General features: G+C 43.2%; 2 protein-coding genes across 4 annotated transcripts; one reads left to right on the forward strand and one right to left on the reverse strand.

Moving 5' to 3' along the window:
* Positions 1 to 58,444: 58,444 nt before the first annotated feature.
* Positions 58,445 to 78,222, forward strand: LOC310810476 (myosin heavy chain, fast skeletal muscle-like; the record flags this gene model as incomplete). Its single annotated transcript, XM_083678247.1, has 39 exons — positions 58,445 to 58,651; positions 58,965 to 59,108; positions 59,279 to 59,435; positions 59,654 to 59,681; positions 60,454 to 60,559; positions 61,581 to 61,673; positions 61,750 to 61,813; positions 61,911 to 62,009; positions 63,533 to 63,636; positions 63,940 to 64,078; positions 64,444 to 64,562; positions 65,592 to 65,741; positions 65,840 to 66,010; positions 66,241 to 66,544; positions 67,090 to 67,154; positions 67,260 to 67,347; positions 67,479 to 67,596; positions 67,694 to 67,817; positions 68,153 to 68,289; positions 68,480 to 68,735; positions 68,856 to 69,098; positions 69,395 to 69,571; positions 70,067 to 70,212; positions 70,372 to 70,462; positions 70,718 to 71,107; positions 71,248 to 71,374; positions 71,789 to 71,907; positions 72,135 to 72,331; positions 72,697 to 72,880; positions 73,800 to 73,965; positions 74,152 to 74,276; positions 74,525 to 74,833; positions 75,148 to 75,351; positions 76,722 to 76,847; positions 76,980 to 77,150; positions 77,276 to 77,380; positions 77,473 to 77,568; positions 77,703 to 77,834; positions 78,191 to 78,222. 39 exons carry the CDS (start codon positions 58,445 to 58,447, stop codon positions 78,206 to 78,208), a joined length of 5,799 nt encoding a protein of 1,932 aa, XP_083534373.1. The 3' UTR covers positions 78,209 to 78,222.
* A 7,384-nt stretch (positions 78,223 to 85,606) lies between these two features.
* Positions 85,607 to 98,682, reverse strand: creb3l4 (cAMP responsive element binding protein 3-like 4). Of its 3 annotated transcripts, none has more exons than XM_083679213.1 (10): positions 98,528 to 98,682; positions 94,518 to 94,673; positions 93,826 to 94,093; positions 93,388 to 93,530; positions 89,839 to 89,928; positions 89,198 to 89,304; positions 88,829 to 88,897; positions 88,336 to 88,420; positions 87,804 to 87,894; positions 85,607 to 86,739 (listed from the first exon to the last, which is right to left on the reverse strand). In XM_083679213.1, exons 2-10 carry the CDS (start codon positions 94,668 to 94,670, stop codon positions 86,408 to 86,410), a joined length of 1,338 nt encoding a protein of 445 aa, XP_083535339.1. In that variant the 5' UTR covers positions 94,671 to 94,673; positions 98,528 to 98,682; the 3' UTR covers positions 85,607 to 86,407. The 3 variants fall into 3 exon arrangements, with proteins under 3 accessions (XP_083535339.1, XP_083535340.1, XP_083535338.1); XM_083679214.1 differs by lacking the exon at positions 98,528 to 98,682 and adding an exon at positions 95,536 to 95,660; XM_083679212.1 differs by lacking the exon at positions 98,528 to 98,682 and adding an exon at positions 95,271 to 95,655.
* Between the last annotated feature and the right edge of the window lie 23,214 nt (positions 98,683 to 121,896).

Genomic DNA, 121,896 nt, shown 5'->3' on the forward strand with positions numbered 1-121,896 from the left:
ACTCCAGGCCCTGGGTGACGACACTTCTTCCTCACCAGAACTGACTAGAGCTCTGGTGGGGGAAACACTCAGCCAGCTGAACTCCGCCTTCTCGGTGGTCGTAGCCTACACCCCTTCCGGACGATCGTCCCCAGTGATGACTGAGAAGAAGAACGCCATGCCGGCCACCGAGGAGATGGTCCGCGTGATCTCTGGCACTCTTCAGGCGTTTGGGGTCACTGGACAGGGTCCGTCAGCATCGCCACCCGCAGCAAACGTAAGTATGGAGGTAAGTGAAAAGATTCTTGCTCCGATGGCAGGTGAAGTAATGGCCGCCCTTGTTGAGACAATGGAGAGCTGCAAGGAGACATTGGGAGGCGGACAGGATGCAGCATTAATGCTAAGGGAGGTGGCACTGAAAATACAGATGTTGTCCCAAAGCGACGACCGAGATGACTCATGTCAGGGAGGCTCACGTTCCTCAGAAGAGACTGGAGACTCTGAGGGCACAGTGAGCCAGAAAGACGTCGCCATCATCGGGAGTCGGGAGTTCCACACAAAAGCCTCAAGGGCTGTCAGTGGAATTCTCCGGAGAAGTGGATCTTCTCAGAGCAGCTCTGTGCAGTCATCCCGGCCTGCCAGTGCTGGTCCCAGCCTAACCCACGTGCATGTCACCTTACCGTCTTCCACTAACACATTCCACGCCCATTGTGACGCTGAGGCGAACAAGATCATTGATACGTTTGTGGCAGATGTGAAGGACGTAGCAGCACAGGCCGTGGAGGCGGGGGACAGCATGATGCAGGCTGGAGGCACAGATCATGACACCGCGTCCTCCGTCGACCGGCCCGGTGGACGTCCCAGCAGGAGGCAGAGGGTCTTTCTCTGCCACGTTGAGGCTCTACAGCAACCTGCAGAGTAAAGTGGCAGAGTTCTTCAACACGGGCTCTGCCATCGGCAGAGCAGATTTGGTGACGTCATCACCCCTCAAGGAGCCCCGGCAGGAGGTCAACTCTGAGGACATAGAGACCCTATCTCTGAGCGAGTGTTCCCAGTCACTTAGGGCTGGATGTGACTCCCAAACCCACCTCGATGAGAGCACCATGGAAGTCATTGGGGGGATACTGACTACATTTGAGTCAATGGCAAAAGTGGAGTCCCAGTCCTCTGTCGGGAGGTCTTCTGAGGAATCCCTCGCGGCTGGTGTTTTTGTGGGGGATGTGCTATCCCAGCTATGGGTTTTCACACCCTCAACCAGCCCCTCCCCTTCTGAGGAAATGCTTGCAAGTTCTCCATCTTTTTACACATCGTCCCCCGAACTCAGTGCAAAGTCGAGCACCAAAACCACTGCCCCCTCGAATCCAGCTATTGAGAGGCTCTGTAGTGAGGGGTTTCAAACTAAGGCCACTAAGTCAGTGAGCGAGGTGCTTCTTAGATCTCTCAGAGATGTATCCGCCCATGTCTTCACCAGTAAGTCCGAGCCGTCAGTCCGTCTGCCCAGCCAGACCAGCCTGAGCCCCCTGGTTGTGGAACGTGAGGCCTCAGAAATCGAGAGTGGGGTTAGCGTGTCTGAGATGGACATTTGGTCAACGGCACAAAGGCTGTACAAGAGTCTGTGCCATAAGTTTAAAGTTTTTCTGTCTGTGCATAAGCGGCCCCAGCCCAAAACCCAAATAGCTACATTAGCGCAGACCAAGAAAAGCGTTAGCCAGATCCTGGGTGTCGTTCAGGATGAAATATCCAAGTCAGACCTGTTGAATAGGACAGGGGAGCTCTCTGGGTTATACAGCTTGGTGGGAAATATGCTGGAGAACTTAGAGAAGGTTTACTGTGAAGACAGTGAACCTAGAACCACCTCCTCTATGTCCACGTTCTCTTCTAAAACGTTGAGGTCAGAGAGGACATTGAAAGATATGTCTTTCACACTCCCTGGGACCCCCTCTCCATCTGACCTGCAAAAAGTCATAAGTTGCTCTATTGTGCGTAGCTCAACGGTTGACATGAGCGATGATGATGATAAAGATGGTGATGATCATGATCAGAATGATTTGATGCTGGAATCGTCATTGGCTGGTGCTAGGGACACCATGGCTGCCATTGTGGACACCATGTTTAGTCCTGCAGAGCTGCAGCAGGCCTCTTCCTCATGGTCTGACCTCACTGCCCCTCTGAGTAGACTGGAGGAGCTCCTGTCCCAAGGTAAGGTCCAGGCTCTGTCCTGTGACCTAGTAGACCGACTGAAGGGCCTGATGTTTGAACACAGAAACATCTCTCTGCACCATGTGGGAGCTGGCAGAAGTCTCTCAGACTCTGTCCTGTTAAAATACACACAGGGAGGAAGAGTTACAAGGGGGCTCGGTCCCTCTGAACTAATCTACGCTTTTGCTGAGGAGTCAGTGAAGCGTCTGTTGGTTACTCTCCTTGTCCCTCCCATGACCTGGGGCTTGGATCAGAAAGCCTCCTCCTCCGATGTCTCTTCCAGCCGCAGAAGCTCCATGGTCTCCAAGAGCAGCTCACAGTCCTACAACCAGACTGTGAACCTGTTCACGAGGGCCATGGTCCACCAAGTCATGGACACAGTCTCTCTGGAGCCAGAGTCGCCCGAGGAGCCAGAGAGGGTAACACCTCTGAGTGAGATGATTGACGGCTGTCAGCCTGTCACATGTTCCCCCCGCCCCACCCTCTTTGGTACCGGTGGGTGCCAGAGTAGCGTGAAGGCTACTAATTCTTTAGCGTCAGGGTCAGTTAGGATGTGTGTGTCGCCGACTGGGTCTGAGGGAGAGGCTGAGAAGGTCCAGGCTGAGCCCAAAGGAAAGAGGAGGTCCAGTTTCCTCAGATTCCTCCCTAAACTCAGTCAGCTTAACCCATTTGTGCCGACTGCCGCGCGACATCTACCGCCGGTTGCTGCGTTGCGCACATTTGAATTTACCGCCATTTTTGATTTGTCGTAATTTTCATGAGTGCAGCATATAATGCACTGTCATTGGTTCAAATACACATGATTTTTTAAAACCACGTGAGCACCCAAATGTCGTGTGGTTCGCCGAACGCACTTGTATGTCTGCTTGATTTTCCGCGACACAACACGACATTCGGGTGCTCACGTGGTTTTAAAAAATCAACAAGACCCACCTCATGTGTATTTGAACCAATGACAGTGCATTATATGCTGCACTCATGAAAATTACGACAAATCAAAAATGCTGCGCTGCGCAGCAACTGGCGTCAAATTCAAATGTGCGTAACGCAGCAACCGGCGGTAGATGCAATGCTGCGTAGCGCAGCATCCGGCACAAATGGGTTAAGGCCAGCTTCAAGGTAAACCATATTTTACTATATTATATACATTCCAGTCCAAGTTTGATTTCTCTTTGTAAAGATTACGACTGTAAATGTATACACTATATACACAATCTTCTTATACATAATATTTTTGGAGTTATGGTATCTTACCAATTCCATTAATTACAGATAGGCCCATCTTTGCCATGTATTTTGTTTTGTAATACTTGTTTCTTTCACAGCGCTCTAAGAAGAGCAACAAGAAGGAAAGCCAGGCCCCAGAGGCAGCACAGGAGCCGAAGGTTGAACACTGCATCCGTAAGTCTACTGATAGGACAATCAACAATATTTATAACAAATGTCAAAGACATGTAAGACAAATGTAATCTTTCTAAAACATGAATTTAGTGTTGCCTACCGAAGTGAATCTCTCTCTCTCTCCCTCCCACTGTCTCTAGCGGCCCTCTTCAGGAGGATGGTGTCAGCTGTCAACAAGGGCCTGTGTAACCCCTTCAAGAAGACCTCCAGGAAGACCCAGAAGCCCACCTAAATCATTCAGTAAATGTTTGTGTTGCATTCAATCTATTGTATTTCTTTTCTTATTTCACAGTTGGATTTAATCAAAGTAAGACTTTGCAAGCCCACAAAGTTCCCACTTCATGAACTTACTTCATAGTTATTATTATACTTCATGTTAATTCTTCCAAGTGTGCTGCTCCTACTACAACTTTCAAGCTTTTCACACCAATCCAACATTACAACGTGCAGAGAGGTCTAACTCACGTTGCTATGACTGGTTTTGATACCTATTACACTTTTCAAACTATACAAACTTGAAAGTGCACTTTTTAACATGGAGGTGTATGGGACTATGGCTACCTATTAACCTTTTTAATACTATTAAGCTATTTGTAACTGCAAAAACTCTCATCCAGTTAACATTGTGGAATGCAGATTTTTGACAACATTCTGAGAGCTGCCATTGTTACGGCAACCGCTATGGAATTTTTAGAACTCTTGAATAAAAACAACATGGAGACCTGCAGAACAAATTCTTAGAATGATTGCACAACAATGCACTCTCTTGGCTACCAGTTCTACCCTACTGAAATCCCTCTCAACCACTCAACCAACCGACTCTACCCACTCCATTAAACTACTCCCATCTACCAATTCATCCATCCAACCAACCAGCCAACCAACAAACCAACCATCCATCCAACCAACCATCCATTCATTACTCCAACCAACCAACCAACGCATTTTTAAACTTTATTTGCTATCATAATAAAAGTAGCCCATCTTGCTTTCATATCTATCTCTCTTTCATCAACCAACAAACCAACCAACCATCCATCCATCCATCCATCCAACCCAGCAACCAAACCATCTTTAACTTTATCCGCTACCATAGTAAGACCGTCTCACTTTCTTTCAACTACCCAGCTACCCAGCAAATGTATCGTCATCTTGAAACTTTTTCTACTACCAAAATAAGACATTACAAGCCCACAGTTTCTTCTGGAACTTATTTGACTAGTTTCAATACAAGTATGTAGTATTTAATTATTTATGCTAGCTAAGACACACTCAACCTAACTTCCTTTAAAACAGTTTCTTGAAACTCTGCATTATGAATTTGCATTGGTATCAATTGGAAACATTTGCTCATACCCACCAAACCAAACTGTAAACTGATAGATAGATAGATAGATAGATACTTTACTGATCGCTGAGGGGAAATTAAGGCGTTACAGCAGCTCACATCACAAACAACCAAACAACAAAATAAAGTGACAATAGTATAATTGAATAAAATAGACAACTGAAACATAATATACAGTAGGAACAGTCCTGTATGAGTTAACATCCCCCAGCCTGACTCTGATCACCCCAGCCGGAGGAGGAGTTGTACAGTCTTATTGCGGCAGGCAGAAAAGATCTCTTATAGCGCTCTTTAGTGCAACGTGATTGTAGTAGTCCGTTACTAAAGGACCTTTACTGCTCTGCCACAGTGTCATGTAGGGGATGGGAGGGATTGTCCATGATGGCCAGGAGTTTGGTTCTCATCCTCCTATTGGCCACCTCCTCCAGTGTCCAGGGTGACACAGAGGACAGAACCAGCTTTCCTAATAAGCTTGTTCAGCCTCTTGGTGTCACCTTCCTTGATGCTGCCTCCCCAGCATACCACTGCGCACAGCACTCCTGTGCTGGCCACCACTGACTGGTAGAGCATGTTCAGCAGAGCCCTACACACGCCAAAGGACCTGAGCCTCCTCAGGAAATAAAGCCAGCTCTGGCCCCTCTTTTACAGGACATCTGTGTTACCAGTCCAGTCCAGTTTAGTGTCGAAGTGCACCCCCAGGTTCTTGTAGCCCTGGACCACCTCCACGTCCTCTCCCTGGATGGAAACAGGAGACAGGGTACCGTAGTCCTCCTAAAGTCCACAACCATCTCCTTTGTCATGCTGATATTGAGTAGCTGGTGGTTCTGCTCACACCACTCAACAAAACTGTCCACCAGTACTCTGTACTCTGTCTCCTGGCCTCCACTGACATATCCCACAGTAGCAGAATCGTCCGAAAACTTCTGCAGATGGCAAGTATCTGTGTTGTGCCTGAAGTCCGAGGTATTGAGGGTGAAGGGGAAGGCAGCCAGAACTGTCCCCTGGGGGGCACCAGTGTTGCTCACCACCCAGTCTGACACACATCCCTGCAGTCGTACAAACGCTGGCCTGTTGGCCAGGTCTTTTGTAATCCAGGAAACAATGGGGGAGTCCACCTGCATCCTTAGCAGTTTATCCGCAAGTAGTAAGGTCTGTATGGTGTTAAATGCACTGCCTTATCTAAATGGGAGTGAGCTCTGAGTATCAGGTAGATGATGGCATCATCCACACCAATGTCTGCCTGGTAGGCAAACTGCAGGAGGTCTAGCACCAGTTTCCATGGTCTTCATGATGTGGGATGTCAAGGCTGCCGGTCTATAGTCATTCAGAACAATGGGGTTCCTTTTCTTTGGTACCGGTACCAGACAAGATGTTTTCCACATTGATGGGACCTTTTCCAGACTGAGGCTCAGGTTAAAGATGTACTAGAGTACTCCACACAGCTGGTCCGCGCAGACTTTGAGCACCCTCGGGCTCACACTGTCAGGGCCTGCAGCCTTCCTGGTGCAGATTCCCCAGCTTTCTCTTCACCTGAGCCATACTGATGAAGACACTGGAGTGGGGGGTGGTGGGGGGGTCGTTGGCTGTGGCAGCGGTGTCAGAATGGGGGGCAGAATGATGGGGGACGTTGAAGAGTTGTTATGTAAGGAAATGGTGGGGCTGGAGGAGGAGGGGAATGTAGGGGAGGTGTGAATGGAGTCAGAGGGGCGGAGAGGGAGGGGAGATGGTACTGGATGGGACATTATCTATTTATAACCTTTATTTAACCAGGAAAAGTCTCGTTGAGATTAAAAATCTCTTTTACAAGAGCGTCCAGGCCAAGACAGGCAGCAGCACAATTAACAGGGTTGCAGACATAAAAAAACATAAAACAAAGGGATAGGTGAGAGGTGTGAATGGGTCTAGTAGCTGAGCAGGGCTGGAGGAGCTGGGGAGGAGAAGGAGAAGGAGGACAGATTGTACAGTCATTGGTGGAGCTGGGGGGAGGGAGACAATGAGCCCCCGAGTCAAACCTAAGAACTGGTACTTGCGGGTCTTTAGCCTGCTTGTAGCTGATGATCTTCCTCACGTTGCTCCACACCTGTCTTGTATTGTTGTCCTACAGGCTGTCCTCCATCTTCCGCCTGTCCCTGCTCTCCTTCAGCTTCTCCTCGAGCTTCCTCTGCACCCACTTCAGTTCTTCCTTATCACCAGACCTGAAGGCTCTCTTCTTGTCGTTGAGGAGGGCCTTTAGGTCACTTGTAATCCAAGGCTTGTTGTTGGAAAAACACTGCACCCTCCTAATAGGTACAGTGTTCTCCACACAGAAGTTAATGTAGTCCGAGATGCAATATGAAAGACCACCAACTTCCCAGTCTGTTGTCTCAAAACAGTCCTGCAGAGCCTCATCAGCCTCCTGTGTCCATCTCCTCACAGTCCTAGTGGTCTGAGGCTCATACATGGGCTTGAGGTGGACTAGGTTGTGGTCCGATCTGCCTGGGGGGGGGGTTACTGTAGAGATGTAGGCGTCCTTCACATTAGTATATAACCGGCCAAAAGTTCAATGTCCGGGCTACAGACGCTTTCCTTCATGTGAATATGGCCAGGATTGCACCACCTGTTGTTGATAAATACAGCAACTCTTCCGTCTCGCTTTTTGCCGCACTGAAGGTGAGTCCTGTCCGCCCGCACTGTCTGAAAGCCCTCGATGGTGGTGTTTGTGTTCGGAATAACCTCCTGCAGCCATTTCTCCTGAAACACATAAGACTGCATTCACGGTATTCCCTCTGTCCTCTCGTCAGTGCCATAACTTCCTCCCTCATATTGCCCAGAGATCTCACGTTGCCCATGATGATAGAAGGAAGATACGGTTTATATCTCCTTTTCTTCATCCGTCACTTCACCCCTGCTCTGCTTCCCCAATGCCGTCTCCTTATTTCCTCTGGTACAGTGGGCCGCATGCCGAAAACCATTGCCGGCTGAGCCAATGCGATCAGCTGTTCTCGAAAGTAAACAATAGCGGTCTCGTAGCACGCAAATCAGGAATAAAAACAGTCCCCATCAGTAATAAAACGGTGAAAAAGTAAATAAAAAGTTTAGTGTCCATGGTTATTTTAGTTAAATTTCGATGTCGGTTTTAACAAACAGTATAAAAAAAGTACGATAAACTACTATAAATAACTAAAAAAGACGGAGCTGCTAAAACAGGCAGCCAGCTCAACCAGCGTAATACACACACTGTGCAGACACTGTTCAAATGTGCAGACTTAATAAAATTATTATTATTTATAATAATAATAATAATAATAATAATAGATATATGGATTTCACCTGTTTAGTGTATAGTTGTCACAGGCCAACACTACAGTACAATTAATGTTGCTGCAGGTAATATTGCTGTAAGATCTGACAACATTGCATTAGGCCTAAGTGATAATTCTATGAGAGAATCAAATTAAATCTGGTACAGTATTCCAAAATTATGAATTTTTCTTCATCAAAATGAAGTTTGCAAAAATGAATCCAAGACAAAAATAGACCCCTACCTATTTCTCCGAGCTAATTGATGATGCTATTGAAAATCTCAGCAGAATTCTTTGTCACACGTTGTGAATGCATTCATTGTGTTATGAATGCATTCATCATTTCTTGGTAATATGCATGTTTGGTTCTGTTTCCCGGGGAATACATTCCATATAGAATATAGAAGTCAACTGTGATGTAACAGGATTCCAATAAAAAATAGAATGTTATTTTTCACACCATGGAGATAGAATTATTTGTTGCTAAAACAACATTTCTAAATGACGTCATAATGGATTGATATTCAAGCATTCCATTTTGTTACTAGAGGTGAGAGAAGAGGAAGGGAAAGGTGACAGGAGGAGAAGAGACCTGAACCCGTAGAAGTCAGACCCAAACCTCAGAGTTAAATAAGGTTCAACTTTTGATAAAAAGCTCACATCAATGTCATTTTTATACTAGCCGACTAAGGTTAAAGGAGGGGCGGGACAAAAACAAATTTCAACGATTTTTCAAAATGTTAATTTTTTTTTCTGAAATAAATATACACTCTTTTTGTATGAAACAAACACTCTCTAAATGTATTTTACCCCCTCTTGCTAGCAAGCTCTGTTACTAGCATAGAAACGCCTACAAAGTTTCTGTTAGCATAATCTCTAATCGTTGCTAGCTACCTTGCCAGCTGAAGTATTGTATCAGCAACAGTAAAGCAACAACAAAAGCCCAGCACTGCTTTAACAAAAAAAAGCTTATTGTGGACACGGTTCCTTGCTACACTCCTAGCTCTTCACTTTGCACCCTATTATGACGTGTTTAATAATGTCACCTTGAAACGCATAAACAATCTCTATGGCAAGACACATCTTTCACTGTAGATTAGTCAAAATTGGGCCAATCACTGTCATTTCGTACATGTCCCATCTGTATGGTAAGACCCATCATTCAAAGTTTCATAAAAATTGCTCCAGTGGTGTCAGAGAAAAAGCTTGTGACATACGAACGGACAGAGAACGTTTCATAGTCCCCTTTGCTTTCATCAGTGGGGGACATTAATCTGACTGAAGATTTTGTGGGCTACAGTTATGCCAAGCGGGCACACTGTGTCTCCCACCAGCATGACAGGACAAGGTATTTCCCCCCTAAATAAAAACATGTCAGACTCTCCCAAGCTGTTGGTTGAAATACAGTGCCCTATTGTATCTTGTCTTCTTTTAGCTCTATACCTTGCCTCCAAATTGATTGGATGGCGGTTTGTTAGGGCTGGGTGGTAGTGTGGTGGACCCAAAAGCGGAGAGATACTCAGACCAGCGTGAAGTGTACTTGAACGGGTATTTTTTTAATAAGAACGGGTAGGGACACGGGAACAAACAAACACTGGGACCAACGATAAAATAGAGGCGGAGAAAACAAGCTCCGTAACAAAAGTACTCACTTAACAAGCGGTAGATAATCTAAACGGGGAACACAGGGATTGGCGATGCTGACATACAGACAGGTACTCACAAGCAACGGGGAGAATCTCAGACAAGGACATGAGGGAACACACAGGCTATATAGCAAACAGGGGACAGAACACACAGGTGATGAGGGTGATCCCGGTAGATTGGGAGGCACTGACCCGTGTGGCCAGAGGGGGGCGCCAGAGTCACCAGACAGAACCCTCAGGCGTGGCAGCGGTTCATCATACAGTAAGACAATGACCCCAAACATACTACTGTCAAAGCAACTAGGGAGCCAAAAAGCAGAAGGTTCTTGACTGGCCAAGTCAATCTTCAGATTTAAATCCAGTTGAACATGCATTTTATTTCCTGGTAATAAGGGTTAGACAAAAATACATCAAAACAAACAACAACTGAAGATGGCTGCAGTACAGGCCTGGCAGAGCATCACCGGAGAATATAGCCAGCATCTGGTGAGGTCAATGGCTTGCAGACTTCAGTCAATTATTGCATGCAAAGAATTGTTGAATACTAGACATGAGTACTTTATTTGGACATTATATGATTTGTTTACAACATGTTGGAGTATAGAGCTAAAAGAAGACACAATCTTCCTCTTTCCAATACTTATGAAGGGTGCTCAGGGGTTAAATTGGGCCAGCACATATGGCCAAAAGGAGAGCAAGGAGCACTTCCACTGACCAGCAGTTTAACATTATGGATAAAACATGACTGTTTTCTTTGGCTCATTTAACCCCTATGTTCCAATCGGGTCAGTCAATTGTTTGTCAAGTTGTTGCAAACAGTAGCCCCGCAATCGAGGTTGCTCCGACCGAGTCTCGAATTTCCGACCTCTGATTTGCCAACACACGAGACCGTCTCCTAAATTACTCAATGTTTTACCATTTCAACTCGATTACACACACACACACACTTAACTTTCGCGCAGTGGCTGCAGCAGCCCGTGCATTCGTGCGTGGAAGGTACACCCTTGTACACAAAACGAGCGAGCACAAGATGACAAAAGGCTGCGGAGCGAAATGACGCGGGGAGCGACCGAAACAAGTCTAACGACAATGTACGCTCTAGATCAGGGGTCTCAAACTCAATTTACCTGGGGGCCGCTGGAGGTAGAGTCTGGGTGAGGCTGGGCCGCATCAAGTATTTCACAAAAAAAGGGTTTCAAGTATTCCAAAAAAAACCTGCCGTGAAGAGAAAGGTTGGCGACGAGCACAGACAATTTCAGGAAAAATTCGCTAATTCGCGTTGGCTAACTTGTCAACAAACACCACCGGAAGCTGTCACGAGCCTGAGCTATGGTAGCCCATAAGTGATAAAAAAATATATATATAACGCCCAGGGCAACGACTCGGCAAAAAGGTGCGTGTGAGAAAAACGGGCAGTCCGCACTAACACTAAACTTTGATGTCAAGTAGGGGACCACAAAATATCGTCCCGCAGGCCGCGAGTTTGAGACCCCTGTGACTCAGAGGGTCAGCATCTTACAGAAGAGTGTAAGCAAATCCATATCCCATGGATCAGTGGAGGGAGAAATCAGGATGTTTGATACCATTCCTCATTCCGTTGCATGCATTACAATGAGCCCGTCCTCCGATTTCTACCTCCACCAGCCTCCCCTGCCATGGATATGATTATGAGCACAACCCTGTGTCTGTAACATTCAGTACTCCAGGACACAAGTGGGTCTGTGAAAGGCAATAGAAAAGAGGGATAACCTCTGGCTAAGGCAGGACGCCTTCACAGTGCGCTTGGAACCATGACATTCGGAAATCTCAGACTTGGAAACTCGTAGAAAGATGATGCCTGAGTTTTCCACTCTGAGAGTATCAGAACCAATAGGTTCGACCAACAGGAAGCTCTATGAAAATAACATGTTCATTTTAAATCGGATATTTTGAGTTTCTGACTTTGCATGAACACCACAGTACAAGCAACCTAACTTCACATAGTGAGGGAGAGAGACGGTATGTTATGATTGAATGCTTTTTTTATTCCAATTTTTCAATGCTGTCCTTTTTTTTTGTCCTCCTTCTTGATGGCCTGTGAAAGCAAGAGAAAGTCATTTATCATCACTCTTACTTCAGTCATACTGTACATTACTGTAAAGAATCTAAAGTTAAAAAAATAAATATATTTTTGGTACATTCACAGAAAGAAGTAAAACATTGCAACAGTGCTCATTGGGCTGGATTGTCGAGCGAGACACACCTCAGTTGGAAGGACCGTGGAAGCGGACATCTAGTGATGTCCACGAGGAAGCTGAGGATAAATAAAGGAGAGAACATATTGAAATGTGTATTTATGTAACAGGATTGTGAAGAGGGTTGACAGCATTGTATCAATGAATCAAGATTCATTCCCCCTGGTGTTAATTCCTGACCTCAGCGACTGTCTACTGAACCGTCTCTATCAGAATGGCTGAGAGGGTCTTGACCTTACCACAACGCGTCGAGGATTGCCTCCGAAGGGACCACAGACTATTGTCTCCTCAGGTTCCTTGTATTCCTCAGGAGCTGCCGAGGAAAGAACAAAACATCACTGTCTGTTCAAAACAGCCCTGGCTACCATACTGTAACTCAGCTCAAACTGAAATTATTTGAAGTCTACAGGGGCTTTGACCAGGGGCTGTAGATTGTTGTCAAGAAGTCTGCTGACAAACTATTGTCATATTCATAAGGGGGGCATAGACTGGCATAACATCATTCATGGGAATGATGAGTCCACCGTTAAAGTCCACCATTAAATAGAGATGCCTTAGATCACCAGCCTATCAGGCTTGTGGAAGAAAAGAGAGAAAACCTATTACTCAAATGAATACTGACTCTCGAGTGGGAATGGCACAGAGCTGGGCGCCATCATCGATGCGTGGTCCAAGTTAATCGGCATCAAACCTGGGTGTGTTAGCAAGAGATCATCACACGGTTATGAATGGCTTAGGCAAAATAAGGAGTGAAGCCTGTCAAGAAGCTAGATATTCAAAATGGTGGGAGTTGTTCTCAGGTCACCAGCACATCAGGCTTCTAGCAGAGTAAAGAGAGGACACTTATGGTTGAAATCAATACTGACCCCCCGCAGGCAAAGGGATGGGTCTCATCAGGGATGCCAGGTCCAGCAGCAGCGGTGCAGGGCCCTGGCTTGGAGCTGTGGCAGCACTCACACAGGGGTAGAGGAGGGTGGGGTACCTACTACCACCTGGACGTGCTGTTAGTAGGGAAATATGATCACATCATCATTAGTAGGGAAATATGATCACATCATCATAATCATTATCCTCATCTTCTTCCTCATCATCATCATCATCACAGTCATGACTGGCTGATCCATTAGAAGGAGTTAAGGCTACATGAGGCTTGTAATATTTACTTGCTCTCCTAGAGTTGACTGGGGTTGGAGGAGGAGGAGGGCTGGAGTCCCCTAGACCACCAGTCTTCACAGCTATCATAGGCACCATGTTCAGGGTGGCCGTCCTCGGAATAGCTGTTGTTGGTGGAGGAGCCAAAGGCGGAGGTGGTGGAAGGTTTCTCTGTGAAAAATAGAAACAAAGTCTGTCTTGGAGAAAACTCAACTCAATGAGACTAACCTGAATAGGAAAAGGTTGAATAAATAAATACAACTGCTTTAGAAATTACAGTTAAAAGTGAATACCTCCCCCTCGGGCTTGCTGGTGTCCACCCATCTGTCCAGGGTCTTATCAAAGACATGCTGAGGAAGGATGAGAACAGTATACACCTTTGACCTTTTTCTACATTCAACCATACTTAACAGCACCCATGATACGAAATCCCTCCCTGGACAAATGCTTCCAAATGCAAAATGGACAAAAATTGATTTTGTGTATCAGTTCATTGAGATTTCCCTACAGGTTTATGATGAGCAGATTTCTTACAGGTTTATAGTCATCGTCCGGTAGGAACGCCTCCTTCTTTTTCTCCCTGAAGAGCCAGCTGTACCAGCTCTTCTTGGCCTGGGTCTCCAGCAGGGTCCCACTCCCTGGCTTGCTGCTCTCAGCCTCCGTGGGCCCAGCTGGCTGGCTAAGGGCCGCCTGTTGAGCTAGGCTCACAAAATCCACGTACCTGGTCCGCACGTCTGTGAAGAAGGAAAACCTCTGCTCAGAACAGCATGACGTGAAGCTCAGTTTCAATATACGACAGACAGTATTCATATTGTTGACCCTCGTTACCCCTTAAAGACAAGTGTAGCAATGTCCGTTTGTACACAGAGGCAGACGCAGTATGAAGGTAAGGGATTTTCTCCCGTTTTATTTTAACAAAGGGGTTTGCTGGCTCGGCTCGGCTTTCCAGCCTCGTTCAAAGTCTTTTGGCCCTTTGGTCCTGTGCTCGGCTCGGCTCTCCTCTGCTCTCGCCGTCAGCTTCTCCAGCCTAGCTCCCTTACTGAAATGGCAGAAGCACACCCATCTTAAACATTCGCCGGCGAGACTTAATTCGCAGCAGGTGTGCAACAAAAGTCTCGCCGACACAACCCCGGCCACGGTCCTGTAGCTCCCTCTACAGGCCGAACGCTGCATGTCCCCCCACATACCCCCACCGCCCGACACAGGCCGGGGACCCGACGGCCGACGACCTACTCCCCCCCCCCTGCCCGGGAGAGGAAGTCTGCCACGACCATCTGCGCCCCCGGTCTGTGCACGACGGAAAAGTTGAAGGGCTGCAACGCGAGGTACCACCGGGTGATCCTCGCGTTTACATCCTTCATGCGGTGGAGCCACTGGAGGGGGGCATGGTCGGAGTAGAGGGTGAAGGCGCGACCCAGCAGGTAGTAGCGGAGGGTGCCGACCGCCCACTTGATGGCCAGGCACTCCTTCTCCACGGTGCTGTACCGGCCCTCCCTCTCCGACAGCTTACGGCTCAGGTACAGCACCGGCCGGTCGGCCCCCTCCACGCGCTGGGTCAGCACTGCTCCCAGCCCTCTATCCGACGCGTCCGTCTGTAGGGAGAAAGGGAGGTTAAAATCAGGCGCATACAGGACCGTTTCTCCACAAAGAGCCCCCTTAAGGGCCTCGAACGACCCCTGGCACTGGCCCGACCATTGGACCGGATCCAAGCCGGTCCAAGAGCTCGTCGACCCGGGGCATCGGATAGGCATCGAACTTGGAGACCGCATTAACCCGTCTATAATCCACACAGAACCGTATAGTCCCATCTGGCTTGTTGACAAGCACGATGGGGCTACACCAATCACTGCGGGACTCCTCGACCACACCCAGCTCCAGCATGGCTTCCAACTCCCGGCACACAACGTCTCGTTTGTGCACCGGCAACCTATAGGGACGCGTGCGCACCGTTAAACCCGGTTGCGTTTCTATATGGTGGTCGATGAGCGTAGTCCGACCGGGCAGGGGAGAGAACACGTCGGCGAACTTAAGCTGCAAATCTGCAACGTCCGCGGCCTGGCTAGCAGAGAGATGGGTATCAATATCGACCGGAGTGCTACCTTTCGATTTTGGGACTTCCGGACCGAACTCCTCTCTCTCTGGAACTATCGTAGCCAGAGCAACAGTGACCACGTCGTTCCATTTTTTTAGGAGATTGACGTGATACACCTGCAAGCTATCCCCCCGGTCCAAGCGTATAACCTCATAATCCACGTCCCCCATGCGACGTGTGACCACAAACGGCCCTTGCCACTTCGCGAGTAATTTCGTGCTGGAGGTGGGTAACAGTACGAGCACCTTGTCTCCCGGTGTAAACTCTCGTAGGGTAGCCCCCCTGTCATACAGGCGTTTCTGACACTCCTGGGCTTGCAGCAAATGCTCACGTGAGATAGCCCCTAGGGCGTGGAGCTTTGTGCGCAAGTCGAGGACGTACTGGATCTCATTCTTACTGTCGCTAGACCCTTCCTCCCAATTTTCTTTAAACAGGTCTAGGACACCCCGGGGCTTACGGCCGTAGAGTAATTCAAACGGGGAAAACCCGGTGGAAGCTTGGGGAACTTCCCGCACCGCAAACAACAGGGGATCTAGCCATTTATGCCAATTCCGACTATCCTCGTGGACAAACTTCCGGATCATTGACTTCAAGGTCCGATTGAACCGCTCACAAAGGCCGTCCGTGGCCGGGTGGTAAACACTGGTTCGAATCGCCTTGATGTTCAGCAAGCCATACAGTTCCTTGAGGGTGCGTGACATAAAATTAGTGCCCTGATCGGTGAGAATCTCTTTCGGGATTCCCACGCGGGAGATGACTTGAAACAATGCTTGCGCTACACTCCTGGCAGAGGTATTGCGCAGAGGTATTGCCTCGGGGTATCGGGTGGCGTAATCTATCAAGACCAACACAAATCGATAACCCTGTGTGCTCCGCTCAAATGGCCCGATAATATCCATCGCAATGCGGTCGAAGGGGTTCTCGACCAATGGTAAGGGCCGCAAGGGGGCCCGTGGGATGGCCGGGGGATTTACTAACTGACATTCCCGACAGGATGCGCACCACCTACGCACCTCTGCCCGAATCCCCGGCCAATAAAATCGAGCCATTATACGGTGCAGTGTTTTGTCATACCCTAGATGGCCCGCCATGGGGTTGAAATGAGCCGCCTGGAAGACCATTTCGCGGCGGCTGCGGGGAACCAGCAACTGGGTTACCTCCTCCTGACTATGTGAGTCACGACTTACTCGGTATAACCTGTCGCTGATAATCGCGAAATAGGGGTGGGCGCGCACTGTGTCTGGCCGTATCAAAGTACCATCAATTGCTATCACTTGGTCAAAGGCTGATCTGAGGGTCTCATCACGAGACTGCTCGAGGGGGAAGTCGCCTAGCAGCGGATAGTTCGGCGAGGAAGTCTCGGGGTGAGGCGCCCCCGCCGGCTCCGGCTCCCCGGCAGTGTCGCGAGGCGCCGCCTCGGCACAGAGCACATTACACGCCACACACCTCCCTAGCTGTCGTGCACGCATCCCGGTAGCCCTCTTTACCGCTTGAGGAAACCCCTCCCAATCCACACCTAGAATCAGGGGATGCGTGAGGCGTGGGCTAACCGCCGCCTGTACCCTATGGTTTCTCCCCTCAAAATGAATTTCGATAGCGACCAGCGGATATTCGTGAATGTCCCCATGCACACACCTCACCCGCACCCTCGATGCCTTCAACAGTGCCCCCGGTCGAACCAGGCGCTCCTGGATCATGGACTGCATACAGCCCGAATCCAAGAACGCCTGGTGCGTATCACGTTGTATCCTTACCGGAATACGATACGCCGCTCCTGGTCCGGGGGGAGGGCCCGGTATGTCGCCGATGCGGACGACCTGCCCCACGTCCATCGCCCGACACTCGGCCTGCACGTGGCCCGGCCGTCCGCACCGCCAACACACCCCCCCTGTCGCTCGCGGTTCTCTCTGCGGGGCCGGGGCTGGTTCCGGATCGGCGCGCTCCTGCCATCTCGTTCTCGGGGCGGGCGCCGGCCTCCCTCCTTCTGCTCCCCCGGCTCCTCCTGGGCGTTGTCCCCCCCCCCCTTGCCGCGGGGCCGGGGTTGGTCGTTGTGGCCCTCGCGGTGGGAGGGAGAGATGGTCCTCCGCCAGACCCACGGCGGTCTTTAGGTCCTGGGGGCGGTGGTACTGGACCCAGGCGGCGGTGCGGGCCGGGAGCCCCGCGAGGAACTGCTCCAATACCACCCGGTTCCCGACCTCCACCGCCGAGTTGTTCTCGGGGTCCAGCCACCGCCATGCGCTGTCCCCCAGCCGCTGGGCGAAGGCGAAGGGCCGGCACCCCTCCTCCATGGTCATGGCCCGGAACCGGCGTCGGTGTTCCTCCGGTGTCAGGCCCAGGCGGTCCCGAATCGCCCGGGCCAGGGACGGGTAATCCCGTTGGGCGGCCGCCGGCAAACTGTGGGCCGCGAGCTGCGCCTCCCCTGACAGGAGGGGCAGCAGATGGTAGGCCCACTCTCGGTCCGGCCACCCCGAGATCCTCGCCGTCCCCTCGAACACCGCGAGGAACGCCTCTGGGTCGTCCAGGTCCCCCATCTTCTGCAGCTGGACCTTAGGGGGACCTGGTGCCGCTCCGGTCCCCGGCGCCGGCCCGCCGGCCCCGCCCGCGAGCCTCGCCGCCGTCAGCTCCGTTAGGGTCGCCTGCTGGGTCTGCTGCAGGGCTGTCTGTTGCTCTAACACGAGCGTTATCCTCGCGATTGCCGCTGCTAGCGCGTCCATCTAGTCCTCTGTGTCCCAGGTTGGGCGCCAATGTAGCAATGTCCGTTTGTACACAGAGGCAGACGCAGTATGAAGGTAAGGGATTTTCTCCCGTTTTATTTTAACAAAGGGGTTTGCTGGCTCGGCTCGGCTTTCCAGCCTCGTTCAAAGTCTTTTGGCCCTTTGGTCCTGTGCTCGGCTCGGCTCTCCTCTGCTCTCGCCGTCAGCTTCTCCAGCCTAGCTCCCTTACTGAAATGGCAGAAGCACACCCATCTTAAACATTCGCCGGCGAGACTTAATTCGCAGCAGGTGTGCAACAAAAGTCTCGCCGACACAACCCCGGCCACGGTCCTGTAGCTCCCTCTACAGGCCGAACGCTGCATGTCCCCCCACAACAAGACATTTGTTAGGAACTCAGCAACAGTGACCACTCATAAACAATCACCTTTTCTTCGGGCGTAAAATCCCGGACCAGGATTCACCTGAGGTGGTGGAGGTGGTGATGCAGGATAGGTCTGCAATAGACATCAGCCGAGCAATCAAAATAGGACACACTCTGATCAATAACATGGCACTGCTTATCATTTGACAGCATTAATGTGATGGTCGAGAGATAAAGGATAATAAAGGATAAGGAAAGAGTGAGCTATACGTCTAGATTGAGCGAAATCCTAGACGGAAAAGCATCTTCAATGGAGATTCTCCATTATAAGTGTGATTTAGTCAGGGACTAGGCTTAATCTATGTTCTGGAAACCACCCCCTCGAGTGAGCTACACATTGCCTATTCTAATGAAGTTGTGATTCATGGGGTAGAGATGTGTATGGTGTCCTACACCAACGGAGGGAGCTCTGTGTGCTGCTATAATCTATCTGAAATGTGGACCTCTGGGTGCAGCTGGATCTCAGTCCTGCTCGTACCTCTGTGTATAATCTGGGCGGGGCACTTACTTTGGGAAGCCGTGAGCGCCTCTTTGGGACAGCGCCAAGCTGAAGAGGCTCAACCTGTCCACTTACAGCCATCCTAGGAGCGATCCTGTGGCCACCTGGGGCAATCCCACCCATCTCCACATCCCACATAGATGAGGAGCTCACGGGCTCCTCCTCAACCCTTTGGGGAGCTGCCAGTAGGACAGCCTCCTGGTCCCTCTGGGAAGCAGCCAGTAGGATAGCCTCCTCCTGGTCCCTCTGGGGAGCTGCCAGTAGGACAGCCTGCTCCTGGTCCCTCTGGGGAGCTGCCAGTAGGACAGCCTCCTCCTGGTCCCTCTGGGGACCTGCCAGTAGGACAGCCTCCTCTTGGTCCCTCTGGGGAGCTGCAAGTAGGAGGACAGTCTCATTTTCATCCCTCTGGGGAGCATCCAAAAGGAGGACAGCCTCCTGGTCCCTCTGGGGAGCATCCAAAAGGAGGACAACCTCCTGGTCCCTCTGGGGAGCTGCCACTAGGACAGCCTCCTCTTGGTCCCTCTGGGGAGCTACCAGTTGGACAGCCTCCTCCTGGTCCCTCTGTGGAGCATCCAAAAGGAGGACAGCCTCCTGGTCCCTCTGGGGAGCTGCCACTAGGAGGACAACCTCCTGGTCCCTCTGGGGAGCAGTCAGTAGGACAGCCTCCTCCTGGTCCTTCTGGGGAGTTGCCAGTAGGACAGCCTCCTCCTGGTCCCTCTGGGGAGCATCCAAAAGTAGGACAGCCTCCTGGTCCCCCTGGGGAGCTGCCACTAGGAGGACAACCTCTTGGTCCCTCTGGGGAGCTGCGAATAGGACAGCCTCCTCCTGGTCCCTCTGGGGAGTTGCCAGTAGGACAGCCTCCTCCTGGTCCCTCTGGGGAGCAGCCAGTAGGACAGCCTCCTCCTGGTCCCTCGGGGGAGCTGCAAGTAGGAGGACAGTCTCCTTCTCATCCCTCTGGGGAGCATCCAAAAGGAGGACAGCCTCCTGGTCCCTTTGGGGAGCATACAAAAGGAGGACAGTCTCCTTCTCATCCCTCTGGGGAGCATCCAAAAGGAGGACAACCTCCTGGTCCCTCTGGGGAGCATCCAAAAAGAGGACAGCCTCCTGGTCCCTCTGGGGAGCTGCAAGTAGGAGGACAGCCTCCTTCTCATCCCTCTGGGGAGCATCCAAAAGGAGGACAGCCTCCTGGACCCTCTGGGGAGCTGCCACTAGGAGGACAACCTCCTGGTCCCTCTGGAGAGCAGCCAGTAGGACAGCCTCCTCCTGGTCCTTCTGGGGAGTTGCCAGTAGGACAGCCTCCTCCTGGTCCCTCTGGCGAGCTGCTAGTAGGACAGCCTTGTCCTGGTCCTTCTGGGGAGTTGCCAGTAGGACAGCCTCGTCCTGGTCCCTCAGGGGAGCTGCCAGTAGGACAGCCTCCTCCTGGTCCCTCTGGGGAGCTGCCAGTAGAACAGCCTCCTCCTGGTCACTCTGGGGAGCTGCTAGTAGGACAGCCTCCTCCTGGTCTCTCTGGGGAGCTGTGTCAGGGACTCCAGGGGCTGTGACTGGGAGGGACTACAGTATGGCAGAGTAAAAGACAAGCACAATGAGTCCACAAAAATGAAACTCCCAGCTAGTAACAGGTTCATGAAACATATTATACAAACGTCCAAAATATCCTGAACAGACACTCTATGCATTTTACTGTATCAATACAAATGTCATTATTCATCACCATCATATCACCACCACATTCATCATACTCATTGGGGTTAGTGTTAGGGTAACGTATGCTGTGTGAGACGCTACCTGGGCAATGGTATTCTGCCTGCAGAGCAGGCCTAGAAAATAGTGTGCCTGGATCGCCAGGCACCCCAAAGCCATCATCTCATCACTAGAACAGAGAAAGCACATCAGGTTGTTTAACAGGCCGGGGAGGAAGACATTCTTAAGAATTATTCGTTTTTGAGTTGCACCTAAACCCAATTACAATAGCAAATAGCAATATATCTATCTCTGTGAAGATGAGGTTAATGTTGTTGTGAAAAGCCCTTACTTTGTCAGAGGTCCAGGGAGGAGTGATGAGGCAGGTCCCTGCGCCTGGACGCCTGTCTGTGGTGTAGGGCTCACTAATAGAGGAAGATAAACCAAATTAGACAACAAAGCCCTCTGGAACTGCAACGATAAAGCATCACCATGTCTACTGATCAGTAATAGGGGAGTGGCTAAAGGGGTCTTCCATCCTGACCAGCATCCCATTGACAGCCTGACTTGGACAAAACCTAAAAATCCTCCTAACCCCAACCTTTTACCAAACATTTAACTCTAACCCCAACTGTAACCTTAACCAAATTGTCATCAATTTGGAATTTCAACATGGGTTTGCTGGTCAGTCTTGTCCATAGTTTTTCCCACTGTAATAGTGTAGACTAACCTTGCTCCCCTGATGTTGGTGGGCTGTGATGTTGACAAGGACCATAATAATGGTAATGGTTTATCGTCGGATTATAATTGTGGGTGACATTCATCGGTGTCACCCCATCCAACTGTCTCCAACAGCTCCTCCCTGTGAAAAAGGATAAGAGGAGAGGCTCTCTCAGTCAGTCTTCACTTCGATAAGGGAGCATCAATCCTTGAGTGTGTGTAAGAGTGTGTGTAAGTCTTACCTTCATGGTTGTCTTGTGTGTGATGGTGGGCTTCATGTGGCCCACCTTGCCCATCATTAGGATACCGTCCCCCCCGGTCCTTAGCAAAACAAATCAAGTCCACATTTTAGTAGAGTCTAAGATTCAGAGGATAATCTATGTTCTTAAAGCCTAAGTAACATCCAAAGAACCTGGCAAAGACCTATTGCTTGTTGAAATGTTGTCAGTTGAAAAAGCACTGAACCTTGCACTGTTATTCAGTGTCTTTGAAGTTCAGGGGTCATTCTGAGACAAGTACAGCATAGTCTTATAGTCACTATAGTTTGAGTACTCACAGGAGTGGTATGTATCCATGATGAGTCTATGGATCGTCTTTAGAAGTTTTCTTATGTCTGGATAATGAGACAGAAACACAGTGATCTCTCATGTACTTGAACAGACATTTCTTTCTTCCTTTCTTTTTAAAACATGTTTTTTCTCTCTATATCAATATTGCATGTCTGATATAGAAGTCCCAGATACCTGGCATACCCTCAAGCTGACATCAAATGGTCGGCCCAGATGTGGCCCACTAATCTGCCCTATCAAAACTCCATCCTATAAATTATATAGCCTATAGCTTAAAAAACGGATTCAAGATCAACCCAGAATCTCATCTCTCGAGTCTGATTTAGTGAGACTAGTGCAATAGGCCTACTACATTGGGTTGAAGTTGATTTGTAGGTTAGGTTTAGTTTGTTAAGTTTACTTTCGAAGACCTATTTACTCCAAGGCCGGGACTAGAGCCCGATTTACCTTGCGCAAACCGGCTCAGCTTGGGTTTCGGAAAGACGACCTCAGCGCAAACATCTGCAACACTGGCGAAATCGGTCTAGCATCTATGTTTTGTGCTTGCTTAATAAAAACGTCACAATGCATGTTTGGCCACTGGAATGCGTCACAATGGATGGGCATTTTTTGGTGAATTTATTTAAAATCATAAAGCGGGGGCGCGGGTGGGCCTATATAGACTGCAAATATAAACGGACAATTCGAAATGACGATGTGGGTTATTGTAAATCATCTTTATAATAGTGTCAGACGCATGATTAATCTGTTTCTGTATAATCGTACAGAATCACCCATCTGAAACAATCGTTTCTTTAAACAGTCAATATTTCACATTTCTGAATGCAGATAGATAGGCTACCCAGTACCCACTAACTGACACCCAAATGCTAACCCTAACCCTAACCCCTCACCCTAACCTTAATCCTATGGATTTGTGGATTTGTAGTTTGTTGGTTCACTTTCCGTAGGTTATTATTTACTCCAAGGCTGGAGGTAGACCATAATCTACCTCCCCTGGGCAAACGGGCTATTCAACTCCAGTCGTGTGCACACAGCAGCGGCGAGTGTTGAGGTGACACTCAAATACCAAGGATAAGGCCCACTGAGCTCAGTGTGGAAATGTGCAAAACTGTCGAAATCAGTGTACTGGTGCTTGCTTTTATGTTTGGCCACTTGGAGTGCGTCACACTTGAGGGTTCATTTGGATCCATTTTTTGGCGCAGGTTTATATTGGCGACCCGTCTAAACACATGTATAAATGATGGCTACATACAGTACAGGTTGTATTTGTGTCAGAAATAAATTATTTTTCTGTATAATTAACCTATAACTCAAGAAAGGTGTGAGCTCACTCCCTCCTTGACCTGTCTCTTTATACAGCTTTCAATATTCCACATTACTGATATACAGCAGAAGATAGATACCCTGTCACCCGAGTCCGAGGTGGTCAAATCTGCCCAATGAAAATGGCAATAGCCTACGCCTATGCCCTAATTTCTGGATTACACACGGCTCTGGGTTAAATGTATCGACCCCCAATTCAATTCGTATGAATCAGTACAATAGGTCCCAATATATGCATAAAAAGACTGTCGCAATGTCCGCGTCTTCACAGGCAACTTGACCATTGGGCGAGAAAACGCAGAATCTGACGCGGGAATACATGACTGTCGTCCTGTGTCGCGCCGTGCGCCAAGGTACTGCACCTTTTTGTTCAATAGGCACATCAGATTTAGTTGCTGTTAAGTTAGTTTATACTTTAACTGATCACTCTATATAGCCATTTAATTATTGTTCTACTGGGGCTTCATGCCGATTTACCTTGGCTTGCTCAGATGCAGTCTCTCCAACCATGGTCGGGTAGGCTATAGGCCTATAAAGCGGTAGGCTATCCTATAAAGGCTTACCTTGTGACAAACTCAATGAAAAGCTGCCAAATAATGATAATTACATATGTACAATACATCTTGTTTTAAGGAGCGCACATTTAACGTCACAATCATGCATGTTTGACCGCTAGATTGTGTCATAATGTTTCGTTATTTTTCTGTTCACCTTTTGGTCAGAAATGGTGGTTTCACACCACGTAGCCTACAAATCTATACATTTAGATATACTGACGATTCTGTCTCTGTGTACTAAATTACTTTTGTTCCTTGGGTGTCTTTTAAATATATTGACAATAAATGGAGGGCTGAATGACAGGTTATTATGGAATGCTTTATTCAACACATAAATCTTGTGATAACCTGCAGAAGATATTCCTACCACTAGGTGGAGCTCACACATTGTAACTGACATTCAGAGAACCAGTTCAGGCAAAACGTGCAAACATTTAGCAGGTTATACAACAGATGCCCGGTTAAAATCCCTGAATATTAGGGGCAGGTACCAATCCACCCTGACATTAAAACACTGAAGGTGCATAGCTGCTTTCGCGGAGAAAGATTTTTGGTAAAACAAATCCCAAGTGCCAGGTCAGATATAATGCCAGGTCAGATATAATCCAACTCAGCCCACCTCTCTGGAAACACTTAATTCGTCCTCTCTTAGCATACAGGTACCCCATCTCGATGAGTTCACCTACAACGATACAGAGAAAAGAAAAATCTAATTGAAGTGTACATAAGCGTTCAAGCACCCCATCCACCTGTATGTACGTGCGTGTGTGTGTTCTCACATATCTGTGTTCTTGTCAGGTCAAGGCTCAACACCTCCGGATTCAGCTTGTTGAGAGGGTGCTGCAGTTGGCCACTGTAGCAGCCCAGAGACAGCCCTGGCCCCTCCACTGTGGCTGCGGCGCGGTCCTCATTCCACCTCACCAGGCCTTCCAGCAGGTAGCCCTGGAAGTACTCCATCCTGGCACGAGTACCCTGAAAAACAATGAAATACAATGTGGAATGACGATGATATATCGACATTTCCAAATTCTCATCACTGCCTGTATTGGGTTCACAAGTGAATTAATTATCTATTCCATATCTAATTTCAACCTTCCTATGTCCACCTTTCCCAGTATATTAACATTTGACCATTTCCCCTTGCAATACATCCCTCAGGAGCAAGCCATCTTGAACGTATCCTTTAAACAAGGATACTCAAACCAACAGCTTTAAAAACTGTCAAGGGCAGAACCCTAATGAGCCATGTGGAGCTCTGTGGTTAGAAATTAGGGTTCCTGCACAGGGTTTTATTGCACCGGGCAATGATGGACAGTTGGCACAATCGTTTCTCAATGGACATCGAATTTGATTTCTAAAAACGTTATTGGTGTCGAGCTGCCTTTTGTTACTGTACTTGAAGAATGACAACGACGTGCTCCGACAACGACGTGCTGCGATAAGAGATTTTACTCGGCCTGCCTCGAGGACGTAAAACAGATGATTAACAGCAGGCCAAGGCTCTCACGAATACCATAGAAAAGTCTTTCTCCATAGAGAAGCAAAACAAGAGAGCATGAAAGAGCGCGAACATGCCAAGACTCTCACAAATACCACAGAAAAAGCCTGCAGACATCAAAACAGTCACACCCTCACTGCATGCTAGACACATGCAAACGGCTCATGCATGAAAATGTACGATCAACAAAAGAAAAGTTATCCAATGCATATTTCAACAACATAATGCACAAACTATGGTAAGCGTGAAGATAAGATATCTAATTTTAATTGGTATAGTTCTTGACATTTCAGCTGATCCTGTCCCACCTCTCTCGATATACCATCCTCTTTTGATTCCCTAGTGCCATTTATTTTTCAATAGTGCTGTTATGTCTCACACAGTTCCTGAAACTTTCACTGCACAGATTTTAAGCAAATAATGAATATTTTTGCTAAGAGTATGATTATATTGATTGTCTGATACTCGCAAGTCACACAGTGCTGTAAGGTTATTTTTAGATGAATATTGTTTTTTGCCAGCCATTCCTGAACCTTAGACCAAAAGTCAGATACATGGGGGCAATACAAAAACAGATGTTCTATTGCTTCGATTTACTCACTACAAAATCTGCATTGTGGCGATTGTTCAATGCCCCATATGGTGAGCATTCTTTTAGTTGTAATGTAATTTTCAACATAATTTTAAATTGAAAATCTGCAGATTGACAATCTGCTTTCTGCTGTTCAGAGAAAGGCTTGATCAATTCCTTCAAAAGAAGCCCACCTTAAATGTTAGCTTTTTAACAAGCTCCTCTGTATGGTACATATGCATAAATCATCAGATACATCTTTCCGTGATTTGGAAAATAACGCTGGAAGAAACAGGTTTATGTTCAGTACAACAAGTGCTTTCTGTACGACAAAGAGCCTGCAGAAGTGTAAGACTCGTAAGGAAAGACCACGTGGCCTAATGGATAAGGCGTCTGACTTCGAATCAGAAGACTGAGAGTTCGAGTCCCTTCGTGGTTGATGAGTGACACTGTTCCGTGACGCTGGTATGTGTTGGGATCTCATAAGAGCTGTCTGACCGGTCCTCTTTATGATGACTATCGATGATTCACTTACGTTAGACCAGGGGTCTCAAACTCAACTTACCTGGGGGCCGCTGGAGGTAGAGTCTGGGTGAGGCTGGGCCGCATCAAGTATTCCACAAAAAAAGGGTTTCAAGTATTCCAAAAAAAAGTACAACTGATCCAATCTTCTCAATCTTTATTAATAACAGTTCAGAACATAGGCTTCTCTTACCTACTCCTTGCTGCCAAAGACCTGACTCTTACATAGCTGAGCCACATTTGGCTTGAGGGAGGAAGCAATTGAGACCCTCAGTATGGCTTGAAGATGCTCATCAGTAAGTTTGGACCTGTACTTCAACTTATTAAAGTTCATGGTGGAGAAGAGCTTTTCACACAGATATGTGCTCCCAAAAAGGCACCCTTAAGGCGGGCTTTCCATGTTTTTATCCCAATACCTGAGTATTTGGGATCTTATTTAGTATGCTCTTTCTATATATTCTGAGAGGGATTTGAAAACTTTATCATTGTTCATAGCTTTTTTGAGCACTTCGTTTTTCTTACCATTATTACATTTATCAATCGTGTTCTCTCTCAGCTGTTTATACCTTTCACATTTATAAATAAAGTGATCTAGATTTTCGGAATCCGGAATCACGTTTTAACCAAGTGACTAACGTTGCTAATTCGCGTTGCCCAGGGCAACGACTCGCCAAAAAGGTGCGTGTGAGAAAAACGCGCGGGCCGCACTAACACTAAACTTTGATGTCAAGTGCCGAACACAACCACTGTGTCAGTCTGTCTATTAGTAGCTATGTCCGTAACGTGTCAGAACATCAGTACGTAGCTATCTAGCTTGGTTTATATCGAGACTTTTAGTTAAATCTTGCAAATCTTTGTTGTTGCTAACTCTTTTGAGACATTTCAATAGATATTCTTAAATCAAGTTATTCACTCAGTATTACTCAGTATTTCCTCAATGCAAAAAACAACAATAGTGGTACTTGTTTCCTGCAAATTAATAGACAAGGCATATTTGTCACAAAAACAGTGAATTACATTTGGTTAAATTGCTCCAGAAGACTAAATAGATTGCAGAAAATAATATATTGATGCTAACAAGTCTGCTTTTCTGTCTTCACTTGGATCAGCCAATATAATGTATTATTATTATTTTTTTTTTTTAAAGTAGATTTTTAATGTGTTGAAACTGAAACTGAACATGTACAAGGACAGTAGACATATAATAGTTAAGAGAATTTATTTTAAATCCATTCCTGCCAACTATATAGAGTTATCAATAACACTTATAAATCACATTGCAATGAAACATGTAATGTAGAAATATTATATTCAAATCAGTCTGAGTTTTTGTGTCCACGTGTGTCCATGAAGTGCTTCAACAGAACACAATGTTCTGGTTAGGACACTTGCTGTCTGAGGTTCTTGCATTTTATTGTATTATTCTTATTATTCTTTCTACCACACTAATAAAAACATTTTTACTGTGCAATTTCTTTTGTAACGCAGGCCTGTCTATCGCAGTAATATAGGCCTACTCTGCATGTGCTTTAAGTGTAGGCCTGACCCTGACTTTTAGGTTGTGCGCGAGGGACTATGTCTGCCACTTGCTCCATGCCTGCTTATGCTATCATGAGGTCCGACACGAACCATGCATATTATAGCTCTACTTCCATGGACAAAAACACATTTTATTACCTGTTTAATTGTATTTTCATTTCATACATTTATACAAATTCATACAAAAGTAACATGAAAAACGGCTTTGAAACCGACTATCGACAACCAGTGGGAAGCTTTAGAAATGGAATGAACAACCTGTTGATTTGTCATTTATTTTTTGGGATAAAAAGGAGAAAATGAATTATCCCAAGGTACACAGACCCTCCACTGGTGTGGGTGTACATTGTTCAAATAAACCTATTATGATAATTGATAAAAGTCACGTATGTGTTGTTATCAAATGCCACAGTATTAGGAAATCTGAAATGTCTGGGAACTGCTACGAAAATAGTAAACAACTGAAATTCTGAAATTACACTGATTGGCCCAAGGGGGATTCATGGGGGACAAGTCACCAACAGAACTACAGAGGCTTGTAGAACTACTGTAGACTTGTTTATAATTACAATGTTAATCTGTTTCTCGTTAAATCTGTCCTAAAAAGTCAAGCTACACATTACTTTTAAAGTAAACTTAAAGTACTTAAAGCTTTGAATCCTAAGCAACCTGCCCAGTGGTGAGTACATGTTGTTTGAAGTCCAGTAGACCAACATACAGCACTATAGCAGGTATTAAAGCTGCATGCTGGAAAACCCTGTTAGTGCATAGTTATGGGTGGTGGTGTTCATTTTGAATTTCCTGTCTTTTGCGTCTTTTGACAAGCCATAACTTCTCACTTGAAACATAGTTCTTGGTCATTAATTTTGTTTTTTACACCAGAAGGTGATCTGCTGTTAAATTAGAAACATGTGATCCCTAGAATGTGAGACAATAGATAATTCTATTAGAAAAGCTCAAACATTTAAGAACGAGGCTTATTCATAAATGTGACAGTGGCTGACATGTTTGGATACAAAACAAATCTTGCAACAATATGCGTGGGTATAGAGTTGGTTGGTTGTGTGGTTGAGAGTGGTTTCAATGGTGTAGAACTGGTAGCAAAGAGAGTGCCTTGTTGTGTAATCCATTCAAAGAATTTGTTCTGCAGGTCTCCTGTTGTTTTTATTCATGAGTTCTGAAAGTTCCATAGCAGTTGCAGAAACAATGGCAGCTCTCAGAATGTTGGCCGAAACAACATTCAACTATATTAACTGTATGAGAGTTTTTGCAGTTACAAATAGCGTAGTAGTTCAAATACGTTAATAGTTATAAGACAGCTTTTATCAGGTTTGATCATTTGGACTTTTTGGCACATTTTACAGTTGGATTGGTGTGAAAGATGTAAGAGTAGCCGTCCAAAAATGTAATATTTTGGTTCCCATAGACCTCCATGTTAAAAAGTGCACTTTCAAGTTTGTATAGTTTGAAGGGATCAAAACCAAAAGTCATAGCAACGTGAGTTAGACCTCTCTGTACGTTGTAAAGTTGGATTGTTGTGAATAGCGCTCTAGCGCTGGGAAGAATTGGAATAATAACTATGAAGTAAGTTCCTGAAGAGATTTTGTGGGCTTGCAAAGTCTTACTTTGATTAAATCCAACTGTGAAATAAGAAAAGAAAAGAAATACAATAGATTGAATGCAACACAAACATTTACTGAATGATTTAGGTGGGCTTCTGGGTCTTCCTGGAGGTCTTCTTGAAGGGGTTACACAGGCCCTTGTTGACAGCTGACACCAGACTCCTGAAGAGGGCCGCTAAAGACAGTGGGCGGGAGAGAGAGAGAGATTCACTTCGGTAGGCAACACTAAATTCATGTTTTAGAAAGATTACATTTGTCTTACATGTCTTTGACATTTGTTATAAATATTGTTGATTGTCCTATCAGTAGACTTACGGATGCAGTGTTCAACCTTCGGCTCCTGTGCTGCCTCTGGGGCCTGGCTTTCCTTCTTGTTGCTCTTCTTAGAGCGCTGTGAAAGAAACAAGTATTACAAAACAAAATACATGGCAAAGATGGGCCTATCTGTAATTAATGGTAAGATACCATAACTCCAAAAATATTATGTATAAGAAGATTGTGTATATAGATAACATTTAACAGTCGTAATCTTTACACAGAGAAATCAAACTTGGACTGGAATGTATATAATATAGTAAAATATGGTTTACCTTGAAGCTGGCCTTAAGCTGACTGAGTTTAGGGAGGAATCTGAGGAAACTGGACCTCCTCTTTCCTTTGGGCTCAGCCTGGACCTTCTCAGCCTCTCCCTCAGACCCAGTCGGCGACACACACATCCTAACTGACCCTGACGCTAAAGAATTAGTAGCCTTCACGCTACTCTGGCACCCACCGGTACCAAAGAGGGTGGGGCGGGGGGAACATGTGACAGGCTGACAGCCGTCAATCATCTCACTCAGAGGTGTTACCCTCTCTGGCTCCTCGGGCGACTCTGGCTCCAGAGAGACTGTGTCCATGACTTGGTGGACCATGGCCCTCGTGAACAGGTTCACAGTCTGGTTGTAGGACTGTGAGCTGCTCTTGGAGACCATGGAGCTTCTGCGGCTGGAAGAGACATCGGAGGAGGAGGCTTTCTGATCCAAGCCCCAGGTCATGGGAGGGACAAGGAGAGTAACCAACAGACGCTTCACTGACTCCTCAGCAAAAGCGTAGATTAGTTCAGAGGGACCGAGCCCCCTTGTAACTCTTCCTCCCTGTGTGTATTTTAACAGGACAGAGTCTGAGAGACTTCTGCCAGCTCCCACATGGTGCAGAGAGATGTTTCTGTGTTCAAACATCAGGCCCTTCAGTCGGTCTACTAGGTCACAGGACAGAGCCTGGACCTTACCTTGGGACAGGAGCTCCTCCAGTCTACTCAGAGGGGCAGTGAGGTCAGACCATGAGGAAGAGGCCTGCTGCAGCTCTGCAGGACTAAACATGGTGTCCACAATGGCAGCCATGGTGTCCCTAGCACCAGCCAATGACGATTCCAGCATCAAATCATTCTGATCATGATCATCACCATCTTTATCATCATCATCGCTCATGTCAACCGTTGAGCTACGCACAATAGAGCAACTTATGACTTTTTGCAGGTCAGATGGAGAGGGGGTCCCAGGGAGTGTGAAAGACATATCTTTCAATGTCCTCTCTGACATCAACGTTTTAGAAGAGGACGTGGACGTAGAGGAGGTGGTTCTAGGTTCACTGTCTTCACAGTAAACCTTCTCTAAGTTCTCCAGCATATTTCCCACCAAGCTGTATAACCCAGAGAGCTCCCCTGTCCTATTCAACAGGTCTGACTTGGATATTTCATCCTGAACTATACCCAGGATCTGGCTAACGTTTTTCTTGGCCTGCGCTAATGTAGCTATTTGGGTTTTGGGCTGGGGCCGCTTATGCACAGACAGAAAAACGCTAAACTTATGGCACAGACTCTTGTACAGCCTTTGTGCCGTTGACCAAATGTCCATCTCAGACACGCTAACCCCACTCTCAGAGGCCTCCGGGTCTCTAAAGCTGCCCAGCAGGACAGAGTCTTCAGGCCCAACAGTGGTGGAAGACTCACCTCTCTGGAAAAGGCCTTTTACACCATCAACAACGGTGCCAAAAATATCCACTGCTGCAGAGTCCGTACTGGCAGCAGACGTGGTGGAGGAACCTTGTAAAAAGTCCAAATGGCTCCGGCTGACCCCACTGGTGAGAGACTGGGAGTCAAAGCACCTCAAGGACTTAATGAGGACCTTCCTCACAGTGCGAGTTCCCCTCCTCTTAAACCTATCGGACGTCAGGTCTCTAATGACCTCATTTGGAGTAATATTCACACCCTCCAATGACGTTGACTCAGAGGAGGAGATGTCCTCTAGCCAGCCAATAATACCCTCAACAAACTGTGAGATAACCAAGGATTCATTTGACCATGTCATTGGCACTGAGGAGGACCCCTCCTCCTTTGACATGTCAGACCTAATCAACACCACAAGACTGCGAACCACCTTTTTAGTCTGGGTGTCCAGGAACACCTGACTGACCTGGGAGGTCCCTCTGAGTGGCTCGCTACGCCCCCTACGGAGCACCACTCCCGATGACCCCTGATCCCTTATGACCCCTGACCCCACCCCTGAGAGAATAGGCTGGCTCATGCTGGACTTAGGGGACTTTGCATTTGAATTGAAAACAGAGGCGGCATTAACTTCTGCCGATGCCAGAGGCTCTTCTCCCTGAAGCGGGACCTGATCCTGAGCCATAACCCCATAACGCGCATAAAACCCTCTAAGCTTACCCTGGAGTGTCTTAATGAGACCGATAAGGGCGGTTAAAGATTTGATGTATTTACCAGGCCAAGCTGACTGTGAAATCACCTTAAAATCAGAGGCGAACGTCTCAACGATTTCTGAGGCCTCACGTTCCACAACCAGGGGGCTCAGGCTGGTCTGGCTGGGCAGACGGACTGACGGCTCGGACTTACTGGTGAAGACATCGGCGGATACATCTCTGAGAGATCTAAGAAGCACCTCGCTCACTGACTTAGTGGCCTTAGTTTGAAACCCCTCACTACAGAGCCTCTCAATAGCTGGAATCGAGGGGGCAGTGGTTTTGGTGCTCGACTTTGCACTGAGTTCGGGGGACGATCTGTAAAATGATGGAGAACTTGCAAGCATTTCCTCAGAAGGGGAGGGGCTGTTTGAGGGTGTGAAAACCCATAGCTGGGATAGCACATCCCCCACAAAAACACCAGCCGCGAGGGATTCCTCAGAAGACCTCCCGATAGAGGACTGGGACTCCACTTTTGCCATTGACTCAAATGTAGTCAGTATCCCCCCAATGACTTCCATGGTGCTCTCATCGAGGTGGGTTTGGGAGTCACATCCAGCCCTAAGTGACTGGGAACACTCGCTCAGAGAGAGGGTCTCTATGTCCTCAGAGTTGACCTCCTGCCGGGGCTCCTCGAGGGGTGATGACGTCACCAAATCTGCTCTGCCGGTGGCAGAGCCCGTGTTGAAGAACTCTGCCACTTTACTCTGCAAGTTGCTGTAGAGCCTCAACATGGCTGAGAAGACCCTCTGCCTCCTGCTGGGACGTCCACCGGGCCGGTCGACGGAGGACGCGGTGTCATGATCTGTGCCTCCAGCCTGCATCATGCTGTCCCCCGCCTCCACGGCCTGTGCTGCTACGTCCTTCACATCTGCCACAAACGTATCAATGATCTTGTTCGCCTCAGCGTCACAATGGGCATGGAATGTGTTAGTGGAAGATGGCGAGGTGACATGAGAGCCATGCACGTGGGTTAGGCTGGGACCAGCACTGGCAGGCCGGGATGACTGCACAGAGCCGCTCTGAGAAGATCCACTTCTCCGGAGAATTCCACTGACAGCCCTTGAGGCTTTTGTGTGGAACTCCCGACTCCCGATGATGGCGACGTCTTTCTGGCTCACTGTGCCCTCAGAGTCTCCAGTCTCTTCTGAGGAACGTGAGCCTCCCTGACATGAGTCATCTCGGTCGTCGCTTTGGGACAACATCTGTATTTTCAGTGCCACCTCCCTTAGCATTAATGCTGCATCCTGTCCACCTCCCAATGTCTCCTTGCAGCTCTCCATTGTCTCAACAAGGGCGGCCATTACTTCACCTGCCATCGGAGCAAGAATCTTTTCACTTACCTCCATACTTACGTTTGCTGGGGGTGGCAATGCTGACGGACCCTGTCCAGTGACCCCAAACGCCTGAAGAGTGCCAGAGATCACGCGGACCATCTCCTCGGTGGCCGGCATGGCGTTCTTCTTCTCAGTCATCACTGGGGACGATCGTCCGGAAGGGGTGTAGGCTACGACCACCGAGAAGGCGGAGTTCAGCTGGCTGAGTGTTTCCCCCACCAGAGCTCTAGTCAGTTCTGGTGAGGAAGAAGTGTCGTCACCCAGGGCCTGGAGTACGGTGTCCGCCGTCACCCCAAAGAACACCTCGAGGGGGTCTCTCACAGGAGCCCTCTGCAGGGGCGTCTTGGAGCTAGAAACACAAACATGAACGCTACAGTCTGATGTCTGAAACATTATGCCACACAATTATTGTAGCTTAAATTGACTAAATATGTTTACATTTGGAAATAATGTCTCCTATTCTGGATGTAATGATTATGGTCCTTTCCTAAGTTCTATTTTGCTTCAGTCTTAAACCTCCTGAGCCTAACGAGGCCTAACAATGAGGGTCTTTCTATGCTGTAGTTGATAAACCTTTAAAATCAGGTGTATCACAAAAATGTCCTCTTGGGACAAGAGTGAGTAAAACACGTCCTCCAAACTGAACTTCACTGCAAAAGATGTTATGTATCTTATTACAGTTTAAATTCTATCTAAAAAAAATAATAAATAATCTAAAAACTAAAAACATAAGAAATGAAATGTCAATGTGGGTCACCTTAAAAATGTAACAAAAACCATAGGCCCCTTAAAGAGTAGTTCTGAACCTTCATAAGTGGATGTGTAAATGAACCCTGGTCGACAGCTTACCTTGGGGAAGAGGAGAGGAGTGTGGGTCCAGCCTCCTGGTCCTGGGGGTTGGTACTGGAGGAGCGCTCTGGGTCAGACCCGGGGGCTGAAGCCTCCTCCTCCTCGCTGTCGCTCTGCTCTAAGATTTGCACCAGGGCTGGCAGGAAGACCCGGAAGGCCGTCTCACAGATGACCTTCACCACCCTGCGGCACAGTCGGCCCAGCTGCATCCTGGTTGTCTGTGGTTCCACAAGAACACAACATCATCATATTGCGTGTGTTAGTGAAGTTAGGATGTATGTAATCTGGACTGATAGGTTAGAATGTTATGAACAAAGTGTATTGCATTTGTGTATGAAATGTGTTATACAAATAAAGGTTGATTGGGTGATAATCAATCATTCAATCATTCAATCAATTACAACTCACAGGGTCTCTCATGCCCTTACGGATCACTCTCCATTGCCTGAATGATGAGGAAATAAGGAAATATTTTCAGCAGTTTGGTAGATGTAAAAGACAGGCTACAGTAAGAACAAAGTTACACACAATAACAACAACAAAGCTACACACAGCACACAATACCAACAGTTGTGAAAACACAACAGATGCACCGAACCCACAGAATGTCCACTAACTTTGTCATAGACACACTCAAACAGCACAGTCAGGGGAGGCTAATGGAGGTAGAAATCAGAGGACGGCTCTTTGTAATGTGTGTTTGATATCATTCCTCATTCCATTCCATGCATTACAATGAGCCTGTCCTCCGATTTTAACCTCCACCAGCCTCCCCAGAGCACAATCCCCCTTAAGATACCTCCATTACAGAGAGACATTAAACATACTTATCAGTCAGACTCCTCAGGAAGTTGATGAGGATGGGGTAGACCTCTTCTTCCTGGTCTGAAGGGGTTTTGGCACTCTGACGTGCCTTCTCCTCCAAGAGCTCAATCACTGCAGCTCGGTTCTCAAACCTGTCTGGAGACCAGGGCCCAGGCGGAGGGGAGGGAGCTGCTGGCAAATACAAGGAGACATAGAAAGTTGTATGTAAAGACTAACTATCTATGGTTCACAGTAGCCTGTATATTTCAAAGAGAAAATCAAAGTTGTATCCAAATACAGTATATATGGCCTCTATAGGATATTTCATCCAAATATACATGATCTGAACGAAGAATTGTATGCATTGTAGTCTGTGTGAACAGAATAACACAATCTCCCCACCATCGGGAATCATTGTAACATTCTAAAGAGAATCTCTAACCTGTGTTACGTTATAAAGATAATCTCTAACCTGTGTTGGTGGCATTCTCAGCCATGGTCTTCTTGCCACTACTCTTTCTCTTGGCCTTCAAAGAAAACACACATCAGATCACACATGATAAAATCCAGTCAAATCAACACAATAACACATTACGAAATAGTTACCTCTTTTTTGTTCGGCATTGTCAAAGCAAATAACCGTAAAACACCGTAGATTGTCGCCTTACTTTAGCGTGAAACACGTTTGACAAAGCAGTGAGGGCTTTTTAACTTTATGATTGTACAGCGACTGACGTTGAATCAGGTGTCACAAAACAACTATGACGTCACAATACGGCTGTTGCCATGGGACCATGCAACCTGTGTAAAATCATGGTAGCTAATAATGATAGCTAACGATATTAATAATAGGAAATTACAAATAAATATAATAGCCTAATAATAATGATAATGACAATATTCCACACATTTTACATCCGTGTATTGGTTTTAAAGTTGGATATCAAAATCACTATAACACATAGTCTAAGCAACATGCAGTTTCGTTGTATGTACATATTATATTACCGTATACTCTCCTGCCATTATATTCATAACAACAGCAATTGGCTGTTAATCATAAACTGTTGAAATAAAATCGCATTATCTGATGTAGGCCTAGATGAACAACTTTTTGAAGGACGATCAAACAATATCCAAATTCACCTCAACCATAGCACACCTGCTAACTGTACAGCTGCTGTTACAGTGTAGGCCCATAACATAATAGGAAGGATGCTTTTAGCTCGGCCAATAGCCCTACATGATGTACACATTAATGCTTTAAGCACTTTGCAAGACCGATTCATTTCAGAGATTAACAAATAGTATCAGAAATGTACAGTGAAGAGCTATTCTAAAATCAATCAGAGTTCATTTCAAAATCTCCTAATTAATATTATAGCCTAAAAGAAAATGTATTTCACTACAATAGCGTACAATATATCTCAATGTGCAAGTACACCTGACCCGCTCCTCACTATAGGCCTAATTGGGCAGAAATCCCCAGTCATATGCTAGCCTGTCTATTTGATTGTCCTGCACGCTGTTCCTTACCTTCTTGTTATTCATATTTGCGTTGATTGGCAGGTTCGGTAACTCCTCGGTGTGTCGGTGATTATGGCTCGTTAATGAACTGATCAGAGTTATGACCAGGCGATAATGACTGACGGTAACAACATAAGCAGCAACTTTTAAAACTGTATTATGATGTCACAATGCCGCGATGGAGCAGAGGGGCACACACACACACACACACACACACACACACACACACACACACACACACACACACACACACTCACACACACACACACACACACACACACACACACACACACACACACACACACACACACACACTCACACTCACACTCACATTCACACTCACATTACCATATCAGGATTCGCTTAGTTCCTATCAGTGCTTAGGACTGCTGGGTCATGGGTGATAAACGTGTGTAGAATCACTATAATAATAATAGTCCATGTTGGACTATTACAATGTGGACACTTGTGACTTCTCATTCTTCACCCGTAGAGGGCAGCACCCCCACAGGCCAATAGAGTCTACTAAACACCAATAATAGGAAAGAAGCACTACCTGTTCAATAAAATCAGATACACTTTATTTCTAAAACAATTACAACAAGAATGTATTTTACAAAATTATTCAAAATATACAGCACATTTTCAATGGTAGGAAATTTGTGTCATTGAGCCAAAAAGTTAAAATGAAATGACATGAGTACTGACGTGAGTAAATCGAAAATGATCTGATCGTTCCAAGCACCGTTGTGCTGAAGTCATGTTACTCGTGGTTTGGCTACTTGTCTCAGTCAATATCTTGGAATTATTATTTGTCACAAAGACTAAACCAGCACCTCACACATGCTTAGAACGCATTATATTTAGAGAGAATTTTGATCTCATGGATGGTCAGTCCTTGCAGTCAAAGGTCTGTCTATGAAATTGAGAGTTGTTAGGTTTCTCCCTGAGCTGTTTACCAAAAAAAGTGCCGCTGTGTTCAGTTCAGTTCAATTTTATTATCATTATATTGAATTCAAGTATACAATGCATCGAAATGCTTGGGGCCGGTGGCCGGATACAGAGTGGTGCTGGGTCGGGCTACGCCCCCCCAGTCAAGTCCTTCCTCTACCACGCTCACAGCCAAAACCTTATTTTTATTTTCGTGTAAAACGTCTGGAAACCAACCATTGAATTCCTTTCTTCAAATAGTTTTTACAATAGTTTCTGATTGGCTGGTTGGTAAACGCAAAGCTCCGCCTCAATCCTCACTGATAAAACAAATCAATCGACTGGTCACTCAAAGTCAACTGTGGTTTCAAATTTGTCTTGTCAAGTGCTTCTGTAGTAGATAGCTATGTTAGCCCAAGCAAGGAGAACGCTATTAAAGCATAGTCTGATCATCAATCTTTTCATTGTTTTTATTTGTTGAACCGTTTCAGTTTTTAGTATCGGTAGTTAGATTTCTCGAACACAAGGCTGTAGGCAGGGGTGTCAAACTCATTTTCACCCCGGGCCACATCAGCATCATGGTTGCCCTCAAAGGGCCGGTTGTAACTGTAAGACTGTATACATGTTACTTCTCCTTAACATATTGTAACAAATAACTGTCTGCATTTGATTATTATTTATTCAAGTGTACAAATATTGCACAAGCATTTACATAAATGTAAAAATATATGTAAGCACATTGCACTGTTATTATAACATAAATCCCTTTAATTTATCAGGTTAAGAAACCCACATTACTCCATCAATCAAAGATCAAACTTTTCAAGTGAATAACAAAGACAAATATGATTAAACAAGTTATTACAAATCAACTTTTTTTAAATTGTACTCCTTCATCACCGACACTGCCTCGTAACACAGAAGACATATCGGTTTTTCTCCTTGAAGCAAAAACATGTATTCGCCTTCCCACCTTTCATTAAATTGCCTTCCCTCTGCATCGACTTTTCCCTTCTTGGACATTTTGGGATTATTTGTAGATCTTTTTCATATCCATCACCGGTTTAGTCAAACGCCGATATGCGATCTAGCGGCTGGTTCCCGTTATTTCGCGGGTCACAAATTTGACATGCATTGTGGGAGATGTAGTTTATGGTCACTGTACGCTGTAAAGCAGCGGAGATTTTTAAGACAATTATGTACTTTTTAAGCTCTCGCGGGCCACATAAAATGACGTGGCGGGCCGGATTCAGCCCGCGGGCTTTGAGTTTGACACATGTGGTTTAGAGTTTGAGAATACATTATTAACCGCCTCTGCTTTTTGAAAACATTTATGTTTTAATTCGCTTATCAGCCAAATGGCTGGCCCATTTGTTTTGTTATACAAGTGAGAAATGTAGTCCACAATCAAATTCATAGCGCTCTCCGGATGCAAAGACTAACTGAAACCCGGTTTGATAGGGTAAGACAGTTGTACACATTTTCTCTGAGAATCATTGATTATATTAATGGAAATTACGTTTTTTTTTTTCAATAAGTGTACAATACAAATCAAGGACAATACATACAACAACAATAAACATATATTCACCCAACATATATTCTAAAAGAAAATAAAGAAAATGAGAAAAAAAACAGGGTAGTTAAAAAGTACAGTTCATGAGACACAGACAGATGATTGATTTAAGGACACAAGTTATCACTCAAAATGTTTTTCTGGCACTATCGCACTTGAACAACTAAAACATTTACAGACCATGGACCATAAAGCTACAATGTGAAAATTACTAGGGTGGAAATTAATAACAATAAAAGACAATCTGTACTTTAACATCATATTAATGGTTTGATTTAAAATCCAAGCCTTATATAGAGTCAAAAGAAGAAAAAATGCTTTACTGTCCAAATACAAATGCAGAGCACTGTATATCGCCATATAATGATATAGGAACAAATTAAAGATAGAGTTAAAGAAATGCTACAGGATTTGTGTTTCTAATAATTTTTGGCTTAATATGATGGTAAATGATTTTTTGTATAGTTTTCAGCCACTCTAAAATGAGTGCTCACAAGCCAAAAACAGGTCTCTGTATTACCTGATTGGACAGAGGGGCAGACTCCACCTCCATGATCCATAAGACTGTGTGGTCTAATGAGATAAGACATGGATTAACATTATGTCATGAACCATATAATCAACAAAAAATGGTTAAAAGAAATTAAAGAATTAGCACCAAAAATCCTGTAGCACCACTGAGAGCTCATGGAGTTCACTAACACGCTTGGCTGTAGCCAAGGCAAGAAGAAGGCAAGAAGAAGGCAAGAAGAAGCCATCTGGTACGACAGAGTCTTAAGGTCCACGATGTCCCGGGGTTCAAATCGAGCACTGGTGAGTGTTCAAGAACCAGTCACAAGTCCCATGATGGGGAGATTGATCAATTCGAGGTGCGGGAGGACAGAACAGGTGACAGTGCACATTGTCCTGTGATGTGTAAAGATGGACGGCAGCCCTGCTGTAACGTCTCCATTAGGGGTGTACTGAGAAGTCACTATCTGTATCTGTATCTGTTCAATCCTCAGTATCTATATCTGTATTCTGATCATTATTCGGGTGGGCGTGGCTTAAACCGGAAGTGTCCGAAAATATCCATGAAACAGATTTTACCTAGGCCTATGTAAATTGACACAGGAATTGCCACAACCATTCTTCAGTCATATAATAATTAAGGCTTAATGATAAAAGGGTTGCTTTTCAAACATTTGTCTTTGTACCATAAAGCCAATATAATTACCATATTTCTGATAGGCCTACATCTAATACAGTAATAGTCTACACTAAATACATTTTCTGAAACAGACCAGAATCAGAATCAGAATTCTTTTATTTGGCCAAGTATATTTGCACATACAGGAAATTGACTTGGTGAGGTTGGTGCATGGACATAAAAAACAAATAGCAAATATTGACAAGAAATTTACAAAATAGCAAAATATTAACAAAATAGCAGTAACAACTTTACAAAATAAAAAAAAAATAGCAGCAGAACAATACATTTTGTAGGCTGTGTGAGACTAAGTGGCAAGGAGGCTAGAGGCTGTGAAATGGTTGTGGGGCATGTACACTATAAATTAGAATAATTTTAAATTATAAATTACACTGTCAGTGCATTGTGTGTGTGACAGGGTGGGTGGAAGTCCCAGAGTCAGTGAGAGGCAGGGGGCTTGTTGTGTGAGCCCCACTGCCATGGGGAAGAAACTGTTCAGGTGGCGCGCTGTTTTAGTCTTGATTGACCGGAACCTTTTGCCGGATAGAAGTCTCTGGAAGAGGTTGTGACCAGGATGGGAAGGATCAGCGATGATCTTGAGAGATGGCAGGTTGTAGCCGATGACCTTCTCGGCTGACCGAATGATCCGCTGCAGTCTGCCTTTGTCCTTGGCAGTGGAGGCAGCAAACCAGACGGTGATTGATGAGCTGAGGATGGACTCAATGATGGCCTGGTAGAACTAAAAACTAGCAAAAAAGCAGGCTTTGTTCACAACTTTACCAACTTTATTATCCATCATGTGAAGTGAATGGATAAACAACAGACACGTTAGGAAAAGGAAAAGATTGCTGTGCGTGTGTGTGTGTGTGTGTGTGTGTGTGTGTGTGTGTGTAAGCGAGTGGGCTTGACTGAGAGGACCAGCCCCTCCCCCCTCATGCTCTCAGCAGCTGAGGGAGAAAAAAAACTCTCTCACAAATCTGTATGTTTAAATCTCATTATTCATGCACATCTTTGGATTCGGGTACATTCCTATTCTCTATACCTCATCGACAACTTAGAGATGAACCATTCCCCTGGTAGGGGGCTCCCTTGAGACAGTAAATCTGCAACCGAGCTCAGTCTGCCATGTGTTGCACTGTGAGACAACAGATGCACGCTGCTCCAAAGCAATTTCTCCTGTTCTATGGATATAAGATGCTAGGAACACGTTCCTCCTTGGCGGTTGACGTACGTCACTGTGGACATGCTGTCCGACCTGATCAGGACATTGTGTCTCTGCAGAAACGGATGAAAGTGTCTGAGGGCTTGTAACACTGTTTAGAGCTCCAGAACATTGATATTGGCTGTGCTCAGTCTCACCATACCATGCCCCCCATCCCTGCAGTGACTCATCTGTCCCCAACTTGCAAGGACTCTCCCTGTGGAGCAACCCCACGACAAGAGGGATGGGTCCCTCCAGCTTTGAAGAGCTGATAGACACTTAGTAGAGACAAGCATGTGTCTTTGCCGATGTAGAGAAGGGTCCAGGTGGAGTATGATTAGATAGATAGATAGATAGATATATAGATAGATAGATAGGTACTTTATTGATCTCATACTCGTTACAGCAGCTCCAAGCTTATTTCCTAATAAGCTTGTTCAGCCTCTTGGTGTCACCTTCCTTGATGCTGCCCCTCCAGCATACCACCGTGTACAGCACTGCGCTGGCCACCACTGACTGGTAGAACATGTTCAGCAGAGTCCTGCACACACCAAAGGACCTGAGGCTCCTCAGGAAATAAAGCTGGCTCTGGCCCCTCTTGTACAGGACATCTGTGTTACCAGTCCAGTCCAGTTTATTGTCCAGGTGCACCCCCAAGTACTTGTAGCTCTGGACCACCTCCATGCCCTCTCCCTGGATGGAAACAGGAGACAAGGGGACCACCATCTCCTTTGTCTTGCTGATGTTGAGTTGCAGGTGGTTCTGCTAACACCATTCAACAAAACTGTCCACCAGTCCTCTGTACTCGGTCTTCTGACCTCCACTGACACATCCCACAATAGTAGAATCGTCCGAGAACAGATGGCAGGTATCTGTGTTGTGCCTGAAGTCTGAGGGTGGAGAGGAAGGGATCCAGAACTGCTCACCACCCAGTCCGACACACATCCCTGCAGCCGTACAAACTGTGGTCTGTTGGTCAGGTAGTTCATAATCCAGGAAACAATGGGGCAGTCCAACTGCAGCCTTCAACTCCTCAGTCTTCCAGTGATGACTCAAACCCTTATCTGAATCTAATTGCTGATATGGAAACACGTCACTATGGCCATTAAATCCATGACCCCCCGGCAGCTAGTCACCAAGGCCACCCACCACGCCATACCGCCATATCACTGAGTCTGACACAATCAATATGGCTTTGCGAAATGTCCGATTTTTTAACAAATAAGAGTTTGTTTTATTAATGATTTTATATCTGAAAAAAAGCTGCATTTTATGTTTTTAACTGAGACCTGATTTACCAACAATGGTGTAGCAACTTTAATTGAGACATGCCCTCCAAATTACAATTTCTTTCAGTCAGTTAGACATGACAAAATAGGAGGTGGAATTGCTGTCTCATACTCAAACCAGTTCACTTGTACTAAGATCAATTTAGGCAATTTCTCTTCCTTTGAATATCTTGCTTTTGAACTCTAGGCTGAAATTATAGTACTTATCATTACTCTATATAGGCCACCAAAGCAACTATCACTATTTTTATCGGATTCCATTGAACTAGTATTTATTGCTATCACTAGATATGACAGGATAATTTTAAATGGAGATTTTAACATTCATTTAAACAAAAAAAAAGTGATACCAAAACTATTGAATTCTTAGGCTTACTTAACAGATTTGAGCTAATTCAACATGTCACTCAACCTACTTACCAACATGGTAACTCGCTAGATTTGGTGCTGTCACAAGGGCTGCACATTGGAAATCTTTTAGTATCTAACATCCCTATATCTAACCATTTCTGCGTGTTTTTTGATACTACTTTGACTCGGACTTGGAAATTATAGTGTGAAAGCGATTTCTAGATGATTCGGCGGAACATAAATTCACATAAATTCTTCTGAAGTTCTTTTCATCCATGTATTCAAACCTATTCACTTAATGAAATGGTGCATGCCTTTAACAATATCATGTCTGGTGCTCTAAACAGTAAAAAAAAGTTAAAAAGAGGTCACATGAGAAAACATCTCCAACTCTGTTAAAGAGCTTAAGAGAAGGTGCAGGTTGGCGGAAAGGCAGTGGAGAAAAAGCAAATTACAGGTTCACTGTGGCATTTATAAGGAAGCAATAGCTGACTATAATAAGGCAGTACGCGCAGCAAGAAAAACACATTTGTCTAAGATGATTAGTGACAATGCTGGTTGTCACGCCTGAGGTTGCTGTCTGGTGACTCTGCCGCCCTCCTCTGGCGGTACGGGGCCAGTGCCCTCCTAATCTACCAGTATTCGTTTCACCTGTGTGTTCTATCCCGTTTGTTATTTATAGCCTGTGTGTTTCCCCATCTCCTTGTCAGAGATTCTCCCTGTTTTGTTCGTGTATACCCTGTCTGCCAGTCGGTCCCGTATTTCCAGTTGTTTACCCCGTTGCCGTATTCTGTGTTCGCAATTTCCTAAGTTCTACATTATGCCACTTGTGAAGTGAGTACCTTAGTTATCGGAGCTTAGTTTTCTCCACCGTCCCCCCAGTATTTGTTTGTGTATCGTGCCCCGATCATCCCTATTAAAGTAAACGTCTTGTCCTTACGCCTTTTTGTCTGAGTATTTCTCCGCACTTGGGTCCACCGCATCAGCACTGCTAACAGCTGGCAACTCTAGAATATTGTTTTCAACTATTAACCAGCTGCTAAATCCTGCCCCTTCTACTGACTTTCTCTCACAAGCCTCTGCTTCGAGGAGGTGTGAGGAGGTTGCCAAATTCTTGAACAATAAAATCATAACCATTAGGGGTGAGATTATTGACACTGGTGACCCTTATAATAAAACATGTAATAAGCATGTGACTTGACCCTGTCCACACTGCATTCTTTAAGCAGGTCTTTGACAGTGTTGCAAACCCTGTCTTGACAATCATCAACACATCTCTAGAACAGTTGTTGTGAAACCATTGCTGAAGAAATCAAATTTAGATAGTGAGACTCTAATTAGACTCTAACTAATTATAGACCAATATCCAATCTTCCTTTTATTAGCAAGATACTCGAAAAGGTGGTTTATAATCAAATGAACTCCTTCCTACACGAAAACAAGATTCTGGAAAAGTTTCAGTTAGGTTTCAGGTCTAATCATAGCACAGAGACTGCTCTCACTAAAATTGTCAGTGATCTCAGACTAAACACTGATGCTAATAAGGTCTCCATTTGTTCTCTTGGATTTAAGTGCATCATTCGACACAATTGATCACAAGATCCTCATCAATCGTCTTCAAAACTGGGTTGGCCTGTCTGATTGCATCCTAAGCTAGTTCCGTACATATATTACAGGAAGAAAATTCTATGGCAGTCTTGGAGATCATGTATTGGATGAGTATGATATACGTTTAAAAGCTATGCTTTTAAACAGCCTTGGGACTCCCTTGATTAAGTCAGAGGTTACAAGTCTTGGTGTTATCTTAGACTCTGATCTGAGTTTAAATTCCCACATTAGCAAGGTGACCAAGACATCCTTTTGTCATCTGAGAAACATTGCCAAGGTGCAACTCAGCGGGATGCTGAAAAACTGATTCATGCTTTTAGTTCAAGTAGACTTGACTACTGTAATGCACTTTTTACTGGCCTCCCCAAGAAGTCTATAGACAGGCTCCAACTAATTCAAAACTCTGCTGCTAGGCTACTAACACAAACTATGAGGAGAGAGCATATCACTCCAGTCTTAACTGCTCTGCACTGGCTCCCTGTATTGTTTAGAATTGACTTCAAAGTTCTTCTACTCGTATTTAAAGCACTAAATGGGCTACCTAACTGATTCGCTGACAATCTATACGCCCTCAAGAGCACTCAGGTCCTCTGCTGCTGGTTTATTGAAGGTTACTATCAAAACCCAAAGAAAGAAAGTTGGTGATGCGGCATTTATTAACTATGCCCCTAAACTGTGGAATACGGTAACTCAAGAAATCAGGGAAGCAAGCTCAGTAAACATCTTTAAGCGCCAGTTAAAAACGTATCTCTTCAATTTAGCTTTCAATTAGCATTTTATCTATGCTGCTATCTCTGCTGTATTGATCAACTATCTATGCAACTAGACTGAGTGATGCTGCTTTTATTGTATTAATTAATTATGTTATAATTGTTTTTGTTTTTAATCTGCACTTGCACTGTATTGTACAGCACTTTGCTGATGTTTTGGTTGTTCTCATTTTTTAATCTGGTTCTTTTTCTTTCTTTTGCGCAGTATTGTACAGCACTTGGAGCTGCATTCTTATATATGAAAGTTGCTATATAAATAAAAGCTTATTATTGTATTATTATTACGACTGCGCCATTGACTTGCTCCCAGGATCATCTCCTCCCAGTCTCCTCTATTCCTTATCGGCCCCAGAGAGGGATGCTATGAAGGAATATATTGACTCTTCTCTAGCTGCTGGTATCATTCGCCCTTCCTCTTCTCCTGCTGGGGCAGGTTTTTTCTTTGTGGACAAAAAGGATAAGACGCTTCGTCCCTGCATTGACTCTCGAGGCCTTAATGAGATCACCATAAAGAACATGTCCCTCTTATCTCATCTGCTTTTGAACTATTGCAAGGGGCTAAGATTTTCACTAAGCTGGACCTCTGTATGGACATCCAGTGGCTGTGCGTCTTCGACTCCCCAGATCCCTGAAGGTCACCCCACCTTCCATGTGGCCAAGGTCAAACTAGTAAAGGAGAGTCCCCTGGTCCCCGTCTCCAAGCCCCCCCCACCCCCCCGGTTCATTGATGGAGGGCCGTTATACACGGTTAAGTGGCTCCTGGCTGTTTGTTACCAGGGTCATGGACAGCAGTACCTGGTGGATTGTGAGGGTACGGTCCTGAGGACAGATCCTGGGTCTTCACCAGGAACATTATGGATCCAGGTCTCATCCGGGAGTTCCACCAAGCCCATCCTGATCTGACGTCTCGTCTTGTTACATCTCGTCTTGTTCGTTAGTTTGTTTGTCTTTGTTTCATGTTATTACATTTTTGTTCCCTGCTTATTTTTGTGTCTCTCACCTTATCTTTCACTCCAGACACTTAACTACCTGCCCTTGTGTGTTTCCTGCCTGTGTGATTGTCTACCCCACCCTGATTGAATTCACCTGTTCCTCATCATTCCCTGTGTATTTAGTCTGTGTGTTTCCCCTGTCTTGTTGCCAGTTCCTTTGTGCCTTAGCGTCAAAACGTCCCAGCAATTTTCATAGTGATTTCTTGTCTTCCTGGTTTTTGATATTTGTTAGTTTTTTCCGAGTTTGCCTTTTGCCTTTTCCCTGTTGGATTATCCGCCTCCTTTTTGACTGACTACCCGTGTACCATACCCTGCCTTGCCTACCCCATTTTGGATATCTGCCTCTCTACGAATTGTCTACCTGTGTACCGAACCCTTTTTCTGGAATTAAAGGATTATTCTTTTGGATTAAGCTTTTAATTTGAGTCCTCTGCCTTGGTCTACCGTCATTACAGCAGCTTTCAGTTGCTCTGCCCTCAGCCTCTGGACCAGCCTGCCAGAGAACCAGGGGGGGCGAAACTGTGGACATATTTAAGAGAGATCTTCAGACTGCCTTTTATTTAGGGTGTTTCATAGTAATTTAGTCTTTTAGTGTTTATCCTATTTGTTCCTATTTTATATTTAGTGGGTTAGAGTTAGTCATTTGGTCACTCAGTTCTTATAGTACGTTCCTTTTATTACATTTGAGGTTTTAGTTTACCATGCATTAGTCTCTACAGTCCTGACATGTTTTTGTTGTTTGAACCTCCATGGTCGCTATATTTTGTATCCTCTAATGTTTTGTCTCATTGTCTTTTAAATGTTATTGTATTTTCTGCCTTTAATTATTTATTCTCTTCTGTGAAGCGCACTGTTACCTTCATTAATAAATGTGCTATTAAACTTGATGATTTGATTTGAGGCAAAAATAACAAATAAGTCAAAACAAACAACAACTGAAGATGCCTGCAGTACAGGCCCAGCAGGATCATCACCAGAGAGGAAACCAAGCATCTGGTGGGGTCATTGGGTTGCAGACTTCAGGCAGTAATTGAAGAAGAAGAAAAAATGCTTCACTGTCCAAATACTTATGAAGGGCACTATATTCAGCAATGTTACAATTACCCACTGTTACCAGTGGCTTCTGGCTGTAGCAGTTTGTCAGCATGTATGTAATCATGAGCCATTAAACCTATCTCAGATCTCCAGCATACCCACCATGCAACACACATAGTGGAGACATCAGACATTTATGGGCCAGCTATAAATAGAATCCACCATGGCAAAGGCATGCCCAGGGAGAAGGCCAGAACCGTGGTGAAGGCATGCCCGGGGAGAAGGCCAAATAGACCGTCCCAGTCAAAACAACATGGCACTGGGTGTTAGAAGTTTGTTATTGTTAACTTAACAGATTTTCTGAGAAACCATGGTACTTGGACACACCTGGACACTCTATAGAGACATCTATCTGTATCCTGGAGAGGAAGGAACATGGATAGAGATGTGGACTTGACACACATATTGATGTTATTCCTATATCTATTAGAAGTGTTATTTTCATAGTTTTAGTTATCATAGTGTTTGATGTCAATAAGTGAGGGGTGATTATCAAAGGTTTTGAGAGAAGATGTATTTAAAGTGAGAAACTGCAGACAGGGAAGTAAGCTACAAAGTCATAGTAAGGCTATAAAGCTGTATGTATCACACAACTACTCCTAGATAGCTTACAGAGAAGCCAAGGCCATGCTTTGCAGTAGAATTTAATTTGGATCCAACAAGTAATCATCACTTCATCATCATAAAATATTAATTTCATAACCTATTACAGTACATCCTTGGCTTTTGATATATGATCTCTAAATAAAGTTGACTGTTATTATGACAAGTAGTGGTTCTAGTCACTCAAGATATAATTACATAGATAGATAGATACAGTAGATAGATAGATTATCTTTATTTTTCCCAGGGGAAACTTCAGGTGTGGCAATTGTTACAGTACAGACAGTAATACACAATAAATACATAACAGCTCAATATATACTATACATTAGAAATACAAATACAAAGTACATTGTTTAATCAGTGCTCATTTAAAAGTGTATATATTGATGTTGGTACAAAACTGTTAAGGGCTCTCTTGGTCCAGCTCTATCCATATGGTATCCATATACCTCAGACCCGCTGTTAAGAGGGTGAGTGTGGTGCAGTGTTGCCTTCTCATATGTGCTTTGCAAATATCTCTGAGAGCCCTTTGTTTGTCCCCCACTATTTCCCACTGACCTGTGCAACTCGTAATTTGAGTGAGCCACACCAAGCGACTAAACTGAAGGTGAGGACAGGTTCAACAAACCTTCTGTACTACAGAAGTACGACAGAACTATTTGATTCACCTTTAGAGTTTCTGGAGGAAAAATAGCCTGGACTGGCATTTAGACAGCACATGTCCACAGTTTTCTGTAAATATTGTTCCAAGGTATTTGTACTCCTCCACAAGCTCTATGTCCTGGTTGATGATGTTGATTGCCTTTGGAGTTGATGGTTCTCTCCTGAAGTCGATGACAAGGTCCTTGGTCTTGGTGGCATTCAGATCCAGGAAGTTCTCCATACACTGCAGGTCAAACTTGTCCACTGTGGATTGGGGCAGTTTATCAGAGTTTGGTGTATCCAGGATAATAGTATCATCTGAAATGTGTGCAAAAAATATCACATTCCAACAACTGGTTGACAATTGATTGCATGACAAATAAAGCATTGTTTGTTTATTTGTTTGTTTGAATAATTGATGATAATAATGTATTATGTTTTATTATAATGTATAATAATAGTGTCATCTGAATATGGTCCTGTTGGTGGGCTGGATTGCAGGAATAAATAGCAGAGACTCCTTTCATCACGTCTCAAGTGAAACCTATAGTATAGAAACAACTGCTCCATAGAGGTCAAGGCCAATAACCACATGCAGCAATTAAACTAATGAACAACCTCATATTGTATTTAAAACATTCATGGATAGACAAGAAGGGACACTTTCCATTATCCATTGATTTACATCAATACTCCAAGTGTGCTAGGAAATACCTGTTAAATATAAGGGATTGGACTCGACATTTTTCTTGCACCCCCAGGACACCAATACCTCAACAGCTGCACCTCAAACAAACCCAAACCCTTGGCCTTGAGCTTTGAGGGTGGCCACTGGTGTTAATGATGTTGTCTATTGTTACGTACTTGTCCTGTCCTTGACTGTCTCTCTGTTCCACAGTCTGTGTTTTCTTTAAATCTGAAAATCTAAAAATATAGTTGTCAAAAAAGGAGGCACGTATTCGTCTCAGGGCTGATCCCCAAATGGCATTATTCCCTGGTGTACAGCTTAAATGGCAGCTGATGTGGTGGAGTGAAATTCATCTTTATGACCGAGGGTCATAAAGCAATCCAAACAATCCAAGTCGGTGATGTGTTAGATGTCTAGATGTATTTCTGACACCCCAGTTTCTGAACATGGCCATATTCAGCTGTCTATATACCCTACACTGCTTAAAGATGTATGGCAGCGCATTATTTAGACCATATTAGTCGGCCCTGCCCTGACATTGGGTACTGTAATAGACTGAGTTATATGGCTTGGAAAATCAGATCTGAATGAGCCTCTCCAAGGTTAGTGGGCTGGGGGGTTGTTCTATGGAACCCTGCCACTGCATGTGACATTTCACATCCCAAATTAGATTTTTACTGTGGGGACATTTCAATCATCATGTTACAAAACAACTGCTGCTTTGTGACCACAGAGGCTTTTAAAGCACCCTTAACAATATGGGATAAAGAGTTATTATGTACTCCCCCAAGACTCAACTGTCAAAATACATCAAATATACTCAAAGGCAGTTAGCAGTTAACAGCATATCTTTAATTCTAGCATGCTGTTGATGCTATTGAAATGCATGTTTTGGTAATTCATTAATGATACATTTATCCCCATGTGTAATGTTTTTGCCACTTGCGTTATCCTATCTGTAGTCTCATTCCCAGGCACTTCTGGGAACGAGACTAGGTCTGGTGGACCAATGCACCAAACTAGGCCTTCATTAAGCCAATAGAAAGACTGTTGAAAACGCAGAGATGCAGAGAAAGACATGGGTGAGCCAGAGAGGATGGTACCAGGGACCAGTACTGCAGTGAGCAGTACATATACAGGATCTGCTTTTGTTTGCCATGTCTCTCTCTGTGTGTGTGTATGCGTGCGTGTGTGTGTGTGTGTGTGTGTGTGTGTGTGTGTGTGTGTGTGTGTGTGTGTGTGTGTGTGTGTGTGTGTGGGTTAGGGTTAGGGTTAGGAGGAGGCCCACCAGGAGAAACATACACAAACACACATACGCACACACATACACACAAATATACACACACATACGCGTGTCAAACCCACAGTCACTAGTACACACACACACACACACACACACACACACACACACACACACACACACACACACACACACACACATGCACACACAAACCCACAGTCACTAGCACACACTAACACACACACACACACACACACACACACACACAAACTCACAGTCACTAGTACGCACGCACGCATACACACATACACACACACACACACACACACACACACACACACACACACACACACACACACAAACACACAGTGTTTCAGGCTCTGACGGATCTATACTGTACGTCCACCACGCCTGCTCCAATGGCTGCTTCAGTGCAACAACGGGGGGGTGGGGGGGCGGGGGGGTGTGGGGCTGTGGCCCAGAGAACAGGGCTCTACCACCTCTACCCCCTCTACCCCCTTCCCACCCTTTAACACTCGGCAGATGGACATGCCTCCGCTTTTTCTTTCTTCCCCTCTCTGCTTTTATGGGACCTCTAAATATGCTTACACACCATATCAAAATAAAGCTCAGCATGCAATGCCTTTGGTATGGAGAAAGAAGTGAGGTGGTCAGATGCAATAAAGCCTTCTCGCTGTGGAAATGTGCGTACCTGTAATTTAGGAGTCCTCCGTGCTGCTGGATGGACATGGGAGGTTGAAGTGGAGGTCCTCTAATGCTGCTGCTGCTGCCCCCAAGTCTTACCCACCCACCTACTGTACCCCCACCCCGCTACTCTGCCACCCTGCCTGCCTGCCTGCCTGCCTGCTGCCCTGTGGCTAGAGCGTCTAGGGTAGCACAGGGAGGCTGCTGGGTTAATGAGTGCAGCTGGGGCTAGAACAAGGGGCTGGGGCCTATAACAAGGGCTGGGGGTAGAACAAGGGCTGGGGCTAGAACAAGGGGCTGGGGCCTATAACAAGGGCTGGGGGTAGAACAAGGGCTGGGGGTAGAACAAGGGCTGGGGTTAGAACAAAGGGCTGGGGCTGGAACAAGGGGCTGGGGCCTATAACAAGGGCTGGGGGTAGAACAAGGGGCTGGGGCTGGAACAAGGGGCTGGGGCCTATAACAGGGGCTGGGGGTAGAACAAGGGCTGGGGGTAGAACAAGGGCTGGGGTTAGAACAAGGGGCTGGGGCTAGAACAATTGGCTGGGACTGGAACAAGGGGCTGGGGCTGGAACAAGAGCTGGGGTTAGAACAAGGGGCTGGGGCTGGAACAAGATCTGGGGTTAGAACAAGGGGCTGGGGCTGGAACAAGGGACTGGGGCTGGAACAAGGGGCTGAGGTGCATTCCATAGAGTTAAACAGACCCTCTCTATCAGACTGCAGAGACATGGGAGTGTATCCCCAGTCAGTCAGCCAGTCAGTCAGTTAGCCAGCCAGCCAGCCAGTCAGTCAGTCAGTCAGTCAGTCAGTCAGTCAGCCAGTCAGTCAGTCAGTCAGTCAGTCAGTCAGCCAGTCAGTCAGTCAGTCAGTCAGTCAGTTAGCCAGTCAGCCATTCAGTCAGTTAGTGCGTCAGTTAGTCAGTCAGCCAGCCAGTCAGTCAGTCAGCCAGCCAGTCAATCAGTCAGTCAGTCAGCCACTCAGTCAGTCAGCCAGCCAGTCAATCAGTCAGTCAGTCAGCCAGTCAGTCAGTCAGTTAATGAGTTAGTGAGTCAGTCAGTCAGTCAGCCAATCAGCCAGTCAGCCAGTCAGTCAGCCAGTCAGTCAGTCAATCAGTCATTGTAAACAGGGCCTACATACCGTAATATTCCTTTAACACTGTTCCAAGGTCAGTTTGTAATTATTCTCTTTGTTTAATATTGCAGGGCAAGCTGATCCTAGATTTGCGTTTAAAGGGCAACTCTTCTACCCAGAGAGACTTTCAAACTTAGAGAAATAATTAATGGCATATTTCCCATTTTAATGTCAGCATGGTGCGAATGCTCTCTGCATATAAACAAGCCATGTGCATTTGCTCTGAGCCCTAGCAGTGGCATAGCTTCAAGAATGAAGCTGTACGAAGCTTACAACAGTTAGCTTTGGCTGCAGAGATGGGAAGAGCACAAAGAGGCTTTGCTGGCTTGCTCCTTCCAATGTAAACCACAGTTCCCTTCTCACCTTCAGCTCCCCCCTCCGGTGTTGTACACATTTGGCCTCTGGGCCCTCCAACCATGCACTATGGCCCACACCGTACTGGAGATTGGCTAGATGGAGAATAGTGACTTGATTGCTGGCCACTACGATTGGTTTTGACCAAAGTGTACTTTCTGGCTTCAAATGATCAGGTCCAATCAAATCTTTAAACTCAGTCTGACCATTTAAATTAATTCAGAACATTAAAGGCGTATACACTGGCTTACCCTTGTAAAATAAGCCAATAAACTGACTGTTCTCTCACACACCTACAAATCTATCCACATTGGTTTCAGTTGTTCACACTACAACACGTTAACACATTGACTAAGTTTTGAAAAAGGAGAAGATACAACAAACATTTGACAGTAGATGAGTGTCACAGAGCTAGTGTCAGTGCCCAAATAATTCAGACTAAGAAACCAAATCAAGTGTTATTTACTCATTAAAAGCGGGAGCAATTTATAAAATGTTTGTAGTATGTCTTTACAGTTTTGATTGTTGATCACCCATGTAATAAAAGAAAAAAACAAGTTTAGAGTTTGCTGTCGGCACGCCAATTTCACATTGGTATAGGCACCAAGCCTTTGCTAGTCGTGCTACCGCACTGTCTTATGTTCATGAATCTATCAGTTACTGTTTACTGTTAGCATGACATGATTATTCATGTGTGAAGATATCAAGGCAATATTAAGAAATGTTTCACATTATTCTTACCTTTTACCAAAGACAATAAGTAGGAAAGAGAGTGCACTGTTAGCATTTCCCATAGAGCATTGCCAACCGCTAGCGGAAGTTGCTATTGATTGTTACATTCCTTGACCATTCATTACATGCTGCTTCACTGTCTGCTGATAGGCATGTGTGCTCTATTCATTCAAACTCACATTTCTCCTCAACGGAAGGTTGAAACAACTTGATATATGTTACATTAGTTAGACAACAAATGTATTGTATGATATAATTAAGAAAAGTATGTTGTTGTCAAGCTGTTTCTTTACAAAAGTCCATTGGAGAACCATTTCCTGTGCATTTCTCATTCACTTTCCTTGGCCTCTACTGAGAACCTTGTCTCCTCATATACCACAATGCATTTCAGTATTAGCCAATAGCAGCGTTACCCCAAAATGTTAAAAGCCCCACCGCTTGTTTTTATCGTCTTTGTTATTACTCTCGATTATTGAAGAGGTGTTTGGTCCTGCTGCGCTCTGTCATCCACGAGAGGTGTGGACCATAGTTCAGGAGGGCCATGTTTAAACACGTTGGGTAGCGTCAGTGTTGACTAATCCTGAGAGGATAACTTATTATCAATGAATAACAAAGTGTAGCACTAGGGATTACATTACATACACTTGTTTATTGATATTACCTGTCTGCATCTGTGCATATTGTGTTTTCATGCTATTTTGTAGTTAATTGATAGTTTGTGATGCTGATGGTATGTTCCATGGCTATGGACAGAGTATTTAAACCCTGGCATTTCATTTCCAGCCAATCAGGAGTAGGTTATGGCTGGGTACAGGTGTGGTCGGGCCTGTTTGGAAGCCTGGGTTTATTTTCTTTTGAGCGTTTTAATGATTGCATTATAATGATTTCAGTTCATGTTCAGTGTCCTGTCATTGTCCTGTTTATTGTTTTGTAAATACCTGTATCACATTGCTGTCTATATTTCCACCTATTAATAAAGGCCCTCAACTTGGGCATGCACTATACCATGCTTGTCCTGATTCCTCTCTTACACCACTGCGACAGTCTTCCTAACAGTGTATCACTTATGACCTATACTGTGCTGTAGACAGAGAGATCAGATGTATGGCAGCACATTATTTAGACCATATTAGTCGGCCCTGTCCTCACATTGCTGACATTGGGTACTGTAATAGACTGAGATATAGCTTGGAAAATCAGATCTGAATGAGCCTCTCCAAGGTTAGTGGGCTGGGGGGTTGTTCTATGGAACCCTGCCACTGCATGTGACATTTCACATCCCAAATTAGAAACTGCTGCTTTGTTTGTAGTATGTCTTTTAAAGCACCCTTAAATATGTGGGGTAAAGAGTTACTATGCGCTCAATGACAGTTTAATTTGTTAACTCAATCACAGTTTAATGATATTAATGATACATTTCTCATGTGTGCCACTTGTGTTGTCCAATCTGTTATGTATTGTTTTTATTTAAGTACATGTATCTGTTTGTGGTTGTCTGCTTTTATCATCAGTATACTTTTACTTCAATCTGTGCAGGTCAACCCCTTGTCCAATCTCACAACAGTGGTCAGCACCTATTTGAGATTACCGTTGGTTTTGAAGTCAGGTGAGGTCTTTGTAGTCAGGTGTGCAGGTGTGCCCTCCAGTCAGGTGTGCACATATTCCTTTAACACTGTTCCAAGGTCAGTTTTTATTTCTTCTCTGTAATGGCTATGCTTAATATCCTGATCCTATATCTGTGCCTAAAGGCAACTCTTCTACCCAGAGCAACTTTGAAGATTAGAGAATTAACATTAATGGCATATTTCCCATATTTCTGCATGGTGCGAATGCTCTCTACACACAAACAAGACAATACATTTGCTCTGAGCCTTAACAGTGGCATAGCTTCAAGAATGAAGCTGTACGAAATAGTTGGCCGGTACACAATAATTTAAAAAGCTTACAACCGGTAGCTTTGGCTACAGAGATGGGAAGAGCACAAAATGCCTTGCTGATTGTCTACCACAGTTCCCTTCTCGACTTGCCTTCAGCTCCCCCCTCTGGTGTTCAATTGATGGGAGATACTGAACTCCTCACAAGGCTATGCTGGCCAATATAGAAGCACAGGTTTCAGATCGTGGCTTTGGACCATATATCCCTCCTGGTGTGAACAGCAGCAGCAGCAGCTCTCACAACACAACAAAGGTAGTTCTCCAGCTGTTCCCTTCTGGGCCTCTGGGCCCTCCAACCATGCACTATGGTCTGTCACCGTATTGGAGATTGGCTAGATGGAGAATAGTGACTTGATTGCTGGCCATTATGATTGGTTTTGACCAAAGTCTACGTTTTGGCTCCAAATGATCACATCACATCAATCACATTTTTAAACTCTGTCTGAAAGCCCAAAAATGTATTCAGAACATTGCTGGCATATACACTGGCTTTCCTCTGTATAAGACAGAGTAACCTTGCTTAGAGTGTCTGCCTTAAGGTCAGAAGATTGGGGGTTCTATCCCTGGTTGAGTCATACCAGAGACACTAAAAATGAGACCAGATGACTCATCTGAGATGAGACCTGCTTGGCACTCATGAGATGGATTGGGGGTAACCTGTCCAGGGGGTGTGCTTGTACATCAAGCTGCCTCACGCTACAGTAGTGACTATGGGCCATTCTGGCTTGTGTGTTCTGGTGCACACGGATACTTACTTTCTACCACTGTAGAAGAGACATTAACTCACTAACAGTTCTCTAACACGCCTATAAATATATCCACATTGGTTTCAGTTGTTCACACAACAACACACTGGCTGCTAAGATGTGAGAATGGAGAAGATACAACAAACATTTGACTGTAGATGAGGCTAAACTAAATCAGAACTTGCTCAATTATCAACAGTGTAAATGTATTCATATTAATTAAAATCAAGGTCTGCATTAATGAAGTTTTTAAAAAGCTAGAACAGGTAATACAATTTATAATGAAATCATCATTTATAAATAATCATATTTTAATTTATAATAACTATTCCAACTGAATTTACAAATACTATTATTATTTGGAGCCTGTTCAGCTGTTTCAATTTAACTGGAGCCTGCTCAGCTGTTTAGTTGTTTGACCTTCCAGAGTATGGCACAAAGTCTTTAGCAGACGGCTCACTAATGTCACCAGTAAGAGTGGGAATGCTTCAAATAATTTCTTGGAATTGTAATGGCTGGTGGTAGCTAGCGGAAATGTCAGACAAATAACTGAGCACCTCCAGCATCTTTCATATTGCAAGATATAACTTTATTTAAATATTACTATTGAAAATGTAGAAAATTAGGCTAAATGTTTAAGTTATTTATTTATTGTGGTGTTACACAGAGTAATGAGTCATGAGGAGACAGTCAACGTGTTTACAAGAAGAAACTATTAAAAGGATTGGTGTCTCCTTATGCCCAAAAAAGGAAATAACATTAAAGTGAATGACATAAGATAACATTTCATGAATGTTTTTTGTAGTAGTAGTGGAGGTAACAATGTACAGTAGCAGGATGGGAATTTGATAAATTTCACTTTTGATACTGTGATAATTAATAACATCTCTCATGTATGTGAAGACAGCGAAATTCAATTAAGAGGTGAATATGACAAAGGAAAGTCAGAAAAGGGCACAGGGAGACAACAGCTAAGTCTCTCATCCAATCTATCTCCTCGAGCAGTGTGGTCCAGAATTAACTTCTGCTTGGTAAGCACTCTTGAAGCAGATATAAGGAGCCTGTGTGTGAGGGAGACCACAGCATCCAACCTTTGGTGGTAAGACACTCTACCTCCTTGCATTATTACACTTGTCTAATCTCTGAGCTCAGCCTTTATTTTATTCTTATTCAAAGGGGCAATCTGGGAATGTTTTTTTTTACCTTTAAATCAATGATATATATATAATAGCATATATATAGATATATAGATATATATATAATAACATATATGATACATGATATTGTTTGTAAACAAACACTGTATAGCTTCAAAACATGATTAAACTATCATTTTGATTTCATGGATGGTCAGTCCTTGCATCCATAGCTCTGTCTATTAATTTGAGAGTGGTAACATTCCTCCAGCCCCGTCTCTCAGCTGTTAACCAAAAAAGTGTCAGGGTGTCAGGGCGACTGCTTTGTTGTTGTTTCCCAAATTGCCCCTTTAATTTTCTTTGTTTATCTCTTAGCTGAAAGTGTTTGTAGTTACTTGGGCTGCCACTGGGTAAAAAGTTAAGATTGCACCTTTAAGGTGAACTGCACATGCGGTGTAATTAAAAATGTATTGCAAACCTTTGGGCCTAAATGTTAAACCTTAGGACATCTGTGAATATAATGTTTTACAGGGACGTCTCATAGATACAATTTCATCTGGGTGGAGAAAAGAAGGTGAGACATGTATTCACATTATTAGAATATATTATTTTAATTAAAGATACTGCTTATCTAACTCTTATCTATTGACTGGGGAGGAATTGGTACCGTTCAGATTCAAACATGTTGTTTCTTTCCTAGTGAGCTGTGACCATGAGTACGGATGCGGAGATGGCCGTTTTCGGCAAGGCAGCCATATACCTTCGTAAACCAGAGAGGGAGAGGATCGAAGCTCAAAGCAAACCCTTTGATGCAAAGAATGCCTGCTACTGTACGGACCCCAAGGAGCTGTACCTCAAGGGTACAATTGTTGGCAGGGAGGGGGGAAAAGTCAATGTGATGGTGCTAGATACTCAGGAGGTAAGCCTGTAACAGGTAACCAAACTGCACTAAACCTTTGAATACACATAATAATAAAAACGATTATTTAAAATACATGGGATCTTTGAATAAATAGGAGAATTTCAACTTTGACTGATTTTCCCTTTTAATATTTAAGTAGAATGGCGGATAGCAAAGCACTGCTTCTGCAATGCAAATGTTTCCATTTCAAGGATTAGGTTTATACCAACATATCTTCATCTATTCATACATTATATTTGTTTATCAGCAACAAGTTGGGTAAAATATAGCGTTGATTTGAGTGTAATCTAGATTTCCCATTGTGTTTCAGACTAAATCATTCAAAGAAGATGACGTCTTCCAAATGAACCCCCCAAAGTACGACAAGATTGAGGACATGGCCATGATGACCTACCTTAACGAAGCCTCTGTGCTGTATAACCTCAAAGAGCGTTACGCAGCATGGATGATCTATGTAAGAGATTGCATGTACAAACGCATCAGTGAACACAAGAACCCTAACACACATTAGCAAACACAAGAAACCAAAATTAACGGCATATCAGTATATTCAAAGACACTTAAACTTCCACATTCCAACTAATCTGACATGGCTAATTCCCATATTTAATCCACTTTATCCAGACCTACTCTGGGCTCTTCTGCGCCACGGTGAACCCCTACAAGTGGCTCCCTGTGTACGACCAAGATGTTGTGAATGCCTATAGAGGGAAGAAGCGTGTGGAGGCTCCACCCCATATCTTTTCTGTCTCTGACAACGCCTATCAGTTCATGCTGACTGGTATGATGGATGGATGGATGGATGGATGGATGGATGGATGGATGGATGGATGGATGGATGGATGGATGGATGGATGGATGGATGGACGGACGGATGGACGGATGGATGGATGAATAGACTGATGGATGGATGAACTACTTTATGATGATGCCTTAATTGCAATAACGTACCAAACTCCAGTGAATGAGTTTGAAAATGTTTTCTTTGCTTGCTTGCAGATAGAGAGAACCAGTCCGTCCTGATTACGTAAGTTGTTCACAAACATCTTACATGACAAAGTATTCCTTCTGCAGTAGGTTGGACATCATGAAAACAATAATGAGTAACTGAGTGGGAATATTTCTTGATTCTTTGCTCAGGTTATAAAGCAATTTAAAGCAGTGCCATTTTCACTGATATTTTTTAATGAATGCTGACATACACTCACCGAACACTTTATTAGGAACACCTGTACACTTTCTCATGGTTGAGGTAGTGTAATGGTGTGGGGAATGTTTTCTTGGCACACTTTGGGCCTGTTAATACCAATCAATCATCGCTTGAATGCCACAGCCTATTTGAGTATTGTTGCTGACCATGTGCATCCCTTCATGGCCACAATAGAGGGAAGATGGCTACTTCCAATAATAATGCACCATGTCACAAAGCAAAAGTAATCTCAAACTGGTTTCATGAACATGACAATGAGTTCAGTGTTCTTCAGTGGCCTTCCCAGTCACCGGATCTGAATCCAATAGAACACCTTTGGGATGTGATAGAACGGGAGATTCACGGCTTGAAAGTGCAGCTGAAAAATCTGCAGGAATTGCGTGATGCAATCATGTTATCATGGACCAGAATCCCAAAAGAATGTTTCCACCATCTTGTGGAATCAATGCCATAAAGAATTGAAGCTGTTTTAAGAGCAAAGGGAGGCCCTACCCAGTATTAGTATAGTATTCCTAATAAAGTGTTCGGTGAGTGTATATTAATGATACTACATGTGCATAAAACACTATTTCTCTGTCATATAAACCAGTGGAGAATCTGGTGCAGGAAAGACTGTCAACACCAAGCGTGTTATCCAGTACTTTGCCACCATTGCTGTGTCTGGAAAGAAGGAACCAGTCGCCGGCAAAATACAGGTAAGTTGTGTTTATGTTTGTTACAATTCACACACTTTATTCCCAGTAATCTGTAAGAAGTCTTCCCTGGCTTTTATTATCTCTTGATGTCTTGACAGTGTACATTCTCTTTTATTCTATTTAATGTAGTATTATCTGTGTGTTACTCTTGTCTATAACTTGTCTATAACTGTTCTGTACTGTGTCATGTGTTATGTGGACCCCAGGAAGAGTAGCTGCTGCATTAGCAACAGCTAACGGGAATCCTAATAAACTAAACTAGTTAGTTGAGGTTAATGGTGATAGAGAATGTTTTGTATAGTGTCTCGTAACAAAAGCAATTATGCATCAACAGCTGTTGGACAGATGACTTTTTGGTGGGCATATGTGGTGTTGAGAATAGGTTACTGACATTTAACAGGACCAGTACGCTCAGAGACAGTTGAGTGGATCCCTGGCTTTAGAGTGGGAGCCAATAACATTTCAGATACATTTTTATAATGAGGTCTGTACATTTTCTCAGCTAAAAGGAACAGATGTTGTGTTGAAAGTCATATGTGAAAAGAGATTTTCTTTAGCACTGGGTGAAGGGTGTTACATAACCTTGTTGAGACCAGACTTTCCTAGTTCTCAAAGCCTGGGGAAATCCTTTGCAGAAAGTAGCTACAAAGGGGTGGAAACCCATTTGAAATGAGTGACGCCTCACGACACTTAACCAATTAAATACCTTGCTTGGACAGAGCTCCAAAAAACTGAATTTAGTTTTTCCTTCAGGCTTTCTTATGTTGATGTTAATGCAAGGTATCATCGGAAACAACTCTTTGCAAAATAGTCCTACTCGGTTGGAAAAGACAACATCCAATGAAATTGCAAGCACATTCTCTCATCGCTCCATCCAGTTCAATCCAAGCCAGAATGGCTAATCTAAAATTCGAAATTTTCCAGACCTCCAAAGGAGGAGTGAGAACAATGTGGTTTAGAGTTACAGCTACGCAAGAAAAGGTGTTACATGATTTGAACAACTTGTGTTTGTCTCATTCAGGGGTCTCTTGAAGATCAGATCATTGCAGCTAACCCCCTGCTGGAGGCTTATGGTAATGCCAAGACTGTGAGGAACGACAATTCGTCTCGCTTTGTAAGTATGAGGGAAAACACTTTGGCAGTTGTAGTTCTTTTGTTGATCACTTTCTAACCGCCCTGCTCTACTGTAGGGTAAATTCATCAGGATTCACTTCGCTACTAGCGGTAAACTGGCTAGTGCTGACATTGAGACCTGTAAGTTGGTATTAGTAATTTCTACATACTTTCCTAAATTCACACAAGGTTTGGTTTTTGCAATATACCCATTTTTCTCTCCTGTTCTCTCTATCAGATCTGCTGGAGAAGTCAAGGGTGGCCTTCCAGCTTCCTGATGAGAGGGGCTACCACATCTTCTACCAGATGATGACCAACCACAAACCTGAGCTAGTTGGTACGCCAAAGTAGAGCAGCCCTGCTGTGAAAGTCATTGAAACACTTATACAGTAGCTGCTGCTCTAGAGTCAGATAGTATAAGAACTGGGCTTTGATTGAGTTGCTGAAATGCCGGGGGAATTAAATAATGTAATCCATTGGGAAGCCTCCTGTTAGGTTACAGCAGTGTATAAAATGTATCAGTTATTGAGCACTTATACTGTACAGTGCCCTGCGTAAGTAATGGAACAGTGAAACATTTTTTCTTCTTTTGGCTCTAAAGTTTGGATTTTAAATCAAACAATTACTATGTAGAGATTGTCAGCTTTTATTTATTTATTTATATTTATGTACATATTCTTTCACCATTCAGAAATGACAACACTTGTATGCATATTCCTCCTATTTCAGGGTACCTAAATGTAATGGGACAGATTTCCAAATTAAGCACTCATGTTTAGTATTTGGTCGACAATCCTTTGCATGCAATAACTGCAAGTCTGCAACCTACTGACCCCACCAGATGCTGGGTATCCTCTGTGGTGATGCTCTGCCAGGCTTGTACTGCAGCCATCTTCAGTTGTTGTTTGTTTTGAGGTCTTTTGCCTAAAATCTTATCATCAGGAAATGGAAACGTTCAATTGGACTTAAATATTAATTTAAAGACTGACTTGGATGTCAGCAGTTACAATAACCAATTAAGACAAGTTAGCAAGTTCTAGTGGCAGCTATACATGCCCAAACCTAATACCCCCTGCACGATGTTTCACAGATGAGGTGGTATGCTGCATATTTTGGGCAATCACTCTGGTACATATATACGTACATATATAATATTTATGTTTTCTGTCCACAAGTCCTTTTTCCAGACCTCTGCAGGCTTTTTAGGTACTTTTTTAGCAAACTGTAACCTGGGCATCCTTTTTGAGGATAACTAGTGGTTTGCACCTTGCAGTGAAGCCTCTGTAGTTTGGCTGGTGGCGTATCCTGCGGATGGTAGTCTCTGACACATTCACGCCTACCTCCTGGAGAGGTATCAGTGGGTTTTTTTTCTTTTTAATGAGGTTCCAAATTGTTGATTTTGGGAAGCCTACGGTTGTGGCTATTTCAGCCTAATAATGGCTTCCTTGACTTTCATTGATACCTCTTTGGTCCTCATGTTGACAGACACCAATAGAAAGCTCAAAAGGCAAATGCAAAGCCTAAAATCAATACTAGGCATTGACAGCTCTCTCATGCCTGTGCAAATGATGTGTCGGATCAAACCTCACTTACCAGAAACAGCTGTCAAGTCAATTGTCCCATTACTTTTGGTACCGTAAAATAGGGGGACTATGCATAACAAGTGTTGTCATTTCTGAATGGTGAAACCAAAATATACATAAATACCATGAAATAAACTACAATGTAAAGCCAAAAGAAGAAAAAATGTTTCAATGTCTCATTACTTACACAGGGCATTGAATATCTATTGACTATAAGTGGTCAATTTATTGAGATGAATTTGATTTAATGGACAGCTTTGTTCTCTGTTCTCCACAGAAATGACACTCATCACCACCAATCCCTACGATTTTCCCATGATCAGCCAGGGGCAGATCACTGTGGCCAGCATCGACGACAAGGAAGAGCTGGTCGCCACAGATGTGAGTCTCACAAAGAGTTAACTGATTCCATGCCAGTGGACTACTAGCTTGGTTGGCAGCTGGGAATATTTCTTTTGATTAATTATTTGTTTTGGAGTGCCCAGTGTTACTTAATCCTCTTTGTGCCTAGGGCATACAGTAAGGCATCCACAGGAGTGCCCTGTGTAACATTGTAATTGTGCTTATTGTGCTGATATTCTACTATTGTTTGACTACGTGTGACACTTCCATCCATTCCATTAGATATGGAGTTTACAGAGCCAGTCTTTTCTTTCTTCATCACATAAAATCCCTCTCTTTCAGGAAGCTATTGACATCCTTGGCTTCACTGGTGAGGAGAAAATGTACATCTTCAAGCTGACAGGCGCTGTCATGCATCACGGCAACATGCATTTCAAGCAGAAGCAGCGTGAGGAGCAGGCAGAGCCAGACGGCACAGAGGGTGAGTTCGACCTCAAGCCCTGAAAAATTACATTTAGAAGTTGTTCCCTAACATCAGAATAGCTGATCACTCAGGCCATACAACATGCAGAGCCTCTACAAATGATTTGGAATGATGCAAATATGTGAATTGGTTCAAATAGAAAAACAAAAGTTATTCAGAAGATGAATAAATACATTTTCACTGATAAATACACAAACAGTACTGGTGCTAGTAACAATGTGTCCCGCACTAAATGATAACAACTACAATAACAACTGTATTGTTTCCTAATACATGATTCTGCTGTTTCTAAATGCAATGGTAAAATTCCTAAAATTCCATAAACAATCTTATATGGCTCTGTCTGTTGTTGCTCTTTCCAGTGGCTGATAAAATCGCTTACCTCCTGGGCCTGAATTCAGCCGACATGCTTAAAGCTCTGTGCTACCCCAGAGTAAAGGTCGGCAATGAGTATGTGACCAAGGGACAGACAGTAGCTCAGGTAGGTCATACATGTTTTAAAATATTTGTTTTATTGTCTCACAAGAACTTTTGATTCATAACATTTCTTAATTTTTTGGCAATCTTGTTAACAATCTTTTTTAAAGTGATTGAGTGTAAAAGTGCCACCCTGTGGTTTAACAATGATAGGAAAACACAAATATCCAAATCAACCAACACCAATATCAAATAAAACTGACCAGAAACAACAACAGAGAACAAGAACCCCCCCCCCACCCCCTTTTTCAACAAGTCTAGCTGAATTCTAATCTTCTGTGTTAACTTTTCCATAACATTGACCTTGCTTTAACGGGGCAATCTGGGATTGGTACATACATTTTTGGACTTATCAATTATTGATATATAGCCATTCATTCTTGAAGAATATTCCTTCCTCATTAGCCTAGTTCAACTGTCTTTCCCCATCTGTATGGAACATTATTTGTGCCATAATTAATATAAATAATGACCACAATACATGTTGAAAGCTGAACCCTATCTAATATCTAATCTAATATCAAATGGTCATATCAAACCTTCACACATAACAAATCTAAAAGCAAATCACCACACCATTAATAACAAATGACCCCAACGAATCTTGAAACAACACATCTACAGTATAACAACTAACAGTATAAAGTATTACTTACTTTAATATTGAAAACACAAAGTAAGCAAAAGTAAGCTCCAATTAATAGGTTTTCTTGTAAACACACATTACTTTTAGTCGTCTCTCCCTTTTTATGCACACGTGATACTTTGTTATTAGGTAAATAATATTTCTATTTGATGCGTTCATTCTATTTGATACGGCAACCACTGTCAATCAAACCCCAACCCCTCCGGCTTTGTTATTGTTTGAATAATATTCGAAAGAGATATCTATTGTTCTCATCCACAATCTTTACTTTATCTTTATTTCCCTCGCAGAATGCAGCTAGGTAGGGCATTCAAAGCCAAATCTGCTCAACCAATTGTTAGCAAGAGGATTCTGGTCAATATCTAATGTAAAATATTATTTTTACAGGTGAATAATTCCGTGATGGCTCTGGCCAAGTCCATCTATGAGAGGATGTTCTTGTGGATGGTTGTCCGTATCAACCAGATGTTGGACACCAAGCAGCCAAGGCAGTACTACATCGGTGTGCTCGACATTGCTGGGTTTGAGATCTTTGATGTGAGTATGTTGTCAGGACAAGAAAACAAGTTATTATGAAAGGTTACAGCCATGAGTGAAGAAAATATGAATGATATTATATTAATTTCCATTAACAGTTCAACAGCATGGAGCAGCTGTGTATCAATTTCACCAATGAGAAACTGCAACAGTTCTTCAACCACCACATGTTTGTCCTGGAGCAAGAGGAGTACAAGAAGGAGGGCATCGTCTGGGCTTTCATTGACTTTGGCATGGACTTGGCAGCTTGCATTGAGCTTATTGAGAAGGTAAGCATTATACTATTATACTATAAGGATTATACTATTTATGATGTGTCTCAAAAGCACAGTTTATAGAGGTAGGTGTATGAGATTCATGGTGGTACTACGTATGTTACTGTTAGTAACTCAATATGTTAGTGCTTGCTTAATGTACTTGACCATATAAATAAAATCATATAATGGTGACTGTAAAAATAATAAACATAAAAATTTCCTCTAAATCTGTTTTTGCACAGCCATTGGGCATCTTCTCCATCCTTGAAGAGGAGTGCATGTTCCCCAAGGCTTCAGACACAACCTTCAAGAACAAACTGTATGACCAGCATCTTGGCAAAACCAAGGCGTTTGAGAAGCCCAAGCCTACCAAAGGCAAGGCTGAGGCCCACTTCTCCCTGGTGCATTACGCTGGCACTGTGGACTACAACATCTCTGGCTGGCTGGAGAAGAACAAGGACCCCCTGAATGACTCTGTGGTGCAGCTCTACCAGAAGTCCTCAGTCAAACTGTTATCTGTCATTTATCCTCCTGCCCCAGTTGAAGGTAACATTACCTTCATGTTAATACATTTACATTTGTGTCATTTAGCAGCCGCCTTTATCCAAAGCGACTTACAACAAATACATTTGTTTAAGTAAGTGAATCATCTATCCATCAGTCATCATAAGAAAAAGTAATCTATGCTAGGACCAGGGGCTATTGGCAGTCACAATGGTAGAAGAAGGAAGAATTAGTTTTGTTTTTTTTATGAACTTGTACAGGGGGTAGTGGGGATGAAGAGGTCTTTAGGAGGGACAGTTAAGATGTAGCCTGAAGAAATGGGTCTTCAATCTACGGCGGAAGATAGGTAGTGACTCTGCAGTCATGACAGCAGAGTTAATAACTAACTGATGTTAATAACCAAGCATTTGACGATGATAAGCATTTGAGTTAATTACTACAGTAGATACAACTTTAGATTTCAATACTAGATACAACTCAGATAAATTCAGTAAAGTGTATTCACAATGTTCTACTCACTGATTAAGTGTGAAGTTGATTAGACATTTTCATAATTTGTAATACTTTTTTATTTACTCTTTTAAAAGAGGCTGGAAAGAAGGGAGCCAAGAAGAAGGGAGGTTCCATGCAGACTGTGTCCTCCCAGTTCAGGGTGAGCTTGCGATAATCCTGCATGCCAGGGTCGATGTTTAAAATTACTATATTTTGAAATGTGTGAATTATTCTTGAGAACACTATGGTTTGTAACACCTCACAGGAAAACCTGGGCAAATTGATGACTAACTTGAGGAGCACCCACCCTCACTTTGTGCGCTGCCTTATCCCAAATGAGTCAAAGACTCCAGGTACAACACAGAGAGAAATATTACAAACTAAGCCCATGATCCAACTACTAACCATTACTATCCTTAAGTATTAAAATATAAATCCTTTAATAGGTTTATTTAGAGGTAAATATATATTTTGTGTTTTTCAGGGCTGATGGAGAACTTCCTGGTTATCCACCAGCTGAGGTGTAATGGTGTACTGGAAGGTATCAGGATCTGCAGAAAAGGCTTCCCCAGTAGAGTTCTCTATGGTGACTTCAAGCAGAGGTACAGTAGAGTGTACACGCACGCACACACGCATGCATGCAGTAACATGAGCAACAGCTTTCATACAAACACATTCTCAACAATTCTCCCCCTACAGGTACAAAGTACTGAATGCCAGTGTCATCCCTGAGGGTCAGTTCATTGACAACAAGAAAGCTGCTGAGAAGCTGCTTGGTTCAATTGATGTGCCTGTCGATGAGTACAAGTTTGGACACACCAAGGTCAGTACTTAAATTCTCCCAGGAAATGTTACCACATAACAGGACTAAAACATTCATGTAAACTATCCATTCAAAATCTCCCTTATCTCTTCATTTCTAATTTCTTATGCATCTTATGTAGCTGTGGGGAGGAAAACATTGCCCACACTGTAATCTGTTGTATTATCAGTTTCAGAGGGTATGGCTATGGTTTAATTACATGCATTTCAATGATATTGTTGTTGCCAAGTCTAGTAGTGTTGAACCTCCCTTTGAATTTATATTCTGCCCCTTCCTATACAGTATGTTATCATTTCTAGTCCCTCCATTGATCATACTTGTTTATCTGTGTTCAGGTGTTCTTCAAAGCTGGTCTGCTGGGTGTCTTGGAGGAGATGCGAGATGAGAAGCTAGCCACTCTGGTAACCATGACTCAAGCTCTCTGCCGGGGATTCCTGATGAGGAAGGAGTTTACAAAGATGATGGAGAGGAGGTAAGGGATGAAAGATTCCTCTCTAGCACCTTTTATGAACCACCAGTATTTAATGCATTGGAAATGCACTTAGAGGCAATTATATAATCATTATAATAAGATAGCCTGGGTTAATTTGACATGTAACACTGTTACTGTTCAAAAGCATAACTCTCTCTATGCCACAATTCCACTCTCCCCTGTTAACCAGAGAGTCCGTCTTCACCATCCAGTACAACATCCGCTCATTCATGAATGTCAAACATTGGCCATGGATGAAGGTCTACTACAAGATCAAGCCCCTGCTGAAGAGTGCTGAGACAGAGAAGGAGCTGGCTAATATGAAGGAGGACTTTGAGAAGTGCAAAGGCAACCTGGCTAAGGCAGAAGCCCGTAAGAAGGAGCTGGAGGAGAAGATGGTATCCCTGCTGCAGGAGAAGAATGATCTGACACTCCAAGTCGCATCTGTGAGTGAGCCCCATGAAGGCACGCACGCACACACACACACACACACAGTAGCCCCACACACTGCATGAATTGACACAGATTGAATGTTGAAGTTGTTTTTCCTTCTCTTGTGAAACTAGGAATCAGATAATCTGAACGATGCTGAGGAGAGGTGTGAGGGGCTCATCAAGAGCAAGATCCAGCTGGAGGCCAAACTCAAAGAGACGACTGAGAGGCTGGAGGATGAGGAGGAGATGAATGCAGAGTTGACCGCCAAGAAGAGGAAGCTTGAGGATGAGTGTTCAGAGTTAAAGAAAGACATTGATGACCTGGAGCTCACTCTGGCCAAAGTGGAGAAGGAGAAACACGCCACAGAAAACAAGGTCTTATATCGTGATATATACAAACTACAATCTGATCAGGCTATATCCAAACAACCATTGAATCAAATTGAACCCATCTACTGTATGTTGGGTTGTAAGAACAATAAAAATACTAAATTGTTGAAATCAGAAGTGGTAAACTCCCATGGTATACACTGCCATCAAGTGGCTAACTTCTAGTAAATATTTAAGCATTTGTAAGATGAGAGAAAATAATGCAATATATACTGTATAACAAACAGAATCTTCTGTTTGCAGTGAAGTGACAAAAGCCTCTCTGTTGTGGCTGTATTTAGGTTAAAAACCTGACTGAGGAGATGGCATCTCAGGATGAGGCTGTTGCCAAGCTGATCAAGGAGAAGAAAGCCCTACAAGAGGCCCACCAGCAGACACTGGACGACTTGCAGGCAGAGGAGGACAAAGTCAACACTCTGACCAAGGCTAAAACCAAGCTGGAACAGCAAGTGGACGATGTGAGTGGACAATGCAAATAAAGCAGTGCTAGTGTCAACCTATTTATTTATAGTGTACATGCCCCATAACCATTTCACAGCCTCTGCTCTTTTTTGTAAATTTGTAAAGTTGTTATTGCTATTTTGTTAATATTTTGCTATTTTGTAAATGTCTTGTCAATATTTGCTATTTGTTTTTTATGTCCATGCACCAGCCTCACCAAGTCAATTTCCTGTATGTGCAAATATACTTGGCCAAAATAAAAGAATTCTGATTCTGAATTCTGATTCTGAATTCTGATTCTGAATTCTGAAACAGTCACAATGAATCTGGGAATTATTAGATTACTATGATAGTGTCAAAATCAAGGTAGTAATTTAGTTTGAAGCTAACATTACGAACCAGCACACAGTTTAATGCTCCCAAAGGTGTTACTTTATTAACAAATATAGTTTGGACATTACCTTATTTTTCATTATTTAGATTTTGATGACAATTGTCTGTTTTTATTCTAGCTTGAGGGTTCTCTGGAGCAAGAAAAGAAGCTCCGTATGGACCTAGAGAGAGCTAAGAGAAAGCTGGAGGGAGATCTGAAACTCGCCCAGGAGTCCATAATGGACCTGGAGAACGACAAGCAGCAGTCTGACGAGAAGATCAAGAAGTAAACACAAACAAATGACTACAAATGACTATATATGAATTGTAAAATAGACAAATCTGAGCAGATGTCAGTCTTTTAAGCAAAGTGAATGGTATGATTGATTCTGCATTTACACTATCAAACCAAATCAATCGCAATCAATGTGTTTGTGTTTTTTAGGAAGGACTTTGAGACCTCCCAACTACTCAGCAAGATTGAGGATGAACAGTCTCTGGGTGTTCAGCTGCAGAAGAAGATCAAGGAACTCCAGGTACAGAAAATAACCTTCAGATGCCTCAGTTGGCTAGTGTCTAACAACAGTTCAGTTAATATTATTAGTATCAGTGAGTGATCCATTTATCCTCCTGTTAGCACTTCCCTAGTTTGAGATGGTTCAGTTAGTTCATTATGCTTGCATTGCATTCTGTATGTGAACTGTAAATTGCTTTGGATAAACAAATTTTTTAAATGAACACACTTTATTATTTTGTGAACTAATCTCTCCGTTTGTGTCTACCTATTGTAGGCCCGTATTGAGGAGCTGGAGGAGGAGATCGAGGCTGAGCGCGCTGCCAGGGCTAAAGTGGAGAAGCAGAGGGCCGATCTCTCCAGGGAACTTGAGGAGATCAGTGAGAGGCTGGAGGAAGCTGGAGGTGCCACCTCTGCTCAGATTGAGATTAACAAAAAGCGCGAGGCTGAGTTCCAGAAACTGAGACGCGACCTAGAGGAGTCCACCCTGCAGCATGAGGCCACATCCGCCGCTCTGAGGAAGAAGCAGGCAGACAGTGTGGCAGAGCTCGGGGAGCAGATCGACAACCTGCAGCGCGTCAAGCAGAAGCTGGAGAAGGAGAAGAGTGAGTTCAAGATGGAGATTGATGACCTCTCCAGCAACATGGAGGCCATCGCCAAGGCCAAGGTCAGTAGCAATGTTTGGATGGAGCAGTGTTTGGGTGGTCAATTCAAATCAAAGTCGAAAATGAAAATGGAAAGCTTGGCACTCAACGCTTGGCATAAGATAACCATGTAAAATAATAATGGAATATGTTTCACTACCAGGGAAATCTGGAGAAGATGTGCCGTAGTCTTGAGGATCAGCTGAGCGAGATCAAGACTAAGAATGATGAGAATGTGCGCCAGGTCAATGACATGGGTGCACAGAGGGCCAGACTTCTGACTGAGAACGGTACCAATGATACTCCAGATACTGTAGAAATTGATCTTTGACCAGCTTACACACCCCAAATCCTATCCTTAACCATTAGTGGGAAAAACACAGAGCTGACCATTAATCAAACTTGACACACACATTAGAATAGCAGGCAATGGCAATATTCATTTGTGTCCGCAAGCCTAGTCCTGGACAAAATAACATTTACAATAGATGATCCATTGAAGACGCTTTTTAGTCTAGGATGAGGCTTAATCTGTGTCCTTTAAACTAAATATTACTTACAGTGACTAGAGTAGCTTCATCCTACCCCACCAACAACATGAGCCATTAGAACTAATTATAAACTAACAATGACCATGTTCCCATCAACTGAACCATTGGAGAACAGAGACCCTATGAGCAACATGACCTTCTATTCCCCTGCAGGTGAGTTTGGCCGTCAGCTGGAGGAGAAGGAATCCCTGGTGTCCCAGCTGACCAGAAGCAAACAGGCCTTCACCCAGCAGATTGAGGAGCTGAAGAGGCATATTGAGGAGGAAGTCAAGGTACAGTAAGGGCCTCAAAATAGACTCCACTGACCACGTAGTTTTCGACCACATCTTGACTGTGATTATGGCAAACAGCAACTAATTGCTGCACTGTTTACTCTCTCCTCCTGTCTGTCTCTCTCTTTCTCTCTATTAATCTCTTACACTTTCTCTCTTTCTCCTACTCCCTTACACCTCTATTTCTCCTTATCCCCTCACCTCATCTATTCTATTTCTCTATCTAGGCTAAGAACGCACTGGCCCATGGTGTCCAGTCTGCCCGCCATGACTGTGACCTCCTGAGGGAGCAGTTTGAGGAGGAGCAGGAGGCCAAGGCAGAGCTGCAACGCGGCATGTCCAAGGCCAACAGTGAGGTGGCTCAGTGGAGGACCAAGTACGAGACTGATGCCATCCAGCGCACCGAGGAGCTGGAGGAGGCCAAGTGAGTCACACACAACCTGCCATCTTGTATTATTTGACCCTTATTCACTAGGGCTGGGGCGAATTACATTTCTGTTCTGTCAATTCTGGAGATTAATTGACATTTCAATTATAGAATTTTAAGATTACATTTATTACAAACAAGGATTTTTCCATTCTTGAATTAGAATTTGCTTCCTGAGTAGAAATTGACCCTAATGTATATATGTCAAAACCAAAGCAAATGAGATGGGGCTTGATGGATTTGTTTTGCAAAAGGGGGTTAAGTAGGGCCTACGGTTATTACCAGTAGAATGTGAATTGTAACAATACTTTTTGTCATGAAAAAAAACTGTTCACGAAGACCAAACCTCTCCTGTCCAACAGGAAGAAGCTGGCCCAGCGTCTGCAGGATGCAGAGGAGACGATCGAAGCAACCAATTCAAAGTGTGCCTCTCTGGAGAAGACCAAGCAGAGGCTGCAGGGAGAGGTGGAGGACCTTATGATTGATGTGGAGAGAGCCAATGGTCTAGCTGCCACCCTCGACAAGAAGCAGAGGAACTTTGACAAGGTGAAAATTAGATGAAGAAGGATTTGTCAGGGATGGCATAATTCTATGTCTAATCCATTGTTATTTCATTCTAGCAACGTTATACAGTGCCCTCCTTAAATATTGGAAAGAGGAAGCATTTTGTCTTCTTTTAGCTCTGTACTCCAAAAGTTTGGATTTGAAATCTAACAATTACTTTGGGGTCAAAGCAAAGATTCTCAGCTGTTGCAATGGTGCTTCATCATACAGCAAGACAAACATACTGCCATATACTCCAAACATACTGCCATAGCAACTAGGGAGTTTTTCAGGGCCAAAAAGTTCTGGCCAAGTCAATATCCAGATTTAAATCAAAGTGAACATGCATTTAATTTGCCCAAAAAAAAAAAAAAAGGAACTTAAGGCAAAAAGACCTAAAAACAAACAACAACTCAAGATGGTTGCAGTACAGGCCTGGCAGAGCATCACCAGAGAATATATACCCAGCGCCTGGAGGAGTCAATGGGTCGAGGCAGTTATTGCATGCAAAGGATTGTCGACCAAATACTAAACATGAATGCTTTATTTGGGCATTATATGATTTTTTCAATACTTTTGGAGCCCTGAAATAGGATGAGAATGTTTTAAAAATGTTGTACTTCTAAATGGTGAAACCAATCTGAAAGAAAAAAACATTTAATTAAAGACGAGAATGTTTGCTTTGACCCCATAGTGATTATTTAGTAAAACTCCAAACTGTTAGAGTATAGAGCTAACAGAAGACAAAATGCTTCCTCTTTCAAATACTTATGGCTTTACATATGTTAAATATATTATTAGCCTAATTATATATTGTTGAAGAATATTTTTTCATATTGTTGAAGAATACAAATTCAAAGTAAAAGCTGCATCAATTTGAATAAAATACAAAATAGCATTCCCAATCATATGGATTCCCTAGGTTCTGGCAGAGTGGAAGCAGAAGTATGAGGAAGGCCAGTCAGAACTGGAAGGAGCTCAGAAGGAAGCTCGTTCTCTGAGCACTGAGCTCTTCAAGATGAAGAACTCCTATGAGGAGGCTTTGGATCATCTGGAGACTCTGAAGAGAGAGAACAAGAACCTGCAACGTGAGTAAACGACAGTAAAAAAAGTTTTATTTGACTCATGATGTGACCCTTTTCTTTAGAACTTTAGTCCAAGTGTCATGTTACAATAGTGATCATCAGTTCAAGCTGTTTTTCACCGTACAACAAAAAGGTAGTGTGGGGCACATTTTACTATGTGCTTAACCACTACTATGTTTGTGTGTGCAGAGGAGATCTCTGACCTGACTGAGCAGATCGGGGAGACTGGCAAAAGCATCCATGAGCTGGAGAAGGCCAAGAAGACTGTGGAGACAGAGAAGTCTGAGATCCAGACCGCTCTGGAGGAAGCTGAGGTAGAATTTACAGCTATTTGATTGTTTCACTAGCCAGTGCCAGAGCATAGCCCAATGCTCCCCTGCATTATATTTATTATACTGTTTATAAAAGTCACGCGTACGTTGGTCCTTATAGCTGTCATATAGTCTTTATTAGCTTGAATTTCTGGAGTATGTCTCCCAGCGCTATCTTAAAGCGTTCTAAGACAAATCACATTTGAGAAACACTGTTGAAACAATTCTCCTGACTGTTTTGTTTTGTTCAGGGAACACTGGAGCATGAGGAGTCCAAGATTCTGCGTGTGCAGCTGGAGCTAAACCAGATCAAGGGTGAGGTGGACAGGAAGATTGCTGAGAAGGATGAGGAGATAGAACAGATCAAGAGGAACAGCCAGAGGCTGACTGACTCGATGCAGAGCACCCTGGACTCAGAGGTGAGAAGCAGGAACGACGCCCTGAGGGTAAAGAAGAAGATGGAGGGAGACCTGAACGAGATGGAGATCCAGCTGAGCCACGCCAACAGGCAGGCAGCTGAGGCCCAGAAACAGCTAAGGAACATCCAGGGACAGCTCAAGGTAAGGGGCTGGGAAATCAATCAAGGTAAACATTGTTCCTAACCACAGATTTGAGATCAGATAATACCCCCTAACCTTAACGTTTAGGGGGGGAATGAGGAAATCTCACACTGTATCAGGGGCAACTTATGGTGAAAAAGGTGAAAATGTAGAGAGATTTGTTTTGGTCAATAGAATAGAATAGAACACATGAATAAAGTAGATTGATGAACAAATTAATATTTTAATTTCAACATTCAATGAATGCATCTCTTACCGATCCAATCGCTCTACAACCCCAAAGTTCTAATGCCCTATGTCTTTGTGAATCCCAGGATGCACAATTGCACCTTGATGATGCTATTCGTGGAGCAGAAGATTTTAAGGAGCAGGCAGCCATGGTGGAGCGCAGGAATGGTCTGATGATGGCTGAGATTGAAGAGCTGAGGGTTGCTCTGGAGCAGACAGAGAGAGGCCGCAAAGTGGCCGAGCAGGAGCTGGTGGACGCAAGCGAGCGTGTGGGATTGCTGTACTCCCAAGTATGTGTCATTGGTCATTCCAAGGCAGTCTCAGGGCTCCAATTTGCTTCCGCTAAAGGGCACTGTGCAACACTACATTTTAGTGGGCATGGCTGCTAAATTGGTCATTTAGTTCAGCAAAGCTTCAGTTAGCGTAGGGGCGGAGGGCAGGTCTCCGGCAATTAATGGGTGGGGATAATTGAACATGACCTGAAGATGTCCATTGTTTTCGCCAATGCTGCAAATGTTGAAATGGATAATCAGTTTTGACAAATTAAATGAACATACTATAAGTTGTAGGTAACGAATGTAACCACAAGGAAGTGTCTTCTGTATGATATCATGATCTAAGCAATCAACAGGCCTACAGTGGTGTGCCAAATTCAACCTCCCCCGTGTCTCCAAATGCTGGAATGGTTTAATGAACCATCAACTATTCGTAAAAATGTTTTATCATTTGCAGCTAAATAAATAGGCAATTCTCCTTTATCTCTCGCAACTCCCAGTTATAACCATAATTACCTGCAACTTTAGTGTAGTCTTACAGTCGCTACATGCATTTATTTATATAATTTAATACCTTTTTTTTTCCCCTCTGTAAACGGCGACAGGACTGTATGGTTATTATTGCAGTAGCCTATTGCAGTTATCAGTAGGGGCAATCATGCAGTGTGGGGGGTGGACTTACATAGACCTAGTGTATGCTACTGTATATTATTTTCCCCTCTCAATATTGATTGAATAGATTGAATAGATTGATTAAATAGATTGAATAAGTGAACTTTCAAAAAAAAAATAGTTTGTGCGTAAAGGCTCTCGTATTTTCTATGAAGTAGGTATACAATGTTTAAGGTCCTCCTATTTCTCCTATTTGATTTTAACCCGTATCAAAGACATGCACAGTTCCATGATTTAATTAGCAATTGGCACAGAGAGCGGAGGCGATCGATGAATGCAACATTGGTGATTTGATGTTTTAGGCAATATAGCTTACACAATTTAGTCATGCAAGAATATGCACTAGGCCTACTTCTACATATTTATAGAGCATGTACTGGTGATTTGAGGGATTTTACCCAACAGACGACAACTACTGCCTGTTACGATCAAATAAGTGTGTATTTTCGCCTATTGGTAATTATTGAACGTGGAACATCATAGGTGTTTGAATTTGTCAAGTCCTTTTGACAAATCCACCGACACTCCCATTTACTTTACCTATGCACTTTGTGGTGACACTGAATTACCAAAGCGGTCATTGCACATGGTTTTAGTGCTTTAGCAGAAGGAAATTGGATCCCTCTGTGTGGCTTTTGTATGTTTTCCTAAAATGCAGTTCCAACTAATCATTGAGTTGGAAGATTAGGTGGAACTAATCATTGCTCCTACAGAACACTAGCCTTCTGAACACTAAGAAGAAGCTGGAGGCTGACCTGGTTCAAGTGCAGGGAGAGGTGGATGACACAGTGCAGGAGGCCAGAAATGCAGAGGAGAAGGCAAAGAAGGCCATTACTGATGTAAGTCCCCATATTAAAAACAATACACTTCAATAATTCAATTTGTCCCCAAGGGCCATTTGTAGCTGTGCTGAGCAAAAGACCTGTGCCAAATGTGGATGAATTAAATTATTTAACAAACTATCATTCCAGGCAGCCATGATGGCAGAGGAGCTGAAGAAGGAGCAAGACACCAGCTCTCATCTGGAGAGGATGAAGAAGAACCTTGAGGTCACAGTCAAGGACCTGCAGCACCGTCTGGATGAGGCTGAGAATCTGGCAATGAAGGGTGGCAAAAAACAGCTCCAGAAACTGGAGTCCAGGGTGAGTTGGCAGAAGTTATGGTATTCAATCAATTTTTGTTCACACAGTATCTCTATATTAGCCTTAAAGAACCAACCTTTACTTCTTTCCAATAATTCATGATTGATTTCACTGTGTTAATACAGGTGCGTGAGCTTGAGAATGAGGTGGAGGCCGAGCAGAGACGGGGCGTAGACGCAGTCAAGGGTGTCCGCAAGTACGAGCGCAGAGTCAAGGAGCTCACTTATCAGGTGAGAGAAACACCTTCACATATTCTAGTATAATCAGGCACTTGAATGCAAGAGAAGTATGGGCATTGATTCTCTTTGATCTTCTCCCACAGACTGAGGAGGATAAGAAGAATGTTGCCAGACTTCAGGACTTAGTAGATAAGCTGCAGCTTAAAGTGAAGGCCTACAAGAGGCAGGCTGAGGAAGCGGTAAGTCAAATATTCTTAGCATACTTATATAGGAAACATGATTTTGTTTGTAGTGAACATACATTACAAAATGTGCTATCCATATAGTTGTAATAAGTAATTGCTGCCAATGCATGTCTATTCTCCTCTCCCAGGAGGAACAAGGCAACTCCCACTTGTCTAGGTTACGTAAGGTTCAGCATGAGCTTGAGGAGGCTGAGGAGCGTGCTGACATCGCTGAGTCCCAGGTCAACAAGCTCAGGGCTAAAAGCCGTGATACTGGAAAGGTACAAAGCTGCTGTCAAACCTAAACTTGACTCATGTCCAAATATAACCTCATCAATAACACCATTTAATGTTCAGTGTATACATATAGGGCAATATATATGTTTACACTCAACTGCCTTGGAATTCTCTGATAAACTTAACCTTCATGGCGGTAATAACATTTGTATTGATATTTTAATATTCATCAGGGTGCTAATGTTAATGAATGATAAATTAATACAAACCAAGCTGACACTAAACTCAAAACAGAGCACAAAGCCAAAGAAATACATATGTATACAGTCTATTGTATTCTTTGAAGTGATCATAAGAGGTTAATTTATGTTCATCCCTTATTTTCTTTCTCTTTTCACAGACCAAAGAGGCTGAATAAACAAGACCACACACTGTGTGAACATTTTCCTATGATTCATAAAATGATTATCATGGTGAAATTCTGAGCATTGATTAAAAAACCGTACAGACATTTCCTGATTGTGTGGATTTATTACACAGGCTTTTTTACACCATTGAAAACTAAATTCATACGATGCACACATGGAAGCATTCAACAAAATGTTGTATTATGTTATATTATACTCTACAAGTCACTCAATACAGGCTGTAAAAACAGGCTCCAGCTTTTATGATGAGCAAATTGTAAAATGATGTAGTCAGTAGTGGAGTTAAGATCAGTTCAATCCTTTTAATTACATTTTAATGTAATAATCTCATCTAAGAAATATCAACATGTGTGTGGGGGGACATGCAGCGTTCGGCCTGTAGAGGGAGCTACAGGACCGTGGCCGGGGTTGTGTCGGCGAGACTTTTGTTGCACACCTGCTGCAAATTAAGTCTCGCCGGCGAATGTTTAAGATGTGTGTGCTTCTGCCATTTCAGAAGGCGAGGTGGGCTGGGAACGACAGGAGTGGCTTCCGAGACAGACGACTGAAAAGTCGCAGGAACTTTGAGACGGGCTGAAAAGCCGCTAGAACTTTGAGACGGGCTGAAAAGCCGATAAAATCCCTCACTACGATACTGCGTCTGCCTCTGTGTCCCAGGTTGGGCGCCAATGTAACAAAGTCCGTTGTACACAGAGGCAGACGCAGTATCGTAGTGAGGGATTTTGTCCCGTTTATTATCACAAACATTCACTTTATCGGCTTTTCAGCCCGTCTCAAAGTTCTAGCGGCTTTTCAGCCCGTCTCAAAGTTCCTGCGACTTTTCAGTCGTCTGTCTCGGAAGCCACTCCTGTCGTTCCCAGCCCACCTCGCCTTCTGAAATGGCAGAAGCACACACATCTTAAACATTCGCCGGCGAGACTTAATTTGCAGCAGGTGTGCAACAAAAGTCTCGCCGACACAACCCCGGCCACGGTCCTGTAGCTCCCTCTACAGGCCGAACGCTGCATGTCCCCCCACAATGTGACATTTACAGTGTAATTTGATTTGATTCATATTTGGAGACAGTTTACAGGGCCTGCAATAGATGAACATATTCTACTCAATACACTAACTAATCTCACTGACTAGTTACATGGCAAAATAAAAAGTACACGTAGTAGATTTAGCAAATATAGGTCTTGTCTAGATTTGACACTTAAATCCAACTTTTGTCATCTGAATAAGACTTTTGTCATCCGATGTCGTGCAAAAAGTCGCATTGTGGCCCGATTGTGTTCGGATCTGGCTAACCTCCTCATGAGATGGACGAGCTGTATTCCGACTTCCATCCAGTCGAGACACAATCCAGCCACCTAAAGCGCATACATATATACACTCATCGGCCACTTGTTCAACTGCTTGTTAACGCAAATATCTAATCAGCCAATCACATGGCAGCAACTCAATGCATTTAGGCAGGTAGACATGGTCAAGACGACCTGCTGAGGTTCAAACCGAGCATCAGAATGGGGAAGAAAGGTGATTTAAGTGACTTTGAACGTGGCATGGTTGTTGGTGCCAGCCGGGCTGGTCTGAGTATTTCAGAAACTGCTGATCTACTGGGATTTTCACGCGCAACCATCTCTAGGGTTTACAGAGAATGGTCAGAAAAAGAGAAAATATCCAGTGAGCGGCAGTTCTCTGGGCGAAAATGCATTGTTGATGCCGGAGGTCAGAGGAGAATGGCCAGACTGGTTCAAGATGATAGAAAGGCAACAGTAACTGAAATAACCACTCGTTACAACCAATCTATGCAGAAGACCATCTCTGAATGCACAACACGTCGAACCTTGAAGCAGATGGGCTACAGCAGCAGAAGACCACACCGGGTGCCACTCCTGTCAGCTAAGAACAGGAAACTGAGGCTACAATTCGCACGGGCTCACCAAAATTGGACAATAGAAGATTGGAAAAACGTTGCCTGGTCTGATGAGTCTCGATTTCTGCTGTGACATTCAGATGGTAGGGTTAGAATTTGGCGTAAACAACATGAAAGCATGGATCCATCCTGCCTTGTATCAACGGTTCAGGCTGGTGGTGGTGGTGTAATGGTGTGGGGGATATTTTCTTGGCACACTTTGGACCCCTTAGTACCAATTGAGCATCGTTTAAACGCCACAGCCTACCTGAGTATTGTTGCTGACCATGTCCATCTCTTTATGACCACAGTGTACCCATCTTCTGATGGCTACTTCCAGCAGGATAGCTCACATCATCTCAAACACTGCAGTTCACTGTACTCCAATGGCCTCCACAGTCACCAGATCTCAATCCAATAGAGCACCTTTGGGATGTGGTGGAACGGGAGATTCACATCATCACATCAGCCGACAAATCTGCAGCAACTGCGTGATGCTATCATGTCAATATGGACCAAAATCTCTGAGGAATGTTTCCAGCACCTTGTTGAATCTATGCCACAAAGAATTAAGGCAGTTTTGAAGGCAAAAGGGGGTCCAACCCGGTACTAGCAAGGTGTAGCTAATAAAGTGGCCAGTGAGTGCATTTATTTATTTATTTTTAATTATACCGTGTGTACATCCTGTGATCGGATTGTGACCTGATCATCATATTCGGATAACAAAAGTCTGATTTAAGTGTCAAGTGTAGAGAAGGCCATAGATACTGCAGTAATGTATTCATACAAGGGAATGAGAGAGATGTTTTAATAACATGACATTTACTTTTTACTGTGTGGGACACTTTCAAATGTGCCTTCAGATGCCATTCAGTTCAATACATCATTGTCTTACGACACACTGATCCGTCTGAACTAAAAGCAGATCCGATAATATGATCAAGGTGTTAGATATTCAAGGCTTAAACACAAACGTGTCAATGTATGTGGATGATTCAAGCTTTCTCCTGAGTCCACGATCCAGATCTCTACTCGGTCTTTGACGTGTCAGATCACATGTATGATCACTCTAGATTGGTCACTTAAGCGTACGGTCACACCAGTTTGATTAGAACGTCTATTTCCGATTGACGCAACAATCAGCGTTTCGGCTGACCAGTTTTTTTTTACAGAAACATTTTGCACAAACAAACAAAAGTCTTAACAACTCTATGTCTTCAATGTGAGCAGTTTTTTTTTATTTTTATGTAAACGTTCACATAACAACAGCATAACACAGTTCTCATCCAAATCGGAAAATGTAGGGTAAAGCTACGTTATTCCTAGCTCTAGGGAAAGAGTGATCTTGCAAGCAGTCTAATTGAGCCAACTCTAAATCAAATTCTAGAACAACAGAATGATATCACGTGTATAAATAACTTACACTTCTTGGCCGTTGGAATTGTCAAGAACGTACATGAGAAGAGGTTAAGCATGTCTCTAGTCTCTCCGGATTAAAACCTAATTATGAAAAATGTACTATCCTAGGTATTGGATCGCTGAAAGATACAACTTTTTAAATACCATGTATGTATGTATACATACCAATATAAGTAAACACTACCTCAGGTTTGTCAACTTTGGGTACCTGGCTGGAGTGAGATTTTGATGCCATGGGCTTAATCACGCGTACGCGCACGCCCACTTCACGTGCACATATTTGGACTCAATTCACCATCAGGGCTTTAAACAGTATGCAGTTTACACATGTGGCGGGGGCGGGAGCTTAGGTCTAAGATTGAAGGATATAACCTGACTAACGTGACAAAATGTCACAATATTAGACATACACTAACCCAATAAAGGGCACCCAGGTTCGTTCACTAATGAAAGTCAAAGAGGTGTTGTTTCCAATATCAAAAATACACGTTTTATTGAATGTTCACAATTTAAAAAGGCAATAACAAGGGTTTACAGGAAGAGGAGAATCTGAATGGTAGCAAGAACCAGAAATAAACAAACAAAAGAACACAAGAACCTATCCCACTCCAGACACAGCCAATACATGAAAACACACACACACACACACACACACACACAGCCAAAATCTACACATGACCACACTCTCACTCACTCAGCCAAATATATACATGAACACACACACACTCACTCACTTAGCCAAATACAGTTAGGTCTGGAAATATTTGGACAGTGACACAATTTTCATAATTTTGGCTCTGTATGCCACCACAATGGATTTGAAATGAAACAATCGAGATGCAATTGAAGGGCAGACCAGCTTTAATTCAAGGGGTTGAACAAAAATATTGTGTGAAATGTTTAGGAATTGCAACCATTTTTATACACAGTCCCCTATTTTCAGGGGCTCTGATGTAACAGAATGAACATAATCATAAATAAAATGTAAATTTTTAATACTTTGTCGAGAATACTTTGCAGGCAATGACTGCCTGAAGTCTGGAACCCATAGACATCACCAAATGCTGGGTTTCCTCCTTTGTGATGCTTTGCCAGGCCTTTACTGCAGCTGTCTTCAGTTGTTGTTTGTTCGTGGGTCTTTCTGCCTTTATTTTTGTCTTCAGCAAGTGAAATGCATGCTCGATCGGGTTGAGATCAGGTGATTGACTCGACCATTGCAGAATATTCCACTTCTTTGCCTTAAAAAACTCCTGGATTGCTTTCGCAGTATGTTTTGGGTCATTGTCCATCTGTACTGTGAAGAGCCGTCCAATCAACTGTATTTGCTCTTGTGAAGTCTCTTCATGGTAGACTTGGATAATGATATGCCTACCTCCTAGAGAGTGTTCTTCACTTGGCTGGATGTTTTCTTTACCATGTGAAGGATCCTGCGATCATCCACCACTGTTGTCATCCGTGGACGTCCAGGCCTTTTTGTGTTGCCGAGCTCACCAGTGTGTTCTTTTTTTCTCAGAATGTACCAAACTGTTGATCTGGCCACTCCTAATGTTGCTGCTATGTCTCTGTGGGGGGACATGCAGCGTTCGGCCTGTAGAGGGAGCTAGAGGACCGTGGCCAGGGTTACGGAAATGAGGCTGGTTGCGCACCTGTTGCGAATGAAGCCTCGTTAACGAAATGGTTTAAGATGTGTGTGCCTCTGCTTTTGGAGAAAGGCTGGAAAGCTGCGACTGGAAAGTCGACGAGGGGTTATTGAGTGCGAAAGCTAACTGAGCAAAAGTGTTAATAAACAGGGTTTGCCCTTACCACACCTACTGAGTCCGCCTCTGTGTTGCAAGGACATTGTTACAGTATCTGGTGGAATTTTGTTTTGTTTTTTGATACTCTGCCAGGTCTGTACTGCTGACATCTTCAGTTTTGTCTTTTTGCCTAAAATCTTATCATCAGGAAATGAAATGCATGTTCAGTTGGATTCAAATCTAGATTGACTTGGCCAGTTAACAACTTTCCACTTGTTCACCCTGAAAAACTCCCTAGTTGCTATGGCAGTATGTCTGGGGTCATTGTCTTACTGTATGATGAAGCGCCATCCAATGAATTTGGAGGCATTTTCTTGTACTTGGGCAGACAAGATGTTTCTGTACACTTCAGAATACATTCTGCTGCTGCTGTTACATCATCAATAAAGACAAGTTAGCCAATTCTAGTGGCAGCAATGCATGCTCAAACCATAACACTTCCTCCACCATGTTTCACAGAGGAGGTGGTGTGCTTTAAACCTTGGGCAGATACTTTTTTCTCCAAACTTTCCACTTGCAATCACCCTGGTACATAATATTCATCTTATCTGTCCACAAGACCTTTTTTCCAGACCTCTGCAGGTTTTTTAGGTACTTTTTAGCAAACTGTAAGTGACGATCCTTTTCGAGGATAACTTGTGGTTTGCACCTTGCAGTGAAGCATCTGTAATTCGGCTGGTGATGTATTCTGCAGATGGTAGTCTCTGACACATTCACGCTTACCTCCTGGAGAGTGTTCCTGATCTGTGGGACAGTTGTTTTGGGATTTTTCTTAATTATGGTGAGCATTCTTTGATCATCCAATGTATAAGTATTGCTTGGACTACCAGCCTGTTTGCGATTCCTGAGCTCACCCATGCTTTATTTTCTTTTTGATGATGTTCCAAAGTGTTGATTTTGGCTATGTTTCAGATTTTAACTTTCATTGACACCTCTTTGGTCCTCATGTTGACAGACACCAATAGCAGACTCCAAAGACAAACGCAAAGCCTAGAATCAATATTAGACATTGACATCTCTCTTATTCCTCACAAATGATGTGATGGAACACCTGTCAAAACAATTACTTTTGGTACCCTGAAATAGGGGGACTATGTATAAAAAGTGTTGTAATTTCTAAATGGTGAAACCAATATGTACACAAATACCCTCAAATAAAAGCTGAGACTCTCTACATTAACCTCATAGTAATTGTTTGATTTCACTGTCCCAGTACTTACGCAGGGCACTGTATTTGTCTGTATATCAATCCCAATTCATCCAAGCCTGCGCTACAATCTAGCAGGAGCCTATGTTAATGTGCACCACCACACAAAGTAACCGCATATAGTGAGAGAGATGGAGATGGAGTAAGGTCAACACCTCACTGTCACACAAACCATCATAAGAACACAAGATCTGTATAAATTAATCAACAACAGAAAAGACACTTGCTGACAGGGGGCCGCACACCCCACCCCCCCCTTTCCTACGTGCCTGGACAGACAGTGTGATCTTTCCCTACTTCTCCTCTGATGCAGGTGTCTTCGCGGCGCCAGTGAAAGGAGTGTACTACTTCAGATTCAATGTCATGGATAGCTGCCCATCAAGGTGGCTGGGTGTCATCTTGTATAAGAACGACCAGGTTATCACACATGCAAATCAGTATAATAGTGGAGGCAATTAGTATACATCCAATGAAGGACTCTAGAGCTTGAGGAGGGGGACTTGGTCTACATGCATCTCCCTGCAAACAATAGGCTATTTGATCAACTTCAGTGGCTTTCTCCTCTTCCCTGCGTAAAGTATGTAAACACCATGACATCTGCAGTTAGGTATGGAATCATAGAAGAAGCCTGAGGGTCAAAGGAGACCTGAGTATTCCTCTCCCAAGCTCTCTTGAGCTGAAGTTCTGTTATTTTTGTTGAAAAGTCAATGAATAACCTTTAACTACATTGGATTTTGGCATTCTGAACTGAGAATACTTCAGTCATGTGCCAACTGTGGTTAACAAGCCTTGATTTTAGAATAAACCACCATTACCGCCCATAGGCTGAAATTCAAATTTGACTGAATGCTACTCTGTAGCAAAAAATATTTTCCATATTCTCCCTTCCTGTTGATGAATCATGAAGAGTGACCTGGCTTACTTGACCCAGAAGGCTTTTACTATTTAACATCATGGGCCTGATTTCCAGTTTTTTTGCTTTCAAATTACAATTACATTTTGCATCACAATTGTATATACAAACGTCAAACGTTGGCTATCCCACACCAGTAAAACAAAACCAGTATCCTAAAATTGTTCCCTTTTAATAAATATAAAAAATAAAGCACAGCAAACCAGGGTAATCACAAACATGAAGATACTTGTTCTTCTGAGGGAGGTGTACTACATTTAGACTGCAGTGTTATGTTTAAGATAAGAACATGTTTGCTATTGTAGACACTGTTTATCTTAGAACCAAAGGAGGCCAAAGGCCATTTCTTAAGCACAAGCAACAGATATGAGGCTGTTAGGAATACAAATAAAACTCCCTCTGCATTCAGTTTTAAGTCATGCTGCTAGGCAAGAAAGATACAGAACAAGTTTTTCAACATGTTATATATACTATATATGACATATTGCATAAGAAAATACCATCCACCATTTCTTCCGGTGAGTGTACGTACATCAAGAGATGCTTGTATGCATAGTAAAAACAATATATTAATCTGTGGTAATTTTCCATGATCAGCAACCTTTAGTTTGAAACAAAGGCTCAACTAACCTTTGTGTTGGAAGTTCAAAGTTGGAACAGTTTTCCCAAATAATAAAAGACATGATGTAGGACTTATATAGAAGGACAAAATTAACTCAAAGTAACCATAATTTGTGGCAAACTCCATCACCTCCCCAAATCCCAATTGAAACCCTGCTTGCACCTCACAGTACTAAGGTAGTAAGGCAATGGTTAGGCATTAAACACACCCAAAAGGAACTGGGTGAAACCAATGTGGTTATCGCAGTTGCACACTGGACTTGTCCATAGCAATGAATGCTAAGAGCTCAGAGCTCTGAAGCAAATGGAATGAAGCTACGCTAATCAGCTAAATGTCTACATTTCATCAGCATGGGCTGGTTTGGTGGGGTCAAGGCTTGTGCTCCCTTTGCCTGTAGCTGACATCAGACCTAAGGCCAGGGGCTCAGTCCGCTCGTCAACAAGGGCTGAGCCGTTCACTGGTTGGCTGTCCTCCAGGGCCATGCTCTCAATGTCAGGGATTTCAGGGTTTTCTATTGGTTGCTTGAGAATAGTTGAGGCATCCAGGGGATCTGATTGGCTGAGGTCCTGGGATACTGGTAGGGAGTCTGGCAGGATGACAGGGTTGTCCACATCCTCGGCCATTTGAAGGGATGAAGCAGGATCTGTGAGGATGTTTCTGGAGATGACTGAAATAATAATAAAGAAAAGGAATATTACTGCAAGCTACATAAACATAACATAAAGTGTTGTTGCATTTCTGAATGGTGAAACCAATATGTACACAAACACCATCAAGCTGAGAATATATACTTTAACCTCATAGTAAAAAAAATGCAAAAATGCTTCACTGTCCCATTACTTAGGCAGGGCACCGTATATATACAGGGCACCGGGTATATATATATATATATATATATATATATATACACATATCCAGACCCCTTCACTTTTTCCACATTTTGTTGTGTGTTATAGACTCAATTTAAATTAAAATGGATTAAAGATATATATATATACACACACACACACAAACACACATGTAAACTGAAGTACATATTTAGAGAAAGAGAGAGAATGTAACAATTCTCTATGATGTATTTGCCTCGTAATAATTGTATAACTTTACAGTATTATTAAAGCCTCATTAAAGCCTATTAAAGACTATTATTGCTCTAATCAGCACTCAACAATCAATTATTTGCAGTGTTAATTAAATTATTTGGAGTCAGATTAATAATATTCTGATATGTTTTGCTATTAACTGTACATAGCCAGATTTTTTTGCCAACCCTTCATATTGTAACTGCCACCCTATTAAGGCCCTCTAATCATTGTCAACAAAAAGTATTTTGAAACTCACATTTAACGGCATAGGTTGAAAGTGTACTTATAAAACGGTTTCCCAGACCCAGATTAAGTCTAGTCCTGGATTACATAACATTAAAAATAGAAAATCTCCATTGAAGACACATTTTAGTCTAGGATTAGGCCTAATTTGTGTCTGAGAAACCAGCCTTCAGTGCACTTGATCACTCACAAACAGACTTTCAGTTAAAAAAACAAACAAATAGTGCTTCAATTTAAAAACAACTCCCAAGTGTATTTTGAATTACAATTCAAGCATATGAAATTTAAGTACACTTTTAATACATGTATTGAAGTGAAACAAACAATTAATACGTATACTGTCTATTGTTCTATTCAATATGTTCCTCACTGTCATATGTAATGGGTTACAAAGTGAACATACCCCCTCTTGGTGTGTATTCCTCTTCTACAGGTGAGCCCCAGAAAGGGCTGTAACTTGGGAAGATGATGAGACCCAGAGAGAAGAGGATGATCTGATGGGAAATAATATCAATGAATGCACGCACACATGCACCCACCCACGCACGCACGCACACACACACATTGTGGAGAATCAACAATACCTCAATGACAGAACATTGAAACAATTGGTACTTTCTTGCATTTGCTACAGTGAATGTCAAAGTCGCTGATAAGAAGGCGACATCTTAGGTCAAGTAATTACTTTGTTGTTTCTATGTGACTACCAGGTAAAAGGTACCAAATATGTTTTTAGGATTATTATTATTTAAGATTTTAAGATTGTGTGTATGTATGTATGTATGTATGTATGTATACAGAACCAGTCAAAAGTTTGGACACAAACCTGCCAAGAGTGTGCAAAGCTGTCATCAAAGCAAAAGGTGGCTACTTTGAAGAATCTAAAATATAAAACATATATCTTTGTTCAGCACACTCTTTCAAGCTGCTTTTACCATGATGCAGGTGCTGGTCTGTGCTGCTTTAGTGGCTGTCTGCTTGATCAGAGACTGCAGTCTGCGCAGCTGAGCCAGAAGAGACCTGGACATACAAGGACATGACAATTCAACATAACTTAATCAATTTAAAAGACATTGCTTTATACAATACTGTACTGTATATCCTCCAGATACTGCATGCTATACTGGACCATGAGATAAAACAGGTACATCAAAACATTGGGTCAAGTGAAGCAAATAGCCTCTGTAATTGAATTGTTGTTGTTGTTGTTGTTGTTGTTGTTCAGTAGGTCAACATCAGATGTAAACATCAGATGTAAACAATCTGACATCAAGGTTTACTTGCAGATTATCTTGAGTTGCAGAGTAATTGAAGGTAGATGTGTGTTGACAAAAATTATTAAAAATAAATTATTAGATTTTTTGCTAATGCTTAAATGTCACTTCACTTCAGTTTCTGATTCTTACATGTTGTGTTTCTGATTCTTACATGTTGTGTTTCTCCAGCTGCTCTACCGTCCTTTGCAGCTCCTTGTTCTGGGCTGAGCAAGTCGCTGCCCTACACACAGGCACGCACGCACACATGCACGCACACAGACACACAATACCATGGGTCAATAAAAGGGACACATTCATACCATCTGACAGTATTGCCACCATTGTGGAGAATCACCAACACCTCAATGACAATAGAACAGAAGGCTCATTGTGCTGTAATTTCTACAGCACACTGTGCCACGTGAATATAAAGAGGAAATGCAAAGAAAATTAAGATGGGATTGTTCGTAGGGGTGGTCTACCATTGGAGTAAATGGTATGTGTTTAAAATATGTTTAAAAAAAATAAAATCAGTCGTTACCTGCTCTCCAGCCCGTCTACGTACTCTTTCTTCCTGCGACGACTATCCTGGGCGGATTGCTTATTGCGGATTTTGCGTCTTACTTTTTTCAGGATCCGTTCCTCAGCCTGTAAGTGCAGTACCGTGCAGTTCAGTTGAATTAGAATCCAGTCAAATCGATTAAGTGCTATTCAGTTCAGTGATATTATATTAATTGATCTTGCACATCTTACAAAGTCAATTGCCAAACTAAGTTTATGAAAAAGTAGCCAAGAAAGGTGTACTGTACTGCTTACACCTATTCAATCCTACAACCCAATTCAAAACATATTTCATATTCTATATACAATGTGCCTGAGGCATAGAGACAGGGGGCCAATTTGAAATTTGACTATCAATGATGGTGCGACCTTCAAATCAAATTCAACTTTATTTCTATAGCACATTTCATACACAAATGCAATACAATGCGCTTTTATAGGAAGAACAAATTAATAAAAATGGGACAAAATAGCGTAAGGGACAAAATGTAGACTAATGCAAGGTAAGAATATAAAAATAGCAAAAGAAATGAAAGACTAACAGACTCATTGCACCAGTAGTCTGTAACTGTGACCTTGGTGAGGAGCAGGTTGTTGGGGAGAGAGAGAGGTGAGTCTGACCTTGGTGAGGGGCAGGTTGTTGGGGAGAGCGATCCCCTCTTGGTTCAGCAACTTCTGCTCCTCCTCAGTAAGCTGAAGGTCGGGGTAAAGCTGATCAGAAGGAAGAGGAGATTGGGTTTAGCATCTTCAACCCCCCCCCCCCCCCCCCCCCCCCATAATCCCATTAAGAAAGACTGGCCAACCAGCTAGGGTCCCAGACTAGCAATCCCCCTCCCCCACCACATTATTTGATGGTGCCTATACATATAGTCGGTAAAGTGTCACTCCACGGAGGTCCCGTCCCCGTCCCCGTCCCCCCCAAGGAGAAAACTCTCTCATAGAAGCCCATGAAAACAGCACTGGTTTTAAGAAAAATATATAAATATATACAGTTTGAGTCTCTAGGTTAGACAACATGCCTTGTAATTAGTTTCAGATGTTAGAACTGATGGAACATGCCAGATATAGAAATGTTGGAAAAAGTTGGCCTCTAAACATGCTTGCCAGATTATCATTGCTACTGCTGGACAAACAGGCCAAGTACCTGATAGGTGACATATCTAACTAGCCTGAGATGATATACCCTGACATTTACATTTACCTAATTGAATCTCCTGGTAAGTCTGCCTGGTAATACTCCTGGTATTTTCTAGGTCTCTTTTTACTTTGCATAACTTACGATTGTACATTTATCAGATACGTTACTGTAAATGGACAAAGATTGGTAACAAATCACGTATTCAAAACCGGTCAGTTTCAGTGCAAGCCTATGGGAGATGGGGGTTCTTGTCCCCTCAAAGGTCTTTGGGGGGGCGTGAGGTTGACATTACAAAAGAACTACCACGGATGTACCGACTGTATGTATGTTTGAAAGTAAGGAAATAGAAGCAGATCGCTCCTGTGTAGTTTATTGCGAGGTTTCGACCTATATGAACCTGTTTGGTCAAGATCTTGCAGTACACAACACAGGAGCATATAATGGTGTATATTTCCTATGCTTTCCTTGACATACAGTGCCCTCCATAAGTATTGGAAAGAGGGATTTTGTCTTTTTTTAACAGTATACTCCAACAGTTTGGATTTGAAATCAATCTTTTGTTTTATTTCAGATTGGGTTCACCATGTAAAGTATACCATTTTTAAAAAAAACATACTCCCCCAATTTCAAAAGTATTGGAAGAAATCATATAATGTCCAAATAAAGTACTCAAGTTTAGTATTTGGCAGACAATCATTTGCATGCAATAACTGTCTGAACTCTGCAACCCATTGACCCCACCAGACGCTGGGTATATTCTCTGCTGATGCTCTGTCAGTCCATTGTCATTGTCTTACTGTATGATGAAGCGCCATCCAATGAATTTGGAGGCATTTGCTTGTACTCGAGCAGACAAGATGTTTCTGTACACTTCAGAATACATTCTGCTGCTACCGTCAGCAGTAACATCATCAATTAAGACAAGTTAGCCAGTTATTGCGGCAGTAATACATGCCCAAACCATAGCACCCCAGCCACCATGTTTCACAGATGAGGTGGTATACTGTAAATCTTGGGCAGATCCTTTTTTTCCTCCAAACTTTCCTCTTGCAATCACTACATGATAATATTGGTCTTATTTGTCCACAAGACCGTTTTCCAGAACTCTGCAAGATTTTTAGGTACTTTTTAGCAAACTGTAACCTGACCATCCTTTTTGAGGATAACTAGTGTTAGTGTGTGCACCTTGCAGTGAAGCCTCTGTAGTTTGGATGGTGACGTGTTCTGAAGACGGTCGTCTCTGACACACTCACGCCTGCCTCCTGGAGAGTGTTCCTGATCAGTGGGACAGTTGTTTTGTTTTTTCTTAATTATGGTGAGCATTCTTTGGTCATCCACTGTAGAAGTCTTTTGATTACTGAGCTCACCAGTACTTTCTTTCTTTTTTTAACAATATTATAAACTGTTTATTTTGGTAAGTCTAAGGTTTTGTCTATGTTTCTGATAGATTTTTCTGATATTTCAGCCTCATAATGGCTTCCCTGACTTTCATTGATGTCTCTTTGGTCCTCATGTTGACATACCCCAATAGCAGACTCCAACGGCAAGTGCAAAGTCTAGAATCAATACTAGAGATTGACAGCTCTTGTGCCTACACAAATTATGTGACGGAACACACCTGAAAAACCGGAAACACCTGTCAAGCCAATTTTCGAATATGTTGGTGCCCTGAAGAACTATGTATAAAAAGGTTTGTCATTTCTAAATGGTGAAACCAATCTGAAAAAAGAAAACATTGAATTAAATCGGAGAATCTCTACTTTAACCTCATAGTAATTGTTTGATTTCAGATCCAAACTGTTGGGAGTATAGAGCTCGAAGAAGTAAAAATGTTTCCTCTTTCCAATACTTAGAGGGCCTGTTTGTACCTTGCTTGTAACCAGAAAGTTGTTGGGACTGTATTCTGTGTACATTATAGTACTGGAATAAATGGTGTGCATCTTTAAAATTCATTTGGGTTTGAGGCTTGCAGATTTCTCCACATTATTACAAGAAAAGTCCAAGCCCCAATGTTAAACATATATACTGAAATGTATGCGCTCACTGCAATGTAAGTCGATTTGGATAAAAGCGTCAGCTAAATGGCATATATTATTATATATATATATAAACATAGAGCAAAGATTGGCACTCTCTAAATCAAACTAATTAGATGGTGTCAATCTTTCCCACAGGGGTTTGAGGCCTGCACATCACAGTTACAGATGTACTTGACTTTACACTTTTAAGGTGTAACATCTTTCATCTGACATCTCCAAGTGATCTATCCCTTTAAGTCTCACCAATCAAAAATGTTGTGTGTAAATTACTCGACTTTAAGTCTAGTCAGACCAACTTGATTTTTGGAGTATACTATCCCTCCCTGTGTCCCAACAGTCTTCCCTCTATTTCTCAGATCCCCTCTCCTCGTTTCCTTCTCAAGACACATTGGTGGAGAACATCCCAAGGTCCCTTTCCTTTGATATTCTCCTCCAATGTGTTTTTTAGATTAGATTAGATTAGATTCAACTTTATTGTCATTGTGCAGAGTACAAGTACAGAGACAACAAAATGCAGTTAGCGTCTAACCAGAAGTGCAAAAAAGCAGAAAGTGCAGTGTGAACAGTATATACAGGTAGTGCAGTATATGAGCAGTATAGTAGTGCAGTATAGTATAAGTAGTGCAGTGTAAGCAGTATCTGAATTAGTAGTAGAATAAATAGGATGCAGTATGAACAGTGTAAGCAGCATATGAGCTGTATAGGCAATGCAGTCTAGCAGTATATATGTATTAACAGTAACATTAGAGTAAATAGCAGAATAAATATGGAATGCTGTATGAACAGTATAAACAGGTATGTACAGTATGTACAGATATGTGCAGTGTATTAACAGTAGTATTAAAAGAAAAATATAGGATATGTGCATTATGAACAGTATAGACAGTATAGACAGATTATGAACAGTATAGACAGATATGTACAGAAGAGCAGTGGGAAGAGAGGAATGCAAAGAATAGAGGAAAGACTATCAAGACACAGAGTCTGTCTCACCAGTGGGCTGTCTGGACTGGAGGGGGCTGTGATGGAGATTGTGGGGCTCACAGAGGGGGCGTAGCCCAATCTGGCAGCAGACACCACTGGCAGCTCGTTGACGATACAGGACTCAGAGATCAACATCTGAGAACTCCACTCATCTGTAGAAGAATGTGTCTTGTTGAGTAGTTACAAATAGTCACAGCAAAGCCTTAAAAAGCAATAGCTATGGCATACAGCCTTTCTTTGACGAAATGTTAATTCATTAAAACATATTACACTTGCAAGCAGAGACAGTGTGCGGGACTCTCCTTTTTATACAGTCATTTCATAATCTTTCATTTCAAGGCACTTCATCATAATCTGAAGCAGGGCATTTGATCCAAACCTTCCTTGTTCTTGTCATTCTTCGAACACAGACACAGACACACGCACCCGCACACACACAAACCTCACCTAGCTCTATGGATATAACATCCACATGCTGCTCTGGCTCTGTCTTGATGTTGCCCAGGTTGCTGATGTCATAGACCACCTGATAGATGGTGGTCTGGGCCTGGGAGGGTTCTGCGGTTGTTGTGGTTGCTATGGGAACCTCTGAGCAGGGGTCCTCAGAGATGCCACTGTCACTCTCACAGAGGGACTCCCCAGGGGGTCTGGTGGGGAAGATGTCATTGGGGTTGATGGCATGAAGCACGTCCTCAGGCTCACTGTCATTCAGACCCTGTGACAGAGTAATGGAAGAGGTTTTGGTGACACTTTACCATGCCAACAGGTATAATGCATTTTTACTTGTTATTAGCTTTATGGGTTGTAGTTTTATTGACTCAAAATCTGTTGTGTTGTCTTTTTCATTCAACTCCAAATGGCTGAAACTGAGTCAGGACCATTATGAGAGATACTAAAACATTATAATATATAAGGGGATCGTCGAACTTGAGGTGTTCTAAGGTGTTCTCGGCTGCGCCTCGTGCCTTTGACCACAGCAGAGCAGTGGTTAAACCATGATTCAGCCCACCCTCTTGTGTGTTATTGCTTTAACTGAGCATAATGCATTATACCTGTCAATTTTTCTCTTTCATTTGGAATTGAAAGCATATATGCTTCTTTCGTTTTATATTTTTGTTAAGATGCATAAACATACGCACACATTTGGGGTCTAGCGTCCATTCTTCCAGCGTTTTTTCTGAGACCGGGTAGATGACACCAGAGGATGAAAATGTCCCATGAAGTCCCCAATTCTCTGTTGAGCTGTCCTCATCCCTGTGTCCAAAAAACAGCTCTCCATTCTCTGCATCCATGTCCTATAAAATGTGAAACAGTGATTTAAAGACCCAACTCAGTTTAACAGAAGACTTATTCAATTTACCTAACCATAACACCAGTGTCACATTTCAAATCAACTCTTGCTTTTTAGTGTTTAATCTATGGAACACATGTCTGTGTAGAAGTAGTACACACTGATAACATATAGAAAAGGTGTGGCAACTGCACAGTCTTTATCATTTCTGTTTGATCAGTCCTTTCGCAAGAGGATATCAGCATCCTGTTGAACACACACACACACACACACACACACACACACACACACACACACACACACACACACACACACACACACACGAAACTGACTGACCACATTACATTTGCTGTACTTGCTACCCAATAGCTTTCAGATTGAAATCTTTGACATTACGTTTACATTTACAATACGTTTACATTTCAACCATGAGTAAGTGTTCAGGAACACCCACGTTCTCAAGACAATATGGATCATTACTGTACATTGCGAGTTTGACACCACCTATCATGTGTAGGAGGATCCTTGTCAAGCCGGATAAACAAGAGTTACATTGTATTCGGACTCTCCTCTCATATGTCACCACGATCCACTTACTTACTTGAGTCTTATTGTTTTTCAGAAGCGATTACTCTTCTGAATTGAAACAATCCACATGTACATTCCCAGTAATATGTTCCTTTAGGCCCAATGTACAAAAAATGCAAGCGATTGATGTTTTAAGATTAACCACACACAGAAGACGTATCCCTCTTCCCTTAAATCCAGCTGGCAATTCTTATGTCAGTCTTCCGGGAGGACGAATACCAACACTTTGCGTATGAACGTCAATACGCACTTCTCTGCAAAAAAAAACAACCACTCACGTGTAGCCAACGTAGATTCCTATCCACTCGACTATAGCCTACTCTTTAAGTAACCAACACGTTTACTTCGTTATAAATCAGCTAATTCCGACGTTGTAGCCTACTACTCTTTAATGATCTCCAAAGAACCTCCCACCCTACGCCTATGATTGGTTACTTAGTTGCCCTGCCCAATCAAAAAAACAGACGAGGATGTGCATATAATCTATGCCTGGAGGCGTTGCCAAACGAAGCCAGCGCAGCAAGGCGACGTGTCGTCACCAAGCCAAATATTCTCAAACTGTTGTATGATTGATTTTTAATGTTGCACTGAATTCTTGACGTACACTGTGCTTTTTAGACCGCTGAAAAGTAGTGGTATTACTGTTATTTCATGTGCATGCAACTATTTTATCCCTTGTTTTGCCTTTATCCTTTACGCAGCATTGTGAACTCACAATTCTGTATCTGATTATCGAGTCAGATGTTTTTACGCACGTTATCAAACACAATTAACCTATTATCCTACAATGACAGCAACGCCTGATAGTGTGGCACAAAGTCCTGAGTTTTGTCTGGCTAGTGAGAGCGACTTTGAACAGGTCATGGATAAGCTACTCTCGGGTAGCCATAACTCCAAATGACATTATTCTCACGCCTCTTTTGGAGGCCTGGGGAATTTTAGATTAGCAGATCTGGTTTGGAATGAACTGGACGGAACGATGGGAGAATGTGCTGCAATTTCATTGGAATTTACATTCTGTTTGTTGTTATGTGTGTCGTCTTTACCGACCAGGTAGGACTTTGCAGAGAGTTGTTGCCTATGCTAGTTTGCAACATTGAAGAAAAAGGAAGATAACCTGAAGGAAAAACTGAATTCTGTTTTTTGGAAGCTCTGCCCAAGCAAGGTATTTGACTGGTTGAAGTGTCGCGAGGCGTCAGTCATTTCAAACAGGTTTCCACCCCTTTGTAGCGACTGTCTGCAAAGGATTTCCCTAGCTGAACTAGGAAGGCTTGGTCCCAACAACGTTATGGATAGGTCTATATCGCTTACATGGCTGTCACATATCACCAATGGTTGGAGGAGACTGGTCATTTGGTCTTCCTTGTGAAAATGGATAACAGGGTGGTGAGTCTGTCGCTAATTTTGTTAAAGTTGGGATCTGTCTACTTCCTGACGGCCAGGCCACAGGTGGTCAGGGTGGGTACACACCTCCAGCACACACATCCTGAGCACAGGGTCCCCCCAGGGCTGCGTCCTTAGCCCCCTCCTCTACTCCCTGTACACCCACGACTGTGTGGCTAAGTCCAGCGACAACTCCATCATCAAGTTTGCGGACGACACAGTTGTGGTGGGGCTGATCTCAGAAAACAATGAGGAAGCCTATCTGGACAAGGTGTCGGACCTGTCACTCTGGGTCAGGAGAATAGCCTCTTCCTGAATGTCTCCAAGACTAAGGAGCTGATTGTAGACTTCAGGAGAGTACAACATACAAGGACCTATACGCCGCTTGACATCGGTGGGACTGCTGTGGACAGGGTGAGCAGTTTTAAATACTTGGAAGTCCACATCACAGAAGACCTGACCTGGACTACCCACATCAGTTCACTGGTGGGAAAGGCAAGGCAACGCCTGTTCCATCTCAGGCAGCTGAAGAAATTCAAAGTCTCCCGGAGGATCCTTCAGTCCTACTCTGGAGCTGTGGAGAGCATCCTGGCTGGCAACATCACCGTCTGGTACGGTAACAGCACGGCCCAGGACAGGCGAGCTCTGCAAAGGGTGGTACGCCTGGCAGAAAAGACCATGGGAGCTCCAACCCCCCCTCTCCATGTCCTGTACACCAGGAGGTGTAGGACCAGAGCCTACAGGATAATGAAGGACCCTCACCACCTGAAAAACGGACTGTTCCAGCTGCTGCGGTCAGGCAAACGCCTTCGCTGTCATGCAGTAAGAACAGAGAGGCTTAGACTGAGTTTCTTCCCCCATGCCATCAGGATCATCAACGATGACCCCACCAGTGCCCCCCTCAAGTCACTCACTGACATCATAACACATATGCACACACAATCATCCATCTGCTGTTTATATTGCTTATACTGTATATTTTTTAGTACTTCTATTTTATTTTATTCTATTTTAAAACTTATTGTATTGTTGCACTACTCTGTGGCACTGTCACTTTTGCATTTCACTGTATACTTGTATGCACGTGACAAATAAAGAATCTTGAATCTCTCTGCCACGTATCACAACCCCATTACGCCTGTTTATTTCTTGAAAGTACCAAGTTTGTTTAAAAAAATGCTCCAGGAACACTGTTAAAAATACTTGCCTCTCCATGCTACCAGTGCTTTTTCCCCCACATCATTTTGAATCTTAATTTAAATGTGTGTGCAGAGTCCCATATCAATGGTGCAGAGAAAAGGAATATGCCTTAAAGAATACTGCCAGATACCACACTCCTATGAAAACCAGTGCCCAAATGTCCATCAATGTTGCCAAAGTCTGTCCTGGCCTGTATGCACACAGCAACAATGTTGTAATGATGCTAGTCAAACTCCCAGATGTTTTGACAGATTTGCTGGGTAGTTGAAAGAAAGTGAGAGTCTTATTACGGTAGCGGATAAAGTTAGAGATTTGGTTGGTTGGATGGATATAATGTTAGATAGATAGATAGAAATGTGACCAACTGGTAGTTTATAAGGTCTTGGCTCTAGAGTGCATGACAACACCACCTGGGGCCTTTACCACCAGGATATTACAGAGGTAAGCTGTTACACACCTTGCTTGAGACAAGCGGGTTCCCACACAGATACGAAACAAAGTAAGGACAGAGACGTGATCTCAATTATAAAAATAAACAAGATTTATTTATAAATAACAGTAAAAGGCCACTCTGTCATTCGTTTAGTTATGCCTTAGCAAAGAGAGGGGGGTAATGGCTGCCACCAGATAGGTAACTGTTACAACACAGCAAAGATATAGTAGAGCTGTTGGGGAAGGGGCGGTTACCTGTCCATGAGAAGTGGGCGACACACCACTCGTGCTCTCGTTTCCAGTGCCTATCCACACAAACACACAGGCACAAGACACTGCAAAATGTAGGTGATCACAGATATGGTGAATAAGTGCAGATTACCACTACAAAAACACGGTGCGCAGTGCAGGGGGAAGACTCGACTCCGGCGACCTGTCCCATGAACAGCTCCACTAGCTCTGGAAGGGAGAAGGGACAAGGAAAGCTGGACATTAGATGGTGTCTTAAATGCAGCAGACTACCGGGACAGCCAATACCCCATGTATCTCAATGCCGTGGGGGAGGGAGCCAAAAAGGGGCAACTAAGTAGAAGGCCGATTCAGATAATACAAAACTAAACAAAAAGAGAAAGAAATAAAACCAAAAGGGGCAAAAGCTACTATTACATCGTGAACTTATGGTAGGCAAAACAGCAGTGGCAACTGCTACCTGAGGACACAAACAGACAGAGTAAGCCATACATAAATACACAGCAAGAACATAATTAACAATATTAATTACAATGTGCACTAGGCATTATCCTACTATACACTTAAATAACAGGCTAATGACATGGTAAGCTCACAAGAGCTGTTCAATAACCAAAAGGCCGTGCTTCAGCTTAACAGACAGAATACCAATTCCGTAGTTAACAGACAACATTTGTATGGATAATTTTACCTTTGTTGACTGTCTCCAAGGCAACACTGCAGTACGGTCGCTGAGCGTCTTTTCACTCGAGACCTACGTTAGGACATGCTATTAAATGTACGCAGAAACCTCTGAACAAGGCAGCCTGATGTTAAACAACCAGTAATACAAATGGGCTGTAAATACCTTCAGTAGTGCTAACGTAGCCGACTACTCGGAAGCGTCTGGTGACAGTAGAACGCCTGTAGCCCACAATTTAGCATTTAGACAAAACATTAAACATATGCAGTGGTACAGCGTAACAGAGGAGGCAGTGACACATACCTTTTTACTGACGAGCGCTGTGAAAACAGATAAGAGCTGCAAAGTATACAGAACCCAGGAATGTCCAATAGCCTACTTGGGAGCTTGTTTTATAGAGTGGCTTTGCCGCTAGATGATTAGCCGCTGACCGGCTAGCTGAGGGGCGTGTCAGAGGAAACTTGGGCTACGGCACCCACAAGAGGACAAACCTCGGTTCTGCTGGTTACAGATAGATGGATGGATGGATGGATGGATGGATGGATGGATGGATGGATGGATGGATGGATGGATGGATGGATGGATGGATGGATGAGCAAGGGGTACTTCGGTGGTAAAGTCCGATCGTTTCCATTGAAATGGTTTTGGGTTCTTTGTTTTGTTAGGAACACTGGGATATTTCATTTTTATTTCGTTTTTATTCCTCTGGGAACGTTGTATTTTTTCGCCTCAAACAGTGGACATCTCCCGCGTATTCTCTTTAATCGTGTTAGAGCGGGCGCTGTTTTGAATAATTCCAAAGCCGCGCTCATACGTCCGCTACGTTCCAAGGTAAAGTCCGATCGTTTCCATTAAAATGGTTTTGGGTTCCATGTTTTGTGAGGAACTCATTTTTATTCATTTTTCCGCTGGGAACCCTGTCTTTTTTCGCCTCAAACAGTGGACCTCGCCCGCGTATACTCTTTGATCGTGTTAGAGCGGGCGCTGTTTTGAATAATTCCAAAGCCGCGCTCATGCGTCCGCTACGTTCCAATGTAAAGTCCGATGTTTCCATTGAAATGGTTTTGGGTTCTTTGTTTTGTTAGGAACACTGGGATATTTTATTTTTATTTCGTTTTTATTCCTCTGGGAACCCTGCCTTTTTTCGCCTCAAACAGTGGACTTCTCCCGCGTATTCTCTTTGATCGTGTTAGAGCGGGAGCTGTTTTGAATAATTCCAAAGCCGCGCTCATGCGTCCGCTACGTTCCAATGTAAAGTCCGATGTTTCCATTGAAATGGTTTTGGGTTCTTTGTTTTGTTAGGAACACTGGGATATTTTATTTTTATTTCGTTTTTATTCCTATGGGAACCCTGTCTTTTTTCGCCTCAAACAGTGGACCTCTCCCTGTTTTGAATAATTCCAAAGCCGCGCTCATACGTCCGCTACGTTCCACGGTAAAGTCCGATCGTTTCCATTGAAATTGTTTTGGGTTCTTTGTTTTGATAGGAACACTGGGATATTTTATTTTTATTTCGTTTTTATTCCTCTGGGAACCCTGTCTTTTTTCGCCTCAAACAGTGGACCTCTCCCTGTTTTGAATAATTCCAAAGTCGCGCTCATACGTCCGCTACGTTCCAAGGTAAAGTCCGATCGTTTCCATTGAAATGGTTTTGGGTTCCTTATTTTGTGAGGAACTCATTTTTATTCATTTTTCCGCTGGGAACCCTGTCTTTTTTCGCCTCAAACAGTGGACCTCTCCCTCGTATTCTCTTTGATGTGTTAGAGCGGGCGCTGTTTTGAATAATTCCAAAGCCGCGCTCATGCGTCCGCTACGTTCCAATGTAATGTTGCAATGGGATTTTTCATTTAATATTTCGTTTTTATTACTCTGGGAACGTTGTATTTTTTCGCCTCAAACAGTGGACTTCTCCCGCGTATTCTCTTTGATCGTGTTAGAGCGGGCGCTGTTTTGAATAATTCCAAAGCCGCGCTCATACGTCCGCTACGTTCCAAGGTAAAGTCCGATCGTTTCCATTGAAATGGTTTTGGGTTCCTTATTTTGTGAGGAACTCATTTTTATTCATTTTTCCGCTGGGAACCCTGTCTTTTTTCGCCTCAAACAGTGGACCTCTCCCTCGTATTCTCTTTGATGTGTTAGAGCGGGCGCTGTTTTGAATAATTCCAAAGCCGCGCTCATGCGTCCGCTACGTTCCAATGTAATGTTGCAATGGGATTTTTCATTTAATATTTCGTTTTTATTACTCTGGGAACGTTGTATTTTTTCGCCTCAAACAGTGGACTTCTCCCGCGTATTCTCTTTGATCGTGTTAGAGCGGGCGCTGTTTTGAATAATTCCAAAGCCGCGCTCATACGTCCGCTACGTTCCACGGTAAAATCCGATCGTTTCCATTGAAATGGTTTTGGGTTCTTTGTTTTGTTAGGAACACTGGGATATTTCATTTTTATTTCGTTTTTATTCGTCTGGGAACGTTGTCTTTTTTCGTTTCAAACAGTGGACCTCTCCGTTTTGAATAATTCCAAAGCCGCGCTCATACGTCCGCTACGTTCCAAGGTAAAGTCCGATCGTTTCCATTAAAATGGTTTTGGGTTCCTTGTTTTGTGAGGAACTCATTTTTATTCATTTTTCCGCTGGGAACCCTGTCTTTTTTCGCCTCAAACAGTGGACCTCGCCCGCGTATACTCTTTGATCGTGTTAGAGCGGGCGCTGTTTTGAATAATTCCAATGCCGCGCTCATACGTCCGCTACGTTCCACGATAAAGTCCGATCGTTTCCATTGAAATGGTTTTGGGTTCTTTGTTTTGTTAGGAACACTGGGATATTTCATTTTTATTTCATTTTTCCGCTGGGAACCCTGTCTTTTTTCGCCTCAAACAGTGGACCTCTCCCGCGTATTCTCTTTGATCGTGTTAGATCGGGCGCTGTTTTGAATAATTCCAAAGCCGCGCTCATGCGTCCGCTACGTTCCAATGTAAAGTCCGATGTTTCCGTTGAAATGGTTTTGGGTTCTTTGTTTAGTTAGGAACACTGGGATATTTCATTTTTATTTCATTTTTCCGCTGGGAACCCTGTCTTTTTTCGCCTCAAACAGTGGACCTCTCCCGCGTATTCTCTTTGATCGTGTTAGATCGGGCGCTGTTTTGAATAATTCCAAAGCCGCGCTCATACGTCCGCTACGTTCCAAGGTAAAGTCCGATCGTTTCCATTGAAATGGTTTTGGGTTCCTTGTTTTGTGAGGAACTCATTTTTATTCATTTTTCCGCTGGGAACCCTGTCTTTTTCGCTTCAAACAGTGGACCTCTCCCTGTTTTGAATAATTCCATAGCCGCGCTCATGCGGCCGCTACGTTCCAATGTAAAGTCCGATGTTTCCATTGAAATGGTTTTGGGTTCTTTGTTTTGTTAGGAACAATGGGATATTTCATTTTTATTTCGTTTTTATTCCTCTGGGAAGTTGTATTTTTTCGCCTCAAACAGTGGACTTTTCCCGCGTATTCTCTTTGATCGTGTTAGAGCGGGCGCTGTTTTGAATAATTCCAAAGCCGCGCTCATGCGTCCGCTACGTTCCAAGGTAAAGTCCGATCGTTTCCATTAAAATGGTTTTGGGTTCCTTGTTTTGTGAGGAACTCATTTGTATTCATTTTTCCGCTGGGAACCTTGTCTTTTTTCGCCTCAAACAGTGGACCTCTCCCGCGTATACTCTTTGATCGTGTTAGAGCGGGCGCTGTTTTGAATAATTCCAAAGCCGCGCTCATGCGTCCTCTACGTTCCAATCTAAAGTCCGATGTTTCCATTGAAATGGTTTTGGGTTCTTTGTTTTGTGAGGAACTCATTTTTATTCATTTTCCCGCTGGGAACCCTGTCTTTTTCCGCCTCAAACAGTGGACCTCTCCCTGTTTTGAATAATTCCAAAGCCGCGCTCATACGTCCGCTATGTTCCACGGTAAAGTCCGATCGTTTCCATTGAAATGGTTTTGGGTTCCTTGTTTTGTGAGGAACTCATTTTTATTCGTTTTTCCGCTGGGAACCCTGTCTTTTTTCTCCTCAAACAGTGGACCTCTACCGCGTATTCTCTTTGATCGTGTTAGAGCGGGCGCTGTTTTGAATAATTCCAAAGCCGCGCTCATGCGTCCGCTACGTTCCAAGGTAAAGTCCGATGTTTCTATTGAAATGGTTTTGTGTAACTTGTATTGTTAGGAACACTGTGATATTTCATTTTTATTTCGTTTTTATTACTTTGGGAACCCTGTCTTTTTTCACCTCAAACAGTGGACCTCTCCCCCGTATTCTCTTTGATCGTGTTAGATAGGGCGCTGTTTTGAATAATTCCAATGCCGCGCTCATACGTCCGCTACGTTCCACGGTAAAGTCCGATCGTTTCCATTGAAATGGTTTTGGGTTCTTTGTTTTGTTAGGAACACTGGGATATTTCATTTTTATTTCGTTTTTATTCGTCTGGGAACGTTGTCTTTTTTCGTTTCAAACAGTGGACCTCTCCCGCGTATTCTCTTTGATCGTGTTAGAGCGGGCGCTGTTTTGAATAATTCCAAAGCCGCGCTCATACGTCCGCTACGTTCCAAGGTAAAGTCCGATCGTTTCCATTGAAATGGTTTTGGGTTCCTTGTTTTGTGAGGAACTCATTTTTATTCATTTTTCCGCTGGGAACCCTGTCTTTTTCGCCTCAAACAGTGGACCTCTCCCTGTTTTGAATAATTCCATAGCCGCGCTCATGCGGCCGCTACGTTCCAATGTAAAGTCCGATGTTTCCATTGAAATGGTTTTGGGTTCTTTGTTTTGTTAGGAACAATGGGATATTTCATTTTTATTTCGTTTTTATTCCTCTGGGAAGTTGTATTTTTTCGCCTCAAACAGTGGACTTTTCCCGCGTATTCTCTTTGATCGTGTTAGAGCGGGCGCTGTTTTGAATAATTCCAAAGCCGCGCTCATGCGTCCGCTACGTTCCAAGGTAAAGTCCGATCGTTTCCATTAAAATGGTTTTGGGTTCCTTGTTTTGTGAGGAACTCATTTGTATTCATTTTTCCGCTGGGAACCCTGTCTTTTTTCGCCTCAAACAGTGGACCTCGCCCGCGTATACTCTTTGATCGTGTTAGAGCGGGCGCTGTTTTGAATAATTCCAAAGCCGCGCTCATGCGTCCTCTATGTTCCAATGTAAAGTCCGATGTTTCCATTGAAATGGTTTTGGGTTCTTTGTTTTGTTAGGAACAATGGGATATTTCATTTTTATTTCGTTTTTATTCCTCTGGGAACGTTGTCTTTTTTCGCCTCAAACAGTGGACCTCTCCCGCGTATTCTCTTTGATCGTGTTAGAGCGGGCGCTGTTTTGAATAATTCCAAAGCCGCGCTCATACAGTCATGAGAAAAAATTAGGACACCCTATGAAAACCTTTGTCTTCTTCAACATATTCAAACATATGGACATTTGATATTCATTTGAACAATATTGAAAAATTGAGGTAATATAACTAAACAAATACAACTGAAACAAATTATTTAAAAAATTATTGGTAAAATGTAATTAATAGAAATGCAATCTTCTTGTGAGGAAAAAGTTAGGACACCCCCACATTTAGTTCCACTTAAAATGCCTAAAATTATAATAAAGAGCACCACATCAGGTGCAAATGATTAGAACATCGTTACAGAGGATTTTGGAGGAGCCTGTCCTATTTAAGCCTCAGATATTTAGTTTGGTTTGCTCTTGATTGTTGAAGTGAGTTGCAAACCATGGCGAGATCAAAAGAGCTCTCTGAGGCCTTCAGAAGAAAAATTGTAGATGCATATGAGTCTGGGAAGGGATATAAAAAGATCTCCAAACTATTCGAAATTGGCCATTCCACTGTCCGGAAAATAATTTACAAGTGGAGAACATTTAAAACCACCACCAACATGGCCAGGTCAGGCCGCCCAAGCAAGTTCAGCATAAGAGCTGACCGAAAGATGCTTAAAGAAGTCTCCAACAATCCCAGAATGTCATCACGAGACCTACAGGTATCTCTTGCCACAATTGATGTCAAAGTACATGCATCCACCATAAGAAAGAGACTGAACAAGTTTGCATTACATGGGAGGTGTGCAAGGAGGAAACCCCTGCTGTCAAAAAAAAACATCAGGGCAAGACTAAAGTTTGCCAGAGAACACCTAGAGAAAGACCAGAACTTCTGGAACAATGTGCTTTGGACAGATGAATCCAAAGTTGAACTATTTGGGCACAGTAAGAGTAAACATGTTTGGCGCAAAACCAAGACAGCATTTGAGAACAAGAACCTCATACCAACTGTGAAGCATGGGGGTGGAAATATCATGGTTTGGGGCTGCTTTTCTGCAGCAGGGCCTGGTCAGCTCACCATCATAGAATCCACTATGAATTTTGTATTGTATCAGAGGGTGCTTGAGGAAAATGTGAGACCATCTGTTCGACAGTTGAAGCTGAAGCAGATGTGGACCATGCAACATGACAATGACCCAAAACATTCCAGTAAATCTACCAAGGAATGGCTCAAGAAAAATAAATTGAGAGTTCTGGAATGGTCAAGTCAAAGCCCGGATCTTAATCTTATTGAGATGCTGTGGATTGATTTGAAACTGGCTGTGCATGCAAGACACCCCTCGAACATCACACAGCTGAAAGAATTCTGCAAGGAGGAGTGGGAAAAACTTTCTCCCAATTGATGTCAGAGACCTGTAGACAGTTATAAGAAACGTCTAATTGAGGTTATTTCAGCCAAGGGGGGCAATACTAGCTATTAGGGCATAGGGTGTCCTAACTTTTTCCTCAGTAGGAATTGGCATTATTGTTAATTTTTCGTTAAATAAATGATTACAAAGTTACATTTTCATAGTTTTTTGTTCAATTACATTCCCTTTATCTATAGACATTGTTAGAAAGAAGATAACATATTGATATGTCCATATTTTTAAGAGAATAACTTAATATTTTGGGGGGTGTCCTAACTTTTTCTCATGACTGTACGTCCGCTACGTTCCAAGGTAAAGTCCGATCGTTTCCATTGAAATGGTTTTGGGTTCCTTGTTTTGTGAGGAACTCATTTTTATTCATTTTTCCGCTGGGAACCCTGTCTTTTTTCGCCTCAAACAGTGGTCCTCTCCCTGTTTTGAATAATTCCATAGCCGCGCTCATGCGGCCGCTACGTTCCAATGTAAAGTCCGATGTTTCCATTTAAATGGTTTTGGGTTCTTTGTTTTGTTAGGAACAATGGGATATTTCATTTTTATTTCGTTTTTATTCCTCTGGGAAGTTGTATTTTTTCGCCTCAAACAGTGGACTTTTCCCGCGTATTCTCTTTGATCGTGTTCGAGCGGGCGCTGTTTTGAATAATTCCAAAGCCGCGCTCATGCGTCCGCTACGTTCCAAGGTAAAGTCCGATCGTTTCCATTAAAATGGTTTTGGGTTCCTTGTTTTGTGAGGAACTCATTTTTATTCATTTTTCCGCTGGGAACCCTGTCTTTTTTCGCCTCAAACAGTGGACCTCGCCCGCGTATACTCTTTGATCGTGTTAGAGCGGGCGCTGTTTTGAATAATTCCAATGCCGCGCTCATACGTCCGCTACGTTCCACGATAAAGTCCGATCGTTTCCATTGAAATGGTTTTGGGTTCTTTGTTTTGTTAGGAACACTGGGATATTTCATTTTTATTTCATTTTTCCGCTGGGAACCCTGTCTTTTTTCGCCTCAAACAGTGGACCTCTCCCGCGTATTCTCTTTGATCGTGTTAGATCGGGCGCTGTTTTGAATAATTCCAAAGCCGCGCTCATGCGTCCGCTACGTTCCAATGTAAAGTCCGATGTTTCCGTTGAAATGGTTTTGGGTTCTTTGTTTAGTTAGGAACACTGGGATATTTCATTTTTATTTCATTTTTCCGCTGGGAACCCTGTCTTTTTTCGCCTCAAACAGTGGACCTCTCCCGCGTATTCTCTTTGATCGTGTTAGATCGGGCGCTGTTTTGAATAATTCCAAAGCCGCGCTCATACGTCCGCTACGTTCCAAGGTAAAGTCCGATCGTTTCCATTGAAATGGTTTTGGGTTCCTTGTTTTGTGAGGAACTCATTTTTATTCATTTTTCCGCTGGGAACCCTGTCTTTTTCGCCTCAAACAGTGGACCTCTCCCTGTTTTGAATAATTCCATAGCCGCGCTCATGCGGCCGCTACGTTCCAATGTAAAGTCCGATGTTTCCATTGAAATGGTTTTGGGTTCTTTGTTTTGTTAGGAACAATGGGATATTTCATTTTTATTTCGTTTTTATTCCTCTGGGAAGTTGTATTTTTTCGCCTCAAACAGTGGACTTTTCCCGCGTATTCTCTTTGATCGTGTTAGAGCGGGCGCTGTTTTGAATAATTCCAAAGCCGCGCTCATGCGTCCGCTACGTTCCAAGGTAAAGTCCGATCGTTTCCATTAAAATGGTTTTGGGTTCCTTGTTTTGTGAGGAACTCATTTGTATTCATTTTTCCGCTGGGAACCTTGTCTTTTTTCGCCTCAAACAGTGGACCTCTCCCGCGTATACTCTTTGATCGTGTTAGAGCGGGCGCTGTTTTGAATAATTCCAAAGCCGCGCTCATGCGTCCTCTACGTTCCAATCTAAAGTCCGATGTTTCCATTGAAATGGTTTTGGGTTCTTTGTTTTGTGAGGAACTCATTTTTATTCATTTTCCCGCTGGGAACCCTGTCTTTTTCCGCCTCAAACAGTGGACCTCTCCCTGTTTTGAATAATTCCAAAGCCGCGCTCATACGTCCGCTATGTTCCACGGTAAAGTCCGATCGTTTCCATTGAAATGGTTTTGGGTTCCTTGTTTTGTGAGGAACTCATTTTTATTCGTTTTTCCGCTGGGAACCCTGTCTTTTTTCTCCTCAAACAGTGGACCTCTACCGCGTATTCTCTTTGATCGTGTTAGAGCGGGCGCTGTTTTGAATAATTCCAAAGCCGCGCTCATGCGTCCGCTACGTTCCAAGGTAAAGTCCGATGTTTCTATTGAAATGGTTTTGTGTAACTTGTATTGTTAGGAACACTGTGATATTTCATTTTTATTTCGTTTTTATTACTTTGGGAACCCTGTCTTTTTTCACCTCAAACAGTGGACCTCTCCCCCGTATTCTCTTTGATCGTGTTAGATAGGGCGCTGTTTTGAATAATTCCAATGCCGCGCTCATACGTCCGCTACGTTCCACGGTAAAGTCCGATCGTTTCCATTGAAATGGTTTTGGGTTCTTTGTTTTGTTAGGAACACTGGGATATTTCATTTTTATTTCGTTTTTATTCGTCTGGGAACGTTGTCTTTTTTCGTTTCAAACAGTGGACCTCTCCCGCGTATTCTCTTTGATCGTGTTAGAGCGGGCGCTGTTTTGAATAATTCCAAAGCCGCGCTCATACGTCCGCTACGTTCCAAGGTAAAGTCCGATCGTTTCCATTGAAATGGTTTTGGGTTCCTTGTTTTGTGAGGAACTCATTTTTATTCATTTTTCCGCTGGGAACCCTGTCTTTTTCGCCTCAAACAGTGGACCTCTCCCTGTTTTGAATAATTCCATAGCCGCGCTCATGCGGCCGCTACGTTCCAATGTAAAGTCCGATGTTTCCATTGAAATGGTTTTGGGTTCTTTGTTTTGTTAGGAACAATGGGATATTTCATTTTTATTTCGTTTTTATTCCTCTGGGAAGTTGTATTTTTTCGCCTCAAACAGTGGACTTTTCCCGCGTATTCTCTTTGATCGTGTTAGAGCGGGCGCTGTTTTGAATAATTCCAAAGCCGCGCTCATGCGTCCGCTACGTTCCAAGGTAAAGTCCGATCGTTTCCATTAAAATGGTTTTGGGTTCCTTGTTTTGTGAGGAACTCATTTGTATTCATTTTTCCGCTGGGAACCCTGTCTTTTTTCGCCTCAAACAGTGGACCTCGCCCGCGTATACTCTTTGATCGTGTTAGAGCGGGCGCTGTTTTGAATAATTCCAAAGCCGCGCTCATGCGTCCTCTATGTTCCAATGTAAAGTCCGATGTTTCCATTGAAATGGTTTTGGGTTCTTTGTTTTGTTAGGAACAATGGGATATTTCATTTTTATTTCGTTTTTATTCCTCTGGGAACGTTGTCTTTTTTCGCCTCAAACAGTGGACCTCTCCCGCGTATTCTCTTTGATCGTGTTAGAGCGGGCGCTGTTTTGAATAATTCCAAAGCCGCGCTCATACAGTCATGAGAAAAAATTAGGACACCCTATGAAAACCTTTGTCTTCTTCAACATATTCAAACATATGGACATTTGATATTCATTTGAACAATATTGAAAAATTGAGGTAATATAACTAAACAAATACAACTGAAACAAATTATTTAAAAAATTATTGGTAAAATGTAATTAATAGAAATGCAATCTTCTTGTGAGGAAAAAGTTAGGACACCCCCACATTTAGTTCCACTTAAAATGCCTAAAATTATAATAAAGAGCACCACATCAGGTGCAAATGATTAGAACATCGTTACAGAGGATTTTGGAGGAGCCTGTCCTATTTAAGCCTCAGATATTTAGTTTGGTTTGCTCTTGATTGTTGAAGTGAGTTGCAAACCATGGCGAGATCAAAAGAGCTCTCTGAGGCCTTCAGAAGAAAAATTGTAGATGCATATGAGTCTGGGAAGGGATATAAAAAGATCTCCAAACTATTCGAAATTGGCCATTCCACTGTCCGGAAAATAATTTACAAGTGGAGAACATTTAAAACCACCACCAACATGGCCAGGTCAGGCCGCCCAAGCAAGTTCAGCATAAGAGCTGACCGAAAGATGCTTAAAGAAGTCTCCAACAATCCCAGAATGTCATCACGAGACCTACAGGTATCTCTTGCCACAATTGATGTCAAAGTACATGCATCCACCATAAGAAAGAGACTGAACAAGTTTGCATTACATGGGAGGTGTGCAAGGAGGAAACCCCTGCTGTCAAAAAAAAACATCAGGGCAAGACTAAAGTTTGCCAGAGAACACCTAGAGAAAGACCAGAACTTCTGGAACAATGTGCTTTGGACAGATGAATCCAAAGTTGAACTATTTGGGCACAGTAAGAGTAAACATGTTTGGCGCAAAACCAAGACAGCATTTGAGAACAAGAACCTCATACCAACTGTGAAGCATGGGGGTGGAAATATCATGGTTTGGGGCTGCTTTTCTGCAGCAGGGCCTGGTCAGCTCACCATCATAGAATCCACTATGAATTTTGTATTGTATCAGAGGGTGCTTGAGGAAAATGTGAGACCATCTGTTCGACAGTTGAAGCTGAAGCAGATGTGGACCATGCAACATGACAATGACCCAAAACATTCCAGTAAATCTACCAAGGAATGGCTCAAGAAAAATAAATTGAGAGTTCTGGAATGGTCAAGTCAAAGCCCGGATCTTAATCTTATTGAGATGCTGTGGATTGATTTGAAACTGGCTGTGCATGCAAGACACCCCTCGAACATCACACAGCTGAAAGAATTCTGCAAGGAGGAGTGGGAAAAACTTTCTCCCAATTGATGTCAGAGACCTGTAGACAGTTATAAGAAACGTCTAATTGAGGTTATTTCAGCCAAGGGGGGCAATACTAGCTATTAGGGCATAGGGTGTCCTAACTTTTTCCTCAGTAGGAATTGGCATTATTGTTAATTTTTCGTTAAATAAATGATTACAAAGTTACATTTTCATAGTTTTTTGTTCAATTACATTCCCTTTATCTATAGACATTGTTAGAAAGAAGATAACATATTGATATGTCCATATTTTTAAGAGAATAACTTAATATTTTGGGGGGTGTCCTAACTTTTTCTCATGACTGTACGTCCGCTACGTTCCAAGGTAAAGTCCGATCGTTTCCATTGAAATGGTTTTGGGTTCCTTGTTTTGTGAGGAACTCATTTTTATTCATTTTTCCGCTGGGAACCCTGTCTTTTTTCGCCTCAAACAGTGGTCCTCTCCCTGTTTTGAATAATTCCATAGCCGCGCTCATGCGGCCGCTACGTTCCAATGTAAAGTCCGATGTTTCCATTTAAATGGTTTTGGGTTCTTTGTTTTGTTAGGAACAATGGGATATTTCATTTTTATTTCGTTTTTATTCCTCTGGGAAGTTGTATTTTTTCGCCTCAAACAGTGGACTTTTCCCGCGTATTCTCTTTGATCGTGTTCGAGCGGGCGCTGTTTTGAATAATTCCAAAGCCGCGCTCATGCGTCCGCTACGTTCCAAGGTAAAGTCCGATCGTTTCCATTAAAATGGTTTTGGGGTCTTTGTTTTGTTAGGAACACTGGGATATTTCATTTTTATTTCGTTTTTATTCCTCTGGGAAACCTGTCTTTTTTCGCCTCAAACAGTGGACCTCTCCCCCGTATTCTCTTTGATCGTGTTAGATAGGGTGCTGTTTTGAATAATTCCAATGCCGCGCTCATACGTCCGCTACGTTCCACGGTAAAGTCCGATCGTTTCCATTGAAATGGTTTTGGGTTCTTTGTTTTGTTAGGAACACTGGGATATTTCATTTTTATTTCGTTTTTATTCGTCTGGGAACGTTGTCTTTTTTCGTTTCAAACAGTGGACCTCTCCCGCGTATTCTCTTTGATCGTATTAGAGCGGGCGCTGTTTTGAATAATTCCAAAGCCGCGCTCATACGTCCGCTACGTTCCAAGGTAAAGTCCGATCGTTTCCATTGAAATGGTTTTGGGTTCCTTGTTTTGTGAGGAACTCATTTTTATTAATTTTTCCGCTGGGAACCCTGTATTTTTTCGCCTCAAACAGTGGACCTCTCCCTGTTTTGAATAATTCCATAGCCGCGCTCATGCGGCCGCTACGTTCCAATGTAAAGTCCGATGTTTCCATTTAAATGGTTTTGGGTTCTTTGTTTTGTTAGGAACAATGGGATATTTCATTTTAATTTCGTTTTTATTCCTCTGGGAAGTTGTATTTTTTCGCCTCAAACAGTGGACTTTTCCCGCGTATTCTCTTTGATCGTGTTCGAGCGGGCGCTGTTTTGAATAATTCCAAAGCCGCGCTCATGCGTCCGCTACGTTCCAAGGTAAAGTCCGATCGTTTCCATTAAAATGGTTTTGGGGTCTTTGTTTTGTTAGGAACACTGGGATATTTCATTTTTATTTCGTTTTTATTCCTCTGGGAAACCTGTCTTTTTTCGCCTCAAACAGTGGACCTCTCCCCCGTATTCTCTTTGATCGTGTTAGATAGGGTGCTGTTTTGAATAATTCCAATGCCGCGCTCATACGTCCGCTACGTTCCACGGTAAAGTCCGATCGTTTCCATTGAAATGGTTTTGGGTTCTTTGTTTTGTTAGGAACACTGGGATATTTCATTTTTATTTCGTTTTTATTCGTCTGGGAACGTTGTCTTTTTTCGTTTCAAACAGTGGACCTCTCCCGCGTATTCTCTTTGATCGTGTTAGAGCGGGCGCTGTTTTGAATAATTCCAAAGCCGCGCTCATACGTCCGCTACGTTCCAAGGTAAAGTCCGATCGTTTCCATTGAAATGGTTTTAGGTTCCTTGTTTTGTGAGGAACTCATTTTTATTCATTTTTCCGCTGGGAACCCTGTCTTTTTTCGACTCAAACAGTGGACCTCTCCCGCGTAGTCTCTTTGATCGTGTTAGAGCGGGCGCTGTATTGAATAATTCCAAAGCTGCGCTCATGCGTCCGCTACGTTCCACGGTAAAGTCCGATCGTTTCCATTGAAATGGTTTTGGGTTCTTTGTTTTGTTAGGAACACTGGGATATTTCATTTTTATTTCGTTTTTATTCCTCTGGGAACGTTGTATTTTTTCGCATCAAACAGTGGACCTCTACCGCATATTCTCTTTGATCGTGTTAGAGCGGGCGCTGTTTTGAATAATTCCAAAGCCGCGCTCATGCGTCCGCTACGTTCCAACGTAAAGTCCGATGTTTCCATTGAAATGGTTTTGGGTTCTTTGTTTTGTTAGGAACACTGGGATATTTCATTTTTTTTTCGTTTTTATTCGTCTGGGAACGTTGTCTTTTTTCGCCTCAAACAGTGGACCTCTACCGCGTATTCTCTTTGATGTGTTAGACCGGGCGCTGTTTTGAATAATTCCAAAGCCGCGCTCATGCGTCCGCTACGTTCCAATGTAAAGTCCGATGTTTCCATTGAAATGGTTTTGGGTTCTTTGTTTTGTTAGGAACACTGGGATATTTCATTTTTATTTCGTTTTTATTCCTATGGGAACCCTGTCTTTTTTCGCCTCAAACAGTGGACCTCTCCCTGTTTTGAATAATTCCAAAGCCGCGCTCATACGTCCGCTACGTTCCACGGTAATGTCCGATCGCTTCCATTGAAATGGTTTTGGGTTCTTTGTTTTGTTAGGAACACTGGGATATTTCATTTTTATTTCATTTTTCCGCTGGGAACCCTGTCTTTTTTCGCCTCAAACAGTGGACCTCTCCCGCGTATTCTCTTTGATCGTGTTAGATCGGGCGCTGTTTTGAATAATTCCAAAGCCGCGCTCATGCGTCCGCTACGTTCCAATGTAAAGTCCGATGTTTCCATTGAAATGGTTTTGGGTTCTTTGTTTTGTTAGGAACACTGGGATATTTCATTTTTATTTCGTTTTTATTCGTCTGGGAACGTTGTCTTTTTTCGCCTCAAACAGTGGACCTCTACCGCGTATTCTCTTTGATGTGTTAGACCGGGCGCTGTTTTGAATAATTCCAAAGCCGCGCTCATGCGTCCGCTACGTTCCAATGTAAAGTCCGATGTTTCCATTGAAATGGTTTTGGGTTCTTTGTTTTGTTAGGAACACTGGGATATTTCATTTTTATTTCGTTTTTATTCGTCTGGGAACGTTGTCTTTTTTCGCCTCAAACAGTGGACCTCTACCGCGTATTCTCTTTGATGTGTTAGACCGGGCGCTGTTTTGAATAATTCCAAAGCCGCGCTCATGCGTCCGCTACGTTCCAATGTAAAGTCCGATGTTTCCATTGAAATGGTTTTGGGTTCTTTGTTTTGTTAGGAACACTGGGATATTTCATTTTTATTTCGTTTTTATTCCTCTGGGAACCCTGTCTTTTTTCGCCTCAAACAGTGGACCTCTCCCTGTTTTGAATAATTCCAAAGCCGCGCTCATACGTCTGCTACGTTCCACGGTAATGTCCGATCGCTTCCATTGAAATGGTTTTGGGTTCTTTGTTTTGTTAGGAACACTGGGATATTTCATTTTTATTTCGTTTTTATTCCTCTGGGAACCCTGTCTTTTTTCGCCTCAAACAGTGGACCTCTACCGCGTATTCTCTTTGATCGTGTTAGAGCGGAAGCTGTTTTGAATAATTCCAAAACCGCGCTCATACGTCCGCTACGTTCCAATGTAAAGTCCGATGTTTCCATTGAAATGGTTTTGGGTTCTTTGTTTTGTTAGGAACACTGGGATATTTCATTTTTATTTCGTTTTTATTCGTCTGGGAACGTTGTCTTTTTTCGCCTCAAACAGTGGACCTCTACCGCGTATTCTCTTTGATGTGTTAGACCGGGCGCTGTTTTGAATAATTCCAAAGCCGCGCTCATGCGTCCGCTACGTTCCAATGTAAAGTCCGATGTTTCCATTGAAATGGTTTTGGGTTCTTTGTTTTGTTAGGAACACTGGGATATTTCATTTTTATTTCGTTTTTATTCCTATGGGAACCCTGTCTTTTTTCGCCTCAAACAGTGGACCTCTCCCGCGTATTCTCTTTGATCGTGTTAGATCGGGCGCTGTTTTGAATAATTCCAAAGCCGCGCTCATGCGTCCGCTACGTTCCAATGTAAAGTCCGATGTTTCCATTGAAATGGTTTTGGGTTCTTTGTTTTGTTAGGAACACTGGGATATTTCATTTTTATTTCGTTTTTATTCGTCTGGGAACGTTGTCTTTTTTCGCCTCAAACAGTGGACCTCTACCGCGTATTCTCTTTGATGTGTTAGACCGGGCGCTGTTTTGAATAATTCCAAAGCCGCGCTCATGCGTCCGCTACGTTCCAATGTAAAGTCCGATGTTTCCATTGAAATGGTTTTGGGTTCTTTGTTTTGTTAGGAACACTGGGATATTTCATTTTTATTTCGTTTTTATTCCTATGGGAACCCTGTCTTTTTTCGCCTCAAACAGTGGACCTCTCCCTGTTTTGAATAATTCCAAAGCCGCGCTCATACGTCCGCTACGTTCCACGGTAATGTCCGATCGCTTCCATTGAAATGGTTTTGGGTTCTTTGTTTTGTTAGGAACACTGGGATATTTCATTTTTATTTCATTTTTCCGCTGGGAACCCTGTCTTTTTTCGCCTCAAACAGTGGACCTCTCCCGCGTATTCTCTTTGATCGTGTTAGATCGGGCGCTGTTTTGAATAATTCCAAAGCCGCGCTCATGCGTCCGCTACGTTCCAATGTAAAGTCCGATGTTTCCATTGAAATGGTTTTGGGTTCTTTGTTTTGTTAGGAACACTGGGATATTTCATTTTTATTTCGTTTTTATTCGTCTGGGAACGTTGTCTTTTTTCGCCTCAAACAGTGGACCTCTACCGCGTATTCTCTTTGATGTGTTAGACCGGGCGCTGTTTTGAATAATTCCAAAGCCGCGCTCATGCGTCCGCTACGTTCCAATGTAAAGTCCGATGTTTCCATTGAAATGGTTTTGGGTTCTTTGTTTTGTTAGGAACACTGGGATATTTCATTTTTATTTCGTTTTTATTCGTCTGGGAACGTTGTCTTTTTTCGCCTCAAACAGTGGACCTCTACCGCGTATTCTCTTTGATGTGTTAGACCGGGCGCTGTTTTGAATAATTCCAAAGCCGCGCTCATGCGTCCGCTACGTTCCAATGTAAAGTCCGATGTTTCCATTGAAATGGTTTTGGGTTCTTTGTTTTGTTAGGAACACTGGGATATTTCATTTTTATTTCGTTTTTATTCCTATGGGAACCCTGTCTTTTTTCGCCTCAAACAGTGGACCTCTACCGCGTATTCTCTTTGATGTGTTAGACCGGGCGCTGTTTTGAATAATTCCAAAGCCGCGCTCATGCGTCCGCTACGTTCCAATGTAAAGTCCGATGTTTCCATTGAAATGGTTTTGGGTTCTTTGTTTTGTTAGGAACACTGGGATATTTCATTTTTATTTCGTTTTTATTCCTATGGGAACCCTGTCTTTTTTCGCCTCAAACAGTGGACCTCTCCCTGTTTTGAATAATTCCAAAGCCGCGCTCATACGTCCGCTACGTTCCACGGTAATGTCCGATCGCTTCCATTGAAATGGTTTTGGGTTCTTTGTTTTGTTAGGAACACTGGGATATTTCATTTTTATTTCATTTTTCCGCTGGGAACCCTGTCTTTTTTCGCCTCAAACAGTGGACCTCTCCCGCGTATTCTCTTTGATCGTGTTAGATCGGGCGCTGTTTTGAATAATTCCAAAGCCGCGCTCATGCGTCCGCTACGTTCCAATGTAAAGTCCGATGTTTCCATTGAAATGGTTTTGGGTTCTTTGTTTTGTTAGGAACACTGGGATATTTCATTTTTATTTCGTTTTTATTCGTCTGGGAACGTTGTCTTTTTTCGCCTCAAACAGTGGACCTCTACCGCGTATTCTCTTTGATGTGTTAGACCGGGCGCTGTTTTGAATAATTCCAAAGCCGCGCTCATGCGTCCGCTACGTTCCAATGTAAAGTCCGATGTTTCCATTGAAATGGTTTTGGGTTCTTTGTTTTGTTAGGAACACTGGGATATTTCATTTTTATTTCGTTTTTATTCGTCTGGGAACGTTGTCTTTTTTCGCCTCAAACAGTGGACCTCTACCGCGTATTCTCTTTGATGTGTTAGACCGGGCGCTGTTTTGAATAATTCCAAAGCCGCGCTCATGCGTCCGCTACGTTCCAATGTAAAGTCCGATGTTTCCATTGAAATGGTTTTGGGTTCTTTGTTTTGTTAGGAACACTGGGATATTTCATTTTTATTTCGTTTTTATTCCTATGGGAACCCTGTCTTTTTTCGCCTCAAACAGTGGACCTCTCCCTGTTTTGAATAATTCCAAAGCCGCGCTCATACGTCCGCTACGTTCCACGGTAATGTCCGATCGCTTCCATTGAAATGGTTTTGGGTTCTTTGTTTTGTTAGGAACACTGGGATATTTCATTTTTATTTCGTTTTTATTCCTCTGGGAACCCTGTCTTTTTTCGCCTCAAACAGTGGACCTCTACCGCGTATTCTCTTTGATCGTGTTAGAGCGGGCGCTGTTTTGAATAATTCCAAAACCGCGCTCATACGTCCGCTACGTTCCAATGTAAAGTCCGATGTTTCCATTGAAATGGTTTTGGGTTCTTTGTTTTGTTAGGAACACTGGGATATTTCATTTTTATTTCGTTTTTATTCGTCTGGGAACGTTGTCTTTTTTCGCCTCAAACAGTGGACCTCTACCGCGTATTCTCTTTGATGTGTTAGACCGGGCGCTGTTTTGAATAATTCCAAAGCCGCGCTCATGCGTCCGCTACGTTCCAATGTAAAGTCCGATGTTTCCATTGAAATGGTTTTGGGTTCTTTGTTTTGTTAGGAACACTGGGATATTTCATTTTTATTTCGTTTTTATTCCTATGGGAACCCTGTCTTTTTTCGCCTCAAACAGTGGACCTCTCCCTGTTTTGAATAATTCCAAAGCCGCGCTCATACGTCCGCTACGTTCCACGGTAATGTCCGATCGCTTCCATTGAAATGGTTTTGGGTTCTTTGTTTTGTTAGGAACACTGGGATATTTCATTTTTATTTCGTTTTTATTCCTCTGGGAACCCTGTCTTTTTTCGCCTCAAACAGTGGACCTCTACCGCGTATTCTCTTTGATCGTGTTAGAGCGGGCGCTGTTTTGAATAATTCCAAAACCGCGCTCATACGTCCGCTACGTTCCAATGTAAAGTCCGATGTTTCCATTGAAATGGTTTTGGGTTCTTTGTTTTGTTAGGAACACTGGGATATTTCATTTTTATTTCGTTTTTATTCGTCTGGGAACGTTGTCTTTTTTCGCCTCAAACAGTGGACCTCTACCGCGTATTCTCTTTGATGTGTTAGACCGGGCGCTGTTTTGAATAATTCCAAAGCCGCGCTCATGCGTCCGCTACGTTCCAATGTAAAGTCCGATGTTTCCATTGAAATGGTTTTGGGTTCTTTGTTTTGTTAGGAACACTGGGATATTTCATTTTTATTTCGTTTTTATTCCTATGGGAACCCTGTCTTTTTTCGCCTCAAACAGTGGACCTCTCCCTGTTTTGAATAATTCCAAAGCCGCGCTCATACGTCCGCTACGTTCCACGGTAATGTCCGATCGCTTCCATTGAAATGGTTTTGGGTTCTTTGTTTTGTTAGGAACACTGGGATATTTCATTTTTATTTCGTTTTTATTCCTCTGGGAACCCTGTCTTTTTTCGCCTCAAACAGTGGACCTCTACCGCGTATTCTCTTTGATGTGTTAGACCGGGCGCTGTTTTGAATAATTCCAAAGCCGCGCTCATGCGTCCGCTACGTTCCAATGTAAAGTCCGATGTTTCCATTGAAATGGTTTTGGGTTCTTTGTTTTGTTAGGAACACTGGGATATTTCATTTTTATTTCGTTTTTATTCCTATGGGAACCCTGTCTTTTTTCGCCTCAAACAGTGGACCTCTCCCTGTTTTGAATAATTCCAAAGCCGCGCTCATACGTCCGCTACGTTCCACGGTAATGTCCGATCGCTTCCATTGAAATGGTTTTGGGTTCTTTGTTTTGTTAGGAACACTGGGATATTTCATTTTTATTTCATTTTTCCGCTGGGAACCCTGTCTTTTTTCGCCTCAAACAGTGGACCTCTCCCGCGTATTCTCTTTGATCGTGTTAGATCGGGCGCTGTTTTGAATAATTCCAAAGCCGCGCTCATGCGTCCGCTACGTTCCAATGTAAAGTCCGATGTTTCCATTGAAATGGTTTTGGGTTCTTTGTTTTGTTAGGAACACTGGGATATTTCATTTTTATTTCGTTTTTATTCGTCTGGGAACGTTGTCTTTTTTCGCCTCAAACAGTGGACCTCTACCGCGTATTCTCTTTGATGTGTTAGACCGGGCGCTGTTTTGAATAATTCCAAAGCCGCGCTCATGCGTCCGCTACGTTCCAATGTAAAGTCCGATGTTTCCATTGAAATGGTTTTGGGTTCTTTGTTTTGTTAGGAACACTGGGATATTTCATTTTTATTTCGTTTTTATTCCTATGGGAACCCTGTCTTTTTTCGCCTCAAACAGTGGACCTCTCCCTGTTTTGAATAATTCCAAAGCCGCGCTCATACGTCCGCTACGTTCCACGGTAATGTCCGATCGCTTCCATTGAAATGGTTTTGGGTTATTTGTTTTGTTAGGAACACTGGGATATTTCATTTTTATTTCATTTTTCCCCTGGGAACCCTGTCTTTTTTCGCCTCAAACAGTGGACCTCTCCCGCGTATTCTCTTTGATCGTGTTAGATCGGGCGCTGTTTTGAATAATTCCAAAGCCGCGCTCATGCGTCCGCTACGTTCCAATGTAAAGTCCGATGTTTCCATTGAAATGGTTTTGGGTTCTTTGTTTTGTTAGGAACACTGGGATATTTCATTTTTATTTCGTTTTTATTCGTCTGGGAACGTTGTCTTTTTTCGCCTCAAACAGTGGACCTCTACCGCGTATTCTCTTTGATGTGTTAGACCGGGCGCTGTTTTGAATAATTCCAAAACCGCGCTCATACGTCCGCTACGTTCCAATGTAAAGTCCGATGTTTCCATTGAAATGGTTTTGGGTTCTTTGTTTTGTTAGGAACACTGGGATATTTCATTTTTATTTCGTTTTTATTCGTCTGGGAACGTTGTCTTTTTTCGCCTCAAACAGTGGACCTCTACCGCGTATTCTCTTTGATGTGTTAGACCGGGCGCTGTTTTGAATAATTCCAAAGCCGCGCTCATGCGTCCGCTACGTTCCAATGTAAAGTCCGATGTTTCCATTGAAATGGTTTTGGGTTCTTTGTTTTGTTAGGAACACTGGGATATTTCATTTTTATTTCGTTTTTATTCCTATGGGAACCCTGTCTTTTTTCGCCTCAAACAGTGGACCTCTCCCTGTTTTGAATAATTCCAAAGCCGCGCTCATACGTCCGCTACGTTCCACGGTAATGTCCGATCGCTTCCATTGAAATGGTTTTGGGTTCTTTGTTTTGTTAGGAACACTGGGATATTTCATTTTTATTTCGTTTTTATTCCTCTGGGAACCCTGTCTTTTTTCGCCTCAAACAGTGGACCTCTACCGCGTATTCTCTTTGATCGTGTTAGAGCGGGCGCTGTTTTGAATAATTCCAAAACCGCGCTCATACGTCCGCTACGTTCCAATGTAAAGTCCGATGTTTCCATTGAAATGGTTTTGGGTTCTTTGTTTTGTTAGGAACACTGGGATATTTCATTTTTATTTCGTTTTTATTCGTCTGGGAACGTTGTCTTTTTTCGCCTCAAACAGTGGACCTCTACCGCGTATTCTCTTTGATGTGTTAGACCGGGCGCTGTTTTGAATAATTCCAAAGCCGCGCTCATGCGTCCGCTACGTTCCAATGTAAAGTCCGATGTTTCCATTGAAATGGTTTTGGGTTCTTTGTTTTGTTAGGAACACTGGGATATTTCATTTTTATTTCGTTTTTATTCCTATGGGAACCCTGTCTTTTTTCGCCTCAAACAGTGGACCTCTCCCTGTTTTGAATAATTCCAAAGCCGCGCTCATACGTCCGCTACGTTCCACGGTAATGTCCGATCGCTTCCATTGAAATGGTTTTGGGTTCTTTGTTTTGTTAGGAACACTGGGATATTTCATTTTTATTTCGTTTTTATTCCTCTGGGAACCCTGTCTTTTTTCGCCTCAAACAGTGGACCTCTACCGCGTATTCTCTTTGATCGTGTTAGAGCGGGCGCTGTTTTGAATAATTCCAAAACCGCGCTCATACGTCCGCTACGTTCCAATGTAAAGTCCGATGTTTCCATTGAAATGGTTTTGGGTTCTTTGTTTTGTTAGGAACACTGGGATATTTCATTTTTATTTCGTTTTTATTCGTCTGGGAACGTTGTCTTTTTTCGCCTCAAACAGTGGACCTCTACCGCGTATTCTCTTTGATGTGTTAGACCGGGCGCTGTTTTGAATAATTCCAAAGCCGCGCTCATGCGTCCGCTACGTTCCAATGTAAAGTCCGATGTTTCCATTGAAATGGTTTTGGGTTCTTTGTTTTGTTAGGAACACTGGGATATTTCATTTTTATTTCGTTTTTATTCCTATGGGAACCCTGTCTTTTTTCGCCTCAAACAGTGGACCTCTCCCTGTTTTGAATAATTCCAAAGCCGCGCTCATACGTCCGCTACGTTCCACGGTAATGTCCGATCGCTTCCATTGAAATGGTTTTGGGTTCTTTGTTTTGTTAGGAACACTGGGATATTTCATTTTTATTTCGTTTTTATTCCTCTGGGAACCCTGTCTTTTTTCGCCTCAAACAGTGGACCTCTACCGCGTATTCTCTTTGATCGTGTTAGAGCGGGCGCTGTTTTGAATAATTCCAAAACCGCGCTCATACGTCCGCTACGTTCCAATGTAAAGTCCGATGTTTCCATTGAAATGGTTTTGGGTTCTTTGTTTTGTTAGGAACACTGGGATATTTCATTTTTATTTCGTTTT

This window comes from Argentina silus, assembly GCF_951799395.1.
Source record: "Argentina silus genome assembly, chromosome: 10".
Classification (NCBI taxonomy): Eukaryota; Metazoa; Chordata; class Actinopteri; order Argentiniformes; family Argentinidae; genus Argentina; species Argentina silus.

Bases quoted from the DNA above. Each gene is read 5' to 3' on its own strand.
- creb3l4 (XM_083679213.1), bottom strand. From the start codon at position 94,670: ATGGATGCAGAGAATGGAGAGCTGTTTTTTGGACACAGGGATGAGGAC. The intron at 93,531-93,825 runs GTGAGGTTTGTG...ATTCTTCTACAG, and splicing joins TGTTATATCCATAGAGCTAG to ATGAGTGGAGTTCTCAGATG. The intron at 87,895-88,335 runs GTAAAAGCAGCT...ATTTCCCATCAG, and splicing joins AGACCAGCACCTGCATCATG to ATCATCCTCTTCTCTCTGGG.